At 42.0% G+C, this 121896-nt stretch overlaps 4 protein-coding genes and 2 pseudogenes across 6 annotated transcripts; 1 reads left to right on the forward strand and 5 right to left on the reverse strand.

Annotated features, from left to right (window-relative positions):
• Positions 1-8009: 8009 nt before the first annotated feature.
• On the reverse strand, positions 8010-12164 carry LOC148105885 (uncharacterized). Its single transcript, XM_087838409.1, has 4 exons — positions 11836-12164; positions 11095-11793; positions 9670-10944; positions 8010-8018 (listed from the first exon to the last, which is right to left on the reverse strand). The coding sequence occupies exons 1-4, from the start codon at positions 12121-12123 to the stop codon at positions 8010-8012; spliced, it is 2271 nt and encodes a 756-aa protein (XP_087694535.1). The 5' UTR covers positions 12124-12164.
• Positions 12165-24201: 12037 nt separating this feature from the next.
• On the reverse strand, positions 24202-30877 carry LOC148105886 (protein NLRC3-like). Its single transcript, XM_087838410.1, has 5 exons — positions 30843-30877; positions 30422-30498; positions 28514-30305; positions 26826-27002; positions 24202-24397 (listed from the first exon to the last, which is right to left on the reverse strand). Exons 1-5 carry the CDS (start codon positions 30875-30877, stop codon positions 24202-24204), a joined length of 2277 nt encoding a protein of 758 aa, XP_087694536.1.
• Positions 30878-35568: 4691 nt separating this feature from the next.
• Positions 35569-36704, forward strand: LOC148105887 (uncharacterized; annotated as a pseudogene).
• Positions 36705-42956: 6252 nt separating this feature from the next.
• LOC148105888 (focadhesin-like) lies at positions 42957-55165 on the reverse strand. 2 transcript variants are annotated; one of them, XM_087839002.1, is made up of 11 exons: positions 55080-55165; positions 52098-52169; positions 50940-51014; positions 50358-50512; positions 49343-49435; positions 45268-45369; positions 44921-45146; positions 44532-44738; positions 43994-44081; positions 43634-43827; positions 42958-43306 (listed from the first exon to the last, which is right to left on the reverse strand). In XM_087839002.1, exons 2-11 carry the CDS (start codon positions 52152-52154, stop codon positions 43016-43018), a joined length of 1488 nt encoding a protein of 495 aa, XP_087695128.1. In that variant the 5' UTR covers positions 52155-52169; positions 55080-55165; the 3' UTR covers positions 42958-43015. The 2 variants fall into 2 exon arrangements, with proteins under 2 accessions (XP_087695129.1, XP_087695128.1); XM_087839003.1 differs by lacking the exon at positions 55080-55165 and having other exon boundaries at positions 42957-43306.
• A 7946-nt stretch (positions 55166-63111) lies between these two features.
• On the reverse strand, positions 63112-113298 carry LOC148105889 (protein NLRC3-like; annotated as a pseudogene). Its single transcript, XR_015718538.1, has 10 exons — positions 113264-113298; positions 112841-112917; positions 110885-112724; positions 108471-108647; positions 105217-105393; positions 102898-103071; positions 92330-92503; positions 67695-67868; positions 63684-63857; positions 63112-63549 (listed from the first exon to the last, which is right to left on the reverse strand). The product of XR_015718538.1 is annotated as a protein NLRC3-like (transcript).
• LOC148105890 (NLR family CARD domain-containing protein 3-like) lies at positions 67935-73418 on the reverse strand. The gene is made up of 4 exons (XM_087838984.1): positions 71510-73418; positions 70480-70558; positions 69851-70079; positions 67935-69709 (listed from the first exon to the last, which is right to left on the reverse strand). The coding sequence occupies exons 2-4, from the start codon at positions 70480-70482 to the stop codon at positions 67935-67937; spliced, it is 2007 nt and encodes a 668-aa protein (XP_087695110.1). The 5' UTR covers positions 70483-70558; positions 71510-73418.
• Positions 113299-121896: the final 8598 nt, after the last annotated feature.

Here is a 121896-nt window from a genome sequence, read left to right on the forward strand (position 1 = left end):
GAATCTGATCCTTTGCGCGTGAGGCTCCACTATCAGCAAGATCTAGTGTGAATGCGTGTGCATGATGTGTGTGGCTGGACTGTGACTGGACTGACCTTGTGGACTAAAGTGTTGACTGACTTGACACTGAGACAAAGACTGGACCAACGTTAGGATGAGTAGATGTTGACAAACAATTCACGACGCCGGTAAGAAAAGGGTGGATGCTTTGCTTTGCTTTGCTTTTGGCAGGAGCAGGAGCACAAGAGAGAGAGGGAGACCGAAAGGTTCACATGAGAGTGTGGAGCTGCAGACTCGAGCCTTGGGCGGCTAATTTTGGGTTGCTGATGTTTGCTTTAACAAAATGTTGTTTTATTGACTGGGTTTAGATGATGGTATCACATTATATTGTTGGGAAAATGCCAAATGCTAAAGGGGAGAAAATGTTTGATATTACTGATGTTACCATTAACCAAAGCAGGCCACTGTAGAAGTCAATGACATTTTATAGAAGGAAAATAGAACCAAAGCAAAACGTAGGAGTTATATAGGGGATTGGTAGACTTGTCACATTCCAAATCCAGTTATGGAATAACAAACACTGGTCCAAGGGAAAGGGCATGTGATACGAGGTGGTGCTGGAGGAAAACGAGCAAAGTAAAGAAAGCAAACCTATTTTGGTTCGATTTGATAAAGTCAAATTAAAAGAAGTACCATGACACTCAGAGGATCAACGTGAAACTAAAACATACGCAGATTTTGTATGAAGCACATGACTGATAACTGTTCTGTTTTAAGTTTAGTTTCTTATAGCACAGAGTGGATCACAGTGAGGGAAGGACAGGGGGGGAAACTGAGTTTAAATCTGAAGTTGATGCTAATATACAGGTTTTGTTTCTAGGTCGTTCTGGGGATGCAGGCTCTGGGTTGAGCCAGGAGTTGAAAAGATCGAACATGATAATTAAACTGATTTTATTATTTAAACACAGGTTTGCAGGCCCGGAGCAAATATACTCGAGAGGAGAATCGCTGAGGTTTTCTGAGAAATGATATGATGAACCTTTCTCTTTTAATTTTCTAGTTGTGGTTTTGTTTGACACATGAAGATGTGTCAAAAGGGGGAGTTTTAGGTCTAATTTGAAACAATGGATTATATGATCAGTGTGTGACTTTTTGTGTGTTTGATCATTTAGCTACGGTAAAACTTAGGCATAAGTAATTGCTTTTATGCTTAAGCTTAACTGATTGAAAATGTTTGTTTTCTTTAGGATTTCTTTTACTAGAATAAGCGCTTATAATCATTTTTCATACACACATTGCAATTGCACTGATAGGAGTTGCCACTCAGTCTTGTGAAGGTCATAAGCTTCGTTCAGCGTGACTGTCTGGATTGAAATATGGTAGGAAAAGGACTCAGAGTGCTTAGGGGTGAATGCAAACACGCTTACACACAGAAATAATAATTAGGCTAATCCTTTTGATTAGAGAGTCCCGAATGTGATATTTTGAACCAACTTTGAAGAATCAAGAGAAGAATTGATGAACATATTAGATTATTGAGGCGTAGCAGAGAGACGTGTTTTCCTTTTCTGTCCTTTACAGGAGAAGATTCCAGAACCACAGCAAAACCACGAAGGGGTTGGTGAGAATCCAGGAACCAAGAGGAGGGGCACCCAAAAGAAGTACAGAGCACAGAGAAACCTCTCAGAAAATATGTTGTTCAGATTGAAAAGAAGATTAAAAGCTTGTTAGACAGAGGTTATAATGTGAACACAAAGTAATGAAGGGTAATGGGAGGATTAGCTTTAGTAATAGTTTGTATGATTTTTATGTCAATTGCCCAAACACAGTGTTCAGACCGGATATGCTCCACCCGTTAAAGGGGGCGAAGGGACAAATGAAGTGAACTGTAAGTGTGTGCTTAGAAACCAGGAGTAAATGTTTAAAAGAGGAAACGGGTTAACTGTGTAGAGATCGTTTCCATAATTGACAAAAGTAATGTTGGACCTTTTTACCAGGACAAAGTTAATTATATCTGTTTTTAGTTCACAGTAGTTATTGAGGGAGTCAGTTAATTAGGTTAACTCATAAAATGAGTTCAAAAGGGGGAGACTGTTACGAAATAAATATATATTCTTAGTGCTTATTTTCTGATTATATTGTTTTTTGTACTTTGTAATAAAGTCTGTGAGAGAGGTCAGAGGGTGACAGGTTGCCTAGCAACAGAGGCTTTAGTAAGGGGAGGTTAAGAAACAGGAAGTTTAGTGCAGAGCTGCAGAGGCATATTAATAAAATACAGAAAACCAGACAGAAAAAGCAGAACTAAGTAACACACACACACATTAGTCAGAGCAGAAGGAGTTGTTTTGATGGAAACTGTGTGTGTCTGTGTGTGACCTATAGCAGAACTATGTATACCCATTCTGGCTTCCAATGCGTTCAGACCTGAGCGTGTGTTAGTGGGTACAGGTCTCCGTTTCCGGAAATGTACAATAAAGATCATTTTTTGAACTTGACCACTCTGAGTCGGAAGTCTTTCTCTGTCGCCAAAAGAATTCAAAAGAACAGAATTTAATAGTCACATAGCATCGATTTGTCACATGGCATCGGTATGTTAGGTTTTGGGATGAGAACGTGTTGGATGGTTACCTGTCTTGGTCTGGTGGAGGTCTCTTCCCGTAAGAAGACTGATGACTTTTTCATTAACACTGAAGTGTTTCTTTCTTTTCTCTCCCCTCAGATGACTTCACACTATAACCAAGGACACCTCATAGGGGATCACCTGATTGTGGCTTCTCTAATAATCTTTCTAATAGTAATATTGTTCACTGTTATGTTACAGAGTGAAGTGAGATTAGTGCTGTAAAACTTCCATAACACTGAACAGATGCCACCACAGATATGTTGAAATCTCAGTCAAAACTAGCAAGTAAAAACAAATGAAATCAATGAATCTTAAATGCTGATTGTTGAACAGATAATTCAGTCTGTACATGAGGAGGATCCACTTTAGACTAAACTACATACAGAAACACAGGAACCAGGGCACAGTGTAAATCCAGGACGTCTGTGTGCAACAGCTGACCTGTATGAACACAAAACATTGATTGAAGTCCACGTTGATGCTTTCTGTCTGTTTAACTTTTACATTTGAAGTAACACATTTTACTTCAAACACACAGATCAGGTAGAAAACTGTGGATTAGAAAACAAATTCATCAAGAAGGTCCTGAAGCAAGAAGTTCATCATTGTATAGAGTAAGAAAAAGGACATGAATCATCCCACGGGTATGTGCAGTCGTTATATTATCATCACCTAAATCATGTCTGCACACTGTGTGTGTGTGTGTGTGTGTGTTGCTTTTTTAAATCTTCTACTTAGAGTTCAAATTTGGATAGTGATAAAAACATTGCACTGCTTCATTTAATATTTAATTGAACACATCTGTGGTTGAATTTGAATCTTAAATGTTTTTGATTTCAAAGATGTGGTTCTGATATGAAGGAACAGAAAGTCAATTGTTGCCATGGATACAGTGAGACAGACGCCTCAGACCCTTATTTTTTATTTCTTTTACTTTTTATTTTATTGATTCATTTCTTTAATTTTACATTTTAAAAAGTGTATTTGTCTGAATGAACTAATCCCCATTTTCCATGCTTTGTATCACTGGTCATACTGGGAACAGCCATAGAAAATGTTTGTAAAGAAGAAATCTTAAACATGAGCAGATTCTCAGGCGATTTCTGTTTCCTAACCATTGTTTCAGTGCACACGTCCCATCACTACATGTGTGTTAAAGATTTCTTTGGGATCAAAATAATCCGCTGACAGTTATCAGTACAAACAGAATGCAAAAATCAAAAGTTCAGACTTCAGAGTTACTAAAACAGAGATCTGAGGAAAACTGGTTCTTCACACGACTTTTCATGTGTGAACAGTAGAGGTGGTTTCATTTTCAAATGTAGGTATTGCAGTGAGGATTGCAGGGAGACATTTGCTGAATAGCTGGCAGCTCTGCTCCTGTAGACTGCCTCTGAATGTGTGTGTGGTAATAAAGTCACTTTCATTAAATGTCACCTGTTAGGGAAAACTTTGTGTTAACTGAAGAAAGTTCACTTCTCTTTCATTGCAGCTCCACTCTTATTTTTGATGCACTCATTTGTTTAATAAATGATTTCAATGATTTTGCCACACCTCTGCATTGTCAGGTCGGAGCATGTGTGCTTTTGATGAAATGCTGATATGATGACGCTTGATTGGGGAAAGATTTCCACAGGTGGTGTTGTTGGTCTCCTTTCTTCCAGTTTTCTTGTTGCTGCCTCTCTCCTCGCCTCAGTTGCTGCAGCTGTATCATGTATGTTGTTATGTTACATACAAAGAGGAACAGGAATTTGTGACATTAAAGAGTAAAGATTCTTCTAATTGTTTTCCATCTCATCTCCTACTGCTTTAGTCTGCGTGGACAATATATAAGTAAATCATTACCAAGCCAGATTATATTTGGAATATTTCAAACAGAGTACATTACAGTGAAATCTGCTTTCAATGTGACATTTACTTTGATCCTTTAAGACACAGTTTATACATCAGACAAACTGTTTGTAGAGCGATTAAATGTTTAATATTGTTGTTAAAGTTGTACAGATGAGCGTTAATCACCAACAGCTTCATTAATGTGGATGAACTGGACGGTTCCAGGGAAACTATCAGGATCACCTGCCTCCAGTGGTCACTGTGAGTAACTACAACTCTGCACATACAATAATTAAGATGAAGATATGTTTTTATTGTAGAAAGATGAACCAAATTTAGTTTGACTCTCTGACAAACGATGGCAAGATAAAAGTAGTTTGTTAAAAAAAGACACAAAAATGGTAACAATGAAAACAAATACAAACAACAGCATATCCTGATATGAGGCTCACAGATCAGGATCAAAACAGTACGTAGCAACCGACATTGATGTTGCCATGGTGACCGCTGCCATATATAGTATTTCTGTTACCTCACTTGTCTTAAACATCAATGCTGGCTGTTTTTCATTTTACTAATGAGTCCACTCTCTTTCCTCACTTTCGTCTCTTCCTCGTGTTTGAGCTCCTCTCAGAGAGGATTTAAGAAAGAGCTTTGATGATGGCTGTAGCTCAGGAGATAGAGCAAGGCATCATAATGATCAGAAGGTTGGTGGTTCAATCCCTGACTGCTCCAGCTGGCACACAAAGTATCCTTGAGCAAGACACTATCCCTCTCCGATGCATCCATCAAAGTATGAACGTGTTAAACAAGAATCAGTCCATTCACCATGGAAATATCAAAGTAGAAAGTGATGTCAGTTATGATTGGCTGCACAGCTGGATCACATGACCAGGTGAGTTGTACAAATAACAGGAAGCTTCTCTTGTGGCTTTAATAATGTTTGAATTGATAACTTATGATTTACAGACTGTTCTTTATCTTTTCATTGTCGTCTGAAACACAGAAAAATATCAATGTTGGAAAATATGACATTTATATCTAGTTTCTAAAGGATGGTTTAATTCTCCAATTCTCACCTTGGCTCGTGTGATTAGGCAGAGGATCAATAGGGAGTCCATGACCCTCTTAGGGGGACACTCACACGGGACCTAAACCTGGGATTCTCCACCAGTCGCTCTCAGACATGAAGAAACTTCTTGGATAAAACGTCTTCAAGAAATTTAAAGCAGTTCAGACACTTTTCTTTCCCAGCTCCTCAGACTGTCCACCCTGTTAGCTTGGTTAAGTAGCCATGAAGAGTAGAAGGCCAAGTATGAGTTTCAAACAGTAAACACATTTATTTTTAAACCCTGCAAATAAACAACATTAACATCACCCACTTCCCTACATTTGATCCACTGTGTTAAACAAAGTGAGAAAATGAAATATTTAAAGAAAAATATTAGCCCATTTTGAATTTGATGGCAGCATCCTCTCTCCAAAAACTAAAGGCTTTACGATGTTTAGTGCTGGACCATGTTGGTTAATGTGTAAACTTCTGAAACGTTCAACAGTTTCCATTTTGATTAACCTGACCAACATAGAACATAGAACACCTTTGAAGTGGACCTTGCACCCTGTCGATAACTTCAAACACGTCGAGGTCTTCAGAGGCTGAACTTTTACCCAGCATCACAAGGAGCGCCATAAACACTTGTTACGGTTATTAGAAGGAACCCAGCCTTTAGACATCCCCACAATGACATCGTGACCAAGGGTCTGTTGCATGATTTTTAACATGGCTACAATGTGTCGTCTGCTGAGTCATCGTTTAATACAACAACGTACTGAAAGAGAGCATTCAGCGTCTGACTGAGCTGGACTAACCTTCCCTTTCAAAAGTGAAAACTGCAACATAAAACTGGAATACAACCAACTTCTAATGAAATGTAACATTTTATAACATGAACACAGATTCCAGGTGAGCTGTGTCTTCCAGGACTGGATTTACCAGAACAGGTATGAGGACGGTGCCTGACGGGCATGTACGAGCTGGAGTGGATCCCAGCTAACACAGGGTGAGGAGACAGACGACCGTTCACGCTCACACTTATTCACCAGTTAACCTAACCCCACTACCTGAATGTCTGTGAACTGTGGGAGGAAGCCAGAGTCCCCTGAGAGGACCCACACAAACACGGGGAGAACATCCAACCTCCACAGAGACTCTCTCTGCACTAAAAGCACAAAATAAAAATCACACCATCATGTAATTTAAGAAACTGGTCTTAAAAAACAGTTAATCTAATATGTCCAAATGGAGCCCGTGTTAAGGTCCATACTGGACTTCAGAACATCAAGTGAACAACGTCAAATGGGACCTGGGTGCGTTGTCTCCTGATGGAAAGTGCTGAGGATCAGAAGGACTCAGGGACAACACGATATCTGTCCAGCAGAGGGCGGCATTATTCCAAACGGCTCCATCCTAGAAACATGATGTGGAACAGCTGACCTGTAGATCTGCTCAAGAACAATCGTCACAGTCTGATCACAGTCAGTCCCACATCTGCCATGTTCTCAGCTTCCTTTAGTACAGGTAGCTTTAATGATCATTTCAAGTGTGGTTGTTTCATGGAAACAGAGAGCAGACTGCAACATCTGTGACAGCCACCTCTAACACTCTGATGGACGTGTGGACAGCAATGCTGCCTTGAACAGTACCGATGTTTCAGGGCTGGATGACGTTTTTGGGTGGGACATCTACATCCTGACATATCAAGGTTACTTTACTTTTAGGTAACTTTGCTTTACAGAAAAATAATAGCATTTGTCATCCCTTCACAAACACACACATCGATTTAAACCTGACAGACACATATTTGGAAATTAGACGAGATGAATCAAATCGGAAAAACAGTTATTAGTTATTAAGTTTAGTGACGGCAGCAGGGACAAAGCTGCTTTTATAAGACTTTGTCCTGCATCATTCTCATGATAAAACAGAGTCAATGGCCCCAAGATATTTATATGACTGCACTTGCTCAGGTTTGTCCGGATTTCAAACTCTTCTAAAAGTCTTTTGATTCAAATCTGGGGCTGTGTTATTGAAAGCAGAAGAGAAATCGATGAACTGAAGTCCTTTACTCTCTACATGTTTGACAATCAGGTTAAGTAGAATCAAAAGCGCGTCCTCCACTCCTCTATTGGGCTTATGTGCAATCTGCATTGAATCAAGCTGAAGTTCAGTGTCTTCCATAATCACATTTCTGATGATTTTTTCAAAGACTGAGGTGAGGGCAGCAGGCCTGAAGTCGTTTAGAACTTTTGGACGATTAGATTTAGGACCAGGAACCACAACAGCTTCTTTCCAAAGAGAGGGCATGAACGATTTATTCAGAATAACCTAAAATACAGGACTGAGTTCTTGAGCACAAGTGTAGGAGCCATATGAGTTGTTCCTTTTTGTTTTGGATTAAGAGGGTTGGTTTAAATGCACACCTTGTATTGGTGCACGGGTGTGGGGCGTGACTCGTGGGCATGTTAGGTGATAAATGTGGTTGCACTCACCTGTTCACCGCACCTGATGAGCAGAAAGGTCGGGTGAGCACGAGGGGAAACCTGTTGACCGCAGCTTGAGTCATTTTGATGCATTTTTGGCTGTAACTTGATGTATGTTTTATGCACTAATTGATGCCATAGGCCGATGTTGTAGTTTGGTGTAGTAATTGGTGTAATTATTTGTGAGTTGCAGTCATTGTGTTTGTGCAGTCTGTGCATTTGTTTAATAGTTTGATGTGCTGATTTGTATAGTGGACAGTAACACGTGGAATTAAAGGAGCAAATAGTGCAGAAGTGCATCTCATGTGTTTATTGTTGTCGTCATCAGCGTCCTCATGTTTAGCCTGCTGCGGCCATTTGCTGGAGGAGCCACAACAACTTGTCAACAGAAGAGTTTGTAGGTTTTATTGGATTATTTATATATAGTTTTATTGGTGAGAGTTTTATGCTTCGCTGTTGCCTTTTAGAGTAAGCCTGTGGCTTCACACAGCTGGTTTCAATCAGGAGTCTTATTCCCCTGTTAGGTTTCAGCAGTTTACCTGCATTAGGCGTTGTACTGATTTGCTTTCTAGTTATTGTGCATCAGGCGGCTGAAGCCATTGGCTTGGGAGAACCGCCGCAGTTTGTGTTTAAGACAGTTTGTCTTCCTCACAGCTGACGGTATGGAGGTACATAAATACCCATCGCCAGTATGTACGGAAGACTAGGCTGAGTTAGTTAGGTTTAACAGGCAGATTAGTGGGGGATGTTACTCCTGTTAATTGTGTGTGTCCAAGGTTTATTGAAAGGAACATCATTAATTTGATGTGTTGGAATGAAGCTCTGAGGCATAGGTGCAGTTCAGCGTTTGGATTTTGTCATGTTTGAGTTATGAGTTATGTGAGTTATGCAAACAACGTTTTTTGCAGCTGTTTACCTAAAAATGCAGCCAAAGCGTTTTTAAATAAACATTTCAAACTATTTACAGAACAATCAGCTGTTCTGCATCAAATCTGATGCCACACAAATTATTTGTGCCACTGCAAAAAATAATGTCTGTCCACTATGAGATAAAGGAGAACAACAGCCTGATACCTGCAGGCCTGACAACAGCAGATGTATCACTCCACATAAACAAAAATCAAGTTCCAAAAATGTAAAAACTCTCCAAGACATCTGGATTAACAGGGAGCAGCCAGTCACTTACTGACTATTTGTCACGGCTGGCGGGGTGAGCCGTGTGGTGTGGAGGAAAAGGAGGACCCAAAATGCAGACAGCCGATATGGTGATATGAGTGAGGGTTTTATTTACAGTGCACAAATAACAGAACTGAGGGCAGGACAGAACATAAACCTAAACTGGGTGAGCTAAATAACAAACCTGAGATCATACGAATGGGGTGGGAGGCAGAGAGACGCAGATGAGGAACAGGACACCATGAAACACAGCCAAACACCAACAACCAATACAAGATCAGAAATAAACTAGAAAGTGATAATCATCAACTGAAAGCGCTGGGTCACTGACCCAGGACCATGACAGTACCCCCCCTCCAAGGGCTGGCTCCAGACAGCCCAAAACAAAAACAGACAACCAACCCAGGGCGGGCGGCGGGGGCCCAGGACGGAGGGACCACAACCAAACAAAAACAAGCTCCAGCGAACCAAGGGAATCGCCCAAAACAAAAACACACATGCTGGAGTCCAAGAACAAAACACAGTTCAGGAGGCCGGCCCGGAGGCTGACAACTCAGAAGTCCAGGACAATGCATCTTCTGAGGCCGGCTACGTTGGCGACACAGATCCAAAAGCCGACCGCGCGGAAGGCAGCGGTGGCGAAGTGGAAACAGTTCAGGGGGCCGACCGTGCGGACAGCAACGGCGGCGGCGAAACAGGTCAGGCGGCCGACCGTGCGGACAGCAACGGCGGCGACGGGGAAACAGGTCAGGCGGCCGACCGTGTGGACAGCAACGGCGGCGGCGACACAAGTCCGGAGGCCGGCCGCGCGGAAGGTAGCGGCGGCGTTTGGGAGGACGTCCATATCGACGATGACGCCAAACAAGCGGCCTGGCAGATGACCGCCGAGGTCGAGGCGGCAGTTTGGGACCTGTAGGTGGCGTGGCCCCCGCAGCACCAGGCGAGGCGGAAGCTGAGGCTGGACCGGGCGAGGCGGAAGCTGAGGCTGGACCGGGCGACGATGAAGCCGGAGCTGGACCGGGCGACGATGAAGCCGGAGCTGGACCGGGCGACGATGAAGCCGGAGCTGGACCGGGCGACGATGAAGCCGGAGCTGGACCGGGCGAGGGTGAAGCCGGAGCTGGACCAGGCGACGGCGTGGATGAAGACACGGAGGCTGCAGCTGGCGAGGGTGAAGACACGGAGGCTGCAGCTGGCGAGGGTGAAAACACGGAGGCTGCAGCTGGCGAGGGTGAAGACACGGAGGCTGCAGCTGGCGAGGGTGAAGACACGGAGGCTGCAGCTGGCGAGGGTGAAGACACGGAGGCTGCAGCTGGCGAGGGTGAAGACACGGAGCCTGCAGCTGGCGAGGATGAAGCCGCTGCTGCTGCCGGCGGTGTGGATGAAGCGGCAGCCGGCGAGGATGATGAGGCTGCAGCTGGCGGCTGGACGGGCTCCTCGGGCCCTCCAGCTGATGAGGCAGAAGACTGGACGGGCTCCTCAGGCCCTCCAGCTGATGAGGCAGGAGGCTGGACGGGCTCCTCGGGCCCTCCAGCGGACGAGACAGGAGGCTGGACGGGCTCCTCGGGCCCTCCAGCGGACGAGACAGGAGGCTGGACGGGCTCCTCGGGCCCTCCAGCTGATGAGGCAGGAGGCTGGACGGGCTCCTCGGGCCCTCCAGCTGATGAGGCAGAAGACTGGACGGGCTCCTCAGGCCCTCCAGCTGATGAGGCAGGAGGCTGGACGGGCTCCTCGGGCCCTCCAGCGGACGAGACAGGAGGCTGGACGGGCTCCTCGGGCCCTCCAGCGGACGAGACAGGAGGCTGGACGGGCTCCTCGGGCCCTCCAGCGGACGAGACAGGAGGCTGGACGGGCTCCTCGGGCCCCCCAGCGAAAACAGTCTCAGAACCAGTGGGCACTGGAGCCCCTGGCACACACAGAACAGAACCAGCAGTCGCGGGGACCTCTGGCAGGAACAAATCAGAACCAGCAGGCACGGTGGCCTCTGGCAAACACAAAGCTGACTGCAGCTCCACCGAGCATTGACTCAGCTCAGGCAGCGACAGCCGGGTGCAGTCCTCAGCTGGCTTCTTTACCTCCAGGGGTCCAGAGTCTGCTGGGGGCTGAAACCCAGCCTCTGGGGAGGCCCTGGAGTGCGTCTCAGTCTCAGAACTGGCCAGCTCTTGAGGAACGTTTGCCTTTTTAACATGTTTGTCTCTCTGCAAAAAATACTTAGAAAAAGAGTCCAAAACGGGAGGCAGAGACGCAGCCTCCTGTACAGAGGGAGTCGGTGAAGATGGCATAGATGACTGGGCTAGTGGGGATACCGGGGGCCGAGCTGAATGCTGCTGTGCAGCTAAACGAGCTTGCGGCTGTGCAGCTAAACGAGCTAAGGACAGCTGAGCAGGGGAATGAACAGGCAACAAGCAGTTCTCCTTGTCATCTGCTGCACAAAACAAAGCCCCTGAATAAACTGTCCCACAGTCCAAAACAGAAAAAGGGTCCTTCTCACTCACCACAGCCTGTAGTGCTATAGTCCTAGTATCCGGCTGTGGGGTGACGCGCCGACGGCGCGATCGTCGCCTCCTCCCTGCGGACGGCTCCGGCGGGCCGGGCAAAACCTCCGGCGGGCCGGGCAAAACCTCCGGCGGGCCGGGCAAAACCTCCGGCGGGCCGGGCAAAACCTCCGGCGGGAGAAGCTGACGTGGCTGTTCCGGGGCGGCCGTAGTCCGCTGCTGCTGGACAAAGTCTGTGGATTCCCGAGCTTGCACCACCTCCCGGGCTTTATGCAGGTTGCGAATTAAGTCCGAAAGTCCCTTGAACCGGCAGAGGTAGGAATTTCCTTCCAGGATCGCCTCGATGGCTTTTAACCCCACCACCTTTGCACTTGCGTTGGTGGTGTGGGTTACCCAGTCCATCAGGCGTTGGATGCGTGCGAGGTCGCTCTCCCCAGACAAAGCTGCTGGATCCATCTTGTGGTCGGCTCGTACTGTCACGGCTGGCGGGGTGAGCCGTGTGGTGTGGAGGAAAAGGAGGACCCAAAATGCAGACAGCCGATATGGTGATATGAGTGAGGGTTTTATTTACAGTGCACAAATAACAGAACTGAGGGCAGGACAGAACATAAACCTAAACTGGGTGAGCTAAATAACAAACCTGAGATCATACGAATGGGGTGGGAGGCAGAGAGACGCAGATGAGGAACAGGACACCATGAAACACAGCCAAACACCAACAACCAATACAAGATCAGAAATAAACTAGAAAGTGATAATCATCAACTGAAAGCGCTGGGTCACTGACCCAGGACCATGACACTATTAACTACTCGACTTCAATCAAGACGCAACCTCACACACACACACTCTTTATAACAGCCATCTTCAAGATAAAAAAAAATAATAATCAAAAAATCAAGTTCCAATAACTAGTGAAAAATGTAAAAACTCTCCAAAACATCTGGATTAACATTAAATCCTAATAACTGTGAACTCTTTGCCATAAATGATAAACTAGAAAAAGTTTTCTGTAACATTCCTGTTAAATCAGAAATAAGATATTTGGAAATTCATCTCACAAAGGACCAAAAAGTAAATCGGTCGTTGAACGTGGAGAAGAAACTAAAAGAATTCAAGACCAAACTGAACTCTGGGCTTTTGTCACGGTTCTGGGTCATTTTGACCCAGCATTTTCAGTTCTTATATTACTTTGTATTATGGTTTGTATCCTGATGCTTTTGTTATGCTTTGTTTATTGGTATTCTATGTTTCTGTAATTCTTAGTGAGGGATTAGTTCTTAGGTTGTGTCTCGTGTTTAGTATAGGTTCAGTGTCAAGTCTGCGTCTGTTTCTTGTTTCCTGTTTTATTGTGAAGGGTTGTCTCATGTCAGTGTGTCCCGCTTTGCTCCCCGTGTCCCGTTAGCCCAAACCCTCCCAGCTGTGTCTCCCTCCTGTTTCTCTTTCACTGATTACTTCCCTGTGTATATAGGCCCTGTGTTTTCCTGTGCTCTCTGTCGCGTTGTACCCTCAACTTGCTGTGTGTTTGTTATGTCCGGTCCTTAGCGTCTTGTTTTTGCGAGTTTTATTTTATGAGGAGTTTGTCCAGCAATAAAGCTGCGTTTTCAGTTTAAATCCCGTCTCCAAGAGTCCTGCATTTTGGATCCACCACTTCTGCCTGCCTGCACACAGCACAACATGACAGCTTTAGAGCAATTTATCAATTTAGGGAGAATTTATCTAACAGAAATGGAAAGTTTACCAAGATGTATCAATCCAACGCACACTAATGTCATTCCAGATAAATGAACAAAAGCTATTAATCAAATAAACTTTAATTTTATCTGGAGAAATAAACCTCACTACAAGTACAATTATTGGGTTACGGCATTTACCTGAAAATATCTCGATTGTTTGATACTTAATGTGTTCATCAAAGCTGGATGGGAGGAACTGTTATGTATTTAGTAAAATCAGTTTATATTTTGTGGTAAAGTAGAGAACACCAAGTGTGGTGTATGTGCGCATTGATATGCCTGTGCCTTTCCACAACATGGTTAATAAAGTAATTTACTAACAACCAAACAGGTGTTGTTACTTTACCAGTTAAGTTATAAAAGAGAACATAACAAACTAGTTGAGATCCTAGATTAAAGAGGGAATGGGAAGGGAAGAGGAATACAGAGGACTGATTGGTCAGTTTGTGAGGTGGTGTGAGGAGAATCACCTGAAACTGAATGTGGCCAAAACAAAGGTGCTGGTGGTGGACTTTGGCAGAAACAGATCCCTCCTCTGTCTGCACTGGTGGGAATGATGTTGAAATAGTCACAGCTTTTAAGTATCTGGGAGTTCATCTGGATCACAAGTTGGAGTGGTCTGCCAACATGGACGCTGCCTACAAAAAGGGTCTGAGCCAGCTTTACTTTCTACGAAGGCTCAGATGGTAAATGGTAAATGGACTTGTATAGCGCTTTTCTACTCTCATTGAGCACTCAAAGAGCTTTATACAACTAGTGCATTCACCCAATCATACCCATTCACACAAGCACTTTATCTATGTGTGTGTGAATGACTGAATGTAGTGTAAAGTGCTTTGGGGTCCTTAGGGAAAGTAAAGCGCTATACAAATGCAGGCCATTTACCATCTAAGGTTTTTAGTGCTTCTATCTAACATTCACTCGCATTCACACTCTGATGGATGGATGCATTGGAGGGCAACATGGGGTTAGTATCTTGCCCAAGGACATTTGGCATGTAGACTGGAGGAGCCTGGGATGAAACCACTAATCTTCCGGTGAGTAGGTGACCCACTCTACAACCTGAGCTACAGCCACCCCCAGGGAGGTCCTTCAACATATGCAGCAGCTGCTCTGTATTTTTTTTATCAGTCTGTTGTTGGCATGAAGCTCTCCACCCTGGAGGAGGTGATCTGTGACACACTGCTGTCAATCATGGACACTGACTCTCACCCCTCCATGATACACTGGACAATCTGCACAGCAGTTTCAGCAACAGGTTCCTTCAATCCCGCTGAGGGAACGTTACAGGAGATTGTTCCTTCTGCTGCCTTCAGACTCTTCAATTCATCCACTTGGGTCAGATCCACACATGTGGAACAGAAATAATCACACCTCAATGCAGCCTGTCACTTTGTACACCACAATATATTTGCACACATACTTATCCTTTTATACTGGTATGTATATTTATACTTATATTTCTGTATTTCTCTGTTTATCTGAATATTTATCCATCATAACTCTGTTTCTACACTCACTTTATATGAGTGCTTGTTGTTTCTTGTATATTTGCTGCTATGACAACTCAGTTTCCCTCCTGGATTAATAAAGTTTCTCTGATTCTGAAATACAGTGAGCCATTATATTTGTAGTTTCTAACTAACAATATAAAGGCTCAGCAACCGATAGAGCCACAGCACCTCCCACTGGCAGCTGAAGGAACTTTTAAACAAAGGACTTTGTAATTGAAGCTTTATTTATACAGGTCGGCTCATTGAGACTCAATGTCTCATTTACAAGAGAGACCTGTTCCAGACAAACATATTAAAATTACAACAATAAAAGAAAAGTTTGTGTAATGTACTCAGTCATATTAAAAACGAGAACAAGTTCCCAGAGATGGTTTCACAAAAACATTTTTGTTGTGGTCAACAGTGTCAAAGGCTTTTGATAGATCAATAAAAAGAGCTGCACAGTAGTTCTTTGCATCCAGCGCTTCATAGATGTCTTTGAGAACTTTTATCGAAGCAGTTCCAGTACTGTGCAGTTTCCTAAAACCAGACTGGAAGGGAGATAAAATCTTATTTTCATCCAGATAACTTTGAAGTTGATTATTTACCAGCCTTTGAAGAACCTTAGATAAGACACAGAGTTTGGAAATTGGCGTGTAATCATTAACTGTTGAGGAATCACCAGCTTTCAGTGGGGAGTACAGAGGCACACTTCCACATCTGTGGTAAAGCCTTCTGTTGTAGAGAAAGATTCAAAATATAAGACACTGGCTCAGCTGTGATATTTGAAGCCAAGTGCAAGAAGGAAGGAGAACGATTGTGAGGACGGGCCGAGTTTCTGGTGTTGGGGCCATTCAAAGCCTTACAAACCTCTTCTACTGTGACAGGTGTGAAGGAAAAGGTATCAGTAACCAGGAACTACGAGCAGAGTTGTTGACAAGAGGTTTACCGTCAGATACTGTGCTGAACAAAGAACAAGAAGCAACAAAGTGTTTGTTAAAGCAACATTTCAGTTTTGTCTGACACAGGAGTGGAGTCGATATTTAAGTGAGGAGGAAGCTCTGAGGAGTCACAGCTGGCAGAGACACTTTATAGTTTGCCAAAACCTCCTACGGTCGTTTGGACTGTCAGTCGTTAAAGTAAAAAATAGTCACATTGGATCTTGATGATGGAGGCAGTAATCCGATTACACAGCTAATGAAAATGTAGCCAATCAGCATCAGAGCCATACTTCCTGCACAGGCCTGGTTTCTCTCATGTAGGAGATCGGCCGGTACTGAACCAAACCAGGCCTGTCCCGACCTTTCACCCTGACCTGGTAAAAAGGGGCGTGTCTGTCCACAAAGTAGACACAACTCTCCTGTAAATATTCCCAAACTGACATCATCAGCCTGTTTAATACGACCCCAGTTCAAACTGATGCGGGGCTCGGAGCGTGAGATTTTAGTGTTTCTCACAGCACCAACTATGCAGTGATCACTCAGGTCGTTGGCAAAAACTGCAGATGTGGAAAACTTACGCAGCATATTAGTTAAAAAAGGTCAATAAGAGCAGATTTATCTGGGTGTTTAGGATCAAGGCGTGTGAGGCTTTAAATAATTTGAGTTAGTTTTAAAAACAAGCAGCGTGCCTTAAAATCATCACCCACTGAAGAAAGCCAGTCCCAATGAAAATCATCCATCTGAAAGACGTCATTAAAATGCAGTTCAGATAAAAGTTGAACCAGAAACGGTGATGTGCTGGGGGAAGCAGATGGAGGCTGATAGCAGCCAACAACAGTCTGATTTCCAAACAGATCAATAGTTAAGGCCAAGATTTCAAATGGCTGAGGTGCAGATCGAGAGAACAAGACTTGAGCAGCAAGACAGACCTTCACACTTCCAGACCTCCGCCTTTTCTGGGACAGTCTGAGTGCTAAATGTTAAATCCATCAGTTGCTACGTTTTTATCCAGTAAAGATTTGGAAAGTCTCAGAAACAACAATGATACCAGCACCGGTTGAACAGGCCCAGATTCCAATCATATCCATGTCAGGAAGCACACGACGTGATACATGTGTAACCCAGACAGTTTTTAACATCTGCTGGTGTTTCACATTCAGCCAGAGGCCCAGGGTTAGGTTGGATACCAGACAATAATAAAAGCATCGTTATTAGACTCTAGAGCTCGTATTATAGCTGACACCACATGTAGAGTTTAAGTTCACACAGAGACGACGACATTTTTCTAAAACCAGCAAACAATAAACAAAAAATGTAACAAGAGTTTCAGAAGAAGCTGTTTTACAGAGAAATGATTCCCTGAAGACAAAATTATTATTATCATCCTTTATTTCTCCAGGTGAAAATTTAATTGAGATTAAAAATGTTGTTTTCAAGAGAGACCTGGCATCATGGCAGAAAGAGTCAAAAATACATAATAATTCAAACAAATACAAAATAGGAAAAACATCCTACATAAACTTCATAAAGTTTCATTAACAGACTTTGAACAATGGACTTCAAACTTCCCCCCAAAACAACAGAAACACATTTGAAGATAATGAATGACATTTATCCCTCTAAAGAATGACTTAGACTACGATTTAATATGAATGAGAACATGTTCATAAATGGATGAAACCAAAGATTTCATCAATCCCTGATTTAGAGACAACAGAACATTTGGTTTGATTTCACAAGATAAGAATGACGACTGAGTTGGAAGATTGTTTTATGTTTAGTCAAATCTTTCATACATAAAGTCGGATTACAAAATCATCCCCTAAGTTTGTTGTTTTATTCAAGGAATTGAAATTATAGAGAAAATCTGTGAAATGACTTAAAGAAAACAAACCACAAAAACTCGATGATACTCTAAACCCCCTGGTTTAGGTCGGCAACCTTTCTGATGATGAGTGCATCTAAAATTTCCTCAGAAGTCAATGTGCCATATGATTGCATTAGCAATAAATTACACACTATATAGAACCACTTTATAGGATTATATTTGTGCGCAGATGTTGGCAGCTATCAGTGAATAGTTATCAGCTACTTTGAAACAAAAAAAGACTTTTTATCCATAAAGGCAAATGAACTGTACAACAGAAAATACAAATGCTATTTATGGTCTCCTCACAACAATGATAAGAAAAATAAACTGGGCCAATATGGCATGTTTGTTAATACAGGGACACACATGTTAATGTGATCTCTGGTCTCCCACTCAGAGACACAGGTCTCCGAGTGTCCAGCATTCAGACCTGAGGACTCTCTTCATGTGAGAGAAAATCTGCTCACACAGACATGTAGAGCCAAATCCTGTCAATAAGGCCTCTGCAATGTTCTCAACACAGTTAAACCTGTCAGGTAGTGATGTCCAGCAGGTGAAAATGCAGCTCCATGAACACGCACAGCTGTGGATTCCAGCTGTGTTCGTAGTTCTGCAAACTTTGACCGCACAGAGTTGAGCTTTTCAGTTCAATCAGCTGCATTTCGATGTCCTCTGTGTCCAGCCAGTTGATGCGACACAAATCCAGCTGCTCATTAAAGCTTTCTGGTTTGATCAGAAAAGAAAACATTGGTCCAAACACCTGAAAGTCCCAAAAACACATTGTGAATTCTATCTCGAGTATCCGGATGTATCCGAGTATTTACGTGGTGCTGATGCTCCTGAAGCTTTTGAAGTGTCTGAATGTGGAACTTTCAACATTGCTTGAAAAAACTGACAGCTAGCAACGTCCCTCTCACCGGTAGGCTAAGTTATTTTTAGACAATTACGAGTTGAATCTGGTAGTTGGGGTTGTTAGCTAAGATACCGTCATTAAGAAGAGGCACAACTAATGTGTCTATGTGAGCTAATTTGCGATGTGCACCTCGGGCCCTTTATTTTTTAATGCACCTTCCCAGATTACTTCACTGTGTGTCGTGCCCAGGGCTGGACTGGGACAAAAAATTGGCCCGGGCATTTTGACTAGAGACCGGCCCACCAGGTATTAAAGCCACAAAGCCTTTGAATGAAAACAAACACTGTTGTGACAGTGATGTACAGTCTTGTTGGTTTATGTATGATTTCTATACATTTTACATCAGATGAAAACATTGGTTGTAACATTCAGATAATTATTTATTAAAAGTGAGACATTTTAAATGAGAATAAGAAAGAAAAGTATTTCTTTGTGCCCCCCTTTCCCTGTTAATGCCCTACCTGCCACCCTGGCAAAACTTTGCTAGACCCGCCCCTGCACAGTTACCAGCTGTCAGCTGCTTAGAAAAGGATCCTGGTGTTATTTGTCTCTCAGAAAAAGTTCATAACTTCCCTTCAACTCATTCATGTCACCTAAAAGGTAAACCTGTTTCTCCATCACCTGCTCAGCTCTGATGATTCAGTAAGGAAATCTCCTGGTTTCATCTTCATGTTTCCCTCTCACCACATATCCAAACCGACATCATGACCAGCAGCTTTTACAGCTGTGGCTCCAGCAAACATCAGCTGATACTAGAAATTAATATTAAATAAATTCTAACAACAGCTGATCAAGCTTAAAAGTGCTGCTGTTGTTTAACGCGACATCCGCTGGTTTCCTCTTTCTGCAGCAAATTCAGCGATAAACAAACAAGAGAAAAAAGCCAATCAGCTGATCATTGTTCAGCTTCATGACTGAAGTAGCAACAGGAGAGGGAGGGGAGAGAATGACAGTGTAAAGACACAGAATAAATCCAGCTTTGTGTCTTTTCCATTCTAGCTGAAGTCCGGGACAAACTGCATTCCTTCTCAGCTCAACAAGAAACGTAATATTTTCTCTGAATATGAGACGATTCTGTTTTTTCGAGGACGGTTGGAAACTCTACTAAAATAAAGTTCACTATCAGTAACATCATAGCACCCACCCAGCTGTATAGAAACTCTGTCATGCTAGCTAGTACGCAGTACTAGTTATTGTAACTGACTGTAAAAAGTCAGCCGAAGGAAAATAAACTCCACCTAAACTTGGTTTATATCTGAACCAGATAGACTGCAGGTCATAACTTCTTAACTGAAGTTCAGTTCACCTGATACTCGGACCGGCGGCCGCCTCGGGTCTCTCCTCCTCCTGGGTTGAAGACCCCTGCTCTAAAGCATCTGATTTGGATTCCTGAGATCAAATATATTTTCCTTTGGGTTTGTTTTCTTCCCATTTGTGGCTTTAATGTAGTGTTACATCCTGTTTGTTTGCTTCCATCTGTATACATGTCCAGATTCACTGTTATGTTTCTATTCTTACATTGCTGTGTGATCACTGTTCCCTCTGCTAACTGATGTGACCTTTTGTATCTTACACTGATACTTGTCATATTTGTATCTGCATCTAAAAGATAAAAAGTTTTCCATGCTAAAACCCAGCTCCACCTCCTGCAGTTCTCCCTCTGAACCACTAGATGTCTCTGTTATCTAAATGAAGACGTGCAGCACAGCAACCACAGCAGTGCTCAGATCACACGTGTCCTGTTATTATGTATAAAAGCATGAAACAGGTGAGACAGGTGGGATCAATATTAATGTTGTGGAAATATATGAAAAAGCAACAGAAGAGTGAAAACATTTCGTGTTTCTAGAAAGATCTTTCAGCTCATAGCTGCTCACAGACTGTATTTACAAGTGACAAACTGCAACTCTACAGTACATCTACAGTATATATCAAATATATTCTGTATTCAAATCTATTGAGTGATGTTTGAAAGTCTTTCCAGGTGAGTTTGATCCAGGAGGGTCTGAAGCCAGAGTCAGACAGAGACTGTGCAGAGACTGTAGAAGGACAGAGCAGCAGCAGAGCAGTCCAGATACACTGATGATCCTCTGTCAGATCCAGAGGGACACACAGGGATGATGCTGGACTCTACATTGTGTCTGACAGTGGAGCTGTTCTCAGAGCAGTTCACTCTGCAGCACTGACAGTCATCTGCACTTCTTCTCATTCCTCTGTCAGTCACTGCTGGATGAAGCTCTCCTCTCCACCTCCCAGTAACATGGCCCAGTCAGAGCATCTCTACACACAAGCTGCTGCTGCTTCAACCTCTCTGGATCATCAGGACACAGCTCCTCCTCTCTCAGCACACACACCGTCCTGTTTACCACCATTGCCTCCACCTGCAGAGAGAAGAAGGAAGAGCAGAGGAGATAAACGAGTGTTTCCAGAGACTCTTCATCAGCTGTCAGTCAGTGATGCAGCACATCCAGTATAAAGAGCAGCAGGGACTTCAGTGCTGGGACTGTACTAGGACTCATTGTTGCTTCACTTTTTCTAATCTTTGGATTTTTATTGAAGTTGATGAAAATATTTTTCCCTCCTAGTTTGAGTTTGGACTTTGATTCATTAGAAGAACCTTGGTGTGTCCACTCTGAGCTCTGTAGGAACCCCAACAACAAGCCCAACAATCCAGATGGACGGTTCCAGCTGTTAACTGGAGGAATTCCATCCAAACATCTGCTCTCACTAAATTCTTCCTCACCTACAGACTGTGTTCTTCACTGCTTTAAACTTGGAAATGAATGCAGTCATTGGTCTGCGTGCTGCTTTGTTCAGAGAGCTGATTGGCTGTTGACAGTGTTTGATCAGAGCGTGACTGCCGTTACTATGGTGACCATAAAGGTGAGACACAGGAAGTGTTTGTGTCCAATCCTGAAGCCTGTCACCATTCTCCTCTCACAGCTTCACTGAGAAGCTGCAGCTTTACAGGAAACACTGGATCTTTGTTTCATACTGACTGTGTTTAGTACAATACTGCTGACAGCACCACCCACTCACTCCATCACTCTACTTACACCAGAGTCTCCAGTCTGTAGTCTGGACTCTGCTGAAGATCAGACAGCTGCTTCACTCCTGAATCCTGCAGGTTGTAGTTGTTACTCAGGTCCAGCTCTCTCAGATGGGAGGGGTTGGACTTCAGTGCTGCTGCCAGATAATCACAGCTGATCTTTGACAAACCACAGCTCATCAATCTGTATAAAGAATGAAAGATGTAAGTTTATTAGACAAAGTGTGAGCTTGAAATCATTCAGTGTTTCATCATCTGTTCAGAGCTGAAGAAGGTTCAGAATGTAGAAGTTTAGAAAACGGAAACTCCAAACAGCTGAAGCCAACAGGAAGCAGCTTCAAACAGGAAACTGTGCAGTTTTGGATTATATGTCCTGATGCAGCCAGTTGGATTTTAGAGATTTAAATCTCTTTTCTGTGACTAAGTCCTTGAGTCATTTCTTCCAGTTGGTCCAACAAGACAGACTAAGTATTGGACATGTGTTGTTGCTCCATTAGGGGAGCTTCTAAATGTGATGTGATGGCCCCTCTGGGTCTGTCAGGTCACAGGACTGAAGAGAGCTCAAACTGGGCACACAGTTGTTCCAGTCTGGACCAAAGACTCTATACTGGGACTGAGGGACTGCTTTGACTGCACTCACTGGGGCTTTTTAAAGGCTCATGTTCTCACTTAGATCATCGATTTCTACTTACATTTCTTTCTGGGAAAAATGGGGATTACTTTGAAAACAGGAAGTATTTTCCCCAATAAGCAGCCCTGGATTAGTAAATCACTCCAACATGTTCTCAGGCAGAAGAAGCTGTCTTGTTATGAGGGAGAGAAGAAAAAGATTGAGGCACAGAAACTTGTTGAAAGAGAGATAAAGCAGCTAAAATCAGGTGTAAAAGTAAAGCAGAGGATGAGCTGAATAAAGGACACTCAAGGCTGGCTTGGAAAGGAATGAAGTCCATGGTGGGGATGCAGAACAAGGAGCAAAGATGAATGTGATGCTGAATCAGCAGAAGACTTGGACTCATTTGATTCCAGCTTTGATATCATTGATTTCAATGAAGAGCTTTGTGATTGTAGCAAAGGGCTGGTAGCTCTGAGAGTCCCACTGATGAGGTGTTTGTGTGGAAATCTCTTAGTGGGACCAAAGAGAGAAAAAGCCCTGGTCCTGATGCTGTGGGAGGGAAATGATTAAAGTGTGCTCTGAGGAATTGTCTGGGAGATTTTCACACATTTTCCAGTCCTCCTCCTTGGAACAACAGGAAGTTCCCAGCATATGGAAACAAAGGTTAAGTGTCCTATGGCACTCAGTGATGATGGTGCTGTGGCCCCACCACCTCCACCTCTTTGTAAAGGAACTAACTGTAATCTGAAGCTTCAAATGGAACTAAGACTTCCTCCACTAGGTGGCAGTGTCTGATGAGAAAGTGTTAGTGGAGCTGGCCTGGAGTCAGAAACAGGAAGATGCAGGATTTGGGCTGAAATGGGGAAAAGTGGTTAGCACTAGTGCCTTAAAGCAAGAAGGTTGTAGGTTGAAGCTTGTTGGCATTTCTGTGGAGGTTGGATGTTCTCCCACAGTCCAATGAAATGCTGCTTAGGTTCATTGGTGCTTCTAAATTGGCTGCAGGTGTGGATGTGAGAGAGTGCTTCTCTGTCTCTCTCTGTTGGCCCTGTGACGGACTGCTCACCTGTGCAGGTGGACCACGCCTCTTGCCCTATGACAGCTAGGGCACAGGCTGCAGCCCTGTGAGCCTAAGCTGAATAAACAGTTAGCAAAAATGATCCATAGATGGCCTGAAATTCCCCAGTTAGCAGTTTGGTAGATAGCTATGACATGCTAATCCCATCCAGCAGCTGTATTCTACCTGTAAGCTGATCCCTGCTGAGCCAAAGCACTTTTTCATATACAAATTACAACCTTTAATAGAAACCTATTGGTCAGCATCTTATTAGCCTGCCTTTAGCTTCATTCCACAGAAAACTGAGAGAAACTAACAGAGTTGATAAAGAATAAAGCGAAATGTGCTGATTTAAAGCCTTTGAAGTGCTTCAGATGATCTCTGTCCACTTCTGTCCACTCATTCTTTCGTGTAAGCTTTCTAATGCAGCTTTGATCTTCACAGTCTGCTTTATGAAACTCATTCTAACCCTGAACTTAAGAGTGTTCCTCCTTCTCTTTCCCATCATTCATGCTGGCAGTGGAGGAGATTTGGATGTTGGACTGTGTTTTGGATGATGTGTGTATGTTTGTGTTGGACTGCTGTCTGTAAAGCAAACGCACATTTTGCTTTGGATTTCAGTGTCAGACTTTAAGGTGGAATGAAGAGTTTGAGAGTTTCACAGTGAATTATCCAGTGGAGGATTTTTCTTCTTCTTTGAAGGTTTGAAATGTGAACATTGTTCTGCTGCAGTCAATGGACTAAACCAGAGAAGAAGAAAACAGACTTTACCATGAAGATCCTCAGTGTGGATCAGTATAATATCAGCCTGATGTCTGCAGTTTAGTGTCAGCACAACTTTCACATCATATTCATCTCAGCACAGCTAAAACATGCTGACTGACCTCAGAGTTTCAAGTCCACATCCTGGACTCTCTAGGAAACCACACAGATGCTTCACTCCTGAATCCTGCAGGTTGGTGTTTGAGCTCAGGTCCAGCTCTCTCAGATGGGAGGGGTTGGACTTCAGTGCTGCTGCCAGATAATCACAGCTGATCTCTGACAAACCACAGAGACTCAATCTGTATAAAGAATGAAAGATGTAAGTTTATTAGACAAAGTGTGAGCTTGAAATCATTCAGTGTTTCATCATCTGTTCAGAGCTGAAGAAGGTTCAGAATGTAGAAGTTTAGAAAATGGAAACTCCAAAGCGCTGAAGCCAACAGGAAGCAGCTTCAAACAAACACAACAAGAGAAAAAACTCTGAATGTTTCACATTAAAGTCATACATTTATCATAAAAACAGGAAAAAGACTTGAAAAAGTCGTGTTTTTCCTTCCAGGAACCACAAGGCTTCACTTTTAAAGGTGAAGTGTGAAAGAAATGGACATATTTGAAGTCCAACACCTTTTTCCAGTCACATTATTAAAGCAGACAAACTACAAGCTCATTTTCATTCCAACAAGTCATCTTCTGACCTGGACTAACAACACTGGTCTCTATGTGCAGCTGGCTGTGAGACCAGTGCTCAGGGAGCGTCTACAAAGTGCAACACTGAAACAACATCACACACTAATTTGCTTCCATCATTCAACCTGAAGAGGAAACAGAGACGGCTCCCCTTCAAAGTAAAAGCTGCTCCTTTTGGACACAGTATCAAAGAAAGTCTACAGTATAACATAGAAAAGACAGAACAAAGATTTGGTTGTTTTTAAATATTGCAGAAATGAAACTACACTAAGCTTAATTATGTGACAGACATTTCATCCCATGTCAGTTTGGCCTCATCCTGGGCCGGATTATCCAGCACACACTCTGACCACAGGCCCAGGGGCCACGCACAGCTGGGCTCCATCCAAGAGACAGGAAACAAACCAACACAATAATAAAAAGCACCATGTGATCTTCTTACATCTTCAAGACAAACATAGTAAAAACATGAGCATATTTGTTTCCTGATAAAATGATGTGACAGGTAGAACAGAGTAAAGTGGTGGTGTTACAGCCTTTCTCCCCTCTGCTGCCGAGGCTGTTAGTCTCTCCCAAACTCAGCTACAGGACTTCCAAATGAATGAAAGCAGCAGAAGTGGCTTTACAAATGAAAGAGGAAGAGGAGAAGAAGAGGAGAGGGAGGCCACCCTGACCATCACTCCAGTTGAAAACATCACACTTCCATTAAAGTTGGTGAGAAAATGTTGAGCAGGATGAGCTGCTGGCTAATCTGGAGGCTGTAGCAGCAGCTCACAGTCACAGTGGATTTCCACTCATGAAAAAGCTCTGGCTGTTTCATTTCTCATCTCATATCAGAGACTTTAAAGATTCATTGAAGCTGTACTGTGATGCTTCCATATTCCAGTGAGGCCTCCATAATGATTTCAGCTGTTCTGTACACACACTGTGTGCCCTGTATGGCTCAAAGTCTCTGCAGCCTGTTTTTATCTGCTATCATCAGATCTTCATCATCCTCATTCACATCCCTCACACACTCTACAGCCTCATCAGCACTGACTTCATCTTCTTTTTTTTTTTTTTTTTTTTTTTTCTTTTTTTTCCTTTTTTTTTTTCTTTCTTTTTTTTTTTTTTTTTTTTTGCCTGTCCCGTTTGGCTCTTTTGCCATCAGAATTATTGTCTAAAGGCGAAGAAAGATGCCCAACGGATTTTCTTTACCAAATTGACCATCCCAGCTTTGCCGTAATGGTCCATTTGATTCACCTTTTATTCTTTATTTTATTTTCACTTGCTGAATACGGGACAGACTTGACTGGGGGAAAGAAAAGGGAGAAAGAAAGAGGGAAAGAAAAACAGTTGAGAAGAGGGACGGGGGAGAAGGGCAAAAAACAGAATAAGCAAAAAAAAAAAAAAAAAAAAAAAAAAGGAAGAAAAAAAAATACATGTATCGATCACCTGGATCACCTGTTGAGAAAGAAAAAAGAAAACAAGTAGAAGAAAACGAGAGTAATACAATAAACAACATCACAATGATATATGGGAATATGACAGTAAATACTAAATATTAAACATTATTGTGCAGCACGTAAGATCGACAGCACAGTGTGCATTGAGGTAGGAGCCAAAAAGGGTGTAGTTTGTGTGTGTGATCACCCGTGTGTACACCTGTGAGCATGGACGCGCTTGTTTTCTTAAAAGGTTCCCTCATGTAATGATCTGCTAGAGGGTGTGGGGGGCCACTGACTTCATCTTCACTGACTGATGGAGCACAACATGAACCTGTGGAGGCTGAAACACTGTCCTGGTAAACATCTCCCCGTCACCACTCCACTTCTGTCAGCCTTTAAATGAACCCTGCTCAAGTCTGTCACTTCTGTTTGGAGCCAAAAGGAAAAACTGTTGTTCAGTCGTTTGGAAAGACAACATTTCTGAAAGCACTCAAACTTCTTCACATTTGTCTTCAGACACATCCTGAACATTTAGGAACTAAAGAAAGTTTCAAACATCAATCAAAGACCTGATATATAGAAAAACAACAACAGCTGCAGTCAGTGAACTCACCTCAGAGTCTCCAGTCGACAGTTTGGACTCTCCAGTCCAGCACACAGAAGCTTCACACCTGAATCCTGGACGTCATCATTTCTACTCACGTTCAGCTCTTTCAGATGGGAGGGGTTGGACTTCAGAGCTGAGGCCACAACTTCACAGTGAGACTCTGAGAGTCGACACTGAGTCAGTCTGTGATGATAGAAAATATAAAATGTGTTATTATAAAAGCAGAAAATCTGCATTATAAACACAGACTGAATGTATATGAAGACAAAACAGAGTGAGGTCATAATCTGATGAATCTGCTCTTCACATCTGTGCTTCAGCTCCTCTTACTGTGTTTGACATGACACAACGATTGAGTCTCTCTCAGACCTGCAGACTTTTAATGAGAATCTTTGTTTGGCTTTAATCTGCAGATGAAGGAGGAAGATGGTGTCACATTTAGGCTTCCATAATGTCCACAGTCTGTCACTGAGATCTGATCCAGAGTCAGAGTGAAGACACACATTTGGACTGTTTCCTGTTTTGACTCCAGAACATTTTGAATGAGTTCAGCTCAGTGAAGAGTTCCAGCTGGAAAGATGATCTCTGTTTGCTACCTGCTGTCAGGTACGACTGTTCACGTCCACACGCAGAAAAAACCTGCTGACTGTTACCAAACGGAGCAGAAATCTCATCACTGGACAATAATGATGAATGAACTCAGAGCTGCTGATATCAGATCTGATTTCAGGGGAACTAAACACAGAAATGATTGGCTCATTTTAGCTTTCTGAGCCATTATCTGCTGGTGTGTCGCTAGTTGGCAGAAAATGATTTGTATTCCTGTTCAGGGCTTCAGTGTTTATGAGTCCAGATCCAGGTGACAGCAAGTCAAAATGATGTTACCTGTCTGTGTCCAGCAGCAGCCTGTCTTCACTTTGAATATTGTTATAACCTGACATGGATCAGTTTGTCTTTGATTGGTTTGTAAATGTCACTGTTTCCATTGGACCTGAGTGACGGTACAAAGACAGAGAGGGAGAGAAAGGAGAGAGAGGATGGAGACAGCAAAGAGAGAGCAAACACAAACAGGTGAGAGTGGACAGGTGACCAAGGTCAGCAACCAATCAGAGAGCTTCTTTTTGACCCACAGTCACTGATGATGACTGCACATAACCAAGCAGTGTGTTACTCTGATATCAAATATGGATCCTGCTCTTATAATAATGATCATCAGATGATATTATTGTGTTATTTTGTAGCTGAATACGATGTTTGTGTGATTATCAGTGAAAGAAGCAGTGAGGAGGATGGAGAGAGAGAGAGGACAGAGGGTGAAGTTAGAAACACTAAAAGGATTTTTCATGGATTTCATGGATGATTTGAGTGATTTCCAGCAGGACACTTAAACATGTCAGTGGACGTCCTAAAGAACATATTCACTGATATGAAACGTGTCATTGAACAGGATTAATATCAGTGGAAACATGGTGGAAACAGCTGTGACTGCATGGATGTGACACACTTCAAATCTGTTCTCCACTCTTGGATTTGGGATCCATGGAGCTGCTGCTGAGTCTGTACAATAAAGGAATGGTGTGGAAGGTTGCAGCGTACGGACACAAACACTTTGTGGTTACAATCTGATTTTATTTTCAAAATTAAACTACTAACCTACACTGATCAATGATGTTAATGATCACATCTGGACTCACCGAGCCTTTCTGCAGTTCCTCACAGCTGGAATCAGTCTCAGTCGTCCCCGCTCTGATGTGTTGTACTTTATCAGTTCCAACTCATCCAGAACCTCCTCTGACATCTGCAGCATGAAGGCCAGAGCTGAGCACTGGATCTCAGAGAGTCTCTTCTCTGATCTGTTCTCTGACTTCAGGAACTCTTGGATCTCCTGAAATAATGAGAGGTCGTTCATCTCCATCAGACAGTGGAAGATGTTGATGCTTCTGTCAGGAGAGATTTCATAACTGTTCATCTCCTTCAGGTTGTTGATGACTCTCTGGATGGTTTCTGGACTGATCTCTGTCTGACCCAGCAGACCTACTAAGAGTCTCTGGTTGGACTCCAGACAGAGGCCATGAAGGAAGCGAACAAACAGGTCCAGGTGGCCATTTTTACTCTGGAGGGATTTCTCCATGGCTCGTTTAAGGAAATCATGGAAAGAGGACTCATAGTATTTTTTTCCCAGGGAGTGTTCCAGCACCTTTGTCTTCCTGTTGGTGTGACAGTGGAACATGTAGACAGCAGCCAGAAACTCCTGAATGCTCAGATGAACAAAGCAGTAGACTGGTTTCTGGAAGATCACACACTCTCTTTTGAAGATCTCTGTACAAACTCCTGAGTACACCGAGGCCTCTGTCACATCCAGACCACACTGCTCCAGGTCTTCTTGGTAGAACATGATGTTTCCTTTCTCCAGATGTTCAAAGGCCAGCCTCCCCAGCTTCAGAAGAACTTCCCTGTCAGCCTCCGTCAGCTCCTGTGGACTCGTCTCATGTCCCTCATGGTACTTGTTCTTCTTCCTCTTTGTCTGAACCAGCAGGAAGTGTGAGTACATGTCAGTCAGGGTCTTGGGCAGCTCTCCTCTCTGCTCTGTAGTCAACATGTGCTCCAGAACTGTAGCAGTGATCCAGCAGAAGACTGGGATACTACACATGATGTGGAGGCTCCTGGATGTCTTCATGTGGGAGATGATTCTGCTGGACAGCTCTTCATCACTGAATCTCCTCCTGAAGTACTCCTCCTTCTGGGCGTCAGTGAAGCCTCGTACTTCTGTTAGCCTGTCAACACATGTAGGAGGGATCTGATTGGCTGCTGCAGGTCGGGAAGTTATCCAGACGAGAGCCGAGGGAAGCAGATTCCCCTGGATGAGGTTTGTCAGCAGCTGGCTGACTGATGACTTCTGTGTGACATCAGACAGCAGCTTCCTGTTGGTGAAATCCAATGAAAGTCTGCTTTCATCCAGGCCGTCAAGGATGAACAAAAGCTGAGAGACAGCCAGCTTCTCTGCTGTGACCTTCTGTAATGTTGGATGGAAAACATGGAGCAGCTCCAGAAGACTGTACTGCTCATCTCTGATCAGGTTCAGCTCCCTGAATGAAAGCAGAACCACCACACTGACATGTTGGTTCTCCAAGCCCTCTGCCCAGTCCAGAGTGAACTTCTGCACTGAGAAGGTTTTTCCAACACCAGCCACGCCGTTGGTCAGAACCACTCTGATGGGTGTCTGTTGGTCAGGTAAGGCTTTAAAGATGTCCTGGCACCTGATTGCAGCGTCATGGAGGGCGTCCCTCTTGGAAGCTGTCTCCAGCTGCCTCACCTCATGTTGGGTATTAACCTCTTCACTCTGTCCCTCTGTGATGTAAAGCTCAGTGTAGATCCTGTTGAGGAGGGTTCTACTTCCTGTTTCATCACTTCCTTCAGTCACACGTTCACATCTCCTCCTCAGACTGATCTTATGTTCATCTAAAACCTCCTGCAGACCAACATCTGCTGAAAGAAAGAAAAACAATGAGACTAAAGAGAAAGAAAACTCTTCAATGTCTGAACAACACAAGAAGTCCAGTTTTCAGAAATGAGTCCATCAGCAGACAGATGTTCAGTCTTACTTTGTACACAGCTGCTCTGACTGGCTGTCTGCAGTCCAGCTCTGCTTCTGGATCTTTCTCCACACTGTGCAGAAGCTCTGATGGTGACACAGAAAAGTCAAAGTGGAGATACTTCTGTCCACCTTTGATTAGACTCATTATAAAAAGGAAAAAAAGTTTGAACACAGTCATGTTTCCAGTTCACTGACTTACATTTATTCCATGGACACTCACTCTAACCTGAACCACAGCTACAACCCAACATTGTTGAGGCCTCATCTCCTCCTTTCCTGACTGTAGAGGTTAAATATGCAACAACCAACAAATAAAAGAATTTGGTTCATTTCAAAGAAATTCACACGGCGACCAAGTAAAGTAACCGTAGTAAAGGAGACAACATCCCGTTGATGGTGGGATTATTTGAAAGATTTGCTTTAGTCACGTCACCAAATGCAGTTGAACCACCCGTGGATCCATGTTTGACCATTCTACCACTCTGAGCTCTGCTTTTTAATCATTTTATTATTATCATCATTCATTTATTCATTCTTTGGAGGGGGGCTATTTCCTAATGCCGCCCTAATAAGCTGATGTTCAAGGGAAAATATAACAGAAACTCTTTCAGTGTTATTCATTAATAAATTAACAGATAAACTGTGAAGAAGAAAAAAACTGAGATTTAAAGGAGAGCGTGAGAAACTTGATCATCCATCCTCATAATACATGTTTATCAGTATCTGCTGTGACCATACTGCAGTAATAACTACAAGTCTAGATTTCTGTGACTGTTGATCAATCACAGCAGGAATCTGAGCTCATCTCTGCACACAGAGCAGCTTCAGCTCTGGGATAAACTGCTCGCTTCACGTCCTTCTCAGCTCACAGACACTCATCCTGATATTTTCCTTTAACATTTGATGGTATAATTCATCTGAGTTTACACTTTATCTGCATAAATACAGAAAAACAGAACCAAACACCATAAACCATCAGTTTCACCATGTAGAATATATTGTTGTTTCCTTTCCTTTTAATTCAGAGAAAAACTCTGATTTTGATTTTCTCTGTTCTCTTTGCCACAGCCCATCCCAGCAGCAGCTGAAGCAGCTGACTGTCACAACACTGAATAACACTTTAGGACGAACGTCTTGATGCATTCTCAATCATCCAGGAAAGTAAATCTCCAAAAGTTGATTCTGTTCATCTGGACGTGGCGTAAATGTGGTTATCCCAGCAGGACTTTTGTCAAAGCTGGAACGTCACCTAAAGAAAGCTCCAGCCGATCCAGGAGAGAAGGACAACCACTGACCAAGTGAAAACCTGTAGTGATCCCGTATGTGTCAGGAGTGTCGGAGCAGTTGAGTCGCATTTTTTCTAAACACCGGGTCTCTGTGGCTTTTAAACCCCAAAACACGCTGCGCCAAAAATGGGTCGACCCCAAGGATCGGGTCCCCCGACACAAACAGAGTAACATAGTGTACGCTGTTAAAGGCAGGAGGATTGCCAGGATTTATACATCGGGGAAACCAAACAACCTCTGGCTACAACACAGAAGAGCCACCTCGTCAGGCCAGGACTCTGCAGTCTATTCACACCTACAGGCCAGTGGACACTCTTTCAATGATGAGGATGTAACATCCTGGACAGGGAGGAACGCTGGTTGGAGGGCGGAGTCAAGGAGGCCATTTACGTGAAAAGACCATCTTTGAATCGAGGAGGGAGCCTAAGGGTACATCTGTCACCATCTTACAATGCTGTGATTGCAGCCATTCCCCAACTCTCTGTGAATGGGACTCATGGTTATTGATCAATGGTCATGAGAATTTGCATAATTAAGATTAAGGAACTGACCTCCCAGCCCATTGTTCCTTCAGTGGGCTGGTTTCAGTCATTGTGCAAATGTACTGTTTGTAAGATTGGAAACCTGCAGTCAGCTGAGACTGAAGGAGTCACCTGGATGATGACGAAATGTTTCTCCCACAAAACGCTACGTCCAGATGAACAGAATCAACTTTTGGAGAAAGTTGAATCAGTATTTCAGCTTTAAGAGGGTATTTTACCACAAACATCAGTCCTTCTACTTAAGTATGTTTGACACTTTGTTTACGCCTAAATTAACTTTACTGTTAACGAGTTTTCATGTTTCTGTAATCCACCAGTGTGCTCATGCTTTATTAAGTGAAAAGAGATTTTTAATGATCAAATATAATTATTTTTGTTATTTGTGGATTTTAAATGTCCTTGACAGAGACAGATGATAATCATTATCCTGCACTGTGGTCTCAGGTTTGGTCGAGCAAGCACAAAGAATGGCTGGCTATGCTGAACTTCCTCCTGGGATCTACACTAAGAAGTGAGTCCAACATTAGCAGGGTCTCTTTCCTTTATCTGGATTCACTTTAGCATTCACAGTCACGTGAAGCTTGTTATTAACTCGATAAGTCAACCCAGGGTTTCAGCTGAGCGTTCACATGAAACACATGGTGTTGGCAGCATCTGATCAATCATATTCATGGAGACGTGTATCAGCAACAGAGCAGCTGAGTTTGCAGAAGGAAGTCAAACTAAACCATAGGAACAATATGAGGAGATTACACACATAATAAAATACTAGCAGTAACACAGCTGCTGCAGACAAACCAGTCGTGTGATCGTGTGTGAGAGGAGAAGGACTGTAAAGGAGTTTGCTATTAAAAGCTCTGTATGAATGTGGGAGCATTTGAAGGGCTTTAAAAAGGCCAATATAAAATAAAATTCAGCAAAATTGCTGACTGTGAAAGTCACCAGACTTATCAGACCTCTATGATTAAGACCTGTAAGAACACCTATTTGTACTTGTTGGCATTATATCAAATACACACGTATATTAAGCCTCTGCTTGAACTCTGGTTGAATTTGTTACTTTCAGACTGTGAAACATCACAGAGGCTGCAGCTGCAGATCTTTTTTTCACCTGGAAATTTACTTTAAATGTTAGATGGAAAATGTATTGCTCAGTTTAACCAAAGTAAGAACAATAATCCATAAACCTTCATAAAGACAAACATCTCCCCAGAACATTGAGCTGCTGAAGTGTCACTGAAGGGAAAAACTATTTGTCCTCCTCCATCCAGCAACACCTGAAACACCTGAGTGGAAGCTCCTCCCTACACTGTGTTTGAAGCAAAGCACAAAGGAGACACCTGCTGGAGCAGCTGGAGTCCTAACATAAAACATAATATTTTTTCTGCTTTGATTGTTTTGTGTGCTGAGGGACATTGTTGCATGATCCACTTTTTCTTATCACTCAAGTATCCTGATACTTTCAGAAAGTTGGAGAGCTCTCCTGGCTTGCTTAGTCTTTGCTCTGTACTGCAGTACTTGCATTGGTTTCACTGGACAAGTCTGCATGTGAATCTACAACTGATCTGACATTGTGGCACAAACACAGTAAACAAACACTACGAGCACCTTGTTTCATGTGCAGTGGCTTTCTTCTCATTCTGTTACTGAACACTGTATGAAAAGCCTCTCACTGCCAGCATCCTTCCAGCCCCACGACAACAAGACCAACTCACATCTTCACAACACCAAGAATTTTTCCCCTTTTCTTTGGAGAAACTGAGAAGCCAATAGGATTGTAGCTCAAACTTGCCCACAGTCCTGCTTCATCACTGCTCACTCCTACCTGTGTTGGTGCTCAGTGGACAGTCATAGCCTGCTGCTAGCATGAATGCTAAATGTACTGCTGTGGATGATCAGCAGAAAAAGATGTTGTCAGTTTGACTGTTTGCTGTATTTAAAGTGTTTTTCTCCGTTCATCTGTATTCAAAGTGCATTCGGGGCTTTAGCTGACAGCTCTTTGTGCTAACAAACTAAACTCTCTTAGTTTAAGCCAACAGACTTTACCAAACACAAAGCCTGCTGCTGCCTCCATGGGTTAGCTTGTGTGACTGGTGTTTACACCAATGAAATCTAAATCACACTAATGTGTCCTCCAAGGTGTTTGGTGGGAGCACTGAGTGAAACATAAGAGCTCTGGTAAAATAACAAACAGGGCTGTGAGAGCAACTGAAGTGATAAAAATACTGTTTAAAGATAAAAGAGTCATTCCATGAAAATGGCACAATTTGAGTCCCTCTCACCTCTTATGGTGTATTTCATCTATTGAGTCACCAAACTTTCTATTTAAACAGCTTTACATATATATTGAAATGTACCCTTTAATACAGTGTAAAAAAATGAAATAATTTTTATCTTTTTATGGGAAATAATACAGTTTTTTCATTTGACACCACCTATTTTGTCATGTCCCTCATGGCCTTGATGAAAGTTTACTTTGAAAATACCAAATAAAACTATTTAAAAAGTCAATAAATTTTGGTATCAACCTAAACATCTATTTGTGCTCTTTTGCTGTTAATATTTCTTTTTTTCAAATGTAATTGTTACATCAGGAAGTGACATCACTGAAGTCTTTTGGACAACAGGACCACAGAGACAGGCAAGTTGCTCCATTCTTTTCCTTTATTTTAGTCATTTATCTTGTGATATTGTGTTATGTTTTTGATTGTAACGGGGTTGTGAGATTGTGATGGGGTTGAGAGTTTAATACTTTGGCTGTTAAGTTATCCAGTTATTTTAATTATATTTTATTTAATTATTATTATATTCAATCACCATTCTTATACTGCATGCATGCTGAATGTGATTGTGGCGTGGGTGTGGTCTCTGGCCAGCTGCAGAGGAGGGGTGACACAGTGAGCTCGGCGGTGCAGGGGCGGGGTGAATAGGCGTGCTGGGATCTGACATTGATTGTGTGTCTTTATATGTTGGCAGTGACAGTCGGAGGGGGAGCGGACGTGGCAGCAGAGAGAGAGTGTCTGTGTCAATGAAACCACAACATCAAATAAAAGTTCTGCTGTCAATATATTCGCTCCAGCATATGTTTATTGGGTCCAACACTACACTGATTTATGTTCCATGTTAAAGATGGCACCAACAACAGCAGCAGAAAGGCAAAGGAAGTATCGGGAACGCCTTAAAGCTGATCCTGAAAGAAGGGAGAGAAACCTGCAGAGTGAGCGTGAGAGATGGAGGCAACTGTCCAGGTGACAGTCAAGAAATCTGTGGAGGGCACACAAGAGGACCTCATTGAGCTCTTCCAGAGCTTTGTAAAGAAATTTAAAATGCATCACTTTAATATCAAGCAGCAGTATGCCTTCTGCCGTGAGCTGAAGAACAACATGTCCGGGGAGGAGACTTTGATACATGTTGACTTCTCAGAAAACTACAGCTGTAAATACAGTTCTCAAGTTCAGGTGGTCCACTTTGGGGCTTGACATCAGCAGGCCACCCTTCATACTGGTGTGTTGTATGTTGGTGGATCCTCAGAGCCTGTGGAGGATCCACCAGGGCACCATGGTGGATCCTCCACCATCTCTCCCAGTAGACATAAAGGCCCTCCAGCAATATGGCAGCACCTAAATCCTGTGCTAGATTACCTTCAAGGCCAACATCCACAAGTGTCCGTGCTGCACTTTTTAAGCGACGGAGCCTGTATGCGATACAAACAACGAAAAAACTTCTACCTTTTCACTACAGAACTGGACAGAAGAGGATTCAAGGCTGGTTCTTGGAATTTTTTCGAGGCTAGTCATGGAAAAGGAGCACCAGATGGTGTCGGGGGAGCCTTAAAAAGAGCAGCTGACATGATGGCAGCAAAGGGCCATGACATCCCAGATGCAGAAGAGTTATTCAGGGCCTTTTCTGAAACAAACACAAGTGTGAAACTGTTCTTTGTGAAAAGTGAAGATGTTGAGGAAGCTATGGAGAAAATGCCGAAGCAGATACCAGCTGTTCCTGGAACCATGAGAATTCACCAGGTCGTTACTGTAGCTCCAGGAGAACTGATGGTTCGTGATGTAAGCTGCATGTGTACAACACAGAAGCAGTTTAACTGCAAGTGCTGCAACACCCAGTGTTTCACTTTTGGCCAGAAGATAGAAACAGCTGTATCACAGACAGGCAGTGGGGGGGATCCAGGAAAAGAAATCCAGTGGGAAAGTCCAGAGCTGATTGGTAAATGGTGTATTCTCAGATATGACGATGATTGTATCCAGGCATCATTCTAAACATACAAACAACACAAGTCCAGGTCAAATGCATGCATCGTGTTGGGTCAAACCAATTCTTCTGGCCGCATCAGGATGATATCCTCTGGTACCTGTTTGATGATTTCCTTGAACTCATTCCACCCCCACAGGCTGTGACAAGGCGCCATGTGGAAGTCTTGAAAGAGGTGTGGAACCGACTCACAAGATGAATTCATGAAACAAAAGGCACATTCATGCATATATACAGACACACACACTGATGCAGGCACACACATGCAAAAACACTGGACATGGACACAGACAAAGGCACTGATACAGACAGACACACTGAAATCGTTAACTGATTATTATTGTTATTAGTTCAACAAGTTCATCAAGTTAAATTGTATGTTATCGGAGCAAGGGTGAGGTGACTTTTAGCACACCTCATGAGGCTCTCTTATGCCTAGACACACACACACCCACCCTCACATACATAGACAAACACACGCATTATGTTACATTTGAGCAATTCACTTTACAATGTTTGTTAGTTGTTAATATGCTGTTGTGGTTGTTTTTACTTTAGATTAATAAAACCTAATTCTACTGCAATTTGTATCTGGTGTCCTTCCTATGGTTACAAAGTGAGATATATATACATTGAATTTAAGAGTAAACAACTGTTTATATGTAAAGCTGTATTTGTCTCTTCAACCCTGTTATGCTAGTCTCAACCCCGTCACACCTACATTTTCATATATTATTTTCTTAAAATGTTGAAAAAATAATTTAATGTTTGGGGATTTTTGTCTAAAATATTGAGCGCTATCATCTGATCATTGATTTTGATTACAATTCTTAGTTAAACTAAATTTTTAATGAAAAATTACAAGATTGCTTTCACTCATTAGTTACATTTCAGGATTTAAGAGAGTAAAAATGTGTGATTTTATGTCATTTTTCTATGTAAAATTATTGAATTAGTATGGGGGACATCTAATTAATGTAAACATATTGATTTCTTTAGAAATACATTTTATGATGATATTCAGAGAGCCTCCAAAGTGTCTATAACAGGGTTGAAGAATTAAAGTCACTACATCTTGAAAATATGATCAATAATAAAAGAAAACTAATGCCTAAGATGGGAAAATGCATTTTTCTGATAGTTAAATATATCCTTAATGATGTGGGATATAGATATAAATAATACATTTTGGTAAAAAATGTGAAAACACCCAAGTCCAATTTTAACCATTCTCGTTGAATGACTCAAAAACACTTTGATGTTCTCTCGTCACCTAACAAAGTCCAAACCCTGTGAACTATTTTAGCTTTAATAACTGTGGATTCAGGTATCCTGAACCCATCTTTGGACATTTGTAATTAAATATTTTAAAACTCCATCAAAGACTCCTGATGTGGCTGTTTGGAGAAGGAAAAGAGGGACAAAGTGGAGCGTCGAGCTGAGGCTTCATTCACTGCAAACCTACAGTTATGTTTTCTTATTTCTGCTGTTTGCATGTTCACAGCTGAAATAAAGCTGCCTCTTTGACTTCATCCTGTTGTGTTTGGGTCCAATCCTGCCTGCCACACAGCGCTACAGGACAAAGTCTAATATTTTTATCTTTTTAATGAATCTTTGGTCATATTTATCCAGGAAAACACAAACATGTAAAGGAGTCATCACAGTTCTCTGACCTCGTTGGTCCAGATTCACCACTGAAGTTTGGAGGGTGATGTATGGACCGTTCACTCCTCACAGACGGACAGCTGGATCCTGCAGACTGTGACCTCTGACCTCTGATGACACAAACATGTTTTATTCAATGATCAATTCTCTGATCAAGTGATTGAAGCAGCTGTGATCACACAGACTGCAGATAATGCAGCTGTTTCCTGTCAGTAACAGTCCTCTTAGATTAGAGTTCAGCTTTTTACAGGAAAACAAATGCCCCTGAATGCAACAGTGAGACACAGTCTGCCTGTGTGGCTGTGATAGCTGCCGTTAGGAGCGCTCATGTGTTTGCAGTTAGACGAGGAGATGTTACCATCATGGACATGTTAACAAATCCTGCAGCATCACGTGGCACAAACACTTTGTGTTCCTGTCATCTGCAAGCAACAGGAAGTTCATTAATAAAGGCGGGATGGAGACGTGACTGTGATGGTTCTCCTTCATCCAGCTGTTACACACATCTGGGCTCACACGACGAGCCTTTGTCTAATACAGCAGCTGCTCTCTGAACACTTTTCTGAAGAGGAGCTGCACAAACCTTTGTTTGCTTTCTAGAGCAGCGTATCAAAGTCAAACTACCCACTGCTAGCAGCTGTTTCTATCATAGTTTAGGATCCAGATGTGTGAGGTCTAAATTTACACCTCTGATTAAAATACATAGTTAAAAACAGCCAATTGAGTCCAAATGTGTCTTAAAACCAGATAAACTGACAGTTACAGCTGAGCCTGTGTGTCCTTGGAGACACTGCTCTGCTACAGAGATGCATTTTAGAAACCAGGAAACATCAAAATCATTTAAATCAGAGAGTTCATGTTACTAACAGCTCACCTCTCTGCAGCAGAGACTTTAAACTCAATGAGGAAACCTCTAGACGTGTCACTCTTACAGGACACAGAGCTGGGTGGAGGTCCAGGCTGGTTCCTGTGAATAATGATGGAGCAGTGATGTGAGTGCTGAGCTGTGACATGGAGAAGAGTCATGGACAGTTAGAGATGGTCATCTCACCTCTGAGCTTTGGTCTGGCTCTCATGTTCCCCACACAGAGTGGTTTTAGAGGGAGGGACTCCCTCCTCTCTGTCCTCACACTGATCCATGCTGCTCAATTCACATCAGCTCACACACACTTTCTACCTTCACCTGCAGAGGAAACACAAATCAGCCCAGCAGACACACTGACTGACCCACTCAGCACCCACTGATTAATTCAGACACGTTTTAATCCCCAAAAGTTGATTCTGTTCATCTGGATGTTTTCAGTGGGAGAAACGTTTCATGACTCATCCAGGTGACTCCTTCAGTCTCAGCTGACTGCAGGTTTCCAACCTTATAAACAGGACATTTGCACAATGGCTGGGAGGTCATGACCATTGATCAACAACCACTGATCAATGGCCATGAGTCCCATTCACAGAGAGTTGGGGAATGTCTGCAATCACAGCATTACCTAACCCTTACCTGGATGATTGAGCATCAAGACACTTTTTAATATTTTACTAATTTCTGAAGCTTTTTACCAACTTTGTTCAAATTGGTCTGCTGTCATTTTATTGTTGACAAAAAGAGATTTTGAGTTTGACTGTTGACGTTGACACTGTGTCCTATGAGTGTTATACTACAATAAACAGAGACCGACCGCGGGCATAAAGAGGTCAAAAACCCACTTATGCTCTAAAGATGAAGTTCTGTTTCTCTTCAAATGACCCTCAGAGCATGTGGAGGGTCATTAAACGCATCACAGATTACCTCAAGAACAACAGGCTGAAGAACATAAAAACAGAGTTTCTGTCTGATGGTTTGAACATGAAACAGGAATTATTGAGCAAAAACGGTCAGTTTACTAACTCTGTGGAATTTATGAACTAACATCAGCGCATTCACCTACAATACATGAATGAATATCACCAGTTAAACTGAAAAAGGAAAATAACCTGCATACAAATACGACAGCAGACTATAGCGAACGAGCAGAGAAATGCATTTTATAGATGAAATGTTGGCAGCGACTTCCGAAAAGCAACTCTTAGGACACCCCTGTCTCACTGTCAGCAGTTAATCAACATCCACACACTGGAAGCCCGTTTCCGTCACTAAAAAAAAAGAAGGATCCATAACTCGAAATTTCGAGAATGGATCCTTTCTCGGGCTTCCATAACAGACTGATGGAGGCAGGAGAAGCTGCCTACAGTCATCAGTCAGTGGATCCACAGTAACATCGACTCTGAGTTCAGCTGCTGATCATCAACTAACTGTTTCTGTCTCATTCCCAGACTCTGATCTCACATAAAACGAAGCAGATTTATGCTGAAACTAAGCTGCACACAGCTGATGTTAGCCAGGAAAACAGTACAGACTGCTAACTTTACCTTAACATGGAGACGATCAACTGCGCCACAACATTCACGAAAGCGAAAGTAAAAGCGACGGAAGGAAACGATCAGAGAGGCGTTTGAGGGACGTTCAGAGTCAGGAACCTCGGAAACGGATCAGGCTGGAGTTTAATTCTGTTTTCATCTTTAGAAACATCTGGAAATAGTTATAAAAATGCTGCGTAATAAAGAAAAATTGTGTAGTTTAGTTTGAGTTGTGTTTAGCTGAGCTGTGTCTTTAATCAAATCTAAACTGAAGAGTTCATTTTGTGGAGGAGCAGCAAGACTTTCAGTGTTACTCTCAGGAGAAAGCCTCCCAAATGTCTGTTGTCTTAATAGTGGAATTATCTGGAAAATGAACCAGTTCTTATAAGCTGCTTTTCTATATGAGCAGTCAAAGCATTTTATACAGCATGCTTCATTCACACAAGCACTTCTTTTTCTAACAATGACACTATGATGGATGCATCGGAGAGGAAGTCGGGGTTCCATATCTTGCCCAAGGATACCGTGGCGTGCAGACTGGAGCAGCCAGGGATCAAACCTCCAACCTTCCAGTTAGTAATTCTACCTGCTGAGCTACAGTCTGTACTTCCTGAACAACACACCCTCCTTTTGTTTCTTTATTTCCAGTAGCAACCAGGACCATAATGAACCCTGACTGCAAAAGACACTCAGGATCCACCTGCCCAGTAAGTCACCCACTAACTGTAACTATCAGAGCCCTGACCTTCTGCAGAGACGAGTCACACTGAACACAGCAAGTGTCCCTGCTCTCAGATACAAAACCTGCCTTTAAAAGTTCAGAGTAATGAAATCAGCAGTTCTGATTCTAGAATTTGTAGTCTCACACACTTGTGCACTTTTGTTGTTTTGGTTCACATACGTTGATATTCTGCTGCAAACAACTAATGAGAACATTTTATAAACCTTTGAGTGTCCATCAGGATCCTGTAGAAACAGCTTCCTTCTCAAATACTAAACATCATTATTTACATTCTATTTATTTATTTATTTTTAAAGTTACTCTAGCACAGATTTCTTTATCCAAACGTCTTTCTGTGTCTTCCATACAAACATTAAACATGCAAACACTCAACACAGCAACACTGGAAGCATTTGAGTGTAACTTTCATTCAAATCAAACTTTATACACAATTACAATAATGGAAAAAGACAATCTAAATAGTAATACACAACAACCACTGCAGAAATAAATAAAAGAAAACCAAACACAATCCAGACATGAATACACAACTATATTTAAATCTATGTATTTATACGTTTTAATATTATGTAAAAGAATACAAATACAAAACCTATCAAACTACCAATATATAAAAACAAGATCCGAATCAGAATCAGAATCAGAGACTTTATTTATCCCTAAGGGCCAATTAACATACAACAGAGCAGCATGACGTTGAAGATAAGCACAATAAGAGTGAGATAATAAATACACAGTATATACAGTTTTAAAATTACACAGTTTTAAAATTAAAGTGACTGAAGGTGAATAAATAACTGTAAGTGGCTAAAAGTGAGTAAAGTGTCGGCAGTATAAGAGTGTAGTTTATGTTTCTGGTGTGGGCAATGTTCTTATCAGCTGGAGTTAAAAAGCAGAGTGGCTTTGGGGACAGAGGTGGCGCTCCTCGTCCTCTCAGTCCTGCAGGAAATGCAGCGGAGGCGTCGCCCAGAGGGGAGCCATTGAAATGAAGGGTGAAGAATGTGAGAGAGGTCGTTGATGATTTTGGCTGCCTGTCTAAGAGCCTGTTGATGAAAACCTGTGCCAGAGTTCTGACAGGCAGGCCAATGATTTTAGAGCACACTGATGCTGCAGTCTGTTCCTGTATGAAGGCTGAGGGACCAGCAGGTGATGGAGAAGGTCATGATGCTTTCCAGGAAGGCGTAGTAAAAAGTCATCATGATGGGTGTGCTGACTCCAAAGGAGTTGAGTTTCCTAAGGAGGTTTAGCCGTTGGTTTCATTTTACATTCACCGATTTTCACTAAGCTTAAGTTCACACAGCAGAGGAATTTGTGTCTGACTCAGTGACTGCAAGGTGCTGCACAGGTCCTGTGGCTGCAACCCAAAAGCATCCCTACCTCAGCATGCTGCACAGCTGGTATCAGGCGTCCTGTGCTAATGTCGTATGTTTGGTTTTGGCCTTTGGTCTTGTGTTTGTTTAGATGCAACTTTGCAAACCTAAGCTGTACTGCCATATCATTGTTAGAGAGGAGGAGAGCTTTCCAACAAGCAGCACTGCATGGTCTAGGATTCATCTGCTGGGACGGCCTCTGCTGCACTGTGTTGAATCCTCCAGAGCATGTGTTTACTGCTCTTAGAAAGACAAACACGAGCTAGCTGCCTTACATACAACATATCTACATGTCAGAGGGAACAACATGCATTACTTTATATTCAGGCCACAGATTTAAGAGAACCAGTTGTGTGGGTTATCTACCTGGCAGGGGTCGGCAGCAGCGACAGCCTGGCTTGCTTTCAAAGCCAGCTGGCAGATGTTTTCCTGACCCATGATGATGAGATAAGTCACAATCAGGACAAGAGAGGAGGACAGGCGCTGGCTGGACGACAGGGCGGAGCTGACCGCCAACAGCCAATCGGTCGCTGCTGCTGGATTGTTGGCCACTTTGCGCAGTACCGACAAAGACACGCTGAGCTCACTATACCAGGAACTCAGAGACAGAGGCAGTGATGGGGCCGGCTGAGGGAGACAGATTCATGAGAATCATTCATGGTCGGCAGCAGCGACAGCCTGCTAGGTTACCTGCTAGGCTAACTGCTGGGTTACCTGTTGGGTTACCTGCTAGGCTAACTGCCGGGTTACCTGCTGGACTAACTGCTGGGTTACCTGTTGGGTTACCTGCTAGGTTACCTGCTAGGTTACCTGCTAGGCTACCTGCTGGGCTAACTGCTGGGTTACCTGTTGGGTTACATGCTGGGCTAACTGCTGGGTTACCTGTTGGGTTACCTGCTAGGTTACCTGCTAGGTTACCTGCTAGGTTACCTGCTGGGCTAACTGCTCTGTTACCTGCTGGGGTTTATCTGCGGGCCTGCTAACTCTGTGCAGCAGGCTGTGAGCCAGCCTGTGGTTGGTGCTGTGTGTGTTCTGGTCAGACAGCGGCTCAGTGAGACCCAAGCAGGACAGGAGCTGCAACACGGGGAGAATCAGGACCGGACTCAACCAGGGCGACGCCTCCGCTTGTTCAGGGACCAAACTCAGTGCTGTGTTGAGAGAAAGAATATCTCATGTAGGACACAAAGCTCTGTGAGGGTCCAACCATGACCTGCACACACAACCTAGTTTTGTTCCCACTAATTCTTTCACTGCTTCAAAGTCTCTTAAAGGAAGCTAAAGCCAGCAGAGCTTTGTCCAAAATAATCACTTTACCAAGTCTGAGAAGGCTGGTCAGCTGATCTGAAGGGGCTTCCAACAAGAGCAAGGCCACGCCCATCATCAGCTCATCCAACAGCAACTCCTGCAGAAAACAAACAGCGATGCCAACAGGTCAATACATGTGTGATACGGTGATGATGACCAGAGGTACTGCATGGTGTCCCGGGCCACAGAGGCCCGAGGGCTCACACATTAAACCTCAGGTGTGTTTTCCCTGGTAGTAGTAACAAGGCAAAAACAATGTTGCTTCCTTGAAAAGGATGAAATTTCTACAAAGTGTCTTTGAGTGTCAGATATTCACATGTGTGCATGTCCATGTCAGCTCGCTGCAGTGAGTGAAGAAGCTGATCAGCATTAATGCCAAATAACCCACTGCTGTGAGTCCAGGCTCAGGTTTGGAGCAGAGATATTTGCACATGTAAAACAAAAAGCATCACTTTTGTTTACTTCCATATTTAGTTCACGTTAACCAGCACAGCAGCACGGCTTCTTTATCTTTGCTGGTGTCTGATTGTCTACAAACAGCGATCACCTGACAGGCTGGAACAAGCTGCTGCATTAAGCCGATTATTGGTCTGCAGTCTCCGTTGAACTCGAGGCATCGCCGACACGCACACAGCAGCTGCAGAGCCAGCGCCGCTTTCTCTGGTTTCCACTGGTCTCCAGAGGTCCCAGTTAGATCTTGGAGCAGAGCGCCCACAAACGCACACAGCTCCAGGACTGCCTCCACGCTGTCCACCTGCAGGACAGAGAGGAGAGGCTGACATAGCTCCATCCTGCTCTCTGTATTAGCTACTTCCTGTCAATCTGAGCGTATGCAAATAAGAGAGACACATTTAAATGAACGATGGTGTAACATACAGAGTGGAAACATGTTGACGTGTCTTTGTACAGTTACCTAACATAACTTCAGTTTGTTACCTGCATGTGTGGAACCAGCTGACAAAGACAGAGCAGCAGCCTGTCAGACACTGGGGACAGCGTTTCCTGCTCCTTGTTCTGGGGGGCGGACCTGGATCCTCCCTGAATGGGCAGCATCACCCTAAGAAGACTCTGTCGAAGGAGCGCGTGCTCGGGTTGCCTGTGAGGTTGGCAGTATAGGTACCGAAGGAAGGGGGCCAGCATGGTGATATAAGCCTCTTTATCTCTGTAACGTACACACACACTGGAGTCATAAGAATCTCTGAGAATAGATCATCTCATAATGTCCAGTTGTCTTCAAAGTAGTGTACAACATAACAGCTACGATAGGAACCAGTAAGACTTACCTGTCAACAGCTTTCTGGATAAAGTCATCGATCTCGAACAGCAGAGCCGGCCAGCAGTCCACTCTGTTCTCCAGGGCTGTGACGTACGGGTGAGGGCTGCTCCTGCAATGGACGGGTCAGTGTCCCAGCTCTGATTCAAGTTATGCTCCCAACAAACCACTGAGTCAGTCTATTACAACGATGACAAACTAAGAAGGCCTCAATCCACACAAGACCTGTTGCCTTCCTTCTCTCACCCCAACCAATCACAGCAGATGGCCCCGCCCCTCCCTGAGCCTGCCGGAGGTTTCTTCCTGTTAAAAGGGAGTTTTTCCTTCCCACTGTCGCCAAAGTGCTGCTCATAGGGGGTCATATGATTGTTGGCTTTTTCTCTGTGTTATTATAGGATATACTGTACAATATAAAGCACCTTGAGGCGACTGTTGTTGTGATTTGTTGCTGTATGAATAAAACTGAATTACAAGTTCTCCAAAGAACAAGTGCAAACTGTCAACACTAAAAACTATTGACAGTGTTATTTTAAAGCATCGATCCTTTACTGTTGGCTACACATCGTCACTTTTGCAGAATGCAGTCATATAAATAGTCCTCCAACATCCATACTGTTTCCACACAAACTGGATTTATACACCCACTCCCACAGTGACAATCTAAAGGCAAAATGTCACGTAGCTGCCACCTATGAGGATGAAAACATGCTTAAAATATGGTGTACTCACACGTACCTCTAACCAGAGTCGAGTGTGAGAGACAAAACGTTAGCAGTTGCACACACACTAATGCATCCACTGATACCATCATAGATCAGCCTTTGAATGAAGTGCTGTGTGCCTGTTCAATCATTTTCCAAGTGCAGGAAGGAAGCTCACGTCTGTGCCTGTGACAGCCTGCACTGTGGGCCAGACGTCTACTCCTCCGTGTTTCCAGTCTTCACATGACGTAACCTGTTTGACCACATGTGTCACCCTTCAGCACGCCATTTCCAGACCTGAGTTTCAATACAGCGCCAACTCGTCAGCCTATCAGAGCACTCCTCACGTTCCAGCACAAAGGAAGCAAACAATCAGGAGTTTCTTCTATTTATTGGGACTCAAAGTCTGTTGGTGTTTCAGAGCACTGGCAGACAATTTGGACAGAGGAGATCTTTCTGTTGCACCGCTGATTTTTATACGGATGTTCACGAGTGTCTTTGCCTTTGAGGTGAAGTCTGCAATCATCCACAGGACAGATTTTATACACTAAAAAGAGGAGAGCTCACTATATTGTGACCAAAACATCACTTTTAATGTTAAAACCTGTTCGTTCTTACAGCGGCCCCATCACTGCAGCCACAGCACCGTCTATCACTCTGTCCTCACTCATGAACAGTGTTGGGTAAGTTACTTTAAAATAGAAACTTAGTTACATTACTAGTTACTTCTATTAAAAGTAACTCAGTTACTTCAAGTTACTCGTTACTTTCAAAGTAACTAGTTACTAGGGAAAGTAACTTTGGTTTTACTCAGAATTCTCTTGTTAATGTGTTGCTTCCATAACTTCTCAGTCTTCTAGCTTGCTTACTTGCCACAAGTGCACTGTGCCACCTACCAATAGAAAAAATAATAATAATGTGCATATTTCCACGAGAGAAATCCCACGCCTGGACCGTCATTGACTGCTGCCATGATTCTAGCCTACGTCACACCGTCATGTGCGCCTTTTACATCCAACACAAAAACTGCAGTCGTGGTGCTTTGATTGTACTCAGAACTCGGAAATTCTGCCTTCTGAATAGGAAGATGTAGGTAACACCAGGCTGCAGATGAGCTGCATACAGGGCTGGACTGGGACAAAAAATTGGCCCGGGCATTTTGACTAGAGACTGGCCATTATAGGAAAAATCATAAAGCCTTTGAATGAAAACAAACGCTGTTGTGACAGTGATGTTCACTGTTTTGATGGTATATATGCATCAATCTATCAATCGCTTGTTGCAAGATTCAGATAATTATTTTTTAAAAGCTAGACATTTTAAATGAGAATAAGAAAGAAAAGTATTTCTTTGTGCCCCCCTCTCCCTGTTAATGCCCTACCTGGCCCCCTGGCAAAACTTTGCTAGACCCGCCCCTGCACAGTTACCAGCTGTCAGCTACCTAAAAAAGGATCCTGGGGTTATCTGTCTCTCAGAAACAGTTCATAACTTCCCTTCAACTCATTCATGTCACCTAAAAGGTAAACCTGTTTCTCCATCACCTGTTCAGCTCTGATGATTCAGTAAGGACATCTCCTGGTTTCATCTTCATGTTTCCCTCTCACCAGATAACCAAACCGATATAATGCCCATCAGCTTTTTTGCAGCTGTGGCTCCAGCAAACATCAGCTGATATTAGAAATTAATATTAAATAAATTCTAACAACAGCTGATCAAGCTTAAAGGTGCTGCTGTTGTTTAGCGCGACATCGGCTGGTTTCCTCTTTCTGGCGCAAAGTGGGCGATAAACAAACAAGAGAGCCGATCAGCTGATCATTGATCAGTTTCATGATGGAAGTAGAAACAGGAGAGGGAGGTGGGAGAATGAGAGAAGAAGAGGCAGCTGTGCAGCAAACACAGAATAACTCCAGCTTTGTGCCTTTTTCAATGTAGCCGAATTACGGGACAAACTGTTCCTTTTCACCTCAATAAGAAACGCGTAATATTTTCTCTGAATACCAGACGGGACGGTTGGCAACTCTAATAACTTATGAACAAAATAAAGTTCAACATCAGTAACATCATAGCACCCACCCAGCTGTATAGAAACTCCGTCATGCTAGCTAGTACGCATTAGGGAAAAAGTCAGCATAACGAAAATAAACTCCACCTAAACTTGGTTTATATCTGACCCAGATAGACTGCAGGTCATAACTTCTTACCTGAAGTTCAGTTCACACTTGGACCAGCGGCCGCCTCGGGTCTCTTTTCCTTCTCCTCCACCTGCTGGCCTCCAACACTTGCTAATGTTACTGAATCTGTGGAAGCTCCGCCACCACACGAAGTAACGAGTAACGACCCTATCTAAATCCCAGTAACGACTAACGCGTTCCTGATTTTGGCATAATAACTAGTTACCGTGCCCGTTACCACAATAATAACGTAGTTACTGTAATGCGTTACTTAATAACGCGTTAGTCCCAACACTGCTCATGAACAACACCCACAGATACTTAAACGCCTCCAACTTGGGCGCCAGCTTGTCCTTGACCTGGAGTGGGTGCTCCACTGTTTTCAGCTTTGAACCACAGCCTCAGACTTGGAGGTGCTGATTCTCATTCCCAATGTTTCCCACGCAGCTGCAGAATTACTCAAAACAGCATCGATAACAACACCCACCAGGAATAGATCCGACAGTGATGGCAAAACGGACCAAGCTCAAAAAGTCTTGCTCCATTGCCTCACCAAGCTCCTCGTACACCTGAGTTTTTGCTTCAGCTGCTGCAAGAGTTACACTCATCCTGTCGATATCTGCCAGACGATAGCCAAGCCTAACAGGACGCTTCAACCTGCTGCTCCTGAACCTCCAATGTCTATCTTCTGGTTCAGAGATTGCCACCACAACATTAAAGTCCCCCAGCAGGACTATGGAGTTGCTAGATGGGGTACCCACCTCACCCAACAACTCTAAAAATTACTCTAAACAACTGTTAGTCACATGTGAACAAATGACTATCGGCACCTGTTCCCAACATGACGGCACAGGGAAGCAACCGTCTTGTCCACCAGGGAAAACTTCTAAATGCTGCCATCAAATCAGGGAGATGCAAACATACCCATTCCCTGTCTGCCACCCCTCACTCTTTACATGTAGTCAGTATTTTTCAACCTCATGCACCAGTTTGGGATTCTCATGCTCCAAGAGCCAGTTTATAGCTGGGACTGAAGCACCAGGGCCTTTGACTGTCACCAGACAGAGCACCGGACCCCTACGCCACTTCAAGTGGGTGGTGGACCAATGCTGCTTCTTTGGACTAGCAGTAAGCTACAAGCTATATGTAGCTTGATAGATTACACAAGACAATATGTTTGAACATCTCTAGATATTAGACATGAGATACTTACCTGATAGAATACGGACAGGTGAAGTGTCCATCGCTCTGGTCAGCCTGCATCTCCAACAATCGCCGAATGACTTTTATCAACCCTTGAGTGTGTCTGTTGGACATCAGAGTCAGAATAACTGAAAAAACTAACAGTGTGAGCGTTTTCATTGCTTCAAATGTTTTCAAATAGTTACATTATGCTGCACAACTAGGTTAGCGTCCAGATTAGAGAGCATCCAGCTCTGAACTGTGGAACAGTGACCTTTAACATTTTCATGTTTCCAGTTTGAACTTTCAAAGCTATTTTCTTTACTTCACATGAGCCCTGATGGAGAGCAATGACATCGTGGATTTATCCTCAGCACAGACTAAGCTGTGACCTCCATGTGTCTAACTCAGTTTGTAGACTGTCAGTCGGGTTCCTGCACTGGAAGCATTGACTCCATGTTACACACTGGTAGCTGGAAAAGAAGGCGACTGGACTTGATTAAGTTTTAAAGATGTTTCACTTCTTATACAAGGTGGAGAGACCCACATATTTAAACCCTACAGGGCGTTGCCCTCCTTGGAGATGGTCATCGAGCTATTTGTCATGTGCGTCATCACATGAGTATAAACAAAAGCGTAGGTCATTGTCAACACCAAGGGTTAAGGGTTGAACCACTATGAGACCTCACCGCGACCCATCATGTGACCTTTGAGGTCACCTGAGGCGAGGTGTGAGTGGGCCTTTAAAGGGATTTAAAGACTGAATTTGTAGGTGACGATGGCCAGTAACAGTGGACATACACGGCCTTCTTCATACCTCTTCTCAGTTCACAGTGTTAGCATTCTCATGCTAAAGAGAGCCTTCTTTGTCCTGCTGATACACAACCTCGTCCTGCTGAGGTCTATCTTTCATGTTGTGCCTTTGTGCAGCGGCTGTAACGCTGCATGGATGCAGGTTACAGAGCCTCTATCAGACTCACTGACAAACAGCTGAGCTGAGCTTTCTGAGGCAGGATCGTGGCGTCCAATAACTGCGCGTTGCATACCTTGCAGAAGGCAGGAGGTTGAGGACACCATTGAGGATGTAGTCCAGGTCTGCATGGCCCTGGTCCACCAATAACACCAAGGTGTCACAGCACGCTGAACACACCACAGCACAGTCACTGCAGCACTGCTGCCACAAAGCTTCCAGTGCTGGGCCCTGAACAACAACAGTGATGCAGTCAGTGTTTCAGAAGTTTAACAAAACGATCTGTGCCATTTCCACACATGCACTGAAGCCCTGAATGAAAACGGACAAAGACAGAGGTGCACGTGAGAATGCAATCTGTCCCACTCAGTTCAGCCACTCGGGCTCAGCACTGATTCAATCCCAACAAGGTTTGATTCACTTTGGACTCAGACAGTCAGAAATATTATAACTATGATCGTTTATCAGTGCATATCCATATTTTATATCTGTGTATAAAAACAAAGCTGACACTGTGAGATCAGAGGTGTCAGCCTCACAGCAGATGTGTCAAAGTCACTGAGGATAAAACACAGGACCACATGAAGCAGATGTTCCTGCTCTTTTATACTTCATGTAACTAAAGAAATGATCATATGTGACTCTTACAGGAACTCACCTGAGCACAGGACCAGGTGATTTGCCCATTTGACCCTTTTTCCTTTAAGACAGCTGCAACAAGACTTCTCACCGTCTACAACACAAGAAAGTCACACTTCTGTACCATTATTCACAATAACAAAGAGAGGAAGAGAAACCAACACTACAGAGTGAATGAATGAATGAGTGAATTGATGGATGAATGAGTGAATGAATGAATGAGTGAAAGAATGAGTGAGTGAATGAATGAATGAATGGATGAATGAATGAGTGAGTGAATAAATGAATGAGTGAGTGAATGAATGAATGAATGAGTGAATGAGTGACTGGATGAATGAATGAATGAATGAATGAATGAATGAATGAGTGAGTGAGTGAATGAATGAATGAATGGATGAATGAATGAGTGGATGAATGAGTGAGTGAGTGAATGAATGAATGAATGGATGAATGAATGAGTGGATGAAGTAATGGATGAATGAATGAGTGAATGAGTGACTGGATGAATGAATGAATGAATGAGTGGATGAATGAATGAATGAATGAATGGATGAGTGAATGAATGAATGGATGAATGAATGAATGAGTGAATGGATGAATGAATGAATGAGTGAATGAGTGACTGGATGAATGAATGAATGAATGAATGGATGAGTGAATGAATGAATGAATGAATGAATGAGTGAGTGAATGAATGAATGAATGAATGAATGAATGAATGAATGAATGTGCCTACAGGGACCTGAGTCTGTGTGTGTTCAGTAAAACCTGCCTCTCCTCTACATAAACATATTAAACACACGAGTGTGAGTGACTCAGAAACCCTCGTGGTTGCCAACAAACATACAAAGTAACTCTGTGTCTTGGATCTTGTTACACTGTAAACTCACCTCATGTCTCTTTAAAATCCTCCAACAGCTGCACACATGTATCAGTGCACCTTACAGTCATGTTACTCTATCAAATAGTTACGTTACTCTTTACTCTGTCTTATCAGGAGACTTTTTTATGAGTATTGCTGAATTCCTGTTAATGGTAGAGATTTTCTGCCTGTGTGAGCTGCTACTTAGTTGACCTCTATCATTAACAAATCACTCGTACCTGTGGAATCAGACAAGGGAAGGATCATTGGTATCATTTGGATGGGAGGAGTCACAGAGCAGAGTCCGCCTCTTACCTGGGCTTGTATGACGGGGCTGGGGAACTCGAGCCGCGTCTTTAAACTCTCCATCATGTCACTGGATCATACCTGTGAACATCCAGAATCACCATTAGAACAAGAGGAGGAGGTTTGATCAAAGTAAAGACAGCTCTCCTGTTAAACTACAGATGATCACATATCAGGGAAATCAGACTTTAGCTCAGGGATGTGACATCGAACCCCTGACTGATCCAAACAGGTTATTCTTCCTCTCAAACAAACATTCCCAAATGTTTGTCCCAAACAAAGGAAACCAAGATTACCCTTCAGCCATCCACCCACTAACTAAACAACACTTTAGGTTCATGTAAAGTTTCTGGATGAAACTTTATATGAACTTACATGACGTGTACATTGTTGTTTCTAAATGCACTTTGCTAAACTATTTTAGTGCTGTGGCAGTGTGTTGTCATGTATATCTATTAATAAGTGTTCAAACAGAGATGCTAACAGTGCCTGATTACGTTATCTTATATAACAAATACGTAGCTTTCAAAGAGAACACATGGTGATAGATGATGAAGTCTCCCAGCAGCCCTCCTACTGCAGTGTTACTGGGATACGCTCAGAGACACCTGATCCAGTTCTAACAATAAGCTTTAGAGAAAAAACACAAACACTAAATGGGGAGTCTCATGAATCCAAGCTGGGAGCTGGTCCACAGGAGATGGGCCACTGAGAGACAGCTGAAGGCACTGCTGAAGGCACTGCCTCCTATTCTACCTAGCAACAACAAATAAGGCTGCAGTCTGAGGAGGGAGTGCTCTATCAGTATAACTTTGTACTACAAGCTTTTTAAGAGACGACAGAGGCTGATTATTCGAGACCTCGTCTGTCAGAAGGAGGATTTTAAATCTTGGATTTAACAGGGAGTCAGTGAAGAGGAGCTAATATGTGACACACATGCTCTCTTTCTACTTCCTGTTGGTACTCGTGCTGCAGCGTTTCAGGTTAACTGGAGGCTTTGAGGCTTTTCACGGCACTTGTCTGATAACACTGACTCACAATCGTGCAGCTAGAATCACTCTCAGCTTAGTTCACAGACCTACATGGTTGTTTGTGCACACTGAATGATATATTCTGCTCAAAGACTCCTCACAGCTTCACTGGAGCCACGATGATGCTGTTTCTAAGAGTTTTAGGGCCGAGCACAACAGCCTCTGTCTGGATTTAGAAGCAGGAAATTAGAGGTCACCAGGTCTTTTAGGTCTCTGTGATCAACCAAATCACAACAACAGTCACTTGAAGGCACAGACCACGAAGTACAGAGAAAATCCCACCAACCGGTCAACCCCAATGAGCAAGGCCTTGGCCACAGCGGGAAGGAAAATCTCCCTTTTAGCCGAACAAGACTGGAGGACGAGCAGACGTCTGACCGACTGGTGGAGAGGGAGGGACTCACATGGTGGATACTCATCTCTCACAGACGGTGAGAGGACAAAGACAAAAGTGTCACCTCATATCAGGCGGCACCTCCAGGGCTGAAAACTGAAACCTGTGCAGAAGTGCCAAAAACTGCAATTCCCCTAACGGCCTCTGGAGGCTGCATCCAAAAGTGAGACAACCCCAGCAGCCCCCTATATGAGCACTGTTACAGTTTACAGCTGTAGCTTTTTACCAGGCCTCACCTCTGCCAATCCAAGTGACCCACCTGTGTCACACACACTGTGAAGCTAAGCAGTGTGTCACAATGAAAGCTCCTGCTTCTTCCATGGTTTATATACACATGCTGTGTGGATCTGTGTCTGAAGGAGCACAATACATTGGGACGCACACTCATTGTGTCCCAAGTGTCACTTTCAAACTATAAAATACAAAAATAAAATCAGCAGCGTTTGCTCTGTTGGTCTCTAAAGAGGACATCAGGCTAAATACATCTACTGTTGTTAAATTAGTGTGACACACCATGATGAGCTGCACTCACACTGATACAGCCACGTAGTACGTGACAGCTCAAATAATTAATCAAGAATAATCCCCCAGATATATAACAATGCTCAATCTGGAAATGGCAAAGCCGACCACCCAAGACAGAGCAGCATGTTTATGAAGTGTCCCACAAGAAACTGGACACGTCAGAGAAACCAGGAGAGGAACTGTGGTGTTACATGATGAGTGGGTGAATACAGCTGTTAAGGGTCACTGAGTGAAGGATGCAACAGGAGTTAGACCTGCTCTGGTGTCTGTTTTGGAGATGGTGACAATGACTTCAAATTAAAACTAAAACCCAGCTGGATGTGTCGTAGTGGAAAATGTTCAGTTTGTCTTTGAGAGTGACTGGAATGGACGAGGAGGGCCAGCTCAGGGTGAACCTGAGACCAGGTGACAGACCTGGATCCTCGGGACCAGGTGAGAGGAGGCAGATGAGTTGCTATGGAGACACTAAGAGGAGAAACCGGAAGAAGGAGAATGAGCTACTATCTGTGGCGTTTCCGTCAGAGCCGCTGCGCAGATCTACCCTGCAGGGCTTCCGTCGTGATGTTCGTGGCAGGAACACTGCATTGTTTCTTGAAACTACACCGTTAGCTGGGTGACATTAACGGCGAGATGTGTGAAAAATGCAGTTTTCCAAGTGACAAAACTTTTATTAATGAAGTGAGTGAAAATAAGGTTGATTTGTCAAAGCGGTTTACTGCGGTGCGCAGCTCGTCCTGATGTTTCCTACATTTCCCACAGGCCAAAGCGCTTCACCACGAAGCTTCCGTACACACGAGGCCATCCACAAATAACTGGTGATCGGAGGAAACTAAACTGTAAAGTCGTCCGGACACAACTATTAGCAGGTCACTGAACAGGACCTGCTAATAGCAGCTTAGCATCAACACAAGCTAAAGCTAACGTGATACAGCTGACGGCAGGTTCACTGTAATAGATACGCGGCTGTAACTGTAACTGCAGCAGGCTGAGAAAGACTAACGAAGCTCAGTTAAAGTTATACATGCTGTTCAAAAACTTTACCTCCGACATCCAGCAGAGCCGCACGGAAATACGGCGAGCAGCGAGGGCCAAAAAGGACAGGAAACCGCCTTTCTCACGCGATTACGTCAGAGAAATGAACAGCACGCGCAGGCTGAGTTCATATTTTCACCACATTTAATAGAGCACTGTGATTATTATTATTGTTGTTGTTGTTGTTGTTTCTTGTTGTTAATATTATTTTATGACAAAATGTTGACACACTGTGTGAAATGTAAATAAAATTGAATTGAATGGTTTGCAAATCTCATGAACTCATACTTTATTCATAACGCAACATAGAAAACATATGAGCTCATTGTGAATTTGGTGGCAGCAACATCCCAAAAAGCTTGCAGCATGGCCATGTTTCCAACATCACCTCTACTTTCAACAACCGTCCATAAACACCTGGGAACTGAGGAGACTTTTGGGAGAGCATCGTTGTCCCATTTTTGTCTGATATAAGGGACAGAGCTGCTCAACAGTCCTGCAGCTTTTCATCTCGTGATGTCACAAATACCTGAACCACAGACAGGACGGTTCAGGACTTGCGGTCTTCTACTACAAAACCCTGCTGTTGTGTGCAGCTTAGCAACATCCTCCTTAAACATGTAAAAGACATCATCTCCATGGGAGCACATGCTGCTCTAAAACCTGTGTATATAATTCAGTCTTGGTTCCTTTCCAAATGTGCAAGGTGCCACTTCCATAGGCACTGATCTAATGCCAACCATCACAGATGCAGCCTTTTTAAACACTGATAACAAACTTCAGCTCAGACATGTAAAGCGTCTCATTACAGACGATTTACAGCCAGCGAGCCTTCAAAGTCTTGGGTCTGAGATGAGTCTGTAAGAAACCACATCGGCCGGTCTGGAAGCACATCGCGAGGCTCCAAATGCTCCACCAGACCGCCGACAGGTCTCGCACACCACAGCCGCTCTATGACGTGACACATACTGCTCCTATGAGCTAAGGTCATGTGTTGGGTTACGCCATGTCGCAACTTTTGTGAGGTGCTTTTGTGATATTTAGTAGATTACATCTTTTTTTATTTATTACTTATATACGATCCAGTAATTTAGGTCAGTATCGGACTGATACCGATACGCAACGTCGGATCGGTCCATCTCTAGTTCAGATGGTTTTTAATGAGCCTTATAAAATAAACAGAGCTTAAAAACATCTAGCAACTAAATCAAGGGTAGCCTGAACTTACAGTCACTGAACACAGCAAGTGTCCTGCTCTCAGACACAAAACCTGCCTTTAAAAGTTCAGAGTAATGAAATCAGCAGTTCTGATTCTATCATTTGTAGTCTCACACACTTGTGCATTTCTGTTGTTTTGGTTCACATCGGTTGATTTTCTGCTGTAAACAACTAAAGAGAACATTTTCTAAAGCTTTGAGTGTCCATCAGGATCCTGTAGAAACAGCTTCCATGTCAAAGATCAATATTCTGGATTCTGTTTAGAAAGAAAAAGATTTTTAGAAAATTCTCTAAAGAATTCAACATCTGTTTTGTTTTCTACTATTTATTTATTTTTTTAAAGTCACTCTAGCACAGATTTCTTTAGTCACATGTCTTTGTGTGTCTTCCATAAAAAACATTAAACATGCAAACACTCAACACAGCAACACTGAAAGCATTTGAGTTTAACTTTCATTCAAATCAAACTTTATACACAATTACAAAATGGAACAAAAGACAATCTAAACATTAAAACACTACAGCCACTGAAGAAACAAATGAAACCAATCACAATCAAAATCAAAATATAACAGAAAAATAGAAGAGACATATCATACATCATATATCATCAGAGTGTTTCTCTAACAGCAGGAGCCTCTTTACACTCAGCTTCACACAGACGAGCTGAGGAATGATCAAGCAAACAACAGCATATCCTGATATGAGGCTCACAGATCAGGATCAATACAACACGTAGCAACCGACATTGATGTTGCCATGGTGACCGCTGCCATATATAGTATTTCTGTTACCTCACTTGTCTGGCTGTTTTTCATTTTACTAATGAGTCCACTCTCTTCCCTCACTTTCGTCTCTTCCTCGTGTTTGAGCTCCTCTCAGAGAGGATTTAAGAAAGAGCTTTGATGATGGCTGTAGCTCAGGAGATAGAGCAAGGCATCTAATGATCAGAAGGTTGGTGGTTCAATCCCTGACTGCTCCAGCTGGCACACAAAGTGTCCTTGAGCAAGACACTAACCCTCTCCGATGCATCCATCAGAGTATGAACGTGTTAAACAAGAATCAGTCCATTCACCATGGAAATATCAAAGTAGAAAGTGATGTCAGTTATGATTGGCTGCACAGCTGGATCACGTGACCAGGTGAGTGGTACAAATAACAGGAAGCTTCTCTTGTGGCTTTAATAATCATTTGAATTGATAACTTATGATTTACAGACTGTTCTTTATCTTTTCATTGTCGTCTGAAACACAGAAAAATATCAATGTTGGAAAATATGACATTTATATCTAGTTTCTACAGGATGGTTTAATTCTCCAAAGGCCACCACAGACATGACAAAGTTATTTCATCATTATAATGCACAAAAACAAAAATCAGGATGAGCCCTGCTGCTCACCAAACTTGTGTTGAATAATAATTTGTGAATCATTTAGTTTAAAACATCAACTGACTGAATCCATGAATCTCATCATGTGTTTCTGAGTGAAAGACACAGACATGTACAGACTGAACTGTTTCTCTAACAGGTAAGACTAACTACACAGAGTCACTGACCCATAGTGAACGAACAGTCTTTTGAAAGAATAAAATTTGTCTTTTCGAGACCAGATCCCAAATCCAGGATAAAGAGGTTCAGTGAATGTGGTGTTGAAGATGTGGAGGTGGATCAGAGAGTCAGAGGAGACTCTGTAGAAGGACAGAGTGCCAGCAGGACAGTCCACATACACTGCTGCTCTGTTAGAGACAGAGGAGGAAGAGGAGGAGGAGGAGATGCGTGTTTCTCTGTAATTGTGCCACACAGAGAAATATTCATCAGAGCAGAAAAGACTCCAGGACTGATCATTTCTACCAAACACACACTCATCACTGTCTCCTTTCCTTTTGATTCCTCTGTAACTCACTGATATCCAAGCCCTGCTCGTCCACTCGACCTCCCAGTAACAGCGACCAGTCAGACCATCTCTACACAGCAGCTGAGGATAAAAATCAAATCTGTCTGGATGATCAGGATATGACTGAACCTTCCTCACACATGTCACCTTCCTGTTGTTGTCAAACAATTGGAGGTCTGTGTTCACTGTGTTTGTGTCGATTGTGAGTTGACAGGAATCTGATGGAGAGAACAAACACAATCCAGCTGCAGTTATTGATCCATCATCTGTTCATTGACACTTTGATGATGACTCCTGTCATGATGAAGATGGTTGAATGTGTGCTGCTTTGTTTTCATGAAGCCCATTAAAAACACACTTACACTTCCTCAGACCTGGTCTCAACCATCGGACTCCAGCAGGCTCCACCCTGAAAGGAGGAGGGGGGTCAGAGCAGCACAGTCAGCATGCACACATGGACATTACATGGCTCTCATACACACACTGTTACACACTGATAAAGGAACAGTCCAACATTTTGACACATAAATGTTTCAACTTCAAAAGAGCAAAACTCATAATCACATCACATTTAATCTCCTTTATTAAGCACGATGTCCAGGGAGCATTGACATGTGCCACAGTCAAGGTTCAACACACTGTGACATTCATGCTGTCAGGGAGTGGCTGCATATTAAATGTAAAGACTGGGACTGGCTACAAAAACTGATTCAGTACAGGTAGAGTGCAGCAGCCAGTGCATCACATATTTTGAGCTAATGCAGCGGTCATCACACCACATACTGCTTTCTATGTAAAGGAGCCTTCATTCTCAGATTAGGGCTGTTTGTGACCATAAAGTCTGTCTCACAAGGGCAGCCACTGGTCCAGGCGAGGAGGCCTCCACAGTGGGATGTCTGAGGGTGCAGACATGGGTGAAGTTAGGACCAGGTGCCAGTGGACCTGTGGACCTCTGGAGATAGGAGTTATTGTTTCACTCCACCAAAAGCAGGAGAGAAAGATGTTTGTTAATAATCCTTCTTATTAATAAATGCTCTGTAGAGCAAATTTGTTGAAGGTAAACAAACATAAATGATGGAAACAGCATCAACCAATCACAATGCTGCACTCTTGCAGGAGGAGGTTGTGATTTGATGCATGTGATGAATATATTTATTTCTTATTCTGCTAACAGGAAAAATATCTTTGTTTTTGTATATTTATACTAACATAAGTGCATTTAAAGGCTCGTCATCTTGATTTATTTATTCAGAAATGATATCAAACAATAAAACAGGGAAACCCTGAATTAAATGACACAATTCTTGGTCATTGATGGTTACAGCTAACAGTGTCTCTGGGACCACTTTTGACAGCATTTGACTGAAGTGCTGGTTGGCTGCAGGGCCACCATGAAGGCTCTTTCTGGAGCTCCTCGGCTACGTCCACACTAACACGTTTTAGTTTGAAAACGCCTCGTTTTCTCTCCGTTTTGGCCTCCCGTCCACACTGAGACGGTGTTTTCCATCCATCCATCCATTTTCTTCTGCTTATCCGGGGCCGGGTCGCGGGGGCAGCAGCCCAAGCAGAGAGGCCCAGACCTCCCTCTCCCCAGCCACCTACTCCAGCTTGTCCGGGGAACACCAAGGCGTTCCCAGGCCAGCCGAGAGATATAATCTCTCCAGCGCGTCCTGGGTCTGCCCCGGGGCGTCCTCCCGGTGGGACATGCCCGGAACACCTCACCCAGGAGGCGCCCAGGAGGCATCCTTGTCAGATGCCCGAACCACCTCAGCTGGCCAAACTTCTCACCCTATCTCTAAGGGAGAGGCCAGCCACCTTTGAGAGGAAGCCCATTTCCACCACTTATATTCACGATCTCGTTCTTTCGGTCACTACCCACAGCTCGTGGCCATAGCTGAGGGTCGGGGCGTAGATCGACCGGTAAATTGAGAGCTTCGCTTTTACACTCGGAGGTGCTGATTCTCATTCCCACCGCTTCACACTCGGCTGCGAATCGTTCCAAGGCGAGCTGGAAGCCTTCACCCGATGAAGCCAACAGAGCCACATCATCCACAAAAAGCAGAGATGAGATCCTGAGACCACCTAAGTCAGGGGTCAGCAGCCATTTGGACCCGGTTTCCATGCAAAAGAAAACACTGGGAGCCGCAAATGCTTTTTGACATCTAAAATTAAGATAACACTGCATATATTGTGTTTTACCTTTATGCTTTGTGTGAATAACTAAGGTGTGTTGCTTAAATCCATGAAGTGCTACAGAGAGAATTACAATTTATTTATGTAAGCAACACATTTTGAACTCTTAAAGAAATATAACAAAAGGAAAGACACCCAGCTGAACTAAAATGATCAAGCAAACAAAAACTGTTGTGAGCCGCCACCGTCATATCACCTTTGGGCTTTTGGACCCTTGACCTGACTTTTAAAAAATAATTTGGAAAAAAGCACTATGCTGCTAAAAGATGAAAAATAGATATTTGCAAAATTCTGCCTAAATATGTATTTTACCTGGTTAATGTGTGTGGCGGGGCGTGGTCTGCAGCGGCGCTGCAGGGGAGGCGGACGCACCTGAGCGGCACCCGCAATCACGCCTCGCGGCCTTAACGTCTGTGCTCTCTATGCTGTTGTGTTGGTGTGTGTCGGGCTGTGAGCTGCAAAGCTACAGCCGGCTGTGTGCGTACAGCAACTGTGTGTGAAAAGTGGTCAATATAGAGATGCTGAAAAGCATGTTCATGCAAACATCGTCGGGTCTGCTGTGATATGTTTACAATAAGACTTCTGGTCACAGCGTCTGCAAATCAGGGCTGTATGAAGTCACTTTCATCTTTACGCAGGACTGTAAGCTGTCATCTGTGAGGCGTGAGCGGTGTTTGTTTTTAACATAGTTCATGGTGGAGAACAGCTGCTGACATAATGTGGATCCGAAGATCTATAACTGTCCTACCTGGGGTTGAAAGTCTCGATAAATGCGTGGCGTTTCGGCGAGTATATCGGCTTCCGCAAGTGTGACGGATATTTTGAGCGATGAAGAAATAATAGAATATAATTTTATTTTTATATTTCAATATCACAATAATCTTCCAATTTAGGACTACAAGTTAAAAAAGAACTAACATAAATAAAATACACTTCAGCTGAATACTTCTAATTTATTTTCCCGGAGCCGCACTATAAGGACTAAATAGCCGCATGCGGCTCCGGAGCCGAACCCTGACCTAAGTGAAACCACTTGGCTACGCCTAGAAATTCTGTCCATAAAAATTATAAACATAATCGGTGACAAAGGGCAGCCCTGGCGGAGTCCATCACCCACCTGGAACGAGTCCGACTTATTGCCGGCAATGCGGACCAAGCTCTTGCAACGGTCGTATAAGGACTGAATGGCCCATAGCAATGGGCCAGTCACCCCATACTCCCGGAGCACCCCTCACAGGACTCCCCAAGGGACACGGTCGAATGCTTTCTCCAAGTCCATAAAACACATGTAGACTGGTTGGGCAAACTCCCATGCGCCCTCGAGTATCCATGAGAGGATAAAGAGCTGGTCCAGTGTTCCAAGACCAGGATGAAAACCGCATTGTTCCTCCTGTAACCAAGCTTCGACTAACGGTCGGACTCTCTCCTCCAGCACCCTGGCATAGACTTTCCCAGGGAGGCGTTTTCGCTCAAGGAAAACGCTGTGTTTTGAACACGCTCTCGAAAATGCATACATTTGAAAATGGTGCTTTCCCTTCGCAGTGTGGAAAGCAAAAATGCAGACTTGAAAATGATGACACCTTTTTAGTCATGTGATGCAGTCATGTGACCAATTAAACAAAGATAGCGGAGGGCATTATACAACAGTTGTTTTGTTTGCTCTCATTTTTGACAGCCCTAATAAAGGTTAATATCAGTCTGTACGTGCTCCAGATAACTTTTCTTTAAATTCTGTAACTCTCACTCGCTTTTGCAACTTTGTACTTTTGTGTTACTCGCAGCAACAACTCCACCTCATTGTTAGTCCATTTAAAAACTCTGTGCTTTTCCTCATTTTGCTGCGACGTTTCAATGAGCCGGAAAGTGAATAGACGTCAGACAGAAATGAGGCAGGCCGGATCTTCTTGCGTTTCATGCATGCGCAGGACTGCAACATAAGCGTTTTTCTGCCGTTTCAATGTGGACACACAGCCTTGTGAAAACGACTGAAAACAATAGTGTGGACGCGGAGCATTTTCAGACGAAAACACCGTTTTCAAATCCATCTAGGCTAGTGTGGACGTGGTCTCAGTGGCACAGCACATATCCTGCAGTGCAGGCTGCAGGGTAACAGGACCAGTGGTTGTCCTTGCTAGATTGGCTTTACAGTCAAAAAACCCCACTGGTCTGGGCCTAACACCCAACCAGTGACCTGGTTTCCTCCACCAGCTCCATCCCTTTGTTTCTTAATCTTTGCTTTCTGTTAGCAATGAATGACTGATTTGAATGACTGATTTATATTATATTTAGTGCTGTCAACATTAACCCGTAATTACGGCCTTAATGCGGCAAATTCTCATTAACAAGTTAACGCAGATCAGCCCGATGAGGGGTTACACGGCGTTGAAGCGTTAATGCAGCTTAACGCGTTAATGTTGACAGCACTCATTATATTATAATTTGACTTTGAATTTCAAGGTTGATCGACCAAAGTTTATTCACTTTGACTGCATTCTATTTTTCTGTTGTTTTCTACTAACTATTATCACAAAGTCCAGAAGATCAATTTGATATTTTAGCACAAACAAGTTTCAGTAGTAAACGCTCAGAAGCAGCAAACTAGAAGTGCAAAATAGCCCATTTTAGTAGGTGGTTAGTTAAGTTGAGTGACCTAGTAATCCATTTACTTTTACTAATATGTTTTTCTAAGCTGGGGAAACAACTTCCCCCTAATTCTAGTTTATGATGGGCCAGGCTAAACATGTCCTGGACATGGTCTCTGCACACAGATAAAACTTAAAATAAATAAAGAGAGTGAAAATGTCAGTTCCTTTCCAGAGATCAGTTTGAACAGGCTGCACCGTTGTTGCTGAAAGAGATTTTGTCCTTTGAGACCCCATACAGACATCTACTGTTTAAGTTAGACCAGAAATGTGTGATTGTTCAAATTACACTGGTTTCCAGCATTAAGTAATCAGACAGAGCCAGTTTCCTCATCTATCAGACACTGTTTGTGGCTGTAACGGCCATCTACATACCTCAGAGTGTCCAGTCTTAGCTGCTCAAGCATCTTCACTGCTGCCCCTCCTGGGTTATTGTAGCTCAGGTCCAGCTCTTTCAGATGGGAAGAACTGGAGCTAAAAGCTGAGACCAGAGACTTGCAACCTTCCTCTGTGATCAGGCAGCCTGACAGCCTGCAGACATGACAAATACTCTTAGGGACGAGAAAAATAGCTAAATGCAAACAGGAAATTACAGCCAAAAATGAATTTAAAAAAGACATGTAAACATCTAAACCTCATCTACTGAACATTTCAAGAACGCTGACCTGAGTGTTTCCAGTTCACAATATGGACTTTTCAGTCCAGAAGACAAAACTTTCACTCCAGAGTCCTTCAGGTCATTGTTACTCAGGTCAAGCTCTCTCAAACTGGAGGGCTGGGAGCTGAGTAGTGAAGACAGAGTTTCACAGCTTCTCTCTGAGAGATTACAGACACTCAATCTGAAGAGACAATAATGATAAAAATAATAATGTTAAACTTTCTGGTCTGAACCTTTGAAAAAACATGATCTAGATAAAATATCATCTCTATAGAGGTTAAATCATGTGGAGGGTTAATTAATCATCAATAATTAATCAATTAGTCATCATTAAATAATTAAATCAATGTCATTAATGAATTAAGTTCAAAATACTTAATAAATTAAATATATACATAATTAATTTATTCCCAAGTAATTTATTTATCATTTAAAACATTTCCAATAAATTAATTACAAATTTATTGATTTTTAAATATATTTAATTAATCACTTATTGACACATTTAATTAATTATTTAAGAATCTATTTATTTAATTCATTTGGGCCCTTCTAGCCCTGCAGCTGTGCATGTGCTTACATATCCACTGGTATGTATCCTACAGGTATTCTCACAGCAGTGCTGCTGAACATTAAATGACCAGCAGATGTCAGTTCTTCATAATAAGCAGTTAAACGAGGCTTTGTGTGATCTGTCTTTGGGTGAAGCAACAAAGCCGGAAAAATTGGACACATTCACAGAGCTTTACCACACCATCACTAGGCAACAATGGAATTATTTTAACTAAAAATAAATAATCAGAAAGTCTTCTGCCTGGTCTCGTACCTCTGTGTTTCTGTAACATGAATAATGAGCTGAAATTCTCCTCACGACACCACCGATCAGCTCGAAGGGCCCTCGAGTTTACCTGCATGCATCCTGTTCACCTGTCAGCTGTTTAACACCTGCTGGTTATTCAGGAAACACGCCCACATTACCTGGTGACAGTCACAGTTTAATGCGGGCTGCTGTTTGTCAATATAAAATAATTTAGTTCTAATATTGTGCACATAATTTGCAAATGTACGGTAGTTTTCGGACCATAAGGCTCACTGGATTATAAGGCGCACTGTCGATTTTTGAGAAAATTAAAGGACTTTAAGTTTGTCAAGTTTGTTAAGTTAGTTTCGTCAGCGCACAGCTGCTGGAGCGTGTGTTTACCCTCAAAGTGACCGATCTGGGTTTACCTGTTGCTTTAATAAGGATTTGGGCTGTTTGCATTTAAATTAAATAGATTTATTGACAGACATCAATTAAATAAGTAAACTTGTACCTCAGTAATATAGTTCTGCCACTTATCTGCTCTAATGACTGGAAATCTGATATAGTCACCAGCACAGCTTACTCACTTACAGTCACTTACTTCACTGTCTTTGCTCCTGAGCAAATCAGTTTGTTTTAGATTAAAGTTGTTTCATAACTGCATAATTTTACTGAAGTTTAATGTCTCAGCGGAGCACATGTGGAACTGAACCATTCGCTTGTCTTAATTATCTGATGTTTATATGTGTTACACTTTTTTAATCTTTAATTTTAAATTGAAACTAACATTTAAAAACATTTGGTACAATGTGGAAAGAGGAAGAGTATTTCCACCAGGAGCAGAAACGTCTGACTCAGCATGACGATGCTGTTGGTGGATACTGAAGAGCTCAGCCTGTCAAGACAGGATTAGGTTATCGTTTTTAAAAATGTTTATTCAATTATATTCTGAGGCCAGTTATCTGGTATAATTTTTGGAAGTCTATTAAAATAAAAATAAAATCAGATGTGTGGTCTTTTGGTTGTTTTTGTTTTTTGTTCAATAAGCAGATGTTGGTGTTTCAGCAATGCAGTAACTTAAGTTTAAGAGGCTTGTTAGAAACTATGAAACACATCATACAGACTTGTGGACATTATTGACCCCCCCCCAACAAAGATCAGATCTTAATCAGACTTTATTTTAGAATACAATTTAATAATATTTTTTTAAAGCAGTTTAATAATTTCTGGAGCAGGCTGAACAGCAGTCTTCACTATCTACAAGCAGCATGAACATGCTGTGGTGAAAATGTTCTCTTTCCTCCTTAACCATCTTTTTAATGTTAGTTTTAATTTAATGCTTGTTTCAGAAGCATAGTCTTAACTCAAAGTAACCATGGTCGGACTTGATTGAAGTAACTCAGGTCAGCCTGTCATGAACCGAAAACTCACAGCTGCTCTAGTTTATGGCTAGACTCAGTTTGTTGAACCTGTGCCTTGAAAAAGGCTCCTGTTTGTCCCTCATGTTTGTTTTCACATTTTAGACTTTGCTTCTATTGGACCTTTTATCAGTAACACGTGCTTATGTTTTGCTGGAACAGTTGAAACTAACATAAATAAATAACTTGAGAGGTGATAGTCAGCAGGGGGTTTACAAGTTGTGCGCTGCATTGACAGCGGTATGCAAGCTCGACCACTCGCAAGGTGAGCTGGCAGACATCACTGAATTCATCTGAGAGGATCAGGTTCATTTTGACAAAGTGAGCAGATATTTAAAGATTGTGCCACTACATTCTTGTCTAGAAGATATTAAAGTGTATTTGGTGACACACAAAAAAGGGTAAAGTTTAAGTATAGTTTGGGTCCACACATGTCCAAACCCTGGTGTGTAGGCCTACATAGTTTTGAGAAATTGTCATGGGACCGGGGTCTGGGTGACCCAGGGCCTGTAAGAAGTTATGGACATGTGTGTTTTTGGTGCTGCTGTCTCCTGTTTCCATGTTTGTGTATCTAGGTGTGTGTGTGTGTGTGTGTGTGTGTCAGCCAGGAGCCTGGCCACACCTGCAGAGGAGAATTACTCACACCTGCAGCTGATCAAGCCTCGTCGGAGGAGCTACTTAGGAGTGTGATGGAGCTCTCTCCGATGCTGGATCATTGCGTAACTTCACGTTAGTCTCTTGGCGAGTTAGTTAAGGTTAGTCTGCCGCATTGTGGTGTTGCTGACGGCTGCCTCTTTGTTATTCCCCAGGAGGAGTGTGGAGACGAGAGGGCAGCGAGCACGGGGTGCTCAGACACTGAGGAGAAAGGAAACACTAACACTGGCAAGAGGACATGTCAGAGTCGGGAACGCACTGGGGATTTATTGTTGTTTGGATTATTTTGCATCACTGTAAATAAATGCACTGACCTCATCAAAGAGTCCAGCATTTGGGTCCTCCTTCCCCTCATCATAGTCTGCCACGCAGGCCGTGACAGAAAAGCCCACTAAAAGAACGCCCACCAGACCAAAGCAATGGTTTTAACTTGATCAGCATTAACCCCGCCCCCTGACTTTGATGGGTGAAGCTGACAAATAAAATGTATTTATGAACACCGATGCAGGGCCAGGAGTAGCAATGTGAATTAAATAAATACATCATTAAATAATTCATTAAATGTGTCAGTAAAATAATTAAAATAGAAAACAAACCAATAATTGATTAAATATGTGATTAACTAATTTGAATTGTACATAAATACATAATGACACATTTTAAATGAAATAAATGGATAATTAATTATTAATATATTTCTTTAATTATGTACTTTTTAAAATTAATTACTGAAATAATTAATTCATTAGTGATGTCTTTATTTAATACATCCATTAAAATTATTGCTATTTTACTCAAAATAAATTTAAGACATCAATATTAAATGTTAAATTATGATAATGAATACATGCAACTATAACTGATTACATAAAAATGAGGATTTCTTAAGCTAAAGCCAAAGTGCTGATTCATTTGGTATGTTACTCTCAAATGTTTTCCCTAATAACAATAACATAATTACAATTTAGCCACAAGAGGGCAGCAGCATTAATATAAGTCACATGTACAACTTCTTGCACGTTTTAAATGGTTTTAGAAGAAAAACCTTTGAAAAAGATTTCAAAGTAAGGATATGTCAGTATAAAAATAAATGTAGTGTTTAAGTTGCAAATTTCAAGTCAAATCACAAACAACAATATCTGACCTGAGTGTTTCCAGTTTCCAGTTTCCAGTCTTCAGTCCAGAAAACAGTCTTGTCAAACCTGAGTCCTGGAGGTTGTTGTTACTCAGATCTAGAGCTCTGAGCTCACAGTCTTCTAGTTGAAGGGAGGAGGACAGAGCTTCACATGCTCTCTCTGACAGGTTACAGCTATTCAGACTAAAAAAAAGATGTAAATCATCATAAATAAAGTTACAATAAATTAAATAATAGAAACTTTATAACTTACAGAGCTTTTTTACAGGCTTTGACTACTGGCAGCAGCCTCAGAAGAGCCTCCTCTGAAGCAGAGTATTTCTTCAGGTCAAACACATCCAGATCTTCTTCTGATGACAGTAAGATGAAGACCAGAGCTGACCACTGAGCAGGAGACAGTTTATCTGTGGAGAGACTTCCTGATCTCAGGGACTGTTGGATCTCCTCCACTAGAGAACGATCATTCAGTTCATTCAGACAGTGAAACAGATTGATGCTTTTCTCTGCAGACAGATTCTCACTGAGCTTCTCCTTGATGTACTGGACTGTTTCCTGATTGGTCTGTGAGCTACTTCCTGTCTGTGTCATCAGGTCTTGCAAACAAGTTTGATTAGTCTTCAGACCCAAGAGAAAACGAAGGAACAAGTCCAGGTGTCCATTGGGGCTCTGTAAGGCCTTGTCCACAGCACTCTGATAAAAATATTTCTCTGTCTGAGAGCTTGTTTGTTCCTCTTCCAGCATATTGAGTCCAGAGTTGATGAAGGTCAGATGGACATGAAGAGCAGCCAGAAACTCCTGAACACTGAGATGGACGAAGCAGAACACCTTGTTCTGGTACAGTCCTCTCTCCTCTTTAAAGATCTGTGTGAACACTCCTGAGTACACTGAGGCTGCTCTGATATCGATGCCACACTCTGTCAGGTCTGATTTATAGAAGATCAGGTTTCCTTTCTGCAGCTGATCAAAAGCCAGTTTCCCCAGAGACTCAATCATCTTCCTGCTCTCTGGACTCCAGTGTGGATCTGTCTCAGCTCCACCATCATATTTGATACTCTTGACTTTGGCCTGAACCACCAGGAAGTGGATGTACATCTCAGTCAGGTTCTTGGGCAGCTCTTCTCCCTTTCTGGTTTCCAGCACATCCTCCAGAACTGTAGCAGTGATCCAGCAGAAGACTGGGATGTGACACATGATGTGGAGGCTTCGAGCTTTCTTGATGTGGGAGATGATCCTGCTGGCCTGCTCCTCATCTCTGAATCTCTTCCTGAAGTACTCCTCCTTCTGTGGGTCAGTGAACCCTCTGACCTCTGTCACCATGTCGACACACTGAGGAGGGATCTGATTGGCTGCTGCAGGTCGTGTTGTTATCCAAAGGCGAGCAGAAGGGAGCAGGTTCCCTCTGATGAGGTTTGTCAGCAGCTCATCCAATGAGGTGGACTTTCTTGTTTCAGTCAGGATTTTAGTTTTGTTGAAGTCCAAATTAAGTCGACACTCATCCAGACCATCAAAGATGAACACAACCTGGAAGTCTTCAAGCCTGCAGATTCCTGATTCGTTAGTTTGATTAAAGAAGTGATGAACAAGTTCCACCAAGCTGAACTTTTCCTCTTTCAGCACATTCAGCTCTCTGAAAGTGAATGGAAATATGAACTGGATGTCCTGGTTGGCTTTGTCTTCAGCCCAGTCCAGGCTGTATTTCTGTGTTAAGACTGTTTTCCCAATGCCAGCCACTCCCTTTGTCAGCACTGTTCTGATTGGTTCGTCTCTTCCAGGTGTGTCTTTAAAGATGTCTTCTTGTCTGATTGTTGTTTCTGGTCTGTCTGGTTTCCTGGATGCTGTTTCAATCTGTCTGACCTCATGTTCATCATTGACCTCTGCAGTCCCTCCCTCTGTGATGTAGAGCTCTGTGTAGATCTGATTCAGAAGGGTTGGGTTTCCTGCTTTAGCGATCCCCTCAAACACACACTGGAACTTCTTCTTCAGTTGGGCTTTAAGTTCACGTTTACAGAGTGGAGTAAATATTTCTGAAGGTAAGAAATTCAGAAAAAAATATTATACAATAAAAATCATAGCCTTTCAGTACCCTGAAAGGATGAATGTCTATTGGTCCATTTCTTGAGCTATTAGGAAAGATCAATATTCAGTCTTTAGAGAAATTCTCTTACTGCTCTGCAGATGGTCAGCCATCTCATGCTGCTTAAGTCTCCTCAAGAAGTGGAGTGTGATCTTCAGAAATGCTTCTCTGCAGCTCTTTCTTTCATCTTCATCCTCACCTTCAAACATCTCCTCATCCTCCATCTGGCTCTCTAAAGTTTCTGGGTGATCTGGACTCAGAAGCTTCTGGATCTTCTTCAGCTCGTTCTTCACAAACATGGTGATGTTTTCCTCCAGCCGCTGGAAAAGAAGACTATATGAATTACCCAGTGGTAAATGGACTGGTTCTTCTATAGCTCTCTTTGATACTCTGTGCACACAAAGCATTTTATACAACATGCCTCATTCAACCAAGCACATTGTTCTATGCTTAAATACTTTCTTTCACACTCTGATGGATGCATCAGAGGGCAGCTTGGGTTTAGTACGTTACCCAGTACATTTGCCAGCCAGGATTTGATTCACAAACCTTCTGACTAGTAGCTGACCTGCTCACCTCCTGAGCTACAGTCACCCCAATCTGACTGAAATCATGGAGCCCAAACTCTGATTTATGTTGGACACACTGACAATCCTCTGGTCCACAAAGTGCAGCATAGAGGTGACTGAAAAGAACAAATGTAAACGTAGTACTACAAACCATAACCACAGAGTCCAGGTGTGTTTGATGTTGCTGTGCAGACTGACCAGTGGAAACCTCTGCTCTCTCATGGTCCACTCTGTGGAGGAGTAATGTACAATTAGCTCATGTTATGTCTGTCCACACACAGACACAAGCTAAAGGTCCATGAAGTGATGTTTGGATGGGTTCAGTCAATCAGATGACTGTCACGGTGAAGCTTTGCTAGTCCTGGTGAGCCCACTGAGAATTAACAACTCAGTTTCCAGATGTCTGTAGTTTTCTGCTCAGTTTCTTTAGTCCCAACAGCTCTTACCATCTCCTGCATAAAGCTTTCCCTCCATGCTCAGATGCCCTGGAACAAGGTGCTCTCTTTATATCTGTGACTGGTTTAAAGTGACAACTTGCAGTGCTCGCCAAACTTTGTGTCAGCAAAAGTAGTTCTAATGTTTCTTACATTTCTTACATTTTTTACATTTTTACACACACAAATCAATGAACGCAAAAACATAAACTTTTCAGATATTTTGTTTTACAATGTTACAAAACTCAGTTCACAACTACACAGTCTGATTTACAAGTACAAAATATTTATGACCACAGTTTGAGCCAATGTATGTCCCGAGTCTGTGGGCTCAGTAATTTTGTGTTGATTGTTATTGTCTTTTGTTACAATTTGATTCTGATTAGTTCTGAGGTTTTGGTTTCTGTGTTCCCTCTGTACTGTGTTAGTATTGTGTCTCTGTGTTCACTTCCTGTTTTATTTTGACGGTGCCATGTCCTATGTTAGTGTGTCTAGTTTTGCTTCCCCTTGTCTGGTTATGTCCAATTAATCCTGCTGTGTCTCCCTCCCTTTTCTCATTCCCTGATTGCTCTTTTGTGTATATGAGCCCTTTGTTTTCTCCTGCTTGTTGCTGGTTCATCTGTGTTATCTCCCCGTGTCTCCGTTTAAGGTTTCAGGTTAGTTTTTTAGTTTTTTCAGTAGAGGTTATCTTAGCTTCTGCACAGGCCATCTCCACAGCACTTCACCATTTCAATAAATCTCACTCACTTCACAGCAGTGTCCGCATCTTGGGTCCTTTATTAAATTCAACAGGATCAAACCGCTCTAAGACAGCTGAGCACACAGGAGAAAGACTCGGATCTGAGGCAGCAGTCGGCGAGACAAGAGCCCTAATAGAAAGAACCTTGTTGTTAAAAATGCTAAAAAATCATCACAAATACTCGGTGAAGAAATGACTCCGACATTATCACGTGAACGAGGAAAACGATTGAGGACATTAAAAAGTACCTGAGGCCTGTGACTGTTTACTGACACTAAGTTTAAGACAAACTGTGTCTGCAGTTTTTACAGCTTCTTGGTGAGCAGAAAGACAGAAAGTCCTTAAAATCTGTAGAGAAACATACAATCTGTCCTTTTTCCATCTCTTTTTGGCACGTCTACAGTCACGTCTAAGGGAGCGCGTATGTTCATTCAACCACAGCTCTGATAAATGCTGAGCACGCAGAGTCCTGAACGGAGCAATAGAGTCCAAAATATCAGTGCAGGTAGAACGAAGAATGTCCGAAAGGTCCTCAACACTTTAACAGCTGGAGTTCATTATTCCAGAGTCCATAAAGGCAGCAGAAATATGCGGCGCTGTTAGAGCATTAAGCGCTCGCTTTTTACACGCTGAGGCGCACGGCTCATCTACCGAGCAGCGCAGCGTTACAGTGAACAACACAGGAAAATGATCGGAGATGCCCAACTCAGATATTTCAGTGATGCACACATCCAGCCCATGGGAAAGCTCCAAGTCTAGTGTGTGACCTTCTTCATGTGTGCGACCAGTAACCCACTGGGTCAAGTTAGAAGAGTCAATAATATTTAAAAAGCCCTTGACCAGAAATTTAAAACTAGAAAGAGAGAGCAGATTTCTCCTGTTTTGGCTTCCTGTTAAATCCAGAATTCAAAATCCTGCTCCTCACATACAAGGTCTTAAATAATCAGGCCCCATCTTATCTTAATGACCTTGTAGTACCATATCACCCTATTAGAGCACTTCGCTCTCGCTCTGCAGGCCTACTTGTTGTTCCTAGAGTATTTAAAAGTAGAATGGGAGGCAGAGCCTTCAGTTTTCAGGCCCCTCTTCTGTGGAACCAGCTTCCAGTTTGGATTCAGGAGACAGACACTATCTCTACTTTTAAGATTAGGCTTCACACTTTCTTCTTACTTAACGATTAAGTCCCTGTATTCCACCGTTATATGGAAATCAACCATTATAATTTGTGTCAAATCTACTTGTACCTCACAGTTTTCTAAGTACACAGAGAGCAGTAAACCTCAGAGCAGCAGCACATCAGACTGTGTGCAAAAAATCTAGAAGAGAAAATATTTTGACCCATTTCTAAATGATTCTTGTGACCATGCTGCACCACAACACCTGATCTCTGGTTTCCTGACCTCTTCAATCCCACTTTAATACTTGACTAAACTCATTTTCCTGTTTAGGTGTTGAGGCAAAGCCACCCATCTACAATGCAGGCAACAGCAAACGGATCTATTTTTGATTCCCTTTGGGTTTTTCTTCTTTTGTGCTACAAAATGTTCAAGCTGATTAAATTCATTAGAATAAAATTTCAGATAATTTTCTCATATTAATGTTGGAGGTAGAAATTCATGTAACTTTGCACAAAAACTGTCAGAAATTTCCTTCAAAGATGGAGTTTTTACTTTAATACTGTGAGTACATTTCAGAGCCTGTACTCTTTTACCTTTACTTGAGTAAAGAAGTTGAATCAGTATTTCAGCTTTAAGAGGGTATTTTAACACAAACATCAGTCCTTCTACTTAAGTATGTTTGACACTTTGTTTACGTCTAAATTAACTTTACTGTTAACGAGTTTTCATGTTTCTGTAATCCACCAGTGTGCTCATGCTTTTTTAAGTGAAAAAAGATTTTTACTGATCAAATATAATTATTTTTGTTATTTGTGGACTTTAAATGTCCTTGACAGAGACAGATGATAATCATTATCCTGCACTGTGGTCTCAGGTTTGGTCGAGCTAGCACAAAGAATGGCTGGCTATGTTGAACTTCCTCCTGGGATCTACACTAAGAAGTGAGTCCAACATTAGCAGGGTCTCTTTCCTTTATCTCGATTCACTTTAGCATTCACAGTCACGTGAAGCTTGTTATTAACTCGATAAGTGAACCCAGGGTTTCAGCTGAGCGTTCACATGAAACACATGGTGTTGGCAGCATCTGATCAATCATATTCATGGAGACGTGTATCAGCAACAGAGCAGCTGAGTTTGCAGAAGGAAGTCAAACTAAACCACAGGAACAATATGAGGAGATTACACACATAATAAAATACTAGCAGTAACACAGCTGCTGCAGACAAATCAGTCGTGTGATCGTGTGTGAGAGAAGGAGTGTAAAGGAGTTTGCTATTAAAAGCTCTGTATGAATGTGGGAGCATTTGAAGGGCTTTAAAAAGGCCAAAATAAAATAAAAGGGAACAAAATTGCTGCTGTGAAAGTCACCAGACTTATCAGAGCTCTGTGATTAAGACCTGTAAGAACACCTATTTGTACTTGTTGGCATTATATCAAATATGGTTGAATTTGTTACTTTCAGACTGTGAAACATCACAGAGGCTGCAGCTGCAGATCTTTTTTTTCACCTGGAAATTTACTTTAAATGTTAGATGGAAAATGTATTGCTCAGTTTAACCAAAGTAAGAACAATAATCCATAAACCTTCATAAAGACAAACATCTCCCCAGAACATTGAGCTGCTGAAGTGTCACTGAAGGGAAAAACTATTTGTCCTCCTCCATCCAGCAACACCTGAAACACCTGAGTGGAAGCTCCTCCCTACACTGTGTTTGAAGCAAAGCACAAAGGAGACACCTGCTGGAGCAGCTGGAGTCCTACAGACACTCAGCCTCTTCACTACACAAACACCTCCTACAACATCCACTCTTTCCACTCTGACTGCTGTGTTTGTGGAAACACTCCAACACACACCGCTTCACATACCAACATAGAAATGTGTGTGAAAAAGAGCTGAGCTGATATTAAACATGAGGATTTATTCAAAAATACAGAGTCAGGAACAACATCTAGACACACATTACCTCTCAGCAGCAGAAGAACATCCTTTAAAGTTTATACCAATACTCTTCGAGTCGTTGCTCTTTAAGGAAACACAGCTGGGTTCAGGTCCAGGTTCTGGATTAGTTTCAGGGTTATGTCCAGCTGAGCCTGGTACGCCCCACAGCTCTGGGCTTTAAAACAACACACACAGAGGTATGAGTGTGAATAATGATGGAGCAGTGATGTGAGTGCTGAGCTGTGACATGGAGAAGAGTCATGGACAGTTAGAGATGGTCATCTCACCTCTGAGCTTTGGTCTGGCTCTCATGTTCCCCACACAGAGTGCTTTTAGAGGGAGGGACTCCCTCCTCTCTGTCCTCACACTGATCCATGCTGCTGAAAACGTCCAGATGAACAGAATCAACTTTTTGGGGATTTACTGGATGATTGAGCATCAAGACACTTTTTAATATTTTACTAGTTTCTGAAGCTTTTTACCAACTTTGTTCAAATTGGTCTGCTGTCATTTTATTGTTGACAAAAAGAGATTTTGAGTTTGACTGTTGACTGTTGTTTCCATGTGGGACTGTTGCTGCAACACCAGGATGTTACTACAGAATACACTTTATATTGTGAGCACTTGGATGTTAGTCCAGTGGTCCTAAACTGACACACCTGCACCTGGATTCATTCTGACCAGATTTTAGCCCAACAGTGTTTCATACTTAATACATCAGACACAAACTCTGCAGCTGTCATTGTGTGCAGTGTGTGTGCAGCAGGACACCGTGTCCTATGAGTGTTATACTACAATAAACAGAACCTGAATTATTGAGAAAAAACGGCCAGTTTACTAACTCTGCAGAATTTATGATCTAGCATCAGCGCATTCACCTACAATACACGAATGAATATCACCAGTTAAACTGAAAAAGGAAAATAACCTGCATACAAATACGACAGCAGACTATAGTGAACGAGCAGAGAAATGCTGGTTTTTGTGTGTCTGTACGTGGTGTGAAAATCTGGAACAGTCTGAGTTTACAACTGAAACAATGCAAAAATATTCATAGATTTAAATTCCTCTACAAACAGTTTGTTTGGTCACAGTATACTCAATGATGGTTATAGTGTGCTCTGTAATGTTTGTTCTCTTACCATTGCTGGTATGGATTCAAAAAAAAAAAAAAGTGTGTGCATATGTATGTACATGTGTGTGTAGATATATATGTATGTATGTATATGTATGTGTGTTTGTCACTATGTAATTATTATTGCCTGTTACCTGTGGTAACGCAATTTATAATTAATATATATTCTGTATTCTGTTATGAAGGTCCTATTTGTTGTTGCGAGCTGCCATTGAGATGCTTGCATGTGCCCGGGGCTGTTGATGGTTTGTTTGGTTGCAACGATGGGCGTAGCTGTGGGAAGCTTATTGTTTTTTGTTGATGAGTGAGTATAGGGGTGGGATTTAATAAGTTTTCTTCGTCCCACTCCTTTTCAGGTAATTTTTTGTTTTTTGTTTTTGTGCACTTTATATTTAATATATGTATTTTTGTTGTGCCTGAAATGAACAAAAAAATAAATAAAAATAAATAAAATAAATAAATGCATTTTATAGATGAAATGTTGGCAGCGACTTCCGAAAAGCAACTCTTAGGACACCCCTGTCTCACTGTCAGCAGTTAATGAACATCCACCTATGGACTCAAATTGTGGTCATAAATATTTTGTACTTGTAAATCAGGATTTGTAGGTGTAAAAAAAATTTGTTTAAGCTGGATGTGATTTGTTCTAGCAAACAAATTGATGAGTGTAGATTAAAATGTAAATATATGCATTATGTGAAGGTGTGAATTTTTATTATTATTTACAGATAGCAACAAGAGGCGACACAGAATTCGCAAGGTCATCTTAGATGAGAAGAAACGCTTGGCGGCTGCTGTTGACGACTACAACAAGCTCGCTGAACCAACAAAGCAAATCGTATCCAGTGATGCCCTCATGCAGACCGACGTTTGGCCCTGGCAGAGCACAAGTGAACGTAAGCTCTTGATTTCTAAATATCCTTTTTAAACAAACTCCCAGTATCTGAGCAGCAGTTGAGTGTTTTGTTCTTGAATCATAATATGCTACTATGTTTTCCCATCTGATGTTGTTAAACTGTAGCTGCTGCTGACCTCCGGACAAAGAGAAAGGTCTTTGAGAAGGTGATGGCTGTGAGGCGCCTGAGAGAGGAGGAGATGATCCTTTGCAGGGAGATGCAGCATCACTGGACAGTGTTGCAAATGTGATCTGTGGTGTTGGGGACAATCTCCTCAGACTGTAAGCACATCTTTTATTTATTTATACATTTGGTGATGAATTGATTGAAAATAATAGCAGATGCTAAAGTCTTACTGGATCTTTTACCTATATTTGGGTTGCTAGCTAACACTGCCTTCTCCCTTAAAAAAAAGTTTAATTACATGATCCTAATTCCTTGTGTTTATCAGGTGAGGTTTTTTTTGTTTGTTTGTTTGTTTTACTTATATTTAATAGTTTTGTTGTTTTTACAGCCTCTCTTGTTGGCATGTAAGAGGATGCACAGAAAGGACTCCATAGCCTGGTTTAAAAAAACAAAGTGAACTGAAAACTGAAATGCTCAAAGTAAAGGACGTGTACAAGAGAATCCTCAGCCACCAACCACTCCTGGAAATGGACTCGGAACACCAAGATTGACAACTTTGCTACTGGCGCCCTGTGCTCTTCACAGATGAAAGCAAGTTCACACTAAGTACTTGTGACAGAGTCTGGAGACATATTGGAGAACCTTCAGCTGCCTGAAACATCCTCCAGCATAATGGTTGGGCAGTGGGTCACTAATGGTGTGGGGTGGCATTTCTTTGGGGGACCGCACAGCCCTCCATGTGCTCGGCAGAGGTAGCCTGACTGCCATTAGGTGCTGAAATTAGATCCTCAGACCCCTTGAGAGACTATATGCTGGTGCGGGCGGCTCCGGGTTCCTCCTAATGCAAGACAACGCTAGACCTCATGTGGCTGGAGTGTGTCAACAGTTCCTGCAAGACGAAGGCATTGATGCTGTGGACTGGCCCGCCCATTCCCCAGACCTGAATCCATTTGAGGACATCTGGGACATCATGTCTCACTCCATCCACCAACTGCACCACAGACTGTCCAGGAGTTGGCAGATGCTTTAGTCCTGGAGTCTGGGAGGAGATCCATCAGGAGACCATCTGCCACTTCATCAGGAGCATGCCCAGGTGTTGTAGTGAGGTCATACAGGCATGTGGAGGCCACACAGACTACAGAGCCTCATTTTGACGTGTTTTAAGGACATTACATCAAACCAGATTAATGATTCTGTATTGCACTGATCAAGGAACCAACCCAATAGGAGCTAAAGGCATCCTCTTCACATTACTTAACATAGTAAGTTTATACTATGTTTAATGTTCATTTTCTGCATCAGTTTAGAACATAACATGTTAGCGCTCCCTGGTTCTTTTTGGAGACAGATCCTGAGACAGCAGGCAGCTTTGGAGAACTCATGCCAGCTGTGGTAATTAAGGAATACTTTGATTTAATATTGATTTCATGACAACTATCCTCAGGCACATATTCCTGGATATATACAATAACACGAGTAAACTCCCATTTTAGAATCATTGCCTTCTTTGATCTGACTTACTGCCTCAGACTTTGGACCTGTGTCCCCAAAACTACAGAAAATCCATGACACTGGGTAAGAGGCCTTGATCATGTTATAAGTGAGAGAGTTTGGTGTAACAGTGGTTGAACATGCCAAATCAATGCACAACATACTGCCATTCCCCAGCTGTAACCTGCATATGCATCAAACCAAAACCCAGTACCATAGCCACATGATAGACATACAGATGAGGTTAAAGGGCTGTGTCATGTTGCCAGATAGCTTCATCCCAAAAAAGATCAACATTCTTCAAAAACAAAAGTTTGTGAATATTTGCTGTATTGCCAGGCCTAAACCAACCTGTTAAACTTATCAAATTATTGTCATCGATATGAACCTATTGATTGAAACAGAATAATCCATTCAAGCCTCCATCATCATCTAAGATCACTGTTAGTATTCAGATTATTTTATCTCTATTTTCCTCTAGAATGTTTTGAAAATCAGTATTTGATCAACAGACTTTTTAAAAGTGTATTTTGATCCTATTGTTTACGCGTGTAATTGCATTTTTATAGAAATTTTGACAGGAAAACCCTTAATCAAATTGTATCTTTGGTATCTAATAATAATATTAACAATAAAAATAATGTTACATATGCAATATGCACACAATAATGATGTGCAAACAAACAAGAAAAGGAGAAAAAAAAATACAATTAAAAAAGAAATAATACCCTGTATATAAAAACCACATATGACCACGACTCCAAATGTGCAATTGTCACTGCATCTAAACATCTAAACAAACAACCAGGGATTCTCCACCAGTCGCTCTCAGAACTGAAGAAACTTCTTGGATAAAATGTCTTCAAGAAATTTAAAGCAGTTCAGACACTTTTCTTTCCCAGCTCCTCAGACTGTCCACCCTGTTAGCTTGGTTAAGCAGCCATGAAGAGTAGAAGGCCAAGTATGAGTTTCAAACAGTAAACACATTTATTTTTAAACCCTGCAAATAAACAACATTAACATCAAAAGTTTTACATTTCCTGAATTTATCCCACAATCTGAATATAACACCCACTTCCCTACATTTGATCCGCTGTGTTAAATATGATTAAGAACACAATGCAATCATTTGCAAATCCTATAAACCAGTATTTTAAACAAAGTGAGAAAATGAAACATTTAAAGAAAAATATTAGCCCATTTTGAATTTGATGGCAGCATCCTCTCTCCAAAAACTAAAGGCTTTGCGATGTTTAGTGCTGGACCATGTTGGTTAATGTGTAAACTTCTGAAACGTTCAACAGTTTCCATTTTGATTAACCTGACCAACATATAACATAGAACACCTTTGAAGTGGACCTTGCACCCTCTCGATAACTTCAAACACGTCGAGGTCTTCAGAGGCTGAACTTTTACCCAGCATCACAAGGAGCGCCATAAACACTTGTTACGGTTATTAGAAGGAACCCAGCCTTTAGACATCCCCACAATGACATCGTGACCAAGGGTCTGTTGCATGATTTTTAACATGGCTACAATGTGTCGTCTGCTGAGTCATCGTTTAATACAACAACGTACTGAAAGAGAGCATTCAGCATCTGACTGAGCTGGACTAACCTTCCCTTTCAAAAGTGAAAACTGCAACATAAAACTGGAATACAACCAACTTCTAATGAAATGTAACATTTTATAACATGAACACAGATTCCAGGTGAGCTGTGTCTTCCAGGACTGGATTTACCAGAACAGGTATGAGGATGGTGCCTGACGGGCATGTACGAGCTGGAGTGGATCCCAGCTAACACAGGGTGAGGAGACAGACGACCTTTCACGCTCACACTTATTCACCAGTTAACCTAACCCCACTACCTGAATGTCTGTGAACTGTGGGAGGAAGCCAGAGTCCCCTGAGAGGACCCACACAAACACGGGGAGAGCATCCAACCTCCACAGAGACTCTCTCTGCACTAAAAGCACAAAATAAAAATCACACCGTCATGTAATTTAAGAAACTGGTCTTAAAAAACAGTTAATCTAATATGTCCACATGGAGCCCGAGTTAAGGTCCATACTGGGCTTCAGAACATCAAGTGAACAACGTCAAATGGGACCTGGGTGCGTTGTCTCCTGATAGAAAGTGCTGAGGATCAGAAGGACTCAGGGACAACACGATATCTGTCCAGCAGAGGGCGGCATTATTCCAAACGGCTCCATCCTAGAAACATGATGTGGAACAGCTGACCTGTAGATCTGCTCAAGAACAATCGTCACAGTCTGATCACAGTCAGTCCCACATCTGCCATGTTCTCAGCTTCCTTTAGTACAGGTAGCTTTAATGATCATTTCAAGTGTGGTTGTTTCATGGAAACGGAGAGCAGACTGCAACATCCGTGACAGCCACCTCTAACACTCTGATGGACGTGTGGACAGCAATGCTGCCTTGAACAGTACCAATGTTTCAGGGCTGGATGACATTTTTGGTGGGACATCTACATCCTGACATATCAAGGTTACTTTACTTTTAGGTAAATTTGCTTTACAGAAAAATAATAGCATTTGTCATCCCTTCACAAACACACACATCGATTTAAACCTGACAGACACATATTTGGAAATTAGACGAGATGAATCAAATCAGAAAAACAGTTATTAGTTATTAAGTTTAGTGACGGCAGCAGGGACAAAGATGCTTTCATAAGACTTTGTCCTGCATCATTCTCATGATAAAACAGACTCAATGGCCCCAAGATATTTATATGACTGCACTTGCTCAGGTTTGTCCGGATTTCAAACTGTTCTAAAAGTCTTTTGATTCAAATCTGGGGCTGTGTTATTGAAAGCAGAAGAGAAATCGATGAACTGAAGTCCTTTACTCTCTACATGTTTGACAATCAGGTGAAGTAGAATCAAAAGCGCGTCCTCCACTCCTCTATTGGGCTTATGTGCAATCTGCATTGAATCAAGCTGAAGTTCAGTGTCTTCCATAATCACATTTCTGATGATTTTTTCAAAGACTGAGGTGAGGGCAGCAGGCCTGAAGTCGTTTAGAACTTTTGGACGACTAGATTTAGGACCAGGAACCACAACAGCTTCTTCCCAAAGAGAGGGCATGAACGATTTATTCAGAATAGCCTAAAATACAGGACTGAGTTCTTGAGCACAAGTGTAGGAGCCATATGAGTTGTTCCTTTTTGTTTTGGATTAAGAGGGTTGGTTTAAATGCACACCTTGTATTGGTGCACGGGTGTGGGACGTGACTCGTGGGCGTGTTAGGTGATAAATGTGGTTGCACTCACCTGTTCACCGCACCTGATGAGCAGAAAGGTCGGGTGAGCATGAGGGGAAACCTGTTGACCCCAGCTTGAGTCATTTTGATGCATTTTTGGCTGTAACTTGATGTATGTTTGATGCACTAATTGATGCCATAGGCCGATGTTGTAGTTTGGTGTAGTAATTGGTGTAATTCTTTGTGAGTTGCAGTCATTGTGTTTGTGCAGTCTGTGCATTTGTTTAATAGTTTGATGTGCTGATTTGTATAGTGGACAGTAACATGTGGAATTAAAGGAGCAAATAGTGCAGAAGTGCATCTCAAGTGTTTAATGTTGCCGTCATCAGCGTCCTCATGTTTAACCTGCTGCGGCCGTTTGCTGGAGGAGCCACAACAACTTGTCAACAGAAGAGTTTGTAGGTTTTATTGGATTATTTATATATAGTTTTATTGGTGAGAGTTTTATGGTTCGCTGTTGCCTTTTAGAGTAAGCCTGTGGCTTCACACAGCTGGTTTCAATCAGGAGTCTTACTCCCCTGTTAGGTTTCAGCAGTTTCACCTGCATTAGGCGTTGTACTGATTTGCTTTCTAGTTATTGTGCATCAGGCAGCTGAAGCCATTGGCTTGGGAGTACCGCCGCAGTTTGTGTTTAAGACAGTTTGTCTTCCTCACAGCTGACGGTATGGAGGTACATAAATACCCATCGCCAGTATGTACGGAAGACTAGGCTGAGTTAGTTAGGTTTAACAGGCAGATTAGTGGGGGATGTTACTCCTGTTAATTGTGTGTGTCCAAGGTTTATTGAAAGGAACATCATTAATTTGATGTGTTGGAATGAAGCACTGAGGCATAGGTGCAGTTCAGTGTTTGGATTTTGTAATGTTTGACTTATGAGTTATGTGAGTTATGCAAACAAAGTTTTTTTTGTAGCTGTTTACCTAAAAATGCAGCCAAAGTGTTTTTAAAATAAACATTTCCAACTATTTACAGAACAATCAGCTGTTCTGCATCAAATCTGATGCCACACAAATTATTTGTGCCACTGCAAAAAATAATTTCTGTCCACTGTGAGATAAAGGAGAACAACAGCCTGATACCTGCAGGCCTGGCAACAGGAGATGTATCACTCCACATCAGCCGCTTTGCTAGCTAAAACACCGATGTCGGCACATAAGGACGCTGTCATAGCCTGTCAACCATGTTGATTAGCTGCGTATATACGAATGTGAATCGCATCATTGGCTGGACTATGAGATAAGGTGGCATCGTTCTAATCCCATACGGGAGCAGCTGGACACTTACTGACTATTAACTACTCGACTTCAATCAAGACGCAACCTCTCGCACTTTCTCACACACACACACACACACACACACACTCTTTATAACAGCCATCTTCAAGATAAAAGAAATCAAGTTCCAATAACTAGTGAAAAATGTAAAAACTCTCCAAGACATCTTGATTATCATTAACATTAAATCCTATTAACTGTGAACTCTTTGCCATAAATGATAAACTAGAAAAAGATTTCTGTAACATTCCTGTTAAATCAGAAATAAGATATTTGGAAATTCATCTCACAAAGGACCAAAAAGTAAATCGGTCTTTGAACGTGGAGAAGAAACTAAAAGAATTCAAGACCAAACTGAACTCTGGGCTTTTGTCACAGTTCTGGGTCATTTTGATCCAGCATTTTCAGTTCTTATATTACTTTGTATTATGGTTTGTATCCCGATGCTTTTGTTATGCTTTGTTTATTGGTATTCTATGTTTCTGTTATTCTTAGTGAGGGATTAGTTCTTAGGTTGTGTCTCATGTTTAGTATAGGTTCAGTGTCAAGTCTGCGTCTGTTTCTTGTTTCCTGTTTTATTGTGAAGGGTTGTCTCATGTCAGTGTGTCTAGCTTTGCTCCCCGTGTCTCGTTAGCCCAAACCCTCCCAGCTGTGTCTCCCTCCTGTTTCTCTTTCCCTAATTACTTCCCTGTGTATATAGGCCCTGTGTTTTCCTGTGCTCTGTCGCGTTTACCCTCAAATTGCTGTGTGTTTGTTATGTCCGGTCCTCAGCGGCTTGTTTTTGCATTGCTTTTTGTGAGTTTTATTTTATGAGCAGCTTGTACAGCAATAAAGCTGTGTTTTCAGTTTAAATCCCGTCTCCAAGAGTCCTGCATTTTGGATCCACCACTTCTGCCTGCCTGCACACAGCACAACATGACAGCTTTAGAGCAATTTATCAATTTAGGGAGAATTTATCTAACAAAAATGGAAAGTTTATCAAGATGTATCAATCCAACGCACACTAATGTCATTCCAGATAAATGAAAAAAAGCTATTAATCAAATAAACTTTAATTTTATCTGGAGAAATAAACCTCACTACAAGTACAATTATTGGGTTACGGCATTTACCTGAAAATATCTCGATTGTTTGATACTTAATGTGTTCATCAAAGCTGGATGGGAGGAACTGTTATGTATTTAGTAAAATCAGTTTATATTTCTGTGGTAAAGTAGAGAACACCAAGTGTGGTGCATGTGCGCATTGAAAGGCTGTGCCTTTCCACAACATGGTTAATAAAGTAAGTTACTAACAACCAAACAGGTGTTATTACTTTACCAGTTAAGTTATAAGAGAGAACATAACAAACTGGTTGAAATCCTGGATTAAAGAGGGAATGGGAAGTGAAGAGGAATACAGAGGAGTGATTGGTCGGTTCGTGAGGTGGTGTGAGGAGAATCACCTGAAACTGACTGTGGCCAAAACAAAGGTGCTGGTGGTGGACTTTGGCAGAAACAGATCCCTCCTCTGTCTGCACTGGTGGGAATGATGTTGAAATAGTCACATCCTTTAAGTATCTGGGAGTTCATCTGGATCACAAGGTGGAGTGGTCTGCCAACATGGACGCTGCCTACAAAAAGGGTCTGAGCCAGCTTTACTTTCTACGAAGGCTCAGATGGTAAATGGACCACCTGGAGGAGGTGATCTGTGACACACTGCTGTCAATCATGGACAATGACTCTCACCCCCTCCATGATACACTGGACAATCTGCACAGCAGTTTCAGCAACAGGTTCCTTCAACCCCGCTGTCTGAGGGAACGTTACAGGAGATCGTTCCTTCTGCTGCCATCAGACTTTTCAATTCATCCACTTGGGTCAGATCCACACATGTGGAACAGAAATAATCACACCTCAATGCAGCCTGTCACTTTGTACAACACAATATATTTGCACACATACTTATCCTTTTATACTGGTATGTATATTTATACCTATATTTCTGTATTTCTCTATTTATCTGAATATTTATCTATCATAACTCTGTTTCTACACTCACTTTATATGAGTGCTTGTTGTTTCTTGTATATTTGCTGCTATGACAACTCAGTTTCCCTCCTGGATTAATAAAGTTTCTCTGATTCTGAAATACAGTGAGCCATTATATTTGTAGTTTCTAACTAACAATATAAAGGCTCAGCAACCGACAGAGCCACAGCACGTCCCACTGGCAGCTGAAGGAACTTTAAACAAAGGACTTTGTAATTGAAGCTTTATTTATACAAGTCGACTCATTGAGACTCAATGTCTCATTTACAAGAGAGACCTGTTCCAGACAAACATATTAAAATTACAACAATAAAAGAAAAGTTTGTGTAATGTACTCAGTCATATTAAAAACTAGAACAAGTTCCCAGAGATGGTTTCACAAAAACATGTGTACGTCTTTTGAAGTCTGCAAGTGAAAATCAACTGAGAGCCTTAAATCCTTCGGTTATGTTTTCCATGAAGACGGAGCAGAAAAGGAGAACGCCTTCTTCCCAAACTCTGCATGAACTGATGGAACAGTGAATGTAATGATGTCCTGAGACTGCAGGCTATGACTAAACTGTTTGCCTAACATGTGCTCTGATAAATAGGAGGCAGTAAACCAGAAACAGATTTATAGATAAAATGATACTAATGGACCATCCTGTGTAAGACCAATGAGGACCAGTTAACCAGAGAACACAGAGTACAGTGGTGTGTTAAAGGTTTACAGACAGTTATAAATCTTAATGCCCCATGATGGACAAAATCCAACAGATGAAGAGAGCGAGCAGAGTCATTCATATAAATCATGTCACTGTAATCCAGGGCGGGTAAAAAAAAAAAAGGTGGCAGCAACAAGCTTTTTCCTGTGAAACATGATCTGTTCCTGGAAGAGAAGCCCAACTTCAGCCTCAGTGTCTTTATTAGATGTTCAATGTGTGGCTTATAGGAACGACTGTCATCAATCACAATACCGAGGTATGTGTACGAGGCCACAGTTTCAATAGAAATATTTTGAGCAGATACAGGAGAAGGAAATAAAGCTGGACCCTCTTTCTGTTTGTGAACAACATGACTTTGTTTTTTTTCTACATTTAAAGCCAGTCTGAGCCAGATGAGACTGAATACTATCAACAGCTGCTGTAATGGTTTGAAAACTATGTTGATGGTATAAAATGAACAGATGCATCTAGATTTTGTGCCACACCGTTGACATAAGTAGCCCAGGACAGAACCCTGTGCACTCGTTTAGTGACATTTAAAAAGCTGGAAGAGAGACCATTGAGCTGAACGCACTGCTGATGTCCAAAAGAACATTAGAGAAGCAGCCAGCTGCTCGGTCTGAAAGGCCTATTTCCAGTAATCTATGACATAAAATGCTGTGGTCAGCAGCTCAGCTCATAAACCAAGGGACTGGGAGCAGCTGCTACTGAGTGTTGCTGGAGTTCCTGTGCTGTTAGATCCTCATCCTCTCCACGCAACTTGGAAGTAGGTGAAGTTGTGCCAGAAGATTTTTTTGTTGTGTTCAACAGTGTCAAAGGCTTTTGATAGATCAATAAAAAGAGCTGCACAGTAGTTATTTGCATCCAGCGCTTCATAGACGTCTTTGAGAACTTTTATCGAAGCAGTTCCAGTACTGTGCAGTTTCCTAAAACCAGACTGGAAGGGAGATAAAATCATATTTTCATCCAGATAACTTTGAAGTTGATTATTTACCAGCCTTTGAAGAACCTTAGATAAGACACAGAGTTTGGAAATTTGCCTGTAATTATTAACTGTTGAGGAATCAGCTGCTTTCAGTGGGGGAGTACAGAGGCACACTTCCACATCTGTGGTAAAGCCTTCTGTTGTAGAGAAAGATTAAAAATATAAGACACTGGCTCAGCTATGATATTTGCAGCCAAGTGCAAGAAGGAAGGAGAACGATTGTGAGGACGAGTTTCTGGTGTTGGGGCTATTCAAAGCCTTACAAACCTCTTCTACTGTGACAGGTGTGAAGGAAAAGGTATCAGTAACCAGGAACTACGAGCAGAGTTGTGTGCAAGAGGTTTACCATCAGATACTGTGCTGAACAAAGAACAAGAAGCAACAAAGTGTTTGTTAAAGCAACATTTCAGTTTTGTCTGACACAGGAGTGGAGTCGATATTTAAGTGAGGAGGTAGCTCTGAGGAGTCACAGCTGGCAGAGACACTTTATAGTTTGCCAAAACCTCCTACGGTCGTTTGGACTGTCAGTCGTTAAAGTAAAAAATAGTTACATTGGATCTTGATGATGGAGGCAGTAATCCGATTACACAGCTAATGAAAACGTAGCCAATCAGCATCAGAGCCAGACTTCCTGCCCAGGCCTGGTTTCTCTCATGTAGGAGATCGGCCGGTACTGAACCAAACCAGGCCTGTCCCGACCTTTCACCCTGACCTGGTAAAAAGGGGCGTGTCTGTCCACAAAGTAGACACAACTCTCCTGTAAATATTCCCAAACTGACATTGTCAGCCTGTTTAATACGACCCCAGTTCAAACTGATGCGGGGCTCGGAGCGTGAGAGTTTAGTGTTTCTCACAGCACCAACTATGCAGTGATCACTCAGGTAGTTGGCAAAAACTGCAGATGTGGAAAACTTACGCAGCATATTAGTTAAAAAAGGTCAATAAGAGCATATTTATCTGGGTGTTTAGATCAAGGCGTGTGAGGCTTTAAATAATTTGAGTCAGTTTTAAAAACAAGCAGCGTGCCTTAAAATCATCAGACACAGAAGAAAGCCAGTCCCAATGAAAATCATCCATCTGAAAGACGTCATTAAAATGCAGTTCAGATAAAAGCTGAACCAGAGACGGTGATGTGCTGGGGGAAGCAGATGGAGGCTGATAGCAGCCAACAACAGTCTGATTTCCAAACAGATCAATAGTTAAGGCCAAGATTTCAAATCGCTGAGGTGCAGATCGAGAGAACAAGACTTGAGCAGCAAGACAGACCTTCACATAAACTTCCAGACCTCCGCCTTTTCTGGGACAGTCTGAGTGCTAAATGTTAAATCCATCAGTTGCTACGTTTTTATCCAGTAAAGATTTGGAAAGTCTCAGAAACAACAATGATACCAGCACCGGTTGAACAGGCCCAGATTCCAATCATATCCATGTTAGGAAGCACACGACGTGAAGCACGTGTAACCCAGACAGTTTTTAACATCTGCTGGTGTTTCACATTCAGCCAGAGGCCCAGGGTTAGGTTGGATACCAGACAATAATAAAAGCATCGTTATTAGACTCTAGAGCTCGTATTATAGCTGACACCACGTGTAGAGTTTAAGTTCACACAGAGACGATGACATTTTTCTAAAACCAGCAAACAATAAACAAGAAATGTAACAAGAGTTTCAGAAGAAGCTGTTTTACAGAGAAATGATTCCCTGAAGACAAAATTATTATTATCATCCTTTATTTCTCCAGGTGAAAATTTAATTGAGATTAAAAATGTTGTTTTCAAGAGAGACCTGGCATCATGGCAGAAAGAGTCAAAAATACATAATAATTCAAACAAATACAAAATAGGAAAAACATCCTACATAAACTTCATAAAGTTTCATTAACAGACTTTGAACAATTGACTTCAAACTTCCCCCCAAAACAACAGAAACACATTTGAAGATAATGAATGACATTTATCGCTCTAAAGAATGACTTAGACTACGATTTAATATGAATGAGAACATGTTCATAAATGGATGAAACCAAAGATTTCATCAATCCCTGATTTAGAGACAACAGAACATTTGGTTTGATTTCACAAGATAAGAATGACGACTGAGTTGGAAGATTGTTTTATGTTTAGTCAAATCTTTCATACATAAAGTCGGATTACAAAATCATCCCCTAAGGTTGTTGTTTTATTCAAGGAATTGAAATTATAGAGAAAATCTGTGAAATGACTTAAAGAAAACAAACCACAAAAACTCTATGATACTCTAAACCCCCTGGTTTAGGTCGGCAACCTTTCTGATGATGAGTGCATCTAAAATTTCCTCAGAAGTCAATGTGCCATATAATTTTATTAGCAATAAATTACACACTATATAGAACCACTTTATAGGATTATATTTGTGCGCAGATGTTGGCAGCTATCAGCAAATAGTTATCAGCTATTTTGAAACAAAAAAAGACTTTTTATCCATAACAGCAAATGAACTGTACAACAGAAAATACAAATGCTATTTATGGTCTTTGACCCCACAGAGTCGAGCTTTTCAGTTCAATCAGCTGCATTTCGATGTCCTCTGTGTCCAGCCAGTTAATGTGACACAAACCCAGCTGCTCATTAAAGTTTTCTGGTTTGATCAGAAAAGAAAACATTGGTCCAAACACCTGAAAGTCCCAAAAACACATTGTGAATTCTGTCTCGAGTATCCGGATGTATCCGAGTATTTACGTGGTGCTGATGCTCCTGAAGCTTTTGAAGTGTCTGAATGTGGAACTTTCAACATTGCTTGAAAAAACTGACAGCTAGCAACGTCCCTCTCACCGGTAGGCTAAGTTATTTTTAGCCAATTACAAGTTGAATCTGTTTGTTGGGGTTGTTAGCTAAGATACCATCATTAAGAAGCGGCACAACTAATGTGTCTATGCAAGCTGATATGCGATGTGCACCGCTGGCCCGGCCATTTATTTTTTAATGCACCTTCCCAGATTACTTCACTGCGTGTCGTGCCCAGGGCTGGACTGGGACAAAAAATTGGCCCGGGCATTTTGACTAGAGACCGGCCCACCAGGTATTAAAGCCATAAAGCCTTTGAATGAAAACAAATGCTGTTGTGACAGTGATGTACAGTCTTGTTGGTATATGTATGATTTCTATACATTTTACATCAGATGAAAACTTTGGTTGTAAGATTCAGATAATTATTTATTAAAAGTGAGACATTTTAAATGAGAATAAGAAAGAAAAGTATTTCTTTGTGCCCCCCTCTCCCTGTTAATGCCCTACCTGCCCCCCTGGCAAAACTTTGCTAGATCTGCCCCTGCACAGTTACCAGCTGTCAGCTACTTAGAAAAGGATCCTGGTGTTATTTGTCTCTCAGAAACAGTTCATAACTTCCCTTCAACTCATTCATGTCACTTAAAAGGTAAACCTGTTTCTCCATCACCTGCTCAGCTCTGATGATTCAGTAAGGACATCTCCTGGTTTCATCTTCATGTTTCCCTCTCACCACATATCCAAACCGATATCATGACCAGCAGCTTTTACAGCTGTGGCTCCAGCAAACATCAGCTGATACTAGAAATTAATATTAAATAAATTCTAACAACAGATGGTCAAGCTTAAAAGTGCTGCTGTTGTTTAGGGCGACATCTGCTGGTTTCCTCTTTCTGGCGCAAATTCAGTGATAAAAAAACAAGAGAGAAAAGCCGATCAGCTGATCATTGATCAGTTTCATGATTGAAGTAGCAACAGGAGAGGGAGGGGATAGAATGACAGTGTAAAGACACAGAATAAATCCAGCTTTGTGTCTTTTCCATTCTAGCTAAAGTCCGGGACAAACTGTGTTCCTTCTCAGCTCAACACGAAACGTAATATTTTCTCTGAATACGAGACGATTCTGTTTTTTATGTTTACTATCAGTAACATCATAGCACCCACCCAGCTATATAGAAACTCTGTCATGTTAGCTAGTACGCAGTACGACTTATTGTAACTGATTGTAAAAAGTCAGCATAAGGAAAATAAACTCCACCTAAACTTGGTTTATATCTGACCCTGATAGACTGCAGGTCATAACTTCTTACCTGAAGTTCAGTTCACCTGACACTCGGACCGGCGGCCGCCTCGGGTCTCTCCTGCTCCAGGGTTGCCGACCCCTGCTCTAAAGGATCTGATTTGGATTCCTGAGATCAAATATATTTGAATATATTTTCCTTTGGGTTTGTTTTCTTCTCATTTGTGGCTTTAATGTAGTGTTACATCCTGTTTGTTTGCTTCCATCTGTATACATGTCCAGATTCACTGTTATGTTTCTATTCTTACATTGCTGTGTGATCACTGTTCCCTCTGCTAACTGATGTGACCTTTTGTATCTTACACTGATACTTGTCATATTTGTATCTGCGCCTAAAAGATAAAAAGTTTTCCAGGCTAAAACACAGCTCCACCTCCTGCAGTTCTCCCTCTGAACCACTAGATGTCGCTGTTATCTAAATGAAGACGTGCAGCACAGCAACCACAGCAGTGCTCAGATCACACGTGTCCTGTTATTATGTATAAAAGCATGAAACAGGTGAGACAGGTGGGATCAATATTAATGTTGTGGAAATATATGAAAAAGCAACAGAAGAGTGAAAACATTTCGTGTTTTCAGAAAGATCTTTCAGCTCATAGCTGCTCACAGACTGTATTTACAAGTGACAAACTGCAACTCTACAGTACATCTACAGTATATAGCAAATATATTCTGTATTCAAATCTATTGAGTGATGTTTGAAAGTCTTTCCAGGTGAGTTTGATCCAGGAGGGTCTGAAGCCAGAGTCAGACAGAGACTGTGCAGAGACTGTAGAAGGACAGAGCAGCAGCAGAGCAGTCCAGATACACTGATGATCCTCTGTCAGATCCAGAGGGACACACAGGGATGATGCTGGACTCTACATTGTGTCTGACAGTGGAGCTGTTCTCAGAGCAGTTCACTCTGCAGCACTGACAATCATCTGCACTTCTTCTCATTCCTCTGTCAGTCACTGCTGGATGAAGCTCTCCTCTCCACCTCCCAGTAACATGGCCCAGTCAGAGCGTCTCTACACACAAGCTGCTGCTGCTTCAACCTCTCTGGATCATCAGGACACAGCTCCTCCTCTCTCAGCACACACACCGTCCTGTTTACAGCCAGCTCCACCTGCAGAAAGAAGAAGGAAGAGCAGAGGAGATAAACGAGTGTTTCCAGAGACTCTTCATCAGCTGTCAGTCAGTGATGCAGCACATCCAGTATAAAGAGCAGCAGGGACTTCAGTGCTGGGACTGTACTAGGACTCATTGTTGCTTCACTTTTTCTAATCTTTGGATTTTTATTGAAGTTGATGAAAATGTTTTTCCCTCCTAGTTTGAGTTTGGACTTTCATTTATTAGAAGAACCTTGGTGTGTCCACTCTGAGCTCTGTAGGAACCCCAACAACAAGCCCAACAATCCAGATGGACGGTTCCAGCTGTTAACTGGAGGAATTCCATCCAAACATCTGCTCTTACTAAATTCTTCCTCACCTACAGACTGTGTTCTTCACTGCTTTAAACTTGGAAATGAATGCAGTCATTGGTCTGCGTGCTGCTTTGTTCAGAGAGCTGATTGGTTGTTGACAGTGTTTGATCAGAGCATGTCAGCCGTTACTACGGTGACCATAAATGTCAGAAACAGGAAGTGTTTGTGTCCAATCCTGAAGCCTGTCACCATTCTCCTCTCACAGCTTCACTGAGAAGCTGCAGCTTTACAGGAAACACTGGATCTTTGTTTCATACTGACTGTGTTTAGTACAATACTGCTGACAGCACCACCCACTCACTCCATCACTCTACTGACCTCAGAGTCTCCAGTCTGTAGTCTGGACTCTGCTGAAGATCAGACAGCTGCTTCACATCTGGATCCTTCAGGTTGTTTCTCGACAGCTGCAGCTCTCTCAGATGGGAGGGGTTGGACTTCAGCGCTGCTGCCAGATAATCACAGCTGATCTTTGACAAACCACAGAAACTCAAACTGTATAAAGAATGAAAGATGTAAGTTTATTAGACAAAGTGTGAGCTGGAAATCATTCAGTGTTTCATCATCTGTTCAGAGCTGAAGAAGGTTCAGAATATAGAAGTTTAGAAAATGGAAACTCCAAACAGCTGAAGCCAACAGGAAGCAGCTTCAAACAGGAAACTGTGCAGAGTTTCAGACTATATGTCCTGATGCAGCCAGTTGGATTTTGGAGATTTGAATCTCTGTTCTGTGACTAAGTCCTTGAATCATTTCTTCCAGTTGGTCCAACAAGACAGACTAAGTATTGGACATGTGTTGTTGCTCCATTTGGGGAGCTTCTAAATGTGATGTGATGGCCCCTCAGGTCACAGGACTGAAGAGAGCTCAAACTGGACACACAGTTGTTCCAGTCTGGACCAAAGACTCTATACTGGGACTGAGGGACTGCTTTGACTGCACCCACTGGGATTTTTTACAGGCTCATGTTCTCACTTAGATCATCGATTTCTACTTACATTGCTTTCTGGGAAAAATGGGGATTACTTTGAAAACAGGAAGTATTTTCCCCAATAAGCAGCCCTGGATTAGGAAATCACTCCAACATGTTCTCAGGCAGAAGAAGCTGTCTTGTTATGAGGGAGAGAAGAAAAAGATTGAGGCACAGAAACTTGTTGAAAGAGAGATAAAGCAGCTAAAATCAGGTGTAAAAGTAAAGCAGAGGATGAGCTGAATAAAGGACACTCAAGGCTGGCTTGGAAAGGAATGAAGTCCATGGTGGGGATGCAGAACAAGGAGCAAAGATGAATGTGATGCTGAATCAGCAGAAGACTCATTTGATTCCAGCTTTGATATCATTGATTTCAATGAAGAGCTTTGTGATTGTAGCAAAGGGCTGGTAGCTCTGAGAGTCCCACTGATGAGGTGTTTGTGTGGAAATCTCTTAGTGGGACCAAAGAGAGAAAAAGCCCTGGTCCTGATGCTGTGGGAGGGAAATGATTGAAGTGTGCTGTGAGGAACTGACTGGGAGGTTTTCACACATTTTCCAGTCCTCCTTGGAAAAAACAGGAAGTTCCCAGCATATGGAAACAAAGGTTAAGTGTCCTATGGCACTCAGTAGGGATGGGTACCGGTATCCGGTGCCATTATGGCACCAATTCTGACATAAACGGCAGTAATGTTGGGATTTAAATATATATTCTTAGTGCTTATTTTCTGTTTATATTGTTTTATGTATTTTGATAAGAGAGGGCCAGCTCTGAGTAGAGTCTGAGGCAAAAGTACTGACAGGAAACTGCATGTTTTTGCAGAGCACACGAGGTGCAGACAGAAAATGAAACTAAGCAGAGTGTTTTGATCAAAACTTAGAGTGTGTGACGTGCTGCGGAAATATATAAATAACCATGCTGGCTGCTGCTGCTTTCAGACTTGAGCGCGTGTGTTCGTGTGTTCAGGTCTCCGTTCCTGGAATGTAAAATAAAGATCATTTTTTGAGCTTTGACCACCCTGGGTCCAGTCTTTCTTTGCCGCCAAAAGAATTCAAAGAACAAAATTTAATAGTAACCAGACCAAAAAGCAGCGCACATTTCGGTGCTTTTTTTCCCTGAGATGTCACACACTTTGGATTCTAGCCAATCATTTTACTTTTCCAAGAATAGTAGGCAGGCCCAGGTACGTACGTTCTTTTAGAGCAGAGCTACAGATTAAAAATGCCCAAGGCGCAGCGGTCAAAGTCTGGCTGTACTTCACAGCAAAAGATGCAAACTCAGCAGCCTGCAACAAGTGCTTTCAGTTGATACTGTGCAAAGGAGGTAACTCCACACAGTTTGCCTTGGCAAACTGTGTGGAGTGTGAAGAGTAGACCCAGGTGCAGACATTCTAAAACTCAAACTTAACTGATGATGAGCTGTTTATTAAGGCAGACAGAACAGTACAAAATAAAAGGGCAAAAACAATGCAAACTAAGCAATAACCTAAACTGGGTAAACTAGAAAGGAAGCACGAAGTATGAAAAACCCTGGCAAACAGAAAAACAAACAAAACTCTAAACATGGCAATGATGATGAGCATATATATATATATATATATATATATATATGAAAACCTGAATGCAGGACTAATGGGAACAACACAGACGATCTGTAAAAAACTGAATGAGAATGCACAGACTAAATAGACACAGGAGGCTAATGAGAGAAGTGGGAACACATGGGGGACAGCTGACACACATGAACATAACGACGTCACAGTGGAAGAGTAAAACTAAACACGATGAACGCAGGAACACCAGACCTCTTCAAAATAAAACAGGAAACATAAGACGCAGACATGACAACCTGAACTAGACAACGTAAGACACAGACATGATACACATGAAGGGCAAGGGAGACTTAACATGGGTGGAAGACACAAGGGGAATCTAATAACAAAGAACTATAACAACCTAGGCATGATAAAAAAAATGAACTTAGAAAACCTGAAGGGCTTAAACATAAACTAAAACTCAAAACGCTGGGTCAAAAGACCCAGGATCGTGACAGTAACACCTCTAATCTGATGAAACGCCCAGCGACGCATAGCTTTTTAAATTAGAAATTAGAAATGCACCGTATTTGATAGCTTGCTGCGAGATCTCACACCGAGCACATCTACTGCGGGTGTGGTGCCTGTTATCAGACCCGGAGTTAGCAACATCCCCCAAGAACCCGAAGAGGAGAGTCCTGGCCCCTAGCCCTGCCAGTGTAGCAGAAATGATGACGGATGATGATGGCAGCAGCAGCCGTTCTTCTCTGCGTGAGTAGCTTAATATTGTTTGTGTGTAATTTACGTTGAGTAGGTTAACCATGTTATTACATTAACCTCCTAGGATCTGCCGTCCACATATGTGGACATCACATTTTGGGTTATTGAGACCAAAATACTCAATTTTGCTCTACATGGGCCTGATATCCACTTACAAGGATGTTATACTGCTACTGTTCTATCAAAATTTTAAACGAATATCCTCATATGTGGCTCTTATTTTTCTTAAAAACAAAAATAAGGTAAAAAAAAAAAAAATCTAAGTAATTCTTTGTTTTTACATCGGGCCCTAATATGCCCAAATATCAAAGTGAAATTAAAAATGCATGCCGTGGAAGAGTTCGGGTCTTAGGAGTAGAGCAGGGCGATATGACCAAAAATATTTATCACGATATACATTTGAAAATTTGCGATAACAATATAACTGACAATATAATTGACACTAGACAAAATGCTTTACAACTCCACAACTTTATTAGTGCAAAAAAAACCCCATCAATGTATTTTCACTTAAACAAGCAGCTGTTTTTTGCATTAAAGTTATATAAAAATGTAACAGTGCAAATGCAAATTCCTTGCTGACAGTTTAACCAAAAGGCATTTCCAGTAGAAACTGGCCGACATATCCTCAGCATAACCATGTATAATATCCACAAAACTTAAAAAGAGGTTATACACACACAATACGGTAATGTTATGTTGAAGCACAGTACATATCACTCCGCGAGGCACCTGCCTACGATAGCAGTAATGCTCCAACAATCCATCAAGCGGTGCGGCTTCGTAGCTTAGCAAAGTCGTGCTGAAACATCTGACAGATTTTCGAGTGCCATGTACATAAAATCATTTCGAGGTGAGTAAACACAACCAGAATTCATACATAAGGCACACGGGATTATAAGGGGCACTGTCAATTTTCAGAAAAATCAAAGGATTGATTTTAAGTGTGCCATATTTTCCAAACAACACGGTAATAACGACAGCCCGCTAGCATGCTCTACCAAAAATAGTGCTTTGTTGTGTATCTGACGGATGAAAGCTAAACCAGTTCTACACCACTGAAATTCCAGCATTTTTACAAACCAGTTCTGGTTAATCCGTTTCGTTCAACGATCCGCTTTTGCTCTTCTCATTCTGCGTCGCCGCCATGCTTTTTCCGCGATGTGCGTATGAAAACAAAGGCACTGTGCATGCGCGTTTTACCCATATTCTATCGCGATATTTCATTTTCCTATAGTTGCCCAAAATTATACCGGTATTACCGTGAACGGTATGATATAGCCCAGCCCTACTTAGGAGGTTAATGCATGTAAGGTGAACTAGCAAACACCATCGTAGTTACATGCAGCTGTCTTCTTGTTTGATGGCAGATACTCCCTTCACCCTGGTCAAAAAAGCTAAAATGACCAAAGAAAAAGTGGAAAACAGCTAAACATGAGAGGTTTTTGGACAAAGTTTGTGCTCGCCATTCTTTAAGCACCGTTTAAGCACCGGCACCGTTTCAAAAGTACGGGGTTGGCACCGGTATCGGATAAAACCTAAACGATACCCATCCCTAGCACTCAGTGATGATGGTGCTGTGGCCCCACCACCTCCACCTCTTTGCAAAGGAACTAACTGTAATCTGAAGCTTCAAATGGAACTAAGACCTCCTCCACTAGGTGGCAGTGTCTGATGAGAAAGTGTTAGTGGAGCTGGCCTGGAGTCAGAAACAGGAAGATGCAGGATTTGGGCTGAAATGGGGAAAAGTGGTTAGCACTAGTGCGTTAAAGTAAGAAGGTCGTAGGTTGAAGCTTGTTGGCCTTTCTGTGGAGGTTGGATGTTCTCCCACAGTCCAATGAAATGCTGCTTAAGGTCAATGTCAAGGTCAATATATATATATATATATATATATATATATATATATATATATAGCACATTTCAAACAGCTGATGCTGCACAAAGTGCTTAACAATATAAAAATGGTATTAAAAAGCAACAATGTAATACAATAATAACAATAAAAAACAATAATAGGACAATAAAATAATTAAAACAATAACTAAAACTATTTCAAATAAGACCAAAATGCTTGGGTCATAGTGTGTTAAAAGCCAGGGCATAGAAATGTGTCTTTAGTAATGATTTAAATTGCTCAAGTGTTTGTGCTGATCTAATATTTAAGGGGAAACTATTCCAAAGTCTGGGACCTGCCACAGAGAAGGATCTATCACCACGGGATTTGAGATTAGTCCGTGGGATGGACAGCATTCGTTTTGAGCTAGACCTCATGGTTTTTCCTGGAGCATAGGCAGAGAGGAGCTCAGACAGGTAAGGAGGGGCTAGGGCATTAAGTGACTTAAAAACAAAAAGTAAAAGTGTAAATTGGATCCTGTAGAAGACAGGAAGCCAGTGTAAAGAAGCTAAAACTGGGGTTATATGCTCTCTCCGTTTGGTACCAGTTAGCAGGCGAGCAGCTGCATTTTGAACCATCTGAAGACGATGGATGGTGGCCTGATCTAGACCATAATACAATGAATTGCAGTAGTCTAATCTGCAAGTAAGAAAAAGGTGAATAACACGCTCAAAGACGTTAGCCGGGAGGTATGGCTTTACCTTGGCTAGCTGTCTTAACTGAAAAAAACAGGACTGAACTACTGCACTCACCTGTTTATGTAGACACTGAGGTTTTTTACATTTGTTTATTTATTTATTTTTAGAAAGAGGGGCAATACATATTAATGAACATTTTAACAAATGTAAATATGCCAGATTACAGCCTTGGGCTAATTTCCATCTGCAGACCCTCTGGCAGGTTGGTGTTAAACACAAGTTAGTAAAAACATACAGAGACACTATTTACAGGTCATGTGACAAGGACAAAAACAGTGATCACATTATACTAGAACAAACAATGACAAGGAGAGTGGACACAGAGGACGGTATAGATAACAATAACGGAAACACATCAATTATATTGCACAAACCCCAGTATTGTACATGCCCTGACCGTCGTGATATTGCGTTCACCCATTGCACTAACAGTTGTTTCCCTTTTTGTAATACACTAACTCTTTTTCCCGTCCAATATAAAACATGATTATTAAACATGATTACATGTTTGTGTGTCCCTCAGCCGCCCTTTTAAGTGACTCTTAAAGATGGGTAGACTTGTACTTTCCCTCACTGACAGTGGAAGACTATTCCAGAAGCTCACTCCCTGATATGACAGAGCATTCTGTGAAAAGGTGGTCTGCCTGAATTCCAGTTCACAATCACCTCTAACAGTGGCTCGAGTCAGTCGAGACCCGGCAACACTGCTAGACTTTTGTTTAATAAAATCACTCATTGGTGGAGGCGCCAGACCATGTATAACTTTGTATATTAGACAGGAAGATTTAAATAATTTGAAATTAGTAAAATTTAAAAACTTGTATTTTTCTAAAATTTGACAATGGTGATATGAAAAAGGTTTTTTATCTAATATTTTCAATGCTCTTTTGTAGCATACTTCGATTGGCCCAATAGCAGCAGAGCTCGTATAGGACCAACTTGTAATACAATATTCAATATGAGCCAGTATCATAGAATGCAGGAATGTAATCGCTGCTGTGTCTGTTAATGATGTGCAGATATGTCTAAAGTTCTGTATATTAACATTTACAGTTTTCACTACTTTTTTAATGTGTTTTTTAAAGGATAATTTAGAGTCTAGTAGCACTCCCAAATACTTAAATTCCTCAACATTAATTAATGTGTTTTACAATACGAGGAAAGGGCGCCCAGAGTGCTGTTGATATGATTAAAGTTGCCTAAAATGACAACCTCAGTTTTATTTTATTTAGCTTTAAAAAATTTAATGACAACCACTGTTTGACATCATCAAGGCAGCGTAATAAGAGCTGCGGATGGTCTGACCCTGCTTTCAAAGGTAGATAAATCTGCAAATCATCAGCAAAACAGTGAAATGAAATGCTGTACCGCGAGAAGATGGAGCCCAATGGCAACAAATAGAGTGCGAACAGGGCAGGACCCAAAATAGAGCCTTGAGCTACACCGTATTTAAGAGGGGCTATTTTGGAGTTGTGGGGGCCCATATTGACATGAAAAAACCTTTATGACAAATCGGAACGAAACCACTGTAGGGCAGATCCTTTTAGGCCAGCATGAAATTCTAGCCGTGATAACAGGATGTGATGGTCGACCGTGTCAAAAGCTGCTGACAAGTCCAACAATAAAACGGCAGCAGGGCTGCCAGAGTCCAGAGTTAAAAGAATATCGTTAAAAATCCTTAAAAGTTCCGTCTCAGTGCTATGTAGTGATTTAAAACCAGATTTAAATTTTTCAGAGATCATATTAAAATCAAGGTGGGCCTGCAACTGTACACAGCAAATTCAGCATGTCCAAATTAACACTGTCAGATTTGATTTCAACACTATTAAAGTGTCTATATGGGTCCACACCAGAGAGTGTTAATTTAACTCTTTTTGGAGAGTTGGTACGTTAACTCTGATTTAGTGTTAAACACCAAATCTGTCTGGAGTTGATAATTTAACACTTGGTGTTAAGAGTTTATATATTAACTCTCAAAGAGTATTTTAGTTCAACTACATAAGAGTTATCTTCTAATTAATTCTAAAAAGCGGGAATTTTACTGTTCTGAACTTCTAGAAATTTCTTTTGGAAATAAACATTTACTAAAAAGACGCAATGGTTTTTGAAAAACATTTATTCTGAACTGTGCACCACAATTTCAAAACATTTTCTGAAAGATGTAACAGTGTACATGTTCTCACTTTCATTAGAATTTTGTTTATCAAAAGGTCTGACATAGGTGAGCTGGTAAATGCAAATAACAGCATTCTCATCACTTATTTCTTCAATACAATATGCATGTCCTTCATTCATCACTTTGTGGAACTTCAACGCACTTCTGCTCTCCCCCATATTCCATCTTCACAAGCATATCCTATGTGGAGATTGAATAAAAATTAGTTGACACTAATTAATGGCACAAATCAATTTCAGCACAGTAAAAAAAAAAAAAAAAGGAATCCTTTTTGAGCCATTACTTGTGTAAGGTATTTTCCCAAAAGACAAGGACACAGGCAACAGGTAATACTGAACTAAATGTAAAACCTCAACCTTTTTCATTTTTACCTAAACCGTGTGCACAAAACTCTGGTGGGCTCTAAATGCTAACGTAGAACCCAGTCAGGACGTCTGCTACTGCTGTTTGCTCTGTTTTTTTAATTTTTTTATGGGAGATCATTTTCAGGCTTCAAGTAGCACCATTATACCAACATTTCACATTCTAGACATTGTTTTAGGTGTATTTGACCAAAGGTTTGACTGAAAATTCACCTGCAAGCTTTTTTTCAAGGCTGTGGTATTTGCCCGCAAACAATACCTTTCAACTAGCTAAAACAGAATATTATGCTATCACCGAGCAACATGGCTAATGCCTTACACACAGCTTTGTCTCAACTCCAAAGAGCCACAGAAGTAAAAGCTAATAATAATAATTGAAACCATCTTTGAAAAAATGACTTACCAAGCATGGCAAACAACTCAAATATGTAGAGCAAAATGTTCTGAAACGGCTTCACTTCAGCTTCAGTTGGAGCCGATTGGTGCTGGGGGCGGAGTCTGTGAATTTACTCTATTGGTGTCATAGCCCCTGTAGGAGTTCAGAGTTAAGCGGTCAAGAGTTAATGTTTCCATTTTAACACCTCCAGATTTGACATAGAGACACTCATTTTTAACACTCGATTTTAACTACTATCATTTTACACCTCAGAGTTACATTGAAAGAATGTGACTCTACTTAGAGTAAAATTAACTCTACTTTTGCAAGAAGACTACTAACACCAAAACATTTAACACTTTTGAATCTGCTGTGTAGGTAGACCACTTTCTCCAAGACTTTAGATAGAAAAGGAAGCTTTGAGATAGGCCTGTAGTTGGACAGAACAGTTGGGTCCAGGTTTTGTTTTAGAGGCTGAACTATAGCTTGTTCAAAGCATGATGGGACGCAGCCTGTAGCAAGGAACGTATTAATTAATCTCAGGATGAAAGGCCCAACAGTATTAAAAGTGCTTTTAAGCTGAGTCTAGCCATAAACTCAGAGTTGATTGAATTAGCATTTTGAATTGGCTGATCTGAGCAATCAAGTCTATGTTCATTTTGAGTTAAGATTATACGTGATTAATGTAAAAGAAAAAAGCCATCATCAGCAACTGATTCTGATTTAGCAGGTTTTCAAATCTAAACGGTACCCATCCCTAGCTGGCTGTAGTTAAACCTTTACTTAAAAAGCATCCCTAGACCCAGCTGTCTTAGCTAATTATAGGCCAATCTCCAACCTGACAAACCTTGAAAGAGTAGTTGGGGGGAGACAATCAGAGGGGCAGTGTGATGATCTTAGGTTACAAACTACCGTGGTCAAGTCATTAAGGGAGACGGGATCAAACCGCTCTAAGACAGCTGAGCACACAGGAGAAAGACTCGGATCTGAGGCAGCAGTCGGCAAGACAAGAGCCCTAATAGATAGAACCTTGTCATTAAAAAATGCTAAAAAATCATCATAAATACTTGGTGAAGAAATGACTCCGACATTATCACGTGAACTAAGAAAGCGATTGAGGACATTAAAAAGTACCTGAGGCCTGTGAGTGTTTACTGACACTAAGTTTGAGACAAACTGTGTCTGCAGTTTTTACAGCTTCTTGGTGAGCAGAAAGACAGAAAGTCCTTAAAATCTGTAGAGAAACATACAATCTGTCCTTTTTCCATCTCCTTTCGGCGCGTCTACAATTCCAGCCATAAAACCTGAAAACTCTTTGATAAAATCCTTGTTAAAATTGGGAGGACGGTATATGAGGGCACAAAGCAAAGGCGCAGCAGAGTTCAGGTGTAACTCAAAAAGCTGGAATTCAAAACTAGAAAAAGAGTCGTGCTGTATTGTTTGATGGCAATGAAATCGAGCGTTGAACACGGTGGCTAAGCCTCCCCCCCACCAGAGGCTTAGGTTCATTGGTGCTTCTAAATTGGCTGTAGGTGTGGACTAACAGAGTTGATAAAGAATAAAGAGAAATGTGCTGATTTAAAGCCTTTAAAGTGCTTCAGATGATCTCTGTCCACTTCTGTCCACTCATTCATTCATGTAAGCTTTCTAATGCAGCTTTGATTTTCACAGTCTGCTTTATGAAACTCATTCTAACCCTGAATGTTCCTCCTTCTCTTTGCCATCATTCATGCTGGCAGTGGAGGAGATTTGGATGTTGGACTGTGTTTTGGATGATGTGTGTATGTTTGTGTTGGACTGCTGTCTGTAAAGCAAACGCACATTTTGCTTTTTTCATTGTCAGACAGACTTTAAGGTGGAAAGAAGAGTTTGAGAATTTCACAGTGAATTATCCAGTGGAGGATTTTTCTTCTTCTTTGAAGGTTTGAAATGTGAACATTGTTCTGCTGCAGTCAATGGACTAAACCAGAGAAGAAGAAAACAGACTTTAACATGAAGATCCTCAGTGTGGATCAGTATAATATCAGCCTGATGTCTGCAGTTTCGTGTCAGCACAACTTTCACATCATATTCATCTCAGCACAACTAAAACATGCTGACTGACCTCAGAGTTTCAAGTCCACATCCTGGACTCTCCAGGAAACCACACAGATGCTTCACTCCTGAATCCTGCAGCTTGTTGTAGGTCAGGTCCAGCTCTCTCAGATGGGAGGGGTTGGACTTCAGTGCTGCTGCCAGATAATCACAGCTGATCTTTGACAAACCACAGCCCCTCAATCTGTATAAATAATGAAAGATGTAAGTTTATTAGACAAAGTGTGAGCTTGAAATCATTCAGTGTTTCATCATCTGTTCAGAGCTGAAGAAGGTTCAGAATGTAGAAGTTTAGAAAATGGAAACTCCAAACAGCTGAAGCCAAAAGGAAGCAGCTTCAAACAAACACAACAAGAGAAAAAACTCTGAATGTTTCACATTAAAGTTGTACATTTATCATAAAAACAGGACAAAGACTTGAAACAGTCGTGTTTTTCCTTCCAGGAACAACAAGGCTTCACTTTTAAAGGTGAAGTGTGAAAGAAATGGACATATTTGAAGTCCAACACCTTTTTCCAGTCATATTATTAAAGCAGACAAACTACAAGCTCATTTTCATTCCAACAAGTCATCTTCTGACCTGGACTAACAACACTGGTCTCTATGTGCAGCTGGCTGTGAGACCAGTCCTCGGGGAGCGTCTACAAAGTGCAACACTGAAAGAACATCACACACTAATTTGCTTCCAGCACTTTCACACAAACATCTATTGTCATTATTGTCACCAAACTCTGTGGATCCTTTATTGCAAATTTAAATGGGATTCAAATGGTCAGACAAAAGAGGGTTATGAGGAAATATGATGAAATGTTGTGTATTAGCAGCAAGTTATTGAATGATTTTCCTCAGAAACCAAACAAACAAACATGTTTTTACAAACTCAGTGTTGGACTCAACAGGATAAGCTGATGTTTAAAGGCATTTGAGTCTCGCTGTATGAGAGTCCAGTTATTACTCAATATTTATGAATGATGTTCTTTCAGTGTTGCACTTTGTAGACGCTCCCTGAGCCTCACAGCCAGCTGCACATGGACCAGCTGACATTACCCAGCATTAGAGGCGGCTATAAAAAAAATGGATTTTCCTATTTAAATGGTTTAAATTTGAATAAAGCAATGGTGATTCATTCAATCCTGAATTGATTTTTAATATAAATGTATTTTGCCAGAATCTCAGGTTAAAGCTCCCAAAAGTATTTCAACAACAACCAAACAGATAAAACAGTAAATGAGAGCAGCTAAACACACAAAGATGGAAACACAGAGCGTGGATCGTTCACTCGACGGCACGTACACGGATGCGCCGTCGGGGCTGAAAGTGGACAGCTCACAGATCCTGAAGCTGCAGGTTTCATCTGTCTCCAACCAAAACTGACTGAACCAGCAGCAAGACAAGATCCAAACTACGCTTTACGTTTGATGAACATCGTCATGAATTCTCTCTGACTTTGACGTTTACTTCCTGCACAGCTCTCTCTCTCTCAGTGTACTTCAAGAACAGTTGACCTTCAAAAATCTGTTTTCTGCATTATTCACTGCTTATTACGCACCAGTCTGCTGTTGTGTTCACTGCTGTCGGCCTCCGAAAACAAAGCCTCATTTCTGCTGTTCAATACTGAAGAAATTTAAACCTTTTAAAATGATGACAGATTACAAACTCTCAGCTGTGTCTGTAATCAAACCTCTGTAACTTTGCTTCACTTCAGCAGCATCAGGTCATGTTCACATGTTGATTCATGGTTTGCTTCAGTTTTTGATCGACTGCAGAATATTTTGAAGGTTATCTGCTATAAAAAGTCAGAACAGGAAAATCTGCATCATATGTTTCTGTTTGATCCTCAGTGACTTTGACACAAAGGCCTCTGCTGGGATGATCACACCTCTGATCAAGTCTCACAGTGTGAGCTTTGTTTTTATAAATATGGATATGTCCTGATAAATGATCAGAATTATAATATTTCCCACTGTCTGCTGTGTGCCGTGAACTTTGACCTGCTAAAGACAGTCAGCTGTGGATTATTCATTGTTGTGTCTGATACTTAGAACTGTGAGGAAGAACGCTACACAGTTAATCAGGGTCCCCTCTCTCTGAATCAGGAAAGGTGGGCAGGCCGCGTGTGGACCACGGGCCATACGTTGAGTATCACTGTTTGAAATGTGAACATTGTTCTGCTACAGTCAATGGACTAAACCAGAGAAGAAGAAAACAGACTTTACCATGAAGATCCTCAGTGTGGATCAGTATAATATCAGCCTGATGTCTGCAGTTTAGTGTCAGCACAACTTTCACATCATATTCATCTCAGCACAACTAAAACATGCTGACTGACCTCAGAGTTTCAAGTCCACATCCTGGACTCTCCAGGAAACCACACAGATGCTTCACTCCCGAATGCTGCAGATTGTTGTTGAAGTGCAGGTCCAGCTGTCTCAGATGGGAGGGGTTGGACTTCAGTACTGCTGCCAGATAATCACAGCTGATCTCTGACAAACCACAGCTCCTCAATCTGTTTAAAGAATGAAAGATGTAAGTTTATTAGACAAAGTGTGAGCTTGAAATCATTCAGTGTTTCATCATCTGTTCAGAGCTGAAGAAGGTTCAGAATGTAGAAGTTTAGAAAATGGAAACTCCAAACAGCTGAAGCCAACAGGAAGCAGCTTCAAACAAACACAACAAGAGAAAAAACTCTGAATGTTTCACATTAAAGTTGTACATTTATCATAAAAACAGGACAAAGACCTGAAAAAGTCGTGTTTTTCCTTCCAGAAACCACAAGGCTTCACTTTTAAAGGTGAAGTGTGAAAGAAATGGACATATTTGAAGGCCAACACCTTTTTCCAGTCACATTATTAAAGCAGACAAACTACAAGCTCATTTTCATTCCAACAAGTCATCTTCTGACCTGGACTAACAACACTGGTCTCTATGTGCAGCTGACTGTGAGACCAGTGCTCAGGGACCATCTACAAAGTGCAACACTGAAAGAACATCACACACTAATTTGCTTCCATCATCCAACCTTAACAGGAAACAGAGACGGCTCCCCTTCAAAGTAAAAGCTGCTCCTTTTGGACACAGTATCAAAGAAAGTCTACAGTATAACATAGAAAAGACAGAACAAAGTTTTGGTTGATTTTAAATTGTGCAGAAATGAAACTACACTAAGCTCAATTATGTGACAGACATTTCATCCCATGTCAGATTGGCCTCATCCTGGGTCGGATTATCCAGCACACACTCTGACCACAGGCCCAGGGGCCACGCACAGCTGGGCCCCATCCAAGAGACAGGAAACAAACCAACACAATAATAAAAAGCACCATGTGATCTTCTTACATCTTCAAGACAAACATAGTAAAAACGTGAGCATATTTGTTTCCTGATAAAATGATGTGACAGGTAGAACAGAGTAAAGTTGTGGTGTTACAGCCTTTCTCCCCTCTGCTGCCGAGGCTGTTAGTCTCTCCCAAACTCAGCTACAAGATGAGATGAGATGAGATGAGATGAGATGAGATGGCCTTTATTTGTCAGTTGTGGGTTTATTTGTCAGTTGCAGGTCTTTTGCCCACAACCGAGATGACAGACCTTGCCGACCATACATACAATACACAAACATCACATTGGGGAGACAGGTCAGGCTAGGTAGCGAGGAAAAAAAAACATCGAAATGTGTAACACAGAAGGATAATACAGGAATGCACAGATATCAACACACCATCGCACAATAAACACAGACAGCAACATGGGAAAGCGTTCCAGTGTGTACATCTGATCTGGGACCGCTGCAATCTTTCGACTGCGCCTCCAACTGACCCGATGTCCACATCAGAAGGGAGGTAAGCGTTGGAGGTGGCGTTGGATCCGGGGTAGGGAGGGTGATGCGTCAGTGGGTGCTTATCAGTATCAGTATATGTGTGTGTGTGTGTGTCCAGAGTTCAGCTGAGACAGTGTCCTTCGCCCTGCCAGGCTAAGTAAACAGTCTTCCAGCCAACCCAGGTGGCCTTGCATAAAATGGGAAGAACAGTCTCAACACAGTCGTTATCAGGGTGTTTTGTTCAGCTCCGGCCTTGCAGCTGGCGCCAAAGGGGTATCCGCATAAGTGATGTTATTTTTTACTTAAGTGCGAACAGCTCATATGAATTTCAAAGCAGTTCTACAGTCCAACACTGGTCTCTCAATCTCCCGTTGGAGAGTCGCGAGCTTCGCCATACTTGCGTTCTGTGATGTTGTCATTTCTTGTGCTCAAGGAGCAAATTTCTGAGAACTCACGGCAGTGTGCCTCCCCGAGATGTCATCCGATTTCCGCCCAGAGATGTTATTCCGGGCTAGCCCTTCTGAGATGTATCCAGTCTGCAGTCAGAGATCTTATTCTGAGTATTCACAGCAGCCGTAGCCTCTCCAAGATCTTATCCGTGCTGACTCAATGAGCCCATTTTGAGAAAATCATGCCTCTCCCATCCTTCCAATCCCAGCGGGCAGCCTTGTGGGGGTTTGAACAGCCGGTTCCGCTTCCTTAATTCTTCGATAAGTCAGGGCCAAGCCAGCTCCGATCAGCCAGAACCCTGTTACCATAGTTCCGAATAGGTAGATATCTTCAGCACTCAGGCTCACCAAAGCCCAAACTTCTCATTGAGAAAGGGGTGTCAATTGCATTTAGGGACCAGTTGATCAAATCCATAATTCCTCTTTTAGAGAATAGACTGTGAGAGAGTGTTCCAGGGAAAATACAAAAAAACCCACGAGAATAGACAAGGACATAAGCAAGGAAGATAAGGGAGAGGAGAAAAAGTGCGTCCACCTCCTCCGAGAGCCAAAGAAGAAGATTTTCAAATGAATGAAAGCAGCAGAAGTGGCTTTACAAATGAAAGAGGAAGAGGAGAAGAAGAAGAGGAGAGGGATGCCACCCTGACCATCACTCCAGCTGAAAACATCACACTTCCATTAAAGTTGGTGAGAAAATGTTGAGCAGGATGAGCTGCTGGCTAATCTGGAGGCTGTAGCAGCAGCTCACAGTCACAGTGGATTTCCACTCATGAAAAAGCTCTGACCGCTTCATTTCTCATCTCATATCAGAGACTTTAGTGAAGCTGTACTGTGATGCTTCCATATTCCAGTGAGGGCTCCATAATGATTTCAGCTGTTCTGTACACACACTGTGTGCCCTGTATGGCTCAAAGTCTCTGCAGCCTGTTTTTATCTGCTATCATCAGATCTTCATCATCCTCATTCACATCCCTCACACACTCTACAGCCTCATCAGCACTGACTTCATCTTCACTGACTGATGGAGCACAATATGAACCTGTGGAGCTGAAACACTGTCCTGTCAAACATTTCCCCGTCACTACTCCACTTCTTTCAGCCTTTAAATGAACCCTGCTCAAGTCTGTCACTTCTGTTTGGAGCCAAAAGGAAAAACTGTTGTTCAGTCGTTTGGAAAGACAACATTTCTGAAAGCACTCAAACTTCTTCACATTTGTCTTCAGACACATCCTGAACATTTAGGAACTAAAGAAAGTTTCAAACATCAATCAAAGACCTGAAATATAGAAAAACTACAACAGCCGCAGTCAGTGAACTCACCTCAGAATCTCCAGTCGACAGTTTGGACTCTCCAGTCCAGCACACAGAAGCTTCACTGCTGAATCCTGGAGGCCATCATTTTCACTCATGTCCAGCGCTGTCAGATGGGAGGGGTTGGACTTCAGAGCTGAGGCCACAACTTCACAGTGAGACTCTGAGAGTCGACACCGAGTCAGTCTGTGATGATAGAAAATATAAAATGTGTTATTATAAAAGCAGAAAATCTGCATTATAAACACAGACTGAATGTATATGAAGACAAAACAGAGTGAGGTCATAATCTGATGAATCTGCTCTTCACATCTGTGCTTCAGCTCCTCTTACTGTGTTCAATTCAATTCAATTCAATTCAATTTTATTTATATAGCGCCAAATCACAACAAAAGTCGCCTCAAGGCGCTTCATAGATACAGAGAAAAACCCAACAATCATATGACCCCCTATGAGCAAACACTTTGGCGACAGTGGGAAGGAAAAACTCCCTTTTAACAGGAAGAAACCTCCGGCAGAACCAGGCTCAGGGAGGGGCGGCCATCTACTGCGACCGGTTGGAGTGAGAGAAGGAAGACAGGATAAAAGACATGCTGTGGAAGAGAGACAGAGGTTAATAACAGATATGATTCAATACAGAGAGGTCTGTTAATACATAGTGAGCGAGAAAGGTGACTGGAAAGGAAAAACTCAATGCATCATGGGAATCCCCCGGCAGCCTACATCTATTGCAGCATAACTAAGGGAGGATTCAGGGTCACCTGGTCCAGCCCTAACTATATGCTTTAGCAAAAAGGAAAGTTTTAAGCCTAATCTTAAAAGTAGAGATAGTGTCTGTCTCCCGAATCCAAACTGGAAGCTGGTTCCACAGAAGAGGGGCCTGAAAACTGAAGGCTCTCCCTCCCATTCTACTTTTAAATACTCTAGGAACAACAAGTAGGCCTGCAGAGCGGGAGCGAAGTGCTCTAATAAGGTGATATGGTACTACAAGGTCATTAAGATAAGATGGGGCCTGATTATTTAAGACCTTGTATGTGAGGAGCAGGATTTTGAATTCAATTCTGGATTTAACAGGAAGCCAATGAAGGGAAGCCAAAACAGGAGAAATATGCTCTCTCTTTCTAGTCCCTGTCAGTACTCTTGCTGCAGCATTTTGGATTGTTTGACATGAGACAACAATTGAGTCTCTCTCAGACCTGCAGACTTTTAATGAGAATCTTTGTTTGGCTTTAATCTGCAGATGAAGGAGGAAGATGGAGTCACATTTAGGCTTCCATAATATCCACAGTCTGTCACTGAGATCTGATCCAGAGTCAGAGTGAAGACACACATTTGGACTGTTTCCTGTTTTGAATCTGACTCCAGAACATTTTGAATGAGTTCAGCTCCGTGAAGAGTTCCAGCTGGAAAGATGATCTCTGTTTGCTACCTGCTGTCAGGTACGACTGTTCACGTCCACATGCAGGAAAAACCTGCTGACTGTTACCAAACGGAGCAGAAATCTCATCACTGGACAATAATGATGAATGAACTCAGAGCTGCTGATATCAGATCTGATTTCAGGGGAACTAAACACCGAAATGATTGTCTAATTTTAGCTTTCTGAGCCATTATCTGCTGGTGTGTCACTAGTTGGCAGAAAAAATTTTAAATATTGTTATAACCTGACATGGATCAGTTTGTCTTTGATTGGTTTGTAAATGTCACTGTTTCCATTGAACCTGAGTGACGGTACAAAGACAGAGAGGGAGAGAAAGGAGAGAGAGGATGGAGACAGCAAAGAGAGAGCAAACACAAACAGGTGAGAGTGGACAGGTGACCAAGGTCAGCAACCAATCAGAGAGCTTCTGTTTGACCACTGTCACTGATGATGACTGCACATAACCAAGCAGTGTGTTACTCTGATATCAAATATGGATCCTGCTCTCATAATAATGATCATCAGATGATATTATTGTGTTATTTTGTAGCTGAATACGATGTTTGTTCGATTATCAGTGAAAGAAGCAGTGAGGAGGATGGAGAGAGAGAGAGGACAGAGGGTGAAGTTAGAAACACTAAAAGGATTTTTCATGGATTTCATGGATGATTTGAGTGATTTCCAGCAGGACACTTAAACATGTCAGTGGACGTCCTAAAGAACATATTTACTGATATGAAACGTGTCATTGAACAGGATTAATATCAGTGGAAACATGGTGGAAACAGCTGTGACTGCATGGATGTGACACACTTCAAATCTGTTCTCCACTCTTGGATTTGGGATCCATGGAGCTGCTGCTGAGTCTGTACAATAAAGGAATGGTGTGGAAGGTTGCAGCGTACGGACACAAACACTTTGTGGTTACAATGTGATTTTATTTTCAAAATTAAACTACTAACCTACACTGATCAATGATGTTAATGACCACATCTGGACTCACCCAGCCTTTCTGCAGTTCCTCACAGCTGGAATCAGTCTCTGTTGTCCCCGCTCTGATGTTTTGAACTTCTGCAGGTCCAACTCATTAAGAACCTCCTTTGACATCTGCAGCATGAAGGCCAGAGCTGAGCACTGGATCTCAGAGAGTTCCTTCTCTGATCTGTTCTCTGACTTCAGGAACATTTGGATCTCGTGAAATAATGAGAGGTCGTTCATCTCCATCAGACAGTGGAAGATGTTGATGCTTCTGTCAGGAGAGATTTCATCACTGTTCATCTCCTTCAGGTTGTTGATGACTCTCTGGATGGTTCCTGGACCGTTCCCTGTCTGACGCAGCAGACCTACTAAGAGTCTCTGGTTGGACTCCAGACAGAGGCCATGAAGGAAGCGAACAAACAGGTCCAGGTGGCCATTTTCACTCTGGAGGGATTTCTACATGACTTTAGTTAAAAAGACATCCAGTGATGTGAAGCTATAAGACTTGAACATGTTCTTAAAAATAGATCTGTTTTTGTATTCTTCTCGGAAATTCCCTAGAAAACATTCTACCACCTTGGTCTTCCTTTTGGTGTGACAGTGGAACATGTAGACAGCAGCCAGAAACTCCTGAATGCTCAGATGAACAAAGCAGTAGACTGGTTTCTGGAAGATCACACACTCTCTTTTGAAGATCTCTGTACAAACTCCTGAGTACACCGAGGCCTCTGTCACATCCAGACCACACTGCTCCAGGTCTTCTTGGTAGAACATGATGTTTCCTTTCTCCAGATGTTCAAACGCCAGCTTCCCCAGCTTCAAAAGAACTTTCCTGTCAGCTTTCGTCAGCTCCTGTGGACTCGTCTCATGTCCCTCACGGTACTTGTTCTTCTTCCTCTTTGTCTGAACCAGCAGGAAGTGTGAGTACATGTCAGTCAGGGTCTTGGGCAGCTCTCCTCTCTGCTCTGTAGTCAACATGTGCTCCAGAACTGTAGCAGTGATCCAGCAGAAGACTGGGATGCTACACATGATGTGGAGGCTCCTGGATGTCTTCATGTGGGAGATGATTCTGCTGGACAGCTCTTCATCACGGAATCTCCTCCTGAAGTACTCCTCCTTCTGGGCGTCAGTGAAGCCTCGTACTTCTGTTAGCCTGTCGACACATGTAGGAGGGATCTGATTGGCTGCTGCAGGTCGGGAAGTTATCCAGACGAGAGCTGAGGGAAGCAGATTCCCCTGGATGAGGTTTGTCAGCAGCTGGCTGACTGATGACTTCTGTGTGACATCAGACAGCAGCTTCCTGTTGGTGAGATCCAATGAAAGTCTGCTTTCATCCAGGCCGTCAAAGATGAACAAAAGCTGAGAGACAGCCAGCTTCTCTGCTGTGACCTTCTGTAATGTTGGATGGAAAACATGGAGCAGCTCCAGAAGACTGTACTGCTCATCTCTGATCAGGTTCAGCTCCCTGAATGAAAGCAGAACCACCACACTGACATGTTGGTTCTCCAAGCCCTCTGCCCAGTCCAGAGTGAACTTCTGCACTGAGAAGGGTTTTCCAACACCAGCCACGCCGTTGGTCAGAACCACTCTGATGGGTCTCTGTTGGTCAGGTAAGGCTTTAAAGATGTCCTGGCACCTGATCGGAGCGCCATGGAGGGCGTCCATCTTGGAAGCTGTCTCCAGCTGCCTCACCTCATGTTGGGTATGAACCTCTTCACTCTGTCCCTCTGTGATGTAGAGCTCAGTGTAGATCCTGTTGAGGAGGGTTCTACTTCCTGTTTCAACACTTCCTTCAGTCACACGTTCACATCTCCTCCTCAGACTGATCTTATGTTCATCTAAAACCTCCTGCAGACCAACATCTGCTGAAAGAAAGAAAAACAATGAGACTAAAGAGTAAGAAAACTCTTCAATGTCTGAACAACACAAGAAGTCCAGTTTTCAGAAATGAGTCCATCAGCAGACAGATGTTCAGTCTTACTTTGTACACAGCTGCTCTGACTGGCTGTCTGCAGTTCAGCTCTGCTTCTGGATCTTTCTCCACACTGTGCAGAAGCTCTGATGGTGACACAGAAAAGTCAAAGTGGAGATACTTCTGTACACCTTTGATTACACTCATTATAAAAAGGGAAAAAAAAGTTTTAACACAGTCATGTTTCCAGTTCACTGACTTACATTTATTCCATGGACACTCACTCTAACCTGAACCACAGCTACAACCCAACATTGTTGAGGCCTCATCTCCTCCTTTCCTGACTGTAGAGGTTAAATATGCAACAACCAACAAATAAAAGAATTTGGTTCATTTCAAAGAAATTCACACGGTGACCAAGTAAAGTAACCGTAGTAAAGGAGACAACATCCCGTTGATGGTGGGATTATTTGAAAGATTTGCTTCAGTCACGTCACCAAATGCAGTTGAACCACCCGTGGATCCATGTTTGACCATTCTACCACTCTGAGCTCTGCTTTTTAATCATTTTATTATTACCATCATTCATTTATTCATTCTTTGGAGGGGGGCTATTTCCTAATGCCGCCCTAATAAGGTGATGTTCAAGGGGAAATATAACAGAAACTCTTTCAGTGTTATTCATTAATAAATTAACAGATAAACTGTGAAGAAGAAAAAAACTGAGATTTAAAGGAGAGAGTGAGAAACTTGATCATCCATCCTCATAATACATGTTTATCAGTATCTGCTGTGACCATACTGCAGTAATAACTACAAATCTACATTTCTGTGACTGTTGATCAATCACAGCAGGAATCTGAGCTCATCTCTGCACACAGAGCAGCTTCAGCTCTGGGATAAACTGCTTGCTTCACGTCCTTCTCAGCTCACAGACACCCATCCTTAAATATTACCTTTAACATTTGATGGTATAATTCATCTGAGTTTACACATTATCTGCATAAATACAGAAAAACAGACACAAACACCATAAACCATCAGTTTCACCATGTATAATATATTGTTGTTTCCTTGCTTTTAATTCAGAGAAAAACTCTGATTTTGATTTTCTCTGTTCTCTTTGCCACAGCCCATCCCAGCAGCAGCTGAAGCAGCTGACTGTCACAACACTGAATAACACTTTAGGAGGAACGTCTTGATGCATTCTCAATCCTCCAGGAACGTAAATCTCCAAAAGTTGATTCTGTTCATCTGGACGTAGCGTAAATGTCCTTATCCCAGCTGGACTTTTGTCAAAATTGGAAAGGCTTGTAAAGAAAGCTCCAGCCGATCCAGGAGAGAAGGACAACTGCTGCCTAAGAGAAAACCTGTAGTGATCCCATATGTGTCAGGAGTATCTTTTGGAGAAAGTTGAATCAGTATTTGAGCTTTAAGAGGGTATTTTAACACAAACATCATTCCTTCTACTTAAGTATGTTTGACACTTTGTTTACGCCTAAATTAACTTTGCTGTTAACGAGTTTTCATGTTTCTGTAATCCACCAGTGTGCTCATGCTTTTTTAATTGAAAAGAGATTTTAATGATCAAATATAATTATTTTTGTTATTTGTGGATTTTAAATGTCCTTGACAGAGACAGATGATAATCATTATCCTGCTCTGTGGTCTCAGGTTTGGTCGAGCTAGCACAAAGAATGGCTGGCTATGTTGAACTTCCTCCTGGGATCTACACTAAGAAGTGAGTCCAACATTAGCAGGGTCTCTTTCCTTTATCTGGATTCACTTTAGCATTCACAGTCACGTGAAGCTTGTTATTAACTCGATAAGTCAACCCAGGGTTTCAGCTGAGCGTTCACATGAAACACATGGTGTTGGCAGCATCTGATCAATCATATTCATGGAGACGTGTATCAGCAACAGAGCAGCTGAGTTTGCAGAAGGAAGTCAAACTAAACCATAGGAACAATATCAGGAGATTACACACATAATAAAATACTAGCAGTAACACAGCTGCTGCAGACAAATCAGTCATGTGATCGTGTGTGAGAGGAGAAGGACTGTAAATGAGTTTGCTATTAAAAGCTCTGTATGAATGTGGGAGCATTTGAAGGGCTTTAAAAAGGCCAATATAAAATAAAAGGCAGAAAAATTGCTGACTGTGAAAGTCACCAGACTTATCAGACCTCTGTGATTAAGACCTGTAAGAACACCTATTTGTACTTGTTGGCATTATATCAAATACACACGTATATTAAGCCTTTGTTTGAACTCTGGTTGAATTTGTTACTTTCAGACTGTGAAACATCACAGAGGCTGCAACTGCAGATCTTTTTTTTTCACCTGGAAATTTACTTTAAATGTTAGATGGAAAATGTATTGCTCAGTTTAACCAAAGTAAGAACAATAATCCATAAACCTTCATAAAGACAAACATCTCCCCAGAACATTGAGCTGCTGAAGTGTCACTGAAGGGAAAAACTATTTGTCCTCCTCCATCCAGCAACACCTGAAACACCTGAGTGGAAGCTCCTCCCTACACTGTGTTTGAAGCAAAGCACAAAGGAGACACCTGCTGGAGCAGCTGGAGTCCTACAGACACTCAGCCTCTTCACTACACAAACACCTCCTACAACATCCACTCTTTCCACTCTGACTGCTGTGTTTGTGGAAACACTCCAACACACACCGCTTCACATACCAACATAGAAATGTGTGTGAAAAAGAGCTGAGCTGATATTAAACATGAGGATTTATTCATAAATACAGAGTCAGGAAAAACATCTAGACACACATTACCTCTCAGCAGCAGAAGAACATCCCTTAAAGTTTATATCAAAACCCTTCGAATGGTTGCTCTTTAAGGAAACACAGCTGGGTTCAGATCCAGGAGATTCTGGCCTCTTATTGATCCTAAAAGCAAAACAATAAATGTAACAGCTTCATGAGATAGGAAGGAAAAACTGGAAATATTAAATTAAAGACACGATGAACAATCTCATAAAAATAATGTACTTACTCTTTGTCACATAACAGTCTTTTGTTAAAGTTTACAATAATACCCTTCGACTCGTTGCTCTTTAAGGAAACACAGCTGGGTTCAGGTCCAGGAGATTCTGGCCTCTTATTGATCCTAAAAGAAAAACGATAAATGTAACAGCTTCATGAGATAGGAAGGAAAAACTGGAAATATTACATTAAAGACACAATGAACAATCTGAAACTCATAAAAATAATGTACTTACTCTTTGTCACATAACAGTCTTTTGTTAAAGTTTACAAAAATATCCTTCGACATGTTGCTCTTTAAGGAAACACAGCTGGGTTCAGGTCCAGGTTCTGGATTAGTTTCAGGGTTATGTCCAGCTGAGCCTGGTACGCCCCACAGCTCTGGGCTTTAAAACAACACACACAGAGGTATGAGTGTGAATAATGATGGAGCAGTGATGTGAGTGCTGAGCTGTGACATGGAGAAGAGTCATGGACAGTTAGAGATGGTCATCTCACCTCTGAGCTTTGGTCTGGCTCTCATGTTCCCCACACAGAGTGGTTTTAGAGGGAGGGACTCCCTCCTCTCTGTCCTCACATTGATCCATGCTGCTCAATTCACATCAGCTCACACACACTTTCTACCTTCACCTGCAGAGGAAACACAAATCATTCATGTGCACATCAACTGAAATCCTCCTTTCCACCATGTGTGCTGTCCAAATATCAGCTGAATGCAGTAAGACAGCAGTGTGAGGCAGAGGAAGCCGCCATCAGCTTCTCTACTTCTACTATCAGTCCACTAGATGGAGCCATGAAGCACACATGATGCATTCACTGACACATATGCTGTGTCCCAATTCGGGGTATGCACGCTTGAAGTACGCATTTTAAGTGCGGTTACGTCACCGCCACGCGACGACGGCTGTCCCAATTCGAAGTGTACTTGAAATGCATACTCCAAATGCGCCGTCAATTTCCCAAATATCAAGCGTGGTCCGGTGCACGCTTCGTGGTCCCATATATCCCACAATTCATAGCGCGGCGGTGGGTGTGGATAATTTTGCCGCAAAATACGGCAGAAGGGAGCGGCCGAAAAGTGAACTGTCAAAAGTAAGTACTGAATATGACGTCACTTATTCATGTGCGAATGTTTAATAATGAAGAACATTAAAACATTGCTGTTGGCCACATGTCGCCAAAGTTATGTGACATTAGTGATGTTTGTACTTTCAGCGTTAACTTGGTTTTAAAGCCTCTACTTCTAAATATACATATAGTCGACCTTAATCTTACAGAAAATCTGATGATTTTATGGATAATTAAAGTCAGTCATATATCCACAAACACAACAAGCTGACAGTCAGTGATATAGATTATATATATATATATATATATCATAATAATCTGACAATACTATAATATTGGCCATATTATATTTACATTACCACAGTGAGATGACTTTAGTCTCATGAACAACATTAACTAATTATTATTTACTAGCTAATCTTAAATGACTGTTCAGTACAGAAATGAAGCCCTTGAATCATGTTTTACAGTCCTGTGGTCTCAGCCTCAGATACTCAACTAATCAAAGTGATGTCATGACAAAAATGATTGACCAACAAAACATTTTTCTCCTTCATTTCTGTCAAACAAAGCTGTATGTAGCGTGTCTCGCGGTTAGTATCATGGTTGCTAGGCAACCTGAACAGCGCGACGAAGCATATACCGTCCCATTTCACAAGCCTCTCACTTCCGCACTTCTCGTACTTATAGTACGCACCGTACGTAGTACGCGTAGTGTGCGTACTTCAAGCGTGCATACCCCGAATTGGGACACAGCTATAGTGATGTGTCCTGTGTGTCGAAGCGTCGAATCGTGTGTCGGGTAATCTCGGGGGCGTGTCTGTGAAGCGCGTATCGAGGCTTGCTTTGCTTACGTATGCAGTGACGTTCGAGGCCTCGTGGGCAGTCCGTACCACGTGACTGATTCAGGGACTGGTTCACCGGTTCCCGCCAGATTCGAAATAAAATGGACAGAAAAACACAGCTGATTTCTCATCACACTGTGTTATGGAATTGGATTACGTACGTGTTACATAGTTACTTGAGCATTTCCTTAATCGATGGAACCAGGAAGGAAGAGATTTTTATTTTATTTTATCTCTCCTAATAAAGTATGCACACAGTAATAAATATCACAAATGATAAGCACCATAATATAAAAAACAACACTACAGATCCTATAATCTGATTTCTGTCTTTTAGTTTATTAAAAAGTGAAGCGCCAAATACTAGTTTGTGTCATTATCCAGATGTACATAAGCATGATTACACAGGTACTAGCGGGTTTTGATTATCAATTAAAATCGATTCTAGCTTGGATAACGTGATATCGATTCATTAAAATTCTGATTCGATTTTTAATATAAATATTACTACATTTCAACCACCACCAAACAGCTAAAACAGCAAATGAGAGCAGGTACACCAATTCTGCACAAAGACGTGCAGACGTGCAAAAACACAAAGCGCTGACGCGTCAGAATCAGTGAAATGTCGCCTTTCTCACCAGACAGCACGGACCCGGTCGGGGCTGAAAGCCGACAGCTCACTGATTCTAATCTAAGACATCTGCTGTGATGCTTACACATTAGATAAAGTCTCGAAAGTGTCAGCTTTCTTTTTATAGTTATAAAAATATGCAAATGTACTGATCTATGATCTGAATTATTGACTGACTGTCTGAGGCTAACAGTTACACAAACATACCAAAACTCTGTCCTGATAGTTTCCACTTTCTCTTTTGCATCACACATACTGAGACAATATTCAGGATAAATAACCAAGAAAACAATTTATTTATTCAGTTTAGAGGTTTACACATCATTATAATCACAGAGCCTTCACTTGAATTGTCCACTTGATGGCGCAGTAGAGCAAATGAATCATCATAATGCTTCGAACCATGAGTCGACCAATTGGGTGGAAAGCTTCAGTTCATCATGAGGCTTCATCTCACCATCACTACTGACACACACTGATTCACTGTGACTGGAAGTATAAGTACATTCATTAAGCCTCCACTCATCTACATTGTGCTTACAACCCATTGCCCCCCATCTTCCACCCACATCAACCTCCTGGGGCCAGGAATGACTGGAACTGAATTGGAAACGAGCGTAATCAAACATAAATCTGCTATTCTTATCCAACCTGTCTGCCTGGACACAGTCTGCTGACCAATCATGGAGCCTATGATTCGCCTTTACAACAATTTCATGAATGTGGAAATGAAACTGAGTGTCAGCTGAGTGTCGAGCAGAAGAGGAGTCAGAGAAAAGTGACAGAGCTGCTGACTTTACAAAGAAAGCTAAAACCATATTGAAGAGATTAAACAGATAATACAAGCTAACAACAAGAACACAGCTGCTGCAGACAAAACACATGTATGAGTGTGTGACAGGAAAAGCACTGAACAGAAGTTTACTATTAAAAATGCAGCATGTTGTAAAAAGTTTGGTCAGTGAGACTGAAAAATGGCTGCATAAGTTACTATTGTGAACAAACCCCTATAAGAACCCTGATTTTACCTGAATAAGATCAAATCCTGATACGTGGTGCAGACCTTGGTAAGAGATACAGTCCAACTGGAATATAAACCTTTGGTGTGTTTAATCCAGTCAGTCTCTGAGTAACTCCACTCCTCTGCTTTGTGTTGGAAGAGACACAAAAGTTTGTAGCACAATCCTTTTCCTTAGAGGCCTGTGTTGAATTTATATTACATCTATGATAAAAAAAAATAATTCACAAAGTCTGCTCTGTCCTCCCTGCAGTCGCTGTGAGCTCCGCAGAGTGATTATAAAGACCCGGAGCTCAGAGTTTCTCCAACACCGTGGTCAAGTGTGAGCCACGCCTGCAACCCGTTATCTAAGTTTTACGGTAGTGCTGCTTCTTATCCCTTTTTGCTCTATCACACACATAACAACACACATGATTTTCAGGAAGTTAACAGAAATAAAGCCCCAGTGTCATTTGTTTTTCACTCAAGTTGTCTTTTCTTCTTAATTTTTCTGGTAATGCTTCTTCATTCATGATTCATTCAAATCTAAAATAACTTCAAAAAATGTAAAATATTTCTGAAAATCATCTTTTATAGTTGAAATTCAGTTCTCATTTGGCTCAGCTGCTCTTTCATGCATCCATAGTTTCACCTCAAATTGCTGCTTGAGACACGAGAAATTAAAGAACAACTCTGTTCAAACGGAGAAACTAATGTCATTTAAATGGTTTCAGGTAGGTGTATGAAGGTTCTGTATTAAATCATATATGATAGTTGACATGAAATTCTGAATTCATCTTCTTGGACACCCACACTGCATAATTTTGAAAGATGAAATTAGTCATTTCTAATCAATTTCAACATCAAATATCATAACATTGCATCAAAATGCATAAAAATGATTCTTGATAGCTGACCTAAAAGTCTCTGTGCATTCTTACTCTGGGTTACCTTCTCTATATATTTGCAGTTTAACCACCAAAAGCTGCACCGTTTCAGATAAATAAAAGGAACATTCTACTCAAATTTCATAAGATTAATTTAATAAACGATAGAAAAAAAAACTTTGACAGTTGTCATAAAATTCTTAACAAACTCCTCTTCTGTCTGTAGCTCAGGAGTTAGAGCAGGTCACGAACTAACTGGAAGGTTGGTTGTTTGATACGAGATACTAACCCCAAGATAAAAAACTCTTCTGCACAGGAAAAGTCCTTGAATGAGTCATTTGTATAAAGCACTTTGAATGCTCAGAGTAGAAAAGCACCATATCAGAACCAGTCTCACCCACTTGTAATGGGTGGGTGGCTGTGGCTCAGGTGGTAGAGCAGATCAGCTACTGATTGGAAGCTTGGTGGTTCGATCCTTGGCTTCCCCAGCCTGCATGCCAAATATCCTTGGGCAAGATACTAACCCCAAGTTGCCCTCTGATGCGTCCATTGGAGTGTGAATGTAGATTAGTTTGCACTTGTGTTTAGAAGTGCTTGTGTGAATGAGGCCTGTTGTATAGAGCACTTTGAGAACTCCAGGAGAGTAGAAAAGCACTATATAAGAATCAGTCCATTTACTACATGTCAGCAAAGTTTCATCTCCAATATTATTGCAATATTATTTGTTAGGATCGTTGTTCCGTCCGGGTACTCCGGCTTCCTCCCACCGTCCAAAGACATGCAGCTTGTGGGGATATTTAATTGGATAATCCAAATTGCCACTAGGTGTGAATGTGAGTACGAATGGTTGTCTGTCCCTGTGTGTTGGCCCTGCGACAGATTGGCGACCTTTCCAGGGTGTACCCCGCCTCTCGCCCTATGACAGCTGGGATAGGCTCCAGGCTCCTGCGACCCTAAAAAGGAGAAGCGGAAGCTGATGGAGGATCGCTGTTTTTTTCCCAGGGTTTTGTGATGCCTTTTTGTTTTTGAGAGTCTTTTGTGTTTTAGTTTGGCTCTTTGTATATAAGGATGGTTAATAGTTTGCTTTAGGATTTACTATATCCCATGTATGTCATGTGTATCATTTCCTCTTTTTTTAACGTCTCATGTCTTGTGTACTTAGTTTTGAGTTTTACTTCCCTCATTTGGTTAATGATTTGTTCCCATCAGTGTCTCAGTTCCGTCTGCATTTATCTATCTCATGCTCCCCTGTCCAGTCGTTTCCCCTCTATGTAATTTAACCAATGTTCTCCATGTTCTCCTGTTTTATTGTTTTAACTGTTGCTTCCTGTGACTATTGTAGTTTTCTCCTGCATCATGTCTCCCACCTGTTGCCTCTCGTCTCATTATCCAGTGTGTATTTATTGTCCCCATCTTCTGCTGTACTTTGTGCTTTCCTTGCTCTGTGTTCCCAAGGTTTTGACGGCGGTGGTGTGGGATTGATTAAGGAAATGATTGAGTTAATAGGAATGACCAAAATGAGAAAAATAAATTGATCTTCAATAAGAGAAAGGATTCTAAGAAGGAATATCTTTGATGGATCAGAATTATATAATGAAATATGAATATAATCTTTTGTTAATCATTGTTTATTAACTGAACCTTGTTGAATTTGAGTAGAACTGTTTTTTAATTTGGCAGAAACA

This window comes from Neolamprologus brichardi, chromosome 3 (genome assembly GCF_056152115.1).
Source record: "Neolamprologus brichardi isolate AB-2024 chromosome 3, ASM5615211v1, whole genome shotgun sequence".
NCBI classification, from domain to species: domain Eukaryota; kingdom Metazoa; phylum Chordata; class Actinopteri; order Cichliformes; family Cichlidae; genus Neolamprologus; species Neolamprologus brichardi.

What these genes read in the sequence shown, in the direction of transcription:
- LOC148105885 (XM_087838409.1), bottom strand. Translation starts at nt 12,123, where the DNA reads ATGGATCCAGCAGCTTTGTCTGGGGAGAGCGACCTCGCACGCATCCAA. An exon ending in GTCAGCTTCTCCCGCCGGAG is followed by an intron (nt 11,794 to 11,835) that starts GTTTTGCCCGGC and finishes GGCCCGCCGGAG; the next exon opens with GTTTTGCCCGGCCCGCCGGA. An exon ending in TCCCCGCGACTGCTGGTTCT is followed by an intron (nt 10,945 to 11,094) that starts GTTCTGTGTGTG and finishes GGAGGGCCCGAG; the next exon opens with GAGCCCGTCCAGCCTCCTGT.
- LOC148105886 (XM_087838410.1), bottom strand. Translation starts at nt 30,877, where the DNA reads ATGGATCCACGGGTGGTTCAACTGCATTTGGTGAC. An exon ending in GTTCAACTGCATTTGGTGAC is followed by an intron (nt 30,499 to 30,842) that starts GTGACTAAAGCA and finishes TGTCACCATCAG; the next exon opens with AGCTTCTGCACAGTGTGGAG. An exon ending in TGTCGACTGGAGACTCTGAG is followed by an intron (nt 24,398 to 26,825) that starts GTGAGTTCACTG and finishes TTCTTTATACAG; the next exon opens with ATTGAGTCTCTGTGGTTTGT.
- LOC148105888 (XM_087839003.1), bottom strand. Translation starts at nt 52,154, where the DNA reads ATGATGGAGAGTTTAAAGACGCGGCTCGAGTTCCCCAGCCCCGTCATA. An exon ending in TCACCTGGTCCTGTGCTCAG is followed by an intron (nt 50,513 to 50,939) that starts GTGAGTTCCTGT and finishes GTTGTTGTTCAG; the next exon opens with GGCCCAGCACTGGAAGCTTT. An exon ending in AGCTGGTTCCACACATGCAG is followed by an intron (nt 44,739 to 44,920) that starts GTAACAAACTGA and finishes TCTGTCCTGCAG; the next exon opens with GTGGACAGCGTGGAGGCAGT.
- LOC148105890 (XM_087838984.1), bottom strand. An exon ending in GGCTGACCATCTGCAGAGCA is followed by an intron (nt 69,710 to 69,850) that starts GTAAGAGAATTT and finishes TCTTACCTTCAG; the next exon opens with AAATATTTACTCCACTCTGT.